At 35.7% G+C, this 144,179-nt stretch overlaps 6 protein-coding genes across 6 annotated transcripts; 4 read left to right on the top strand and 2 right to left on the bottom strand.

The window, feature by feature from the left end:
• Nucleotides 1-49,039: 49,039 nt before the first annotated feature.
• LOC101890696 (uncharacterized) lies at nt 49,040-64,445 on the top strand. The gene is made up of 3 exons (XM_059122113.1): nt 49,040-50,378; nt 61,389-62,105; nt 62,181-64,445. The coding sequence occupies exons 1-3, from the start codon at nt 49,892-49,894 to the stop codon at nt 63,668-63,670; spliced, it is 2,694 nt and encodes an 897-aa protein (XP_058978096.1). The 5' UTR covers nt 49,040-49,891; the 3' UTR covers nt 63,671-64,445.
• A 5,394-nt stretch (nt 64,446-69,839) lies between these two features.
• LOC101888629 (U3 small nucleolar RNA-interacting protein 2) lies at nt 69,840-72,485 on the top strand. The gene is made up of 5 exons (XM_005177558.4): nt 69,840-70,058; nt 70,134-70,939; nt 71,487-71,681; nt 71,878-72,014; nt 72,074-72,485. The coding sequence occupies exons 1-5, from the start codon at nt 70,005-70,007 to the stop codon at nt 72,340-72,342; spliced, it is 1,461 nt and encodes a 486-aa protein (XP_005177615.2). The 5' UTR covers nt 69,840-70,004; the 3' UTR covers nt 72,343-72,485.
• A 4,286-nt stretch (nt 72,486-76,771) lies between these two features.
• Nucleotides 76,772-78,871, bottom strand: LOC101888808 (BLOC-3 complex member HPS1). The gene has a single exon (XM_005177559.4). It carries the CDS (start codon nt 78,697-78,699, stop codon nt 76,909-76,911), a length of 1,791 nt encoding a protein of 596 aa, XP_005177616.2. The 5' UTR covers nt 78,700-78,871; the 3' UTR covers nt 76,772-76,908.
• Nucleotides 78,872-79,140: 269 nt separating this feature from the next.
• On the top strand, nt 79,141-80,691 carry LOC101888986 (DNA excision repair protein ERCC-1). The gene is made up of 3 exons (XM_005177560.4): nt 79,141-79,155; nt 79,750-80,376; nt 80,436-80,691. Exons 1-3 carry the CDS (start codon nt 79,141-79,143, stop codon nt 80,622-80,624), a joined length of 831 nt encoding a protein of 276 aa, XP_005177617.3. The 3' UTR covers nt 80,625-80,691.
• Nucleotides 80,640-81,832, bottom strand: LOC101890870 (probable cytosolic iron-sulfur protein assembly protein Ciao1). The gene is made up of 2 exons (XM_011298294.2): nt 81,500-81,832; nt 80,640-81,432 (listed from the first exon to the last, which is right to left on the bottom strand). Exons 1-2 carry the CDS (start codon nt 81,768-81,770, stop codon nt 80,693-80,695), a joined length of 1,011 nt encoding a protein of 336 aa, XP_011296596.2. The 5' UTR covers nt 81,771-81,832; the 3' UTR covers nt 80,640-80,692.
• A 19,986-nt stretch (nt 81,833-101,818) lies between these two features.
• On the top strand, nt 101,819-119,839 carry LOC101889165 (uncharacterized). The gene is made up of 4 exons (XM_005177561.4): nt 101,819-102,612; nt 106,736-106,915; nt 116,728-116,961; nt 119,439-119,839. The coding sequence occupies exons 1-3, from the start codon at nt 102,477-102,479 to the stop codon at nt 116,832-116,834; spliced, it is 423 nt and encodes a 140-aa protein (XP_005177618.1). The 5' UTR covers nt 101,819-102,476; the 3' UTR covers nt 116,835-116,961; nt 119,439-119,839.
• The last annotated feature ends 24,340 nt before the right edge of the window (nt 119,840-144,179 follow it).

Here is a 144,179-nt window from a genome sequence, read left to right on the forward strand (position 1 = left end):
TAAAAAAAAATATTTTTTCAAGGACTTTCTGAGCAATAAATGTGGATTTTTTAAATATATATTTTCAAGGACTTTCTGAGCAATAAACGTGGATTTTTTAAAAATATTATTTCAAGAACTTTCTGAGCATTATACGTGGATTTTTTAAAAATATTATTTCAAGGACTTTCTGAGCATTATACGTGGATTTTTTCAAAATATTTTTCCAAGGACCTTCTGAGCAATAAACGCGGATTTTTTTTAATTTTTTTTTAAAGACTTTTTGAGCAATAAACGTGGATTTTTTAAAATATATATTTTTTATGGACTTTCTGAGCAATAAACGTGGATTTTTTTAAATATATTTTTCATAAACTTTCTGGGCAATAAACGTCGATTTTTTTTAAATATATTTTTCATGGTTTTTCTGAGCAATAAACGTGGATTTTTTAAAAATATATTTTCAAGGACTTTCTGAGCAATAAACGTGGATTTTTTTAAAATATATTTTCAAGGACTTTCTGAGCAATAAACGTGGATTTTTTTAAAATATATTTTCAAGGACTTTCTGAGCAATAAACGTGGATTTTTTAAAAATATATTTTCAAGGATTTTCTGAGCAATAAACGTGGATTTTTTAAAAATATATTTTCAAGGATTTTCTGAGCAATAAACGTGGATTTTTTAAAAATATATTTTCAAGGATTTTCTGAGCAATAAACGTGGATTTTTTAAAAATATATTTTCAAGGATTTTCTGAGCAATAAACGTGGATTTTTTAAAAATATATTTTCAAGGATTTTCAGACTTTCTGAGTAATAAACGTGGATTTTTTAAAAATATATTTTCAAGGATTTTCTGAGCAATAAACGTGGATTTTTTAAAAATATATTTTCAAGGATTTTCAGACTTTCTGAGCAATAAACGTGGATTTTTTAAAAATATATTTTCAAGGACTTTCTGAGCAATAAACGTGGGTTTTTTAACAATATATTTTCAAGGACTTTCTGAGCAATAAACGTGGATTTTTTAAAAATATATTTTCAAGGACTTTCTGAGCAATAAACGAGGATTTTTTAAAAATATATTTTCAAGGACTTTCTGAGCAATAAACGTGGATTTTTTAAAAATATATTTTCAAGGATTTTCAGACTTTCTGAGTAATAAACGTGGATTTTTTAAAAATATATTTTCAAGGATTTTCTGAGCAATAAACGTGGATTTTTTAAAAATATATTTTCAAGGATTTTCAGACTTTCTGAGCAATAAACGTGGATTTTTTAAAAATATATTTTCAAGGACTTTCTGAGCAATAAACGTGGGTTTTTTAACAATATATTTTCAAGGACTTTCTGAGCAATAAACGTGGATTTTTTAAAAAAATATATTTTCAAGGACTTTCTGAGCAATAAACGTGGGTTTTTTAAAAATATATTTTCAAGGACTTTCTGAGCAATAAACGTGGATTTTTTAAAAATATATTTTCAAGGACTTTCTGTGCAATAAACGTGGATTTTTTAAAAATATTTTTTCAAGGACTTTATGAGCAATAAACGTGGATTTTTTTTAAATATTTCTTCAAGGACTTTATGAGCAATAATCGTTGATTTTTTAAAAATATTTCTTCAGTGACTTTCTGAGCACTAAACGGGATTTTTTAAAAAATATTTTTTCAAGGACTTTCTGAGTAATAAACAGGATTTTTTTAAATATTTCTTTAAGTAATTTCTAAGCAATAAATGTGGATTTTTAATAATTTCTTCAAGTAATTTCTGAGCAATAAACTGGATTTTTTTCAATATTTCTTCAGGGACTTTCTGAGCAATATATGTGGAATTTTAAAAGTGTTTTTTAAACGACTTTCTGAGCAATAAACGTGAATTTTTTAAAAATATTTTTTCAAGGACTTCATGAGCAATAAACTGGATTTTTTAAATATATCTTCAGGGACTTTCAATAGACAGGATTTTTTTTAAATATTTCTTCAGGGACTTTCTAAGCAATGAACGTGGATTTTTTAAAAATATTTTTTAAAGGACTTTCTTATCATTAAACTCCGAATTTTTAACAAATACTTTTTCAATGACTTTCTGATTTTTTTAAATATTTCTTTAAGTAATTTCTAAGCAATAAATGTGGATTTTTAATAATTTCTTCAAGTAATTTCTGAGCAATAAACTGGATTTTTTCAATATTTCTTCAGGGACTTTCTGAGCAATATATGTGGACTTTTTAAAAGTGTTTTTTAAACGACTTTCTTATCATTGAACTCCGATTTTTTAAAATATATTTTTTCAAGGACTTCATGAGCAATAAACAGGATTTTTTAAATATATCTTCAGGGACTTTCAATAGACAGGATTTTTTTTAAATATTTCTTCAGGGACTTTCTAAGCAATGAACGTGGATTTTTTAAAAATATTTTTTAAAGGACTTTCTTATCATTAAACTCCGAATTTTTAACAAATACTTTTTCAATGACTTTCTGAACAATAAAGCAATAAACGGAATTTTTTAAAAAATATTTTTTCAAGCATTTTCTGAGCAATAAAAAGGATTTTTTAAAATATTTCTTCAAAGAATTACTGAACAATAAACGTGGATTTTTTAAAAATATTTCTTCAAGGACTTTTTGAGCAATAAACGAATTTTTTTTAAATATATTTATTCAAGCATTTTCTGAGCAATAAACAGGATTTTTTTAAATATTTCTTCAAGGAATTTCTGAGCAATAAACTGGAAAAGTACTAAATGTCATTAAATTTGTTATTGAGTGAATGCATAAAACTGGAATCCCGAAATTCGATGTTAACGCACTGATGGTGTCCGGTAGTGTTTTTGCTTACTATAATTGTGCGAAAAGTACAAAAGGGTAATAATTTGAATTACTGTTAGTGTCTAAAATAGAAATTCTGAAATTTTATATTGATGTCACTGTTGGTTTCTAGGGTGTAGATGTGGAGACAAATAACAAGTAAAACAGCTGTAAGTTCGGCCGGGCCGAACTTTGAATACCCTCCACAATTTTGAACAAATTGCCAATCTTTAAAAAAATAAAATCCGTTAAAAATTCTTTTAAAATCTTAAAAATACCAAATGTAGCCGTCATATGAGGGTCTAAACGACGACATGGACCTGCATAGGCAACTTTTGTCATAAGTCATAACCTTAACAAAAAAATCTGTGAATAATGAAGCTAAAATCGTCAATATAGAGAGGTACTATTATATGACGGCTCTACCAAAAAGTAGACCCTCACAGACAATTTTCTGCCTTACGCTGCAATATCCATTACGATCTTCAAATACCAAATTTGAAACAATTCCGGTTAATAACAATATCGCTAAAATCATCAAAATACCGAATATCGGGAGGTACCGTTGAATGAGGGCTATACGAAGACGTGGACCTGCACTAACAATTTGTTATCACAGGCTGTAGTTACCGTTACGAACTTCTAATATCTAATTTGAAACAATTCAGGTGAATAATGTTGCTAAAATCATCGAAATACCCAATATCGGGAGGTACCGTTATATGGCGGCTATACCAAAACGTAGACCAATCTATCTCATTTTCAATACCAACCATCCTAGACATAATACAAATTGTTCTGCCCAATTTTGAAGCTCTACGTCAAATAATGTGGGCTGTATCGTGATTTCAACCGACTGACGGACGGAAATCGTTAAATCTACTTAGAATTTTATGCTGACAATGTTAATATACCCTCCTTATTAAGGTGGAGGGTATAAAAACGCCCAAAAGTAACTATTTGGAACGAATCTAAAATGGTGGACGTCTAAAAAAATTATTTCTTCATATTCGACCGAATTTAGCCTAAAAGCAAGTACTTCAAATTTGTTGGAAATCGGTTCAGATACTACATTTAGTGAAACTCTATTTCCATATATTTTACATATTTTATTTAAGGATCTTCAAAATATTTTTTACGACTGTTGAAAGAATAAATGCAGACTTTTTTCCAACTTCAATTGTCATAACATTTTTAATTTAATTTCGGTGTCCCACTAATTTGTTGGCATCAAATGTTATTATGAACACGAGCTTCGTCCAAGACAATTTAATTACATTTTTTTTAATTTACTTTTAAAAATATCAAATGTCCACAATTTACATTGAGGAAGCCATGCAATGCTCTGCTTTTCATTTCCATTAATATGAAAATCTCTGTTAATAATTGTAAACCCACCATATAGCTTATATTTCACATTTACCTAGTACACTTCGCCCCATGCTTCTTGTAGTAGAGATCCTATTCCGTTATTTTCCAAAACTAATTAGACACCGTCTTTTGTTTTAATTATATAAACATAATTACCTGTTATTCACCTTCAGAATGCCTTGGAGCTGCATTGCGTTTCTTTCTTCTTTCTTTTTTTCCTGAGTCCATTCAACTGAAAATCGAAAGGAAAAGTCAAATTAAGTTATTTGAAAATGTTCTTTGTTCTTATCTTATATACATTTTAGATTTAAGCTATGTCTACGTTTTATTACTCGTGGTTTTGTATCTATGTTAGTGAGGGATAGAACCCTCCCCCTCCTTGTCATAACAATTAAATGTAAAAAAGTGTATAAAATAAAATCCTCCCATACATATTAGAAGTTCATTGTCTCAATGTCCGTTAGTTAGGTGGGCGTACTAGAATTACCTCATCTCATCCCAAGACATCTGAACGGAATATAAAATATGCGTTTAAATGGATGTGGTCTGTGAACGTCGTCTTTGGAGGCAATAGTCAGGTATTAAAAAAGCTTCGTATTGTATGTGTATGCCTGCCTTATCCTATCTTCCACGTTGGCTGTAATAGTGTCCCACTCACTGTTGCGCACTTTATAATATTTTATAGTAGAATCAAAGTAATAAAATAGAAATTAATTGCCTATTACTTATAAGGAAGAAGATTGCAATGGCAAAAATGTCGTATGTAGCTTCATTTTCATGACTGAGAGTTGAAAACTCGTAGGACGAAAAATACGTGACGACCTATAAGCTAATATATTTGAGATTAATTTGCTGTGACGTTGGAATTTATATTCCGCTGGACGTATTATCTCAACTTTCAGAAATGGAGGTCAGTTTTTAAACTGCGTTAAAGTGCTTAGAAAAAAACCACATTCATACTCCTAGGCAAGGTTAACTTTAATTGAGAGAAATCTGTAAAAATATTAACAAGCGAATCCGTGAAATCCGCCGGGAAATATAATGTATTTAAAGTTACAAATGCTTTTAGAAGGCTTCAGCTCTCTAAATATTGTCTCCAATATTGTCTATTTCGCAAGGAACCTAAATAAATATAATACAGGGTGAGATAAAAAACTACAACAAAGTCACACGCCATAATTTTTAATTTTTTATACCCTACACCACAAGGTGGTCAGGGTATTATGTCATTGTGCATTTGTTTGTAACAGGCAAAAGGAAACGAGATAGACCCATAGTTCCTTTTGATGATCTGCATAGAATCACATTCTGAGTCGATTTATGCATGTCCGTTTGTCCGTCTGTCCATGTATTTTTGTAAACAGAGTACAGGTCGCATTTATTGTCCGATCCAGATGAAATTTTGCACAGATCATTTGTTTGGTCCAAAGACAAACCCTATTGAAATTGGAGATAATCGGTCAAAATTTAGATATAGCTCCCATACATATATTTGTCCGATTTGCCTTTTATTGTGCACCAAACGTGTAATATCAGCCTGAATTGTATGCAATTTTGCATATGTACCCAAATTAGGTCTGAAAATAAGTATGCCAAATTTGATCAAAATTGGTTCAGATATAGATATAGCTCCCATTTATATTGTTCATCCGATTTGTTATTTTTGCCCTCCACAGCCGTAGTATGCACTCTGTAACAACAATATTTGGGGAAATATATCAAATACAGCTCAGAAATACATTTGCTAAATTTTATCGAGATCGGTTCAGATTTGGATGTAGCTCCCATATATAACTTCGTCCGATTTACCTTTTATTGTGCACCAAACGTCTAATATTTGTCTAAATAGGACGGAATTTGGCACTTACGGCCGAATTGAGTCTAGAAGCTAGTATGTCAAATTTGGTGATGATCGGTTCAGATATAGCTATAGCTCCCATATATACTGTTCATCCGATTTGTTAGATTTGTTACCCACAGCCACAGTAATATGCACTCCGTAACAACGATATTCAGGGAAATATATAAACTACAGCTCAGAAATATCTTTGCTAAATTTTATCGAGATCGGTTCAGATTTGGATATAGCTCCCATATATATCTTTTTCCGATTTCAAATTAATTGTGCACCAAATGGGCAATACAATTCCGAATTTAAAAGATACAAATGCTTCGGCATATTTAGTCTTTTGAACTTGAATTTTAATTATAATCATAGCGTGTATGATGGAATTCTCCCATAAAAACTTTTAATTGTTATGTGGAGCTCCACTAAATTAGCAAAGTGGTGTAGGGTATCATAAAGTCGGCCCCGCCCGACTTTAAGACTTTCTTTACCGTTTTTTTTTTAATTTTATTGAATGAAAGCAAAAAATGTCGGAAATAGCATCAAATTTTAGAATAAGTTTAGATTTGTTCGAATTGGTCACTTTTGGAACGAATTAAGGCCTTCAAACGGCCAATGAAACCGTTACACGCTGCCAGAATGTTGCTCTGCGGTATTTTGACCCATTCCCGACGAAGCGCTTGCTTGAGGTGATCGAAACTTTGGTATTTTTTAGTGCCAACATTGCTTTCCAAAATACTTCAGATACAATAGTACAACGGATTGGTATCCGGAGATTTTGGTGGCCATTGTGCGCTGGAAATGAAGCGAGGAACATTATTTTGTAACCATTCTTGGGTGACGCGTGCTGAGTGCGATGGTGCTGAGTCCTGTTGAAATGTCCAAGGTCTGCGGCCAAAATGTTTGCGTGTCCAAGGCTTTAATACACCCTCCAGAATATTTTCGCGATAATATTCGGCATTTATTCTGATGCCACGGTCGAATAATATGAGCGGAGAGCGACTATCCGCTTTTATGGCGGCCCACACCATCACCATGGCCGGAGCTTGAGTTCTGGTGGCCAACCGAAGGTACACATTTTCAGCTGACTTCTTTGGCAAGTAAACACGATAATTTTGTTTGATTACAAACTGCTGGACAACGGCAGTTCACCACTTTTCGCCAAGCGAAGAAACTCTTTAGCTCTTTTGAGTCTATTATTTTCTGTTGCGGTGTAAGTTCTTGCACTTTTTTGGAATTTCAATTTCAATATTTGCCGATTGGAATATTGCAATATGATCAGCTCAGGAGCCATTTTTCGGCCACTGCAACAGAGGTTTCAATAAAGTCGCTTTTTTACTTTTCGAACCATTTCTACTGATGTTGCTGTTTTTTTCCGTCCACTTCCTTGACGTCGGGCTACGGTACCAGTATCACGGTAACGAGCGATGGTTTCGAGACACAAAAGATTTATTCACATTTAAATGCTGGAGTGCTCTAGCAATAGCCTCTTGTGGTTTTCCAGCCAAATATAAAGAAATCGCACTATCACGCTGGAATTCCATCACGAATAACTTTTTTTCTGAAAAATTCTTGCCAAAATGCTTTTTTACGCTTGTAAGCCATATAATGAGCTGTCACTGGAATAATTTGAACAGCTGTTGAACGAGTGGCTTAGAAATGACAGCAGTCTGAAGGTGGTAGCAGTTTTTTCATCTCACCCTGCACATATACCAATTTATAGAAAAATCCGTGAAGAAATGTGGGAAAAATCATCAAACTACCATATATCATAGGGTACCGTTACATGGGGGCTATACGAAAAAGTGGGTATAAAAAAGTAACTAAGTTCGGCTGGACAAAACTTCAAATGCCTTTCATACTTTTGAAAATATGTGACGAGGTTTCGAGTTAACCTCATATGGAGTATATACCAAAACATGAATAATTGTACTTCATTGAAGGCATTTTGTTTAATTGCTACCTCATATGTTCTATCCCAAAAATAAGAAAATAAAAAAAAATATATCAGTCACATCTCGCAAAATATTTAACATTTTAAGAGAATAACACACATAACAATTTATTTATTTTATGTTTTGTTATTCCATTCCAGATAAGTCTATGCAATTTCCCTGCGACGAATAATTTGATTTTCATGTCAACATCATTTGAATTTTGAATGGAAAGTCACGATTTTTCAAGAAGGCAGTATACATGTATGCACTTGAATTTGTAAAGTGTGTAATAGAATGGTTCGGAAAAATATACAATAATAAAATATCTTATTTTGTCTGAGGATGAGAACAGATAGCAGACTTGTGGTATTTAATGGGAAGACCTTCAGGTCTTCTTTGAGAATACCTTCTAGTCTTCTTTGAGACGGCCTTCTTGTCTTCTATGAGATGGTCTTCTGGTCTTCTATGAGATGGCCTTCTGGTCTTCTATGAGATGGCCTTCTGGTCTTCTATGAGATGGCCTTCTGGTCTTCTATGAGATGGCCTTCTGGTCTTCTATGAGATGGCCTTCTGGTCTTCTATGAGATGGCCTTCTGGTCTTCTATGAGAAGACCTTCTGGTATTCTATGAGAAGACCTTCTGGTCTTCTAAGAGAAGAACTTCTGGTCTTCTATGAGAAGCCCTTCTGGTATTTGTGAGAAGACCTTCATGTCTTCTTTGAGAAGACCTTTTTGTCTTTGATATAAATACCCTCCACTCATATTTAATATTCTCTTAGAAAAAAACTTCTAGTCGTCTATTTTAAGATTTTTTGTTCATCTCTCTGGTTCTACCTACTCTAATATAAACATTTGTGAATGAAAGAAGAAGCAGAAAATATCTACACACCCCCACCCAATGTCATAAACATTTTCAAGCAGCCATAACATTGATATTCAAAACCATGTTTAGCAACCATTACCCGGAGAACAACAATCTTTGTAAAGCAAACATTTCGTAAATACTTCCTTAACATTTCACAAGAAAAAGGGGCATGGGGTGGTAAATTTGTGCGGCATTGTGTTAAATTCTGTTCAAGTTCGCTGTGTAGTTTTGTGTCTCTGATTAGCAAAAAAAAACAGCAAAAATTTCTTCCTGCCAGACAAAGGACATCTCAAGATTTTAATTGTTTGAGACACAGAATTCTTGGAATACTTTGCAGGAAGCGTCTTATCCACTTTAGTAAATCTCTGACTGTTTTATGTTAATTAGTAGCGACAAGACGATAAAAGGATATGACCTTGAAAGAGGATATTGGACACTGTGTTGGCTAAGCTCTTCTATGAGATGTTGTCCCATAAATCTCGTGTTACTGTCATTCTCTTAACAGCATAATTAACTTTTTATATGACAGCTTAAGTAGACTATTATTATGTGGGCGGTTGATATATTTCAAAGGATTAAATGCGAGTATTTTTTCCCAGTTAATGTGCAGGAATTGCTGGTTTCTTATCGCCGTGGGTTTTGAAAAAGAAGGATGTTGCTAAAAATAGATTTTATTGTATGTGGCATTAGTATTTTGTGGTTAACATAGAACATTGTAATTTTCTAAAGGAAAATCAAAACAGTCTGGAACCTTTGGAGGCAGTACCATTGTTGTTTTTCATTTTTCAGAAAGCTACTGAAAAGTACTGAGAACGGCATTTTGACTTGAAATTTAATACTCTTTGTTAATTAGTTCATTTCTTGTTAGCAAAAATGCCAAAGTGTCCTCAATGTGAAGGAGAAAAGCTGGAATTCCTAAATTTACAATGCGAAGAGGTCATAAACTGTACTATGTGTAACCCAAAACTAAGATAAACTTTTAGTCTTAGAATCCTGGCATATCTCATTAGTGGTGCAAAAATTCGATATGGTGAAGATCTTGGAATTCAAGAAAGAAACTAAATTTTTCACTGTGAGAGTAAAAATCTTTTTTTTTTACGTCATCGTTAACATGTATTGCAAAATTCATTTTAATAGATCTCACATGTTGGCTATATTTTAACAATTGGCAAAATTGTAATATCCACATGAAAATAGCCAATATCGGACAGCTATTTTTTGCACCCGTTCCACAAAAGGACAATATTTTGAATAATAATAGCTCTCGTAAAATTTAAAATCAATGTCCGATTTTCATCAATCTAAGCACATACTAATATTTTTTGCCTATATCAGAGCACATGCGAAATTTAAAAAAATGTAAATTAAAAATATAACAAATAACAAGTAAAAAAGCAGTAAGTTCGGCCGGGCCGAACTTTGAATACCCTCCACCATTTGGAACGAATTAGAAAATTTTCAAAAAAATAAAATCCAATAAAAATTCTTTTAAAATCTTTAAAATATCTAATATAGGAAGGTGCCGATATATGGGGGGTGTTTGCGTTGCAAAATGAAAGTAAAAGAAAATAAAACACAATATTTAGAATTTTATTTCAATGCAGTCGTGGACTGTATATTTTATTGAATAATTGTTCGTGGAACAATTAAATTACCTTTTTTACAGGATGTAGGGGATTGATGCTTTCTGGTCGTGAACCAAGGAGCGAGTGTAATCTTAGCGAATTAAAAAAAGCTAAGATGTCGCAAAGCGGGGTTTAAAAAGCTACTCGTTACATTATGTTACTACATTTGTCTTTGTCTACGAAATAAACAAAGACGTATAAATGAGTAGTGGACAAAATGTAACGAAGGGATAAAAAAGGACCCGTGAGTAAATTTTAAATCATATACATTAGGAAAAAGGCTTTGAAACTATACATTGCCGCCCGCGTTGCAACATCCTGCTATGTTGCAAAATTTAGAACAAAATATACAATTTATTTATTCATTTTTTTTCTTTTGTTTCTTTTATTTTATATTTACTTAATATTTTTTTTTTTTTTTTACTTTTTTCAAAAACATTTTATGGTACAAAGTTTTTGCTCGTAGAGCAGAGATCGTAATTGGCTCGTAGAGACCAGATCTATTAACTTCGTTCTTTGTAACAAATGACTCGTAGAGTCCAGTGACGAGGGCTCGTAGAGCCAGAGGCAATTGAAGATTGCCTCTCACTTCTTTTAAATATTGCATGGGCCCGATATTACCCAGCCAAAAATGGTGAGCTGGGCCCATGGGAAACCAGGACTCGAATAGGTCTGAGGCTTCATGATTTTGTGGTAAACTTCAGGGCCTAGAACCATGCTGACCGCTGCAGCCTCATTAAACCGAGGATCGGCTAACTGCAGGCCAGAAAAATGTTCTTTAAGGCCCGCGGACACAGTCTCCGAAGGAGAAATCAGGTACCCCAAATCGATCACTCGCGCCGACACTGAAAGGCGTTGCGTGCTATCATAAGATGAGGCGACGGAAAACTGGTGGAACCTTTCTGGACCCACAAGTACGGGACATAGCTTAAGGCTGTCAGCCAGTGATCGACAAATTATGCTATGTCCTGCACATGGGTCCAAAAGGGCTCTGACAGGTATCCGTAGCCCATTTAGAAGCAGCTGAACCACCATCGTAGGCCCGAGCGTAGCTACGTGCTGAATGGCGGTTATTGGCCGATTTGCAACGCAGGGCGAAGCCCCACTGGTTTTGGCCTGTTGGGGAGTGACCGACGTACCTGGGCGTGTGGAATTTAAAGGAACGTTTTGAAAGTTTACGCTTTCGGAGCTTCTTGGGCGGCCTAGGATGCTTGGAAGTACTTGGCTGGGGAGCGCTGGACGGAGTCCGATTGTTGGAAGAAGGTTGGTGGAGCAATGTGTGGTGTTGCTGGTTGCAGATTTTGCAACAAAGCCGACTGTGGCAATCTCGCAGAGAATGCGTTGGCGATAGACAGTTACCGCAGCATTTATGCAGGGCGACTGTTCGCAACCTTCTTTCAATGCGCATCACATTGAACTCCTTGCAGTCCCGTAGATGATGCTTGCCGCCGCAGTGAACACATGCCTTGTTCGAGTCCCGGTTATTTCGACAGGATGCCGAAGGGTGTGGCGAGACCACTGTTTCTCCTGAAGGACCTTCAGGGACCGCCGTAGGCGGATTTTTTGTTTCCTCCGAGGGAGGTGCAGCTTCCGGAGGCCCTGTTGCAGTTGGCTCATCGGAGATGGGGACAGCAATGGGGTCGAACTCCCGTTCCTCATCGGACATGGGGACGTCGTCCTCATAGTTAGGGAGTGTTTCAGCCATCTTGCCTAAATCTTCCATCTTCTGTGAAAAATAAAGAAGATGCAATAACACAGCGATGAGGAGAACAAATATTATTTGGCCAGAATGGCCATCAAAAACCGTAGGTCGTTTTAAAATTGTCATGGCCCGAGAATTAGCGACGCGTTCGCGGCCATCAATTATAATTTTTTTCTTTCGCGAAAAAATAAAGAGGTACAAATACGAATCGAAAACGTGGACTATGACAATTAAGGTAGCGCAATTAATTTTACAATTGGCCGTCGGATAGTGCCATTTTCCGTATGGATATCTGCGACTCGTACTCGACCATCAGAACCCGGGTGCACCGCTATAATCCGTCCTAATTTCCACGAAGTGGGAGGAAGATTTTCATGCCTAACTACGACTAAGTCGCCTTTTTGAAGATCGCGTTGCGGAAACTTCCATTTGTACCTTTTGTGCAAGCTCTTCAAATACTCATCCTTCCACCGTAGGCAGAGTTGCTGAGTGAGAGCTTTAAGTTTCCGAAACCGATTTACCAGATGCAAAGGCGCTTCGTCAATTACTGGCTCCGGAGGAGCAAGGATTGGGGTTCCAATGAGAAAATGTCCTGGTGTTAGTGCTATTATATCCTGGGGATTGTCATTTATGGGACATAAAGGACGTGAATTTAAACAAGCTTCGATTCTGGAAAGAATCGTAGAAAGTTCTTCAAACGTAAATTTGAAGTTCTTAGCTTGCTTACGAAAATGCAACTTAAAACTTTTTACGGCGGCCTCCCATAGACCACCCATATGGGGGGCGCCAGCGGGAATAAATTGCCATGAAAGTTCCTGATACTGGAGTGTGGAACACAGGTTAGTACGACTTTCACGAAGAACTATTTTAAAGTCATTTTCGATTTCCCTAGAAGCTCCAACGAGGTTGGTGCCGTTATCAGAGAAAATTGTTTTTGGACAACCACGTCTGGAGATAAAGCGGTGAAAAGCTGCTAAAAATGTTGCCGTAGACAAATCAGAAGTAGCCTCAAGATGTATTGCTTTCGTAGAAAAGCAGACAAAAACACAGACGTAACCTTTAGTGATTTTAGCAAAACGGCCTGTAAATGATTTAAGATCAAAGGGACCTGCAAAATCAACACCGGTAGTGGTGAATGGTCTAGATAATACCGTTCTCTCCGGAGGAAGAGCAGCCATTATCTGAGAGCAAGACCGTTTTTTGTCCAAGAAACATGTTTTACATTTAGTAATGGTGGTTTTAATTAGTGATGTGAGTCGTGGGACCCAATATTCAATTCTAATGATGCGTAACATCAGTTGATTTCCACCGTGGATGGAAAGAACATGTATGAATTGAAGTAGTAAGTGCGTGAAACGACTTTGGCGAGGTAGAATAATGGGATGCCTTTCTGTGTAAGACAAGGTAGGTGATTGCGACAAGCGTCCATTAAGCCTAATTACCCCGAATTCATCCAGAAATGGATTTAAGGGTAAAAGAGAACTCTTTGCATTTAAGGGAACCTTATCTGACAAAGACTGGTACTCATCTGCAAAGTGGACTTTTTGAGATAAAACAGCCAGACGTAATCTAACCGCTTTTATCTCTGTACTAGTAAGGGCCTTCTCATTGTAAATGTATTGACCTCTATGAGCAGGATGAGTCCGGTGGAAAAATCTAAAAACATAGGAGAGGACTCGAAGAGCCCTATCTAACCCTATCCGGCTCGAAGGACCAATGTTTGCGTTGCAAAATGAAAGTAAAAGAAAATAAAACACAATATTTAGAATTTTATTTCAATGCAGTCGTGGACTGTATATTTTATTGAATAATTGTTCGTGGAACAATTAAATTACCTTTTTTACAGGATGTAGGGGATTGATGCTTTCTGGTCGTGAACCAAGGAGCGAGAGGATATTCATCGTCAGTATCGTCAGCTAACTGTAAAAGCGTCCGTATGGCTAAATAGGGGGCGCAGTTTACGCCGAATGTCACCGTCTGCAACTCAAAATCCTGAACAGGTTTTTGAGGAGAATCCCGGAAGAGTATTCTCTGTAGTGGAGTATGTGCCGGATCGACACGAATTTGGCGATACATCTGTGTGATGTCGCAGTTATATACAAATTTAAATAATCTCCACCTTAGAATGAGGAATACTAAGTCTAATTGCAGAGTGGGACCCACATGTAAAATATCATTAAGACTTTTCCCGTTGGAAGTTTTATTCGAGGCGTTGAAAACCACTCGAAGCTTGGTAGTCTGCTTGTCGGGATTTATTACTGGATGGTGGGGGAGGTAACAAACCGTAGAGTTTGTTGACGCGGCAACTACTGGCCTCATATGGTCCAAATCTAAATATTCATTGACAACTTGGTCGTAGACTGCCTTGTTTTGTGGCTTTCGAAGAAGAGATGCCTCATTCCGAAGAAATTGTCGTAAACAATTATTTCGGGAAAATCCTAAGTCTGCCTGTCCAACTAACTCTGTCTTGAGGGGAAGGCTGACCACGTACCTGCCCTCTGAATCCCGACGTGTGGTACGTTTATAATTTGCCTCACAAAACTGGTCGGAGGGCGACAAAATTGGACGTTTAGGAACTTCCTCCAGTTCCCAAAAACGAAGAAGAACCTTGTTAAGGTTTTCTTCGTCAGATAGACTGACTTTAACGGAAAAGACTGATAGATGTTGAGGGGGAATAGAACCAGTAATGATCCAACCAAAGACCGTATTTTGTGCTATTAGGGAGCCTAATATATTAGTGTGAATTCCCTGTAGCAGAATCTTCGAATAAAGATCTGCTCCCAGCAAAAGGTCAACAGGGCGACTGTTGAACAAATTTGGATCAGCCAAACGTAGATTTGGCAAACGAGAAACGAAGTCGGTATTGACAGAAAACGAAGGCAGATTGCCAGAGATGGAAGGTAAAATCAGGGCAGTAGTTTCCATTGAAAGCGAAGCATCCAATGGAGAACTTATACAAATTGAACACAACTTGCGCGACGTAGTCGAAACTGCCTGATTAATGCCAGAAATTGTAGCAACAGTTGTAGTGGAGGCGAGGCCTAGTATGTGCTGTAAGCGATCTGTAATAAAAGAAGCTTCTGAAGCAGGGTCAATTAATGCTCTGGCAGGGTACGTGGTACCCTGGTGAACGATGTTCACCATTGCCGTGCCTAATAGAACATTTCGACTTTGAGCGGTATGAAATACCTGTCTATTAGCAGAGCTGGAAGTTAGACCGGAAGAAGTGGAGGGTTGATCAGAAGAAGCTACGTTCCTAATTTCAGAAGTTGCTGCAGTCGAAGACGTGGTATTATCTCTATGTAATAGAGTGTGATGTCTTTTATTACATTTGCTACAATTGTATGGACTACTGCAGTGGTTGACTAAATGTTTAGGAGACAGACAATTTAAACAACAATTATGTCGCCTAATGGTGTTAATTCTTTCAGGAACTGAAAGTTTTAGAAATTTTTGGCATGCTCTAATATGATGCATTTGTCGTGGACATAGAATGCATGTTTTATTGGAGGGTGCTCGGGATGGCCTAGATGACAAAGGTGAATTACGAGGCGTAAAAGTAGGGGATCGGTTCGTGCCAGCATTCGTGAAATGTGAACGAACTTTTTTACTACTTTGAGGTTTGACGTTGTCAATGCCTCTAATGTCACGAAGACAGGTAAGAGTTTGGATGCGTTCTGTAAGGAACCTATCCAAATCTTCCCAGGAAGACAAAGCTGATTTATTTTTGATACTTTGTTCCCAAAGTGTGACGTTATTTTTGGGGAGCCTCTGAAGACATATGAACACTAGAATAGGGTCCCAGCCTTCAGTAGACACGTCATAGTTCAACATGGCCGAAATACACCCATTTATGCCTCTTTGCAATTTCTTTAAACCTAAACTTGTCTCACTGTCTAATACTGGCAGGTCAAATAAAAGTTTAAGTTGGTGGTTCACCAAAATACGTGGATTGTCATACGTTTGTTTTAGAGCTTTCCACGCAAGACCAAAGTTTTTGTGGGTAAGTGAAAACTTAGCCACTATGTCATGGGCGTCGCCACTGGTCTTATTGTTTAAATGACATAGACGTTCAATGTCACTAATGCCAGTATTGTTAATATACACTGCCGAGAATAAGTCTCTAAATGTAGGCCAGGAAAGAAAGTCGCCATTAAATATTTCTATGTCACAAGGCGGTAAATTCAACCTATGACCAGAATTATTACCACCACAGGATGTAAGTGATGAGGTAAAAGATATTGGCGAATGAGGCGAAGCCTCCAAAATCGAAGCTCTATCCTCGAAACGAGGTGTAGGCTGATTGACTGTGTTAATCTCGGAACGAGATATAGTCCTATTACCTACGCTAGCCTGAGGAGACGATGTCGCCATCGATGACTTAGGCGGAGCCCGAAGTTCATCTAACTTCCTATTTATGGAAGCTAATACTTTTAGATAACATCTAAATGCGACATCGTATTTAGTGTCAGCGGCAGTGATGTCCTCACCTGAACTGTCTTCTTCTGCAAAATAATTAAGACACTTGTCAAAAACGGTTTTCACCTTTTCCCATAACGTTCTGACCTCAGCTCCCTGTAATTCTAAAATATAGACATCGAGCTCATCGTCCCGTTGGGAACTGAAGTTGGCATCAAATTTAACCAACGCATCAGTAGCTCGAATGAACAAATCTAGAGGTGTGAGTGGCATTTTATTTCAAATAAATGAACGTAATTCAGAAAAAATTTGAAAAATGTCTAAAGTTTTCGTGGAAAACTGTATTTTGTTTAAGAAAACTGCAGGAAAAGTAGCAAAAACACGAAGAATTTTCAAAGAATTGTTTGAAAAACAATTTGTACTATGAAAATCTTTAAAAATATGTACCAGAAATACAGCAGAAATATAAAAATATAGAAAAATTTGCAATAAAGGCTTTAATTTCTATAAAGTGACACGTAATGTCGAATAATTTGTGTGAAAATCCAAAAAAAGTTAGTTTTTCACAAAAATATTAATAAAATGTACTTAAAGCACGTAATGCTTCAAGAAAATTAATGTGTTTTATTAGAAATACACTGATTTTATAATTAGTCGTTGACTAATCGTAATAAAGTATCGTAGATACGGCAAAAATATTGAGGTTTAACGTGATTAAACCACAAATATATAGAAATTTTAAGAAAATAATTAAATATTAACTCCAAATTTCTCTCAGTGTATTCCAAATTTCGTAAAATGTTTACAGTGTATCGTATAATACCTGCAAACTATGGCAAAGTATCGATGATAACAATTGCCAACGAAAAAAATATCAAAAATTTTTAATAAAAAAAAATCAAAAATTCGAAAAAATATTAAAAATTTCCATAAAACCGACTGTAGAGTGCACGGACTGTAAGATGCACGTTTTCAATCGGTAGCGGACAACAACAAAAAAAAATTAAATCAAAAATATTTTATAAAAATTGAATAATTTTTGATTAAATATATAATATATTATATTTTATTTATATAAAAATAATAATATTTTAATAAATACGACCGAATATAGGGTGCACAGTGTCGAAAACACAATTTAAATTTAATTTAAGTTGATATCCGTAGGATTCAACACAAAAAATACCCAAAAATGGCACTAAAATATTTTGATCAATTTGTTGGATAATATTAGGAAGTGTGAACACCCCTAATAAATATGATCATATGTTACTTTAATGTAAGTGTCAAATATGTCACAAGGTGGCAACAATCAGCAGAGATGACAATTACTCTCACATATGGTAATTGTTGTTGTGATGATTTTGGTGTTTTGAAGAAAGAAGAAGAAATAAATGAAAAACAAAACACCAAAATGATCAAAAAAGGAAAAAATAAAAGAAATGCGCGAAAACGCGATAAAATGAAATTAAAATGAATTAAAAAAAACTGTGATTGTGTGTGTATATTTTTTTGTTGTAAACAAAAATTTACAGTGACCGATTTGACACAAAATATTGTTTTTAAAATGAAATTTACCGACGGCAAATGGACGGACGGACGCGCTGTAAAACGACCGACGGTTTTTTTATTATTATTTATCACAACACGAGAATCACGGTATGTCACTATTTATTTGTAAAATAAATAAAGATGTGTACATACCTGTGTTGCTGATATTAATTTATTTCGATAAATAAATAAATGTTGGTGATCGTTGATCTTTTGTGTTGGTTTTTGTTGTCCTCGACGAAGTCGATGTTGATGATTGCCTTTGTAAAAGGGAAAAAGAGACGGGTTAGTTTTCGTTGAAAATAATCCGGCTCGATTGGACCAATGTTTGCGTTGCAAAATGAAAGTAAAAGAAAATAAAACACAATATTTAGAATTTTATTTCAATGCAGTCGTGGACTGTATATTTTATTGAATAATTGTTCGTGGAACAATTAAATTACCTTTTTTACAGGATGTAGGGGATTGATGCTTTCTGGTCGTGAACCAAGGAGCGAGTGTAATCTTAGCGAATTAAAAAAGCTAAGATGTCGCAAAGCGGGGTTTAAAAAGCTACTCGTTACATTATGTTACTACATTTGTCTTTGTCTACGAAATAAACAAAGTCGTATAAATGAGTAGTGGACAAAATGTAACGAAGGGATAAAAAAGGACCCGTGAGTAAATTTTAAATCATATACATTAGGAAAAAGGCTTTGAAACTATACAGGGGGATATACGATATTGTGGACCTATAAAAACAAATCTATATCTGCGTGTAAAGTACTCACAAGGAACTCCGTGTGTGGATTTTCAGACAATACGATTAGAAAATGTGGCTAAAATCATCAAAATACCGAATATCGCGGGGTACCGTTATATGGGAGCTATACGTTATCGTTAACCTATATAGAGAATTCTCTGTCGGTGGGTATCGTTATATGGGGGCTATACGATATTGTGGACCTATATAGATAATTCTCTGCCGAGGTATAAAGTACCCACAAGGAACTCTTTGTGTGGATTTTCAGACAATTCCGTTGAAAAATGTCGGTAAAATCTTCAAAATACCGAATATCGGGGGGTACCGTTATATGGGTGCTATACGATATTGTGGACCTATATAGATAATTCTCTGCCGAGGTATAAAGTACCTACAAGGAACTCCTTGTGTGGATTTTCAGACAATTCCGTTCAAAAATGTGGGTAAAATCTTCAAAATACCGAATATCGGGGGGGTACCGTTATATGGGGGCTATACGACATTGTGGACCTATATAGATAATTCTCTGCCGAGGTATAAAGTACCCACAAGGAACTCCTTGTGTCGATTTTCAAACAATTCCGTTCAAAAATGTGGGTAAAATCATCAAAACACCGAATATCGGGGGGTACCGTTACATGGGGGCTATACGATATCGTGGACCTATATAGATAATTCTCTGCCGAGGTATAAAGTACCCACACGGAACTCCTTGTGTGGATTTTCAGACAATTCCGTTGAAAAATGTGGGTAAAATCATCAAAATACCGAATATCGGGGGGTACCGTTATATGGGGGCTATACGATATTATGGACCTATATAGATAATTCTCTGCCGAGGTATAAAGTACCCACAAGGAACTCCTTGTGTCGATTTTCAGACAATTCCGTTGAAAAATGTGGGCAAAATCATCAAAATGCCGAATATCGGGGGGTACCGTTATATGGGGGCTATACGATATTGTGGACCTATATAGATAATTCTCTGCCGAGGTATAAAGTACCCACAAAGAACTCCTTATGTGGATTTTCAGACAATTCCGTTGAAAAATGTGGGTAAAATCATCAAAATACCGAATATCGGGGGGTACCGTTACATGGGGGCTATACGATATCGTGGACTTATATCGACAATTCTCTGCCGAGGTATAAAGTACCCACAAGGAACTCCTTGTGTGGATTTTCAGACAATTCCGTTGAAAAATGTGGGTAAAATCATCAAAATACCGAATATCGGGGGGTACCGTTATATGGGGGCTATACGATATCGTGGACCGATATAGCCCATCTTCGAACTTGACCTGCCTGCAGACAAAAGAGAGATCTGTGCAAAATTTTAGCTTCCTATCTTAATTCGTTTAGACTGTAGCGTGATTACAACAGACGGACAGACGGACGGACATGGCTAAATCGTCTTAGAATTTTACGCTGATCAAGAATATATATACTTTTTTGGGTCTAAAATGATTATTTCGATGAGTTACAAACGGAATGACAAAGTTAATATACCCTCCATACCTTTTTTGGTGGAGGGTATAAAAAAGCTGTAAGTTCCGCCGGGCCGAACTTTTAATACCCTCCACCATTTGGAACGAATTTAGTAATTTCAAAAAAATAAAATCCGTTAAAAAAAATCTGTTAAAATCTTAAAAATGTTAAATGTAGTCGTTATATTAGGGTCTATACGATGACGTGGACCTGCATGGACCATAACAATATACAAATGCGAAACTTAAGAAAATAATCGGTGAATAATCAAAATACAGAATATGGGAAGGTACTATTATATGAGGCTATACCAAAACGTGGACCTGCACAGACAATTTTCTGTCATATGCTGTAATATACATTATGAACTTCAAATACCAAATTCGAAACAATGCCGTTAATAATGTCGCTAAAATCATCAAAAAACCGAATATCGGGAGGTACCGCAATATGGGGGTTATGCGAACACCTGGGGCTGCACCGACAACTTTCTGTCTTAGGCTGTAGAATCCATTACGAACTTTAAATGACAAATTCAAACAACAATTCTGGTAAATAATGTCATCAAAATACCGAATATCGGAAGGTACTGTTATATGGGGGCTATACGAAGACGTAGACAATTTTTGGACAATTTTCTGTCATAGGCTGTCGTATTCATATGAACTTTAAATATCAAATTTGAAACAATTCCGGTGAATAATGTCGCTAAAATCATCAAAGTACGAATATCGGGAGGTACCGTTATATGGGGGCTATACGAAGATGTGGATCTTCAGAGCCAATTTTCTGTCATAGGCTGTAATATCCGTTACGAACTTCAAAATTTGAAACAATTCCGGTGAATAAAGTCGCTACAATCATCAATATATCGGGAGGTTATATGGGGGTTATTCGAAGGCGTGGACCTGCACAGACAATTTTCTGTCATAAGCTTTAGTATCTATTGCGAACTTCAAATACCAAATTTGAAACATTTCCGGTGAATAATGTCGCTTAAATCACCAAAATACAGAAAATAAGGAGGTACCATTAAATGGACCTACATGGCCAATTTTCTTAATTTTGTTCGGAAGCTAGAGTGTTTTCCACAGACGGATATTGCTAAGTCGACATAGAATTGTATGCTGATCAAGAATATATATACTTCAAATTTTGGGATGAGCAACTAACATTTATTTTCACGTTTATGCGAATAACTAATCAAAATTTAAACCTTTTGTGGGGACGTCACCAGAAGGTGTGAGCGGATCTAAAAAAAACCGCTGACTTTATCCGCAATTAAAAAGAGATATAAATATTGTGCCCCTTTGTGGGGGAGATATGAGAAGGGGTGGGACGATATCTACCATTTTCATACCAGATCTTGTGTTTATAGAAACATTGGGATGTGTGAAAGTTTAAGACAATCGGATACTTATTTCCCAAATTATAAGAGTTACAATTATTCAAAATTTTGACGCTTTGGGGGGAGATACTTAGAAGGAGTGGCCCGATATATTCCGTCTTCACATAAGATATTTTGTTAATAGAAATATTGAGATGTTTGAAATTCAGTTCACAGTTTACAAGAGTTCTAATTATTCCAAATTTTGACCCCTTTGTGGTAGAGGTACCAGAAGGTCTAAGCTGATATATACAATCTAAAATAGATAGATGATAAATGATAGAAATATTGAGATGTGACCCTTTGTGGGGGAGGTACTTGATGAAGTGGATCGATACTGTACATTTTCGCACCTGACCTAGTACTGACGCAAACATTAGGAGATTCATTCTCGTTCCATACCGTAAATTATTTTCTTTGAAAATGTTGACCTTTCTTCGGGCAAGTATCAGAAGGAGTGGACAATAATATTACGATGTATCAAGCTAACACCAAATCGGGTACTCCCCTCGTGAGTTACCGTGCGCACCAGTCAGACAGACAGACGGACTGACACTCTAGATTGACACCAAATGTCCTGATACAGATTTAGTCCAAAAAGACCTAGGGTCTAAACGCGTTATTTCGATGAGGCACACTTTTACCATATCAAATGATATATAGCCACATCGCTGAGGGTATAATAAGAAATCGTTGAGGACAAAACTTGGAATTTTTCAGAGAAAAGTTGAATTCTAAACCATTGTGTGATGTACCCGGTATTACATTTCAAAACCATTTAGCTAACAATTATTTACCCATGTAAAAAGTGGAAAAGTTTCACAAAGCGTAAAATATACGACACGGGAAAGCTCCCCTTTGTCCCTGTATGCAGGTGTTATAAAACTGTATTAAAAATCTATATACCCACTCTCGTATGCTAAAGAGAATACAAACACTAATTTTAAATTGACATAATTGATTAAATGCCATTCTCATTCTAATCAAATGCAAATTACAACTGAAATTCAAATTAATTTAACCACAAACTTCATCGGCAATCAATTTTTTTTAACCATGATAGAAACTTTCGATTTTTCGCGACCAAAACAAATACCCACCAATTAAAGTCGGCTTTCATTTTACTTTCAATATCGATAGGCAAAAAAAAAACATGTTTGTCCCTTTTGCCCATTCTAACTACGTTTCAGTTCTGGGAAAAAACAGTTTACTCTTCTGAATTCCCGTTTTAATTATTCCCGCAATTACTGTTTATCTTTAGTCTGTCGAGAGCGGTTTACCGCTACAATTAACCATGCTCGACTGACGATAGAGAAAGAAAGATTTACAACAGCATCGACGACCAAAACAAAACAACAATAATAAACAACAACAAAAAATAAACCGTTGTAAAACACGCTGTAATCTGTTATCACAGCCGAGTAATTGAATGTTGAGTTTTCATTTGGCTTTCCTTGAGTCAAGTGTGGGGGTTTGTTTGGGCGCCAATAGATAGATATATTGGTGATGATGTTGTTGTTATTGATGTCGACTACGATGATGATGAGGAGAACGTAAATCGCGTAAACACAATATACAATTTGCATGCCACTGTGTTTTTGTGGGTATATGTGTGTAGTAGCCTGGTTTGAACATTGTACTATGGTTTTCATTGATAGATAAAATAAATATCGAACAAATCCAATTTTAGCCCGGCCGGCTGTCATTCCATCGACAGTTAAACGGAATTCTACTAAGCACCAAACATTAATGAGAACAATTTGTAATGTGGATTTCTGTGGATTTATTTTGTAATGTAGAAAAATGAAAAAAAAAATAAACAAGAATAATTGGCAGTAAATGCAAATATTGCGGAGAATTAAGAATTGAAAGTGGATGTGGGAGACCTAAATTCCAGATATTGAAAACCAAGAAACCAGCATTAAGTTATCAAGGACAGATGAGGATTTAAAAAGTAATGTCATTTACAGTTTATATCAATATTCCAAAAAAAAAAATGTGAAAAATTATTATTTTATTCAGTAAATTAACAACCATGGATATTGAAATTGTGAGTGGAATTTAAATATACGTGCTATTGGAACAGGAAAAGTAACAGTGGAGTAAATATGAGTTTTGCTACATATCTTCTTAATTTTAACAATTTCGTGAAAAAGATTAGTGGATCATTATAGACCACACCGGAATATCGAGAAGTACGAAAATCATTTCGTGGGACTTTACTAAAAAAATTAAACTTTTACATACAAAATGTGCAGACAACCGTCCATTTCCGATCAAACCGTCGTTTTTGGAATATAAGGTAAATGTTAAACTAAAGACATTATTTTATCGCTATGTCGATGAAAAATCGTTCATGAGTTATTTTAAAAATTAGTTTTTTTAAAGCCTTCACCAGGAGTTCTATTATGTATGTTATTGAATTTTCATCATATCAAAATATTCCTCTTAAATCTCAGAAGTTTTCCAAGTCGGTGGCTATACAATATTCAATACATTGCAATCAATGTATTTTGGAGAGCATTAAAATGAAATAAAAAAAGAAAATACACTGGTGGCCAAAACTAAAGCAACTTAAATCGCAAAGACAATAAATGTCCTGTAACTTTTACAAAAATAAACAAATCGTAATTATTTTTCCAGTTTTAAATGAGGGGTTTAATTCACTTTTAAGAAACTAAAAATAAAAATACAAAAATAATTTTGAACGAAAAATAATATGTGGAAAACTAAAATGACCCAATTTTTGCTTGGTCAAAACTAAAGCAACTTTTGATTTTTTATTTTAAAATAATCAAATTTTGGCTAGTAGTCAATAGCATAACCATTATTTTTGATAGCAGCTGCACACCTACGAGGCATTGAATCTATAACACGCTCAATTTGATCCTTGGGTGTGCTTTCCCAGGCACCCCGAATTCTTTAGAAAATGTTGTGCTTATTTATTTCCGAATCTATCTTGATCTTCCTATCTACGATACTCCAAAGGTTTTCTAAGGAGTTTAGGTCAGGTGATTGTGCCGGTCATAACAAAGCATGCATTTTTGACTCCCGCAACCAATGTTTGACAAGTTTTGATACAAGTTTGGAATCATTGTCATGCTGAAACACCCAAATCAGCCGAATATTTTACTCAGCGTAAGGGAATAACGTGATGTCCAACACATCTTTGTAAACAAACCGATCCTCAACTTCCTTTATTTTATGGATAGGCCCAAGTCCATAGAAAGAAAAACAGCGCCACGCCATTTTTGACCCTCCCTCATGCTTCACTGTACCTTTGCAACACTGCGGCTTGAGTTCTTCATTTTTTGGTCTTCTCACCGTAAAATTTTTGACGTCTGAGCCTTTAATATTAAACGTAGACTCATCCCAGAAATAATGTTTTTTCCATTGAGCTTGATTCCACTTAATATTATCGTTTCCGAAAGCCTTTTTTAATTTTTTCAGATATAAATGGGTTTTTGGTGTCTTACGGGCATGCAGACTAGCTGCCACTACTAGTCTGCGCACTAATCTCGAGCTTATTTCCAATTATTGCTCTCTCACCAATCCAGTTGAACTCTTAAATAGTTGTTTTTTATTTCTCTCACAATTTGTGGATCAGTACGGGCTGAAGTTTTTCACGGCCTTCATCCGTTATAGACTGTTACTACTGATCCAGTTTCAAAAAACCGACTTAGTATACAGAAATAATTATGAAATCACATAAATATTTATGAAATATTTCTCGGAAATCATTTTCTGTGATATGTTGTTTTGATTATCACTGATAATTTGCTGTTTTATTCAGGTACTGTATTTGCTTCTAGCCATTTTTAAAATCTTTTTGGGCAGTACTTAAAAAACGAAAGAAAAACACATACTGTTGTAAAAAACTTCTCAAAAAGGATTTATGACAAGCGAAATTGTCGAAGGAAGCAAAAAGCGATAAATATCACAGTAAAAACAACTGAAATTGCAGCGGTTATATGAATGTACAACAGAGTTGCTTTTGTTTTGTCCAAGCCAAAATCGGGTTAATTGACTTTACCAAACATTATTTTTTATATAAAAATGAATTTTGGTTTTATGTTTTAGGTTTTTAAAAAGTAAATAAAGTACCTAATTTAAAACAAGAAAAACTTTCTCATTTTCTTAATTTTTGAAAAAGTTACAGGGCATTCATTCTCCTTGTAATTTCAGTTGCTTTAGTTTAGGCCACCAGTGTATATCTGGGGTTATAGGTATTGAAAATGTGTTGCATTGGTGCATGTTTAGGTATAGCAAACAATTTCAGTCGAGTAAGGTACAATTTTTTTTTAATGGAAAGTTTCTTTCTTTTTTCTTAAAATGTTCTCAGAAACCAAAAAAGACCTCAATATCAAATGTCAATAATACAATAATAAATTTATTACCAATATTAAATTTATTACCGTTTAGTACTTTTCGTAGAATTATAAGATGAATTTCTAAACCACCGCCAAATCTCAAACACAATCTCTATTCATTCGCCCAATACCAAATTTGGTACCATATATTACTATTCGCACAAATATAGGACACATCTACATCACAAATAACATCAATAATCTAAATATAAAAATTTCAGAATTTTATCTCAATACCTTCACCCAATATGAAATTAAGTACCATTTAGTACTTTCCGTACAATTATAGTCTAGATTTCGGAAACCACCTCCATATGTCCAGGCTTTACCATGTTAGAAAAATACAGGTAACAGTAAGTGTTGTTGTACAACAAACGTAACAACAACCACATTCAAATTTGTTTCTGTACGCAAGTGTCAGAGTCATATGTATGTCATATGCTTTTCGGCACAATCGCCGTTGGGGTTTTGTTAAGTATAACAGCAATTTTTTCTATTATTAGGCAAAAAATATTTCCACATTGCCCGTACAGCTAAATTTTATAATAAACAAGTAAAAAAGCAGTATGTCCGGCAGGCCGGAAATTTGAATACATTCCACCATTTGGAACAAATTTTCCAAAAAAAAAAAATCCATTAAAAATCTGTTAAAATCTTAATAATACCGAATATAGCCGTTATATTGGGGTCTATACGAAGACGTGGACCTGCAACTTTTGTCATAAGCCATTACAATATTCAAATAGGAAACTTGAAAAAAATCGGTGAATAATGTAACTAAAATCATCAGAATACCGAAATAAAGAGGTACCGTTAAATCGGGGACCTAGACCTGCATAGACAATTTTCTGTCATAGGCAGTAGTACCTATTAGGAACTTCAAATACGAAATGTCAAACAATTTCGGTGAATATTGGTCCTAAAATCGTCAAAATAACAAATATAGAGATGTACTAATATATGGGGCCTATACAAAGACCTGGAACTGCATAGACAATTTTCTATCATAAACTGTAGGTCCCGTTACGAACTCTAACTATGAAATTTAAAACAACTCCGATGAATAATATCGCTAAATTCATCAAAATACCGAATATTGGGAGGTACCGTAGTATGGAGGCTGTACGAAGGCGTGGACGTGCATGCGCAATTTTTTTTTTGTCATAGGCTGTAGTACCCATTACGAACTCTAAATACGAAATTTGAAACAATAATGCCCAAAAATCGTCAAAATATCAAATATGGGGGGGTACCGTTGTATGTGGACCTAAATAGAGAGAGAACTTTTAGCATGGCTATTTAATTTTGTAGCTTAAATCATCCAAATACCGAATATATACCGGGAGGTACCGTTATATGGGGGATATATGATATCGTGGACCTATGTAGACAATACTCTTCCAGGGGGTAAAGTACTCTGAAGGAACGCCCTTTGTGGATTTGCAGACAATTTCATTGAAAATTTGGCTACAATCATCTAAATACCGATTATCGTGGGGTACCGTTATCGTGGACCGATATAGACATCTTCGAACTTAACATGCCTGCACATTAAAGACTGATTTGTGCAAAAGTTTAGCTTCCTATCTCTATTCGTTTTGACTCTAGCGTGTTTATAACTGACTGACGGCTATATACTTTGTTGTGTCTAAAATTATGTTTTCGATGAGTTACAAAATGAATGAATGATGAACTTAATATACCTTCCATATTATATAGGGCGGAGGGTATAAAAATTATTTTATGCGGCACACCAATGTAAAGATTTTTATTTTCCTGGCTAAAGCCTCAATTGTTGCTGTTGCCGATTACTTATTTCCATATGGATTTTCGGATAGTTAAAATATTGAAACTAAGAAATTCAGAAAATATGGTCAAATTATGGAAAAACTTTTGACTCTACTATGTGCCACTTTATACCAATATTTTTCTTAGTTCGGAAAATACATACCTTTGCTCATTTCTGAAGGAAAATTAACCTATCAAATGTAGAATGTTACATTTTCACCAGATGACCTATTTCATTTTTCTTCAGGTAGTATGTTTAGAAAATTTTACGCCCCTTAAGTTCCCCGCATCTTGCACCTGTTACCAAACTGTGGTATATATTTGGTATTTGTATTTGTAGCAATTAACTTGAGACACGGTATAATAATATTATTTTTTCGAGATTTCGAGAAGTTTAGATTTGGATATCATAAATTACGCTACGTTTCTTCTATTAGATTTAGTTTATTTGATCATGTTTCGACTAGAATAGAGTCTACGAAGTGCGGGCTAGATCGGCTCAACTACAGCATAGATATGTTGTATCAAAATTTTTATTAATTTCTTCTCAAAGTCATAATATGTATTCTATATCAGTGGTATTTTGTAAGAGAGGTCAGAAACATATGACAATATAGAAATCAAATGACCAGAAACCGTCTTCGTCGAAAGAGACATACCGAGCCGATATTAGACCGGACCGAGAATTTCAATTTCCACGTATTCTTTTCCCAAGAGTTCCATTTTTTTAATTGAAATTTGACGAATCTGTTTACTTTCGACAGAGATTTTCTGAAATCTGGCAAATAAGTTTTCTGGCTTGGTTTTTCACGGAAACCCAAAACCCAGCAAATTCGTTGCATCAACGATCCTTGAACTTGAATCTGTCCGTTTATATTTACTATCACTACAATTTCAAAATTTTATCATTTATCTACCTTCTTTCTAAATCAATTAAGAATCAAAATTTTCCAACAACGTTTTTTTTTGTTTGTTTTATTAATCAAAACAATAACAACAACAAAAACAATCACAAATTATTTCAAATATTTACCACCCTGTAAATGCCAGTCAATTGAATGGCGCAAAAAAATAACAAATTTCAATTTGATAATATTGGCGATGATGATGATGAGGAATAGAATTATTTATCATTGAGTTTCGCACAAAAAAGGCAATCATGTCATTTAATTATTAAAAATTTAACCTCAGGCGCAGATCGTCATTAGAGGGCTGAGGTAGAACGATGGAGGGGAAACCATGAATCTAATCATATTTTTATGGTTAACAATTTTAATAGAATCACTGCCTGACTGGCAAAGAAATCGAAATTAAAAATCAAAACATTTGGTGGCTCTTTTCGGTCCACTGGCCCACCCGCATCGCCAAGCCACCTCTCTACGCCTCAATTTCCCCCCCTGAATCATACATTGATGTAGGAAAATATTGGAATTATTTACACATGCATTGCAATTTGTGTGCACATCACGTTCCGGCAGTAACTATTCTGTTGACTCAATTATAGACATGGAACATGGAACTATGACTGTGTCTATTAGCAGCCAGCTACCAGCCATCCATCCAATGCTAGTGTTTGTTGCGGGCTGAGGGGGTATTGGGTAGGTGGGGAGGCAACCTTCAATGTGCATAAATTTAATTTGAATTTGATTTGTCCGATGGCTGTGGCGAAGAATATGATTTACTTGCCATGCTTTAATTTCACATTGTAGTTGTTGTTGTTATTGTTGTGCAAATAAACTTCTCATTGATAAAAATTGACATGATTCAATTTTATTTTTTTGTTTAATAAATATTTTTGTTATTGTTACCCCCCTTTTTTTTTTTTTCAATTGCCGGGTATTGTTTCGAGTCATAAAATAATTATGATTGGAATAATTTGTCACATAGCTTTAAGTTTAATGAACTTTTATGGTTGACCAACCAACTGAAAGGGATGGCTGGAGAGAAGGGGTGACAACAAAAGTAACACTACCGAAAAAACAGGTGTGACTTTTATTTAACATTGTAATAATTAATTGGTCATTAGGTTCTCTGATGAGTTCGATAAATATTTATATGGCTGATGCCTGTAGCCGTTTTTAGTGTCACATAACGTTATTGTTAACGTCCAAGATGGCAAGCAGAATTTTAATGCAAAATTATTTTCGTAAAGAGACGGAATGAAAAATGTGAAAAAAAATTCTTAGATTTAATGACCGATAAGAAGTCCATTCAATAACAGAAGATTGCATGACTACTGGGCAATGCAACTTAGTTATGCAAAGATGCAATGTATTGGGGTTTGGACGAATATAAAGCCTTGTTGAGAGCACTTCATAGAGCAGGAAATAGAGTCGGAAAAAGTTATATTTAGAAGTACAAATTTTATATTATGTGAAAATGCCACAATATTTACTTCAGTATAGATAATGCCTGGGTTTAGTTATTGCGAATTATTGTCTTGGTCATATTTTCCAATTTATTGCCTCAACATTTATTTTTTGATTTCTAAGGGGTTTCCGAAAGAATATATTAAATATAAGTGTATCTTTTATAGCTATAAAAGAGGAAAATGTTTGTATGTTTGTTTGTAATTTATGGGCTCGAAAACCACTGAGCAGATTTCCCTAAAAATTTCCAAGTATACTACAACAATGCCTGAAAGTAGCGTAGGCTATAACATTTTTTGAAATTTCACTTGGAACTGGAGATATAGCATCAGAATCGGAGGTACCTCCCAAAAAAATTTAGATTTTATATGCACCTAACTACTGATCAACTACAGATACAGCGTCCAAATTTGGAATGCGTAACGAAATTTTAAACAAAAATAAATTTTACTAAATTATATTGAATTCGGTTCAGATTTGGATATAGCTCCGATATATATTTTCAACTGATTTCATGAATTTGATGCATTAAACAAAAAAATTTGGAAAGCGTGATGGAATTTGTCTAGAAAATCAGTTTGGCAAATTATATTGAAATCGGTTCAGATTTGAATATAGCTCCCATATACATTTTCGGCCGATATCATGTATTTGATGTACCAAACACGATGTGTATGTTCGATTCCAATGAAATTTGGAATGTGTTACGGGATTTTGATCAGAAAATAAATCTGTCAAATTACATTAAAATCGGTTCAGATTTGGATATAGCTCCCCTATATATTTTCGGCAGATTTCATATATTCGATGCACAAAATACGATACGCATGTCCGTGTTCAATGGAATTCGGTATGAGTGCCCAAATTTGGTACGCAAATAAATTCGTCAAATTATATTTAAATCGGTTCAGATTTGGATATAGCTCCCATATATATTATCGGCCGATTTTACATATTTGAAGCAGCAAACACGATACGTATGTCCGATGCCAATGAAATTTGGCATGAGTGACTAAATTTGGTACAAAAATAAATGTGTAAAATTTTATTGAAATCGGTTCATATTTGGATATAGCTCCCATATATATTTTCGACCGATTTCGTATATTTGATGCAGCAAACACAATATGTATGTTTGATTCCAAGAAATTCGGCTATGGCTTTAGAGCTGTTATAATTTGCTTTCAGAGAAATCAAATATATGACAGGTATATAGAATTCTGAATCGATTTTTACAAAAATTAACGGAGGCATTTTTATCTCTAATACCAAATAACATTGCTATAGAGTTTATGATATCACTTCGAGAGGGTTTATATTAAAATATACAGGGCGAGATAATTTTATTAAATGAAAGCAAAACATGTCGGAAATATCATTAAGTTTTACAATAAGTTTAGGTTGGTTCGATTTGGCCACCCTTGGTACGAATAATGCCCAGCCAATGAAACCGCCACATGCTGCCCGAATGTGGCTCTGTGGTATTGTGGCCCATTCCCGGCGAAGCGCTTGCTTGTGGTGATCGACACTTTGGTATTTTTTAGTCAAACGGATTGATATCAGGAGACTTTGGTGGCAATTGTGCGCTGGAAATGAAGCGAGGAACGTCATTTTGTAACCATTCTTGGGTGCCGCGTGCTGAGTGCGATGGTGCTGAGTCCTGTTGGAATGTCCAAGGTCTACGGCTAAAATGTTTGTGTGCCCAAGGCTTTAATACACCCACCAGAATATTTTTGCGATAATATTCGGCACTTATTCTGATGTCACGGTCGATTTATATGAGCGGAGAGCTGTCATCAGCTGTTATGGCGGCCCACACCATCACCATGGCCGGCGCTTGAGTTCTGGTGGCCAACTGAATGTGCATATTTTCTCTCTTTGAAAAGTAAACAAGATCATTTTGTTTGTTTACAAACTGCTGGACAACGAATGTTTTCTCATCGGAGACCACCAAACCAAATTCGGCAGTTCACCACTTTCAGCCAAGCGAAGCAACACTTTAGTTCTTTTGAGTCTATTTTCTTTCCGTTGCGGTGTAAGTGTTTGCACTTTCTGGAATTTCAATGGCTTTACTCCGTTCTCATTTTTTAATATTTGCCGATGGAATATTGCGATATGTCCAGCTCACGAGCCATTTTTCGGCCATTGCGACGCGGGTTTCGATCAAGTCGCTTTTTTACTTTTCGAACCATTTCTGGTGATGTTGCTGTTTTCTTCTTTCCACTTCCTTGACGTCGGACTACGCTACCAGTATCACTGTAGCAAGCTATATTACGAGATACAAAATATTTATTTAAATTTAAATGCTGGAATGCTCTAACGATAGCCACTTGTAAGTTTCCAGCCAAATATAAAGAAATCACACTAACACGTTTGATTTCCATCACGAATAACTTTTTTTCTGGAAAATGCTCACCAAAATGCAATATAATGAGCTGTCACTGGAATATTTTTAACAGCTGTCGGACGAGTGGCTTAGAAATTACAGCAGTTTGAAGTTGGTTGCAGTTTTTTCATATCACCTTGTATTAAAATTAAGTAGATCAGAATACCCCTTCTGGTATCTCTCACAGCGGGCTAGAATTTCAAATAATTATAAGTCTTATAACATTCGAAATAAGTCGGTTATATTTTGTGAAAAATGTCACAATATTCACTTGCAGGTAGATAACGCATAGGTCTTGATCAACGTAAAATTCTAAGTCGTTTTAGGGGTGTCCGTGTGTCCGTCTATCTGTCTTTTATAATCACGCTATCTTTCAAACGAATTGAGACAGAAGGCTAACATTTTGCACGCATGTGTATTTTGCCAGTAGGCAGGTTAAGTTCGCAAATGGGCCATTTAGGTCCACGTTTTCATACAGCCCCCATATAACGATATCTCCCCATATTCGGTATTTTGATGGTTTTAGCTGTATTATTCACCAGAATTGTTCGTTTCGGGTACCTTTCGAAATGGATACATTTTGGCAGTATTTAAATTTAATTTTCACTTAAATATAATTCTTCGCACCCTCATTATTAAAAAAAATATATTATTAAATATTTGTTACTTTTAATCGCCTTAAGTTCTTAAAGAGCACATAATAAGCATTGTCTCCCTCTAAAATACATTTGTTATGATATATTAAAAGTAATTTTTCTGTTTGTTTGTTTGTCCTACAACCTATTCACACATTTCCCAGTACTTTTCACACTTTTTGCAACACAATGGAATTTATTTGGTATTATGACGCTATTGTTCCTTAAAAGTGTGTGTATTTTTTGTCAGTTGTGCATTTTTTGGTCCTATAGCATATTTTGCTGAATGTGTATGTTTTTACATTCTTTGGGTGGATGAGGATTTTTTACAGAACCTAACTATAATGGTCATCTACAAATTCAACAAATGGCATACACATGAAACTGAGAAGTGAAATTCCCAAAGTGAGCAGAAATATAAGCTTAATAAATATGCTTTGTAGTCCTTTAACTTTAAAGCGCCTTTTCATCGCTTGGGAATAAGGAAATGTTTTATGTGAATAAAAAGAAATTGTAAACTGTTTGTTCTAAGGAATTGTAGAATTAAAGATTTTTACAACTTACAATATTGTTCCGTTTTTAATTTGAGTAGTGGGAAGCCTATATGATTTGATTTGTGAAACAAAAAATATGGGTACATATAACTAGTAAAAAAGCCGAACTTTGAATACCATCCACCATTTGGAAGGCAGTTGGCAATATTCAAAAAAATATAATCCGTTAAAAATTCTATTAAAATCTTAAAAATACCGAATTAAGCCGTTACATTAGGGTCCATACGACGACGTGGTCCTGTATAGGCAACTTTTGTCATAAGCCATTACAATATTCAAATGCGAAACTGGAAAAAAAATCGGTGAATAATGTAAATCATCAAAATACCGAATATAGGGAGGCAACTTTTGTCATAAGCCATTACAATATTCAAATGCGAAACTGGAAAAAAATTCGGTGAATAATGTAAATCATCAAAATACCGAATATAGGGAGGTACCATGGGGGCTATACCAAAACGTGCACCTGCACAGACAATTTTCTGTCTTAGGCTGTAGTATCCATTACGAACTTAAAATAGCAACTTTGAAACAATTCCGGTGAATTATGTCGCTTAAATCATCAAAATACCGAATATCGGAAGGTGTCGAAGATGTGGACGTGGACATGTACAGACTATTTTCTGTCATAGGCTGTAATATCCATTACGAACTTCAAATATTAAATTTGAAACAATTTCGGAGAAGAATGTTGCTAAAATCATCAAAATATCGAAAATAGAGAGGTACCGTTGTATGGGGGATATACCAAAACGTGAATGTACATGGCCCATTTTCAATACCAAAAGTCCTGCAGATATAATATATTTACATTTGAGTAAAATTTCAACAAACTACTTTATTTCGTTCGGAAGCTAGAGTGATTTCCACAGGCGGACAGATGAACGGACATCGATAAATCGACATAGAATTTATTCTTTGTGGGGTCTAAAATGTATATTTCGAGGTGTTACAAACGGAATGCCAAACTTAATATAACCTCCATACTATGGTGGAGGCTATAAAAAAATGTTGTGAAATAGCTGACTGGCTGACTGACAGAATCAACGCTCAGACTAAACGACTGAAGCTAGAATCTTGAAATTATGCACAAGGGTCTGTCTTGGTGCGTAGGCAGGCTTTTTGGAAATTCTTACCAAAAGGGCACGAACAGTACTAAAATGTACCAAAAATTTAATCCTATGTATTGGACAAACGGAATGAGCTTAAAATCCAAAAAATTAAAGGAGAGTCACTGATGGAGTATAGGATTGATTTACCTTAGGTTTTCCTGAAATTTGAACTTTAAGGTTACGAAAAGTTCTAAAATGGTACTAAACTGTAAAATGGTAGCATAGTGTATGGATAGTGCTAAAAACTTTAAATTTGATATGAGAATCCAGGTTGGAATGTAGGGCTTATATGAACGAATGGAGCTGGAATTTGGAAATTTTATATTGGCCTCTGTAATAAAAAGGTGGTCTTGGAGATGTGTACTACAAGTGCACGAAAAGTACTAAATAGGACCATATTTTATACAAATTGGAATTGGGCGAGCAGGTAGTGCTTGATATGTGAACTCTGGTGTTAGGGTCGCTGTTTATGTGTAGCCTGGACATATCTTTGACTTTACGGAAATGTGTACTGTACGAAGAGTACCAAATTGTAATAAATTTGGTATTGGTTGAAGGGATAAAGATGAAATTCTAAAATTGTGTATTTAGATTACAGATGGTATTTATGTTTGAAATTTAGCGTTGGTTTGGAAATGTGTCCTATATTTGTGCGAAAAGTACTAAATGGTACTAAATTTGGTATTGATTGAAGAAATAGAGCTGAAATTCTAAAATTTGTAATGGATGTTACTGTTGATGTCTGTGGTTAGGATATGGTTATGGTTTGGAAATTTGTTCTACAAATGCACGAAAAGTATTATATTTGGTATAATTTAGTATTGAGTGAACAGATAGTGTTAGAAATCTGAAATTTTGTATTAGGCTTACTGTTCATGTGAAGCCTGGACACATGGTGGTGGTTTCGGAAATGTGTACTACGAAAAGTACTGAATGGCAATAAATTTGGTATTGGGTAAAGGGCTGGTTTTGAAATTATACGAAAAGTATAAAAAGTACTAAATGAAAAGTACGAAGGAATATTCAGCTCTATTCTATCTACCTACCTACCTTTTTTATATGTTTTTAATATGTATCTGTTGGAGTCCTGATTGAGATATGTAAGTGGTTTTGGAAATGCTAAATTGTAATTGTAATTTGTTATTTTGTCGCTGTTCATGTGTAGCCTGAACACTTGGAGGTGGTTTCGAAAATGTGTACTAGAATTGTACGAAAAGTACTAAATGATACTATATTTGGTATTGGGTGAAGGAATAGAGACAAAATTCTGAAATTTTTTATTTAGATTACTGATGGTATCGGTGTTTCAGATTCAGAAATGGTTCGGAAATGTATCCAATATCTGTATGAGAAGTATTAAATGGCCTTAAGTTTAGTTTTGAAAATATGTACCAAGTGTGCGAACCGTACTATACGGTACTAAATTTGGAACAGTTTGCCTTAAGGTGAACGGATGAAGCTGGAATTTGTATTGGGGTCCTGTTTGTCGTAGATATGTGATAAAGATCTGGTTTTGGAAATTTATACTACAATTGCAGGCAAAGTACTAATTTGCACTATATTTGATAGAATTTGGTAATGGGCGAACAGGGAATGCTTGAAATCTGAAATTTGGTATTAGGATCGCTGTTCATGGGAAGCCTGGACAAATAAAGGTAATTTCGGAAATGTGTACTATAATTGTACAAAGTACTGAGTACGAAAAGTACTAAATGTTACTAAAGTGAATGTATAGAACTAGAATCCTGAAATTTGATATTAAGGTCTCTGTTGGTATATAGTATTGATATCTGGTTGTGGTATTGCGAATGCGTATTATAATCGTACGAAAAGCACTTAATAGTACTAAATTTTGTAATGGGTGAAGGAATAGAGATGGAATTCTAAAATTTGATATGGATTTCACTATTATTGTTTGTGGTTGAGAGATGGAGCTGGTTTCGTATGTGCGTACTATAATGGTAATAAATGGTGCTAAATTTGGTAATAGGGGAAATTACATAGCTGAAGTCCTGAAATTTTCTAATAAAGCCACTGTTGGTATCTGAGGTTGAGATCTGGTGGTAGTTTTGCAAATGCGTGCTATAATTGTTCGAAAAGTACTAAATGGTATTAATTTTGGACCGCTGTTGGTGTCTAGGATGGAGAGATGTAAATTGTTTTGGGTATACGTACTAAATGTTACTAATTTCGGATGAAAGGATAGAGCTGGAATTCTGAGATTTGATATATAGGTCACTCTTTTCGTCTAGTGTTTACATATGGATACGTTGAAATAGTTTTGAATTGAAAAATTGTATTAATAATGTCCTCCTCGGTAAACATCAAAGCGATAGATTTGAACGACTTTTTGTATAATATATAGAACCCTGAAAGTCTTAAAATTTAGTACGATGAATGAATTTTTGAATAATTTTTTTTCAAGCTGAACAAATTTTGCATTTCGAGTACTAACAAATAAAAAAGACGTGCCGAACTTTGAATACCCTCCACCATTTGGAACGAATTAGAAAATTTTCAAAACATAAAATCCATTAAAAATTCTGTTAAAATATTAAAAATATCTAACATCGGATGGTGCCGATATATGGGGGGATATGCGATATTGTGGACCTATATAGACAATTACCTTTCAGGGGCTAAATTGCTCACAAGGAACTGATTGTGTGGATTATCAGAAAATTCCGTTGAAATGTGGCTAAAATCATCAAAATACCGAATATCGGGGGTACCGTTATATGGGGGCTATACGATATCGTGGACCTATATAGATAATTCTCTTCCGAGGCATAAAGTACCCACAAGGTACTCCTTGTGTGGGTTTTCAGACAATTCCGTTGAAAAATGTGGCTAAAATCATCAAAATACCGAAAATGGGGGGTACCGTTATATGGGCGCTATACGATAACGTGCACCTATATAAATAATTCTCTTCCACGGGATAAAGTACCCACAAGGAACTCCTTGTCAAATACCGAATATCGGAGGGTACCGTTATATGATCAAGAATATATATATACTTTGTTGGGTCTAAAATGATTATTTCTATGAGTTACAAACGGAATGACGAACTTAATATACCCTCCATACTATGTGTGGTGGAGGGTATAAATAGGCTAACATAAACACTTGGAATGAATATAAAATTTTAAGGTGTAGTAGCTGATACGAACATTAAGTTTTAGTCACACCATAAAAAAGCGTTAATTGTGTAAAATTAATGTCTATAAATTAAAAACCCTGTTTTGTGGTTTAAATTTAATATCGGGTGATATTAATATATGTGATCTAAATCCGAATCCATTTGCACTTAATTTGTATGGGGTATTTTTATACTTGTATGACACCCCTCGTTCCAAATATCATTGCGATAAAGTGCATATCATGACTTAAGGGAATCCAACATTTTACATCTGATTTCGAAATAATTCAAGTTTTCGCATGATGGCAGGATAACAATTTCAGCCCACCCAAACTTCATGTCATTTTTCTTGTTCTTCCATGTTGTACTTATCCAATATCCTTCAATTCCATCGCATGGAATACATCATTAGCAAAACATCTTCTCCCTAACTTGGCATATTACCAACTAATCAATTTGCTGCCAATTTGTTGGTTTATCGAAAAAAAGAACACGTTTCATTTTGTTTTTCGATGGGAAAAATGTCGTTGATATTATTTTTAGAATTTTATGTGGCCATGAAAATGTGTGTTTGACACACAGAAAAAAAAAACGCACCATAAGTTTGGTAAAGTTAAAGGAAGCTAGCAAAAATTAACAAACAAGTCAAGAGGAGAAACAAGTTGACACACTCACACGCAAATATATATAAAGTTGTCATAAATTTCCAAAAGATAAACCAATTTTTGGTAAATTGGTTGGAGTTGGCACATCATACCGGAACACCATACCGCAGTGACGTGTAGAAAACAAAACAAGAGCAATGGAAAGTAAAACAAAGAAAACAAATATCCTTTCAAAATGAATTTAACGCTGGTGGTTGTGGTAACCTTGAAACATCTACCAAAGGACAAGTTGGCAGAGAGGGAGAGAAAGTTTGCAAAAAAAAGTATTGAGAGAGAGGAATTGTAACCGAGAAAGGAGTAATAAAGTTCCAACGAAATGTGCAAGAATAGCAATGTATGTATGTCAGACCGGGCCAGACAGTTGCCAATGTTAAGGTTGAGGTATGTCTACTTGCCCACCCTTCGAGCATTCTGGGAATTCTCCATTTGTAGGTGTCGTCTGGAAAAGGGGAAAATAGGTCGTTTAGCTCTACATTTATGAATAACAAACATGAATACCATTTCGTATAAAAAAATGGATACAAACACCCACAACCACATTTAGGCCAATGCAGTTGTTTGCACGCAATTCTCATTTGATGGTCAAGAACCCAAATACATTTCAAGTGTTTCGGTTTTTTTGTTGTTGTTTGTTTTTTTAGTTGTTTCTTCGAAGATGTGGATTTAAAGGCCAGACACAAACAAGGTAAATGTTGGCAAAGTATATGGAGAAAATTAAATTTAAAAGTTTAGAATTGTTTTTTTTTTAAGAATATTTATCAAATAATTGATTTTTAAAGAATGTTATCTCCTAGCATAGTAAAGCAATAGCACAATTTTTATACCCTCAGACATATGACTACATGCACATATATATGTCATTTGACATGGCCAAAATATACCTCATCGGGCACAATTTTTTTGGGACATTTAGAGTCGATCTGGAGTCCGTCCGTCGGTTTTTCTGGATAGCTGGCTGGTGAGGAACCCCCCCATAATTATGATTCAAGACAAAATATATTTTGATAAGCTGATATATGCTGGGGGGCATATATCTGTCGCAAAACTGACTTATATTTCTTATCTTGTTATACCCTCCTCCATAGTATGGAGAGTATATTAAGTTTGTCATTCCGTTTGTAACACCTCGAAATAAAATTCTATGGGGATTTAGCGATGACGGTCCGTCTGTCCGTCTGTGGAAATCACTGTAGCTTCCGAACGAAATGAAGTAGATCGATAAAATTTTACTCAAATGAATATTATGTCTGCAGGACTTTTGGTATGAGTCATGTAGGTCGGCGTTTTGGTATAGCCCCCATATAACGGTACCTCCCGATATTCGGTATTTTGGTGATTTAAGCGACATTATTGGCCGGAAATGTTTCAAATTTGATATCTGAAGTTCGTAATGGATACTACAACCTACGACAAAAAATTGTCGGTGAAGGTTCACGTCTTCGTATAGATCCCATATAATGGTACCTTCCTATTTTCGGTACTTTGATGATTCTATTCACTGGAATTGTTTAAAATTTGATATTTGAAGTTCGTAATAATTACTACAGCCTAAAATAGAAAATTGTCTGTGCAGGTCCACGTCTTCTTATAGCCCCTATATAACGGTACCTCCCTATATTTGGTATGTTGATGATTTTAACGACATTATTCATCGGAATTGTTTCAAATTTGGTATTTGAAGTTTGTAATGGTTACTACATCCTAAATCAGAAAATTGTCTGTGCAGGTCCACGTCTTCGTATAGCCCCCGGTACCTCCCGATATTCGGTATTTTGATGATTTAAGCGACGTAATTCACCGGAATTGTTTCAAAGTTGGTATTTTAAGTTCGTAATGGATACTACAGCCTAAGACAGAAAATTGTCTCTGCAGGTGCACATTTTGGTATAGCCCCCATGGTACCTCCCTATATTCGGTATTTTGATGATTTTAGCTACATTATTCATCGGAATTGTTTCAAATTTGGTATTTGAAGTTTGTAATGGTTACTACAGCCTAAATCAGAAAATTATCTGTGCGGGTCCACGTCTTCGTATAGTCTCCATATAATGGCATTCGGTATTTTGATGATTTTAGCTACATTATTCACCAGAACTGTTTCAAATTTGGTATTTAAAGTTTGTAATGGATACTACAGCATAAGACAGAAAATTGTCTGTGCAGGTCCAAGTCTTCTTATAGCCCCCGGTACCTCCCGATATTCGGTATTTTGAAGATTTAAGCGATATAATTCACCGGAATTGTTTCAAAGTTGGTATTTTAAGTTCGTAATGGATACTACAGCCTAAGACAGAAAATTGTCTGTGCAGGTGCACATTTTGGTATAGTCCCCCTCCCTATATTCGGTATTTTGATGATTTTAACTACATTATTCACCGATTTTTTTTTCAACTTTCGCATTTGAATATTGTAATGGCTTATGACAAAAGTTACCTATGCAGCTCCACGTCGTCGTATTGACCCTAATATAACGACTACATTCGGAATTTTTAAGATTTTAACAGAATTATTAACGAATTTCATTGTTTTTGAAAATATCCAAATTCGTTCCAAATGGTGGGGGGTATTCAAAGAATGGTTATTTTGACAATGATTATATTGATTATATTGAATATTGATTTTATTTCTATCAAAACCGGAAGCTTGTATTATTTTAAACATATTTTTAAAAAGTTTTCAACATATTTTTTATGACGTTTTAAGCATAAATCTTGGATCAAAAAAATATGTTTTCAATGACTATCAATGTCATAAACTAAAATTTTCTAAGACAACTCTGTCCTGAATAATAAAGTCCATAAGTCCATTAACACGTGTTTGTAATATTATTGTTTCCTACCATAGTTAAGATTAATTGTTAACATTCAATCGTAAATTTACAAATCAACTAAATTGTTTCTTTGAACGTCATCCAAAGGTAATATTATTTCATTAAGAATATAACAACAATGGCAATACACAAATCAATTAAAGATGGGAACACTCAATGTGACAGCAACGGCGAATGATAATTTGCGACGTAAACAACAATTCGGTGTCACATTGTCGAAAATTATTTGTTTGGGTGAAAAATTAAATTGTATATTTTTCCTGTGATAAATTGTCGAAACGTTCAACTATTTTCACAAGAACGAGCCAATGGACGCAAGACAACATGTTGTTTACATGGCACACACACACATTCATACATCCAAACACATGTGAGTATACATGTGCGCTAATAAATAAATAAATATTTCCTTACGTGTTTGTACGAAAGAAAAAAAATACATTTTGGAGGGGAAGACGAACATCATTCATTTTCGGTTTGCAGCAGAACACAGCGAAAAGTTCCATATTCTTAGTTTTCTTCGCACTTTTCGGTTAATACTTCTTATTACTTTTCTCTCTGGGTTTTTGTGTTCTCGTCATTTTCTCTAAGAGGTTTTTGTGTTAACATGCTTCTGGAATGCCCGGACATGAAGAAGTGTTTGACATTATTGAAAAACGTGAGGTTAATTTTTTTGTTCGCGTTCTATTCGCTCACAGATGCAACATAAAATCATTTGTCTTGGCTTGTTAGTCTTTTTATGGCAAATGACAGCTTTGGAAAGTAAATAAAATTGCACTTAGTTGAATGACAATATTGTCAGGAATTTAACAAGAAACTTAAATGAGATTTGAGTGAACTTTTTACGAAGAACCAATTTTGATAAAAATGTAGGGCATACGAATAAATAAAATTAATTTATTTTTTAAAGAAAGAACATCCTGTAGAAAAAATTGCAAATACGAAGAAAATAGTTCGTATTTTTAAGACACATCCCGTAGAGGATGACACTACTCCTCCGTTTTAAAAAAGTTTTATACCGAAACAAGTGTTTTTCGAGCTTGAGGTCTTTGTTGTTGTATTTATTTTAATATTCCAATATTTCGAAATTCAATGAATTTCATCTTCAGGGAAATAGTCTTACAATAAAAAATAAACAAAGTACGACTTATTAACTATATCACAGTTTTTTCTAATACTAACAAGTATATTAACAGAACACAGATCGCTTACATGTGTATAAATACTAAATTGAATTTTTATAATTAACTTAAAGCTAGCGTACAACAACAAAGACCTCAAGCTCGAAAAACACTTGTTTCATTAAAATATAAAAAGGTCGAATAAAAAGGAAAAACATTAATTAAAGTTTTATACTAATAGAATACTAAAACAAGTTAAACGTATTAGATGGTATGCGCTAGGTATGTACTAGGGTACATATATATGATTTTTTAAATTCCTGGTGTTTTAATGAAATTTAGAGTTTTGATGTATTCTAGGACCCATAGTAGAAGTTAATGATAAATAGTTTTGTAGACTATTTCGATTCACCACGAGTACGCTTAGAGGAAGTTACTTGGAAAAACAAGAGCCACAAAGCCCCTTTGGTGACCCACCTTAGGGTTAGCATTATTTATCTAAATAGTCCTCGTATTATTTTTAGTAATATTGGTGAAGACTCTCTAACATGCAAAAATTCCAAGGAATCTTCACCGAAAATATGAACAGTAAAGAAAGTACTTTGAAAATTTAGTAGAGCCCCACATAACAATTAAAAGTTTTTAAGGGAGAATTCAATCATACACGCTATGATTATAATTATAATTTAAAGTTCAAAGGACTAAATATGCCGAAGCATTTGAATCTTTTAAATTCGGACTTGTATTGCCTATTTGGTGCAAAATTAATTTGAAATCAGATAAAGATATATATGGGAGCTATATCCAAATCTGAACCGATCTCCATAAAATTTGGCAAAAATATTTCTGAGCTGTATTTGATATATTTCCCTGAATATCGTTGTTACGAACTGCATATTACGGCTGTGGGTAACAAATACTAGAAATCGGATGAACAATATATATGGGAGCTATAGCTATATCTGAACCGATCTTCACCAAATTTAGCATACTATCTTGTAGACTCAATTCAGTCGTATGTACCTAATTCCATTTCATTTGGGCAAATATTAGACTTTCGGTGCACAATAAAAGGTAAATCTGACGAAGTTATATATGGAAGCTATATCCAAATCTGAACTGATCTCGATAAAATTTAGCAAAGGTATTTCTGAGCTGCATTTGAAATATTTCCCCAAATATTGTTGTTACAGAGTGCATATTACGACTGCGGAGGACAAAAATAACAAATCGGATGAAACATATATATGGGAGCTATAACTATATCTGAACCGATTTCGATCAAATTTGGCATACTTATTTTCAGGCCTAATTTGGTTGTATGTGCAAAATTCCATACTATTCGGGCTGATATTACGCGTTTGATGCACAATAAAAGGCAAATCGGACAAAGATATATATGGGAGCTATATCTAAATTTTTATCGATTATCTCCAATTTCAATAGGGGTCGTTCTTGGGCCAAACAAATGATTTGTGCATCTAAATCGGATAATAAATGCGACCTGCATTTTGTTCACAAGAATATATGGACAGACGGACGGACGGGCAGACGGACTGACATGCTTAAATCAACTCAGAAAGTTATTCAATGGAGAAGTATCTATGGGTCTATCTTGCTTCCTTCTCCATGTTACAAACAAATGCACAAAGACATAATACCCTTACCACTATGTGGTGTAGGGTATAAAAGTTGAAGAAGGGGGATCTTGCCATTTCTCCAGGATTAGGTTAGGTTAGGTTAAAGGATGCGTTGGTTTAACAACCACTCCACTCGATGACCCGCTGGTCGATTGTGTTTATCCTATCTGAAAAAGAATTAATAGTAAGAAAAGGAAAGAAGAAGAGGTAAGAAAATAGAGAAGAAGGATAAAATTGGAATAAACAAATTATGATAGTAGAGCTACGCCGTAATTATCGTGTTGTCTTTAGCCATTTGAGTCCTCTGGCTAACTGAAGCATAGCTGCTGGTTCACATTCAGAGAAGGTGGACAAGTCGAGCAGAATTTGCTTACCCAGTAGCTTCTGTCTGACTCCGAAGAGAGTTGTAGGTCCACGTTTTGGTATAGCCCCCATATAACGGTACCTCTCAATGTTCGGTATTTTGATGATTTTTGCGACAATATTTATCGGAATTGTTTCAACTTTGGTATTTAAAGTTTGAAATGAATACTACAGCCTATGACAGAAAATTGTCTGTGCAGGTTCACGTCTTCGTATAGCCCCCATATAACGGTACCTCCCGATATTCGGGATTTTGATAATTTTAGCGACATTATTCACCGGAATTGTTTCAAATTTGGTATTTGAAGTTCGAATTGGATACTACTGGTCTAGGTCTTCGTATAGGCCCCATATATCAGTACATCCCTATATTCGGTATTTTGACGATTCAGACATATTCAGGATTTTTGCGACATTATTTACCGGAATTTCTACGTCTTAGTATAGCCCCTATACAAAGGTACCTCTCTTTATTCGGTATTTTGATGATATTAGCGACATTATTTACCGGTACTGCATAATTTTAGCGACATTATTCACCGGAATTGTTTCAAATTTGGTATTTGAAGTTCGAATTGGATACTACTGGTCCAGGTCTTCGTATAGGCCCCATATATCAGTACATCCCTATATTCGGTATTTTGACGAGTTTAGGTACAACAATACCCACCGAAATTGTTTGAGATGTCGTATTTGAAGTTCGTAATGGATGCTACAGCTAGTGACAGAAAATTGTCTATGCAGGTCCAGGTCTTCGCACAGCTCCGATATAAGGGTACCTCCCTATATACGATATTTTGATGATTTTAGCTAGATTATTCACCGTTTATTTCAAGTTTCGAATTTGAATATGGTAATGGCTTATGACAAACAATGCCTATGTAGGCCCACGTCGTATACACCTCAATATAACGGCTATATTTGGTATATTTAAAATTTTAACAGAATGTTTTAATGATTTTATTTTCTGAAAATTTCCAAATTCGTTCCAAATGGTGGAGGGTATTCAAAGTTCGGCCCGGCCGAAAATACTACTTTTTAACTTGTTTTGATTATTTTAGTCCCATTTTTCAATGGCATTGTCTGAAATTCTACACAGGGAGTTCTCTGTGAGTATTTTTTTATAGGTCCACGATATAGTATAGCCCCCATATAATGGTGCCGCCCGATATTCCGTATTTTGATGATTTTAGCCATATTATGCAATGAAATGGTCTGAAAATCCACACAAGGAGTTTTCTCTGAGTACTTTACCCCCTGGAAGAGAATTGTCAATATGGGTCTACGTTTTAGTATAGCGCCTATAAAACGCTAAACCGAGATATTCGGCATATTCAGGATTTTTGCGACATTATTTACCGGAATTTCGTCAAAAGAAAAATGTCTATGCAGGTCCACGTCTTAGTATAGCCCCTATACAACGATACCTCTCTTTGTTCGGTATTTTGATGATATTAGCGACATTATTTACCAGCATTGTTTCGAATTTCATATTCGTAGTTCAGAATCGTTACTATGACAGAAAATTACCTATCGAGCACCACGTCTTCGCGTAGCCTCCATGTAAAGGTTTTTATTCAAGCTGTATTTTTTGACGGATTTTTTTCTGAAATTTTCAAGTTCCTTCTGAATGGTGAAGGGTATAAAAAATTCGGTTCGGCCGAGCTTTTTACTTGTTTTTTAATTGTTTTAATTTAACATAGTTCATATGAATCGGTAAGTCGAGATAATAGTTGAGTGTCATCACAATGTCGATTAATATGAAGAAGCGTTTCAAAGATCTCAAGGCCATATGAATGAGCCACCTATTTTTTATTAAATTACTTTAAGCTTAAGTTAACGTACCACCACTAAATAATGACCCCTTTTTTTCTTCATTCCCCACACCTTCACACAGCATGCTGTAACCCTGCCTTCTGGCTACAATTGACCACATAAACTGTGAATTAAATAGAAAAGCAATCATGTAGAAAGAAGAAAACAAATACTTGTTTGGTAGAAGAAAATTGCTGTCACCCTCCGGTATGATTTCAGCAATTCTGGGGTTAGGCGAAGATAAAAAGATATACCACAACAACAAAGATGTGTAAATCCTTTTACAGGCCATAATATGAACAAATGTTGGCAATACCACCGGCAGCTACAACTTAACGCTTTCACAAAAGTCAATGGTCAATGTCAGCGACAAACACAATGGGAAAATGATATGACAAACCATGTATCCTTTTGTTGTTCTGTTTTGCAATTGAATTGATCCTTAGGGCGCCAGTTACGCTGACCTCACATGAAATCACACACTTGCTATGTATGTAGGCAAGTGTTTTTTACTGTTTACTTTGGTTTTATTTCCCCTCTCCCTCCTCCGTGAGGTTGGATAGTTGCTATTTTATTGTTACGACTTTTGCTACTGTTATTGTCTTTTCCGATAACTTAATTTATGTGGGACCCAAAGACAAGGATGTTCTTTAAGAATGTTTGTGAATGCGTGTGTGTGAGGTAACTAGCCTAAGGCTATATCATAACTAAGACATCATTTCTAACTTTAATACCTTGGGCTTTTTTTATTTGCCTTTCCGCCACGTCCTGTTCTTTAAACGTGGTGTCCGTTTTATGTTAGCAGTTATTCTTTGTCACAATTCTGTTTAATTTTCTTCTCATCCCAACAAGTGTTGCGGATGTTAAATATTTAATAGGTATACCAAAGAAATTCATTCTTTTCTTCAGAACTAACCACTTGTTTTGATGATGATGAAAAGTTTTCTTCTCCAGATTTGACTCACCAACACCATCACACCATCACCATCGATTCCGCTCCCAACCATACGAATATCCATTCATGTATTCATTGATGCAAGAAAGTTGATGAAGGTAAATGTTAAAAAACAACTTGAGTGGAGACGAAAACAAACCACCTGGCCTTCTAAGAGAAGACCATCTGGCCTTCTAAGAGAAGACCACCTGGCCTTCTAAGAGAAGATCACCTGGCCTTCTAAAAGAAGACTACCTGACCTTGTAAGAGAAGCCGCATGGCCTTCTATGAGAAGACCTACTTGCTTTCTATCAGAAGACCTTTTTCTTCTAATAGAAGTCCACCTGGCCTTCTATCAGAAGATCACCTGGCTTTCTATCAGAAGTCCTTTTTCTTCTAAGAGAAAACCACATGTCCTTCTATGAAAAGACCACCTGGCCTTCTAAGAGAAGACCACCTGTCCTTCTAAGAGAAAACCACCTGGCCTTCTAAAAGAAGACCACCTGTCCTTCTAAGAGAAAACAACCTGGCCTTCTAAAAGAAGACCACCTAGCCTTCCAAAAGAAGATCACCCGGCCTTCTAAAAGAAGACTACCTGACCTTCTAAGAGAAGCCACCTGGTCTTCTATGAGAAGACCTTCTAGCCTTCTACGGGTAGGCCTTCTGGCCTCCTATGAAAAGACCTTCTGGGCTTCTTTGAGAAGACTTTCTGGTCTTTTGTGTGAAAACCTACAGGCTTTCTATCAGAAGATATTCTGGCCTTCTATGAAAAGACCTTCTGGTCTTTTACGTGAGGTTCTTTGGACCGTCTATGGAAAGATCTACTAGCTTTCTATCGGAAGTTAATCTGGCCTTCTATGAAAAGACCTTTTCACCTTTCATGATAAGACTTTTTAGTCTTCTATGATAAGACTTTTCAGTCTTCTATGAGAAGACCTTCCAGTCTTCTATGAGAAGGCATTCCTGTCTTGTATGAGAAGGCCTAAAGCTCTTCTATGAGAAGACCCTTCAGTCTTGTATAAGAGCTTCTATGAGAAGACCTTAAGATCTTTTATGAGAAGACCTTAAGCTCTTGATTTTTTTGGGGTTCCATAAGAAGAACTTCTGACCTTTAATGAGATGACTTTCTGGGATTCAATTAGAAGACCTTTCGCTTATGGGAAGACATTTTGGTCTTGTGGTTACCTTAAGCTCTCCTATGTGAAAGCCTTTCTGAAAGGTATAATTTCCCATTCTGAGAAGTCTTATATCCTTATTCTATTAGAAGGCCTTTTGGGTCTTTTGTGAGAAGGCCTTAACTTCCTTTATGAGAAGTCCTGAATGTCTGCTCCTGCTTTTCTATAAGAATTCCTTTTTGGGCTTCTATAAACAGATCTTCGAATTTTCTGTAAAAAGTTTTGTTACTGGTCTCGGAAGAGGCCTTTTACTCTACCTTAACCTTCTCCTCCTCACTTCATTCTTTTTTATCGCTTTAAGTAAACACATTTTTCTCCGGTTTAAAATGTTTAATTTAAGGTTTTAGAGATTTATTATCCTATTTAGGTTTAGTAATGAATTTCATTATTTCAATTATTCTTCTTCTTGTTTTCTTTGCAGTTTTGCAATTAAACAACGACACGTGCCATAATTACAGCAAATATAAAACGTGTTTCCTGCAGAAGGCCAAAACTTCTCAACATATGTTTCCGATGAAGTACAAAGGACAATTGACAAGGAAGCTTCCACGAAACCAAGGCACATTTAATAGAAATCAGCAACAAGAACACCTGACAACCAAACGATGGCCAATCAAAAAGACGATGAAAAAACTCTTCAACAAATGTCAAATGAAATTGCATCAAAATATTATGGAAACATTAAATTAATTCCGGTGAATTTATTGGCCCTACAGAAGGCATCGGAAAAGAAACCAAAATAATTTGAAAAATATGAAATACTTTTATGTGTGCGGAAAAAAACTACCAAAGTCCGAACAGCCATTAAATTGAAAAGTTTCCTCAGTAATGGAAATGAAACAAAAAGCGGTTATCAACACTTGAATGAACTTTTTAATTATCAGCAAGAAAAAAATCGGACTTTTCCCTTTGGAATTGTTAACGAGAGAAATAAATACCATTTAGTTTTACGCAAAGAAAGGAATTCCAAAAATCATTATAACCAAAATCATTGGACTACTGCTGTATGCTTTTGTGTGTGTTTGTGTCTGTGCGTAAATTATTTAAATTTGTTTAACACACAAAATTTGCATAAGTTTGTTTTGGGGTCCCTCCAGAAGAACCTGAAAACGGCAAACAGCCAATTGCAAAGTTTAACCAAAACAATTAACTGTTTTGCATTTGAAAACGACAAAATCCTGTTAATCATTCGCCGCCGAGAATAAGCAAAATAAAAACCCCCCATCATCATCTCAGAACCTGCCTTCCCCATTCACCACCCACACCATGTCAGAGTTTCGTTTCTTTGCCGTCACGGATTTTGAATACAGTTACAATCGTTCGCAGAACTTATTAAATCTGCCCTTTGCCCCCTTCCAGCCCACCCGCCGCACCACCACCGATGAAATCTCAACCGAACTGAATGTCCCCTATGCCGTGTTCGAAATACTCGTTGCCATATGTGCTGTCATCGGTAATTTGATGGTGATTGTGGTGTTCCAGCGCGAAAGGAAATTACGCCGTCGCACCAACTATTACATTGTCTCATTAGCGATAGCGGATTTTTTGGTTGGTTCGCTGGGTGTTCCGTTTGCAATTTTGGCCTCTATTGGCCTGCCAACAAATTTGCATGCCTGCCTTTTCACCATGTCGCTGCTGGTGGTGTTGTGCACAATTTCGATATTTTGTTTGGTGGCCGTCTCCGTTGATCGCTATTGGGCCATATTGTATCCGATGGCATATTCGCGAAATGTGCGGACAAGAACGGCAATAGGTAAGTTCATTGTTTAATGAAGTTTATGATGGGGAAGGGAGAAGAAAGAATGTTATTAGCGGGGACATTTATAATGGTTCACAGTATTTGAGAGTTCACATACGCAACGGGGACAGGTTATGTGTTAAAAAATTATATCTAATTTTTCACGAACATGAAATGCATTATTTATAAAATGGTAAAATATCTGTATATATAAAAGAGTAGTAAAATATCTGACTAACTAAAAATCAACGTCAGGCGAAACGGTAGAAGTTAAAATCTTGAAATGTTGCACGAGCGTGTTATGAGGTAAAGGAATTAAAAAAAGTACTAAAAATTGAATAGTTTGTATTGTAGAATTTAAAAATTCGAATGGGAGTCACTGAGGGTTGCTTCGCTTGGCCGATGAGAAAACATTCGTTGTCCTGCAGTTTATAAACAAACAAAATGATCGTGTTTACTTGCCAAAGAGGTCAGCACCTTCGGTTGGCCACCAGAACTCAAGCGCCGGCCAAGGTGATGGTGTGGGCCGCCATAACAGCCGATCGTCGCTCTCCGCTCGTATTAATCGACCGTGGCATCAGAATAAATGCCGAATATTATCGCGAAAATATTCTGGAGGGTGTATTAAAGCCACGCAAACATTTGGCCGCAGAACTTGGACATTTCAACAGGATTCAGCACCATCGCACTCAGCACACGCCACCCAAGAATGGTTACAAAATGAGGTTCCTCGCTTCATTTCCAGCGCACAATGGCCACCAAAATCTCCGTATACCAATACTTTGGACTATTGTGTCTGGAGTATTTTGGAAAGTAGGGTTGACACTTAAAAAATACCAAAGTGTCGATCACCTCAAGCAAGCGCTTCGCCGGGAATGGGCCGAAATACCGGAGAGCAACATTCGGGCAGCGTGTGACGGTTTCAAGGCCATAATTCGTGCCAAAGATGACCAATTCGAACAAATCCAAACTTATTCTAAAATTTGATGCTATTTCCGACATATTTTGCTTTCATTCGATTAAATTTAAAATAAAATTCTATAAAATTGTAAAAATTATGGCGTTTGACTTTGTTCCATTTTTTATCTCACCCTGTATATGCTGGATCAACGAAAAATTCTAAGACGATTTAGCGATGTCCGTCTGTCTGTTGTAATCATGCTATCTTTCGAACGAATTGATATAGAAGGCTACAATTGTCCGTATATGCCTATTTTCCCAGCAGGCTGGCTAAGTCCTCCACGTTTTCGTATAGCTCCCATATAGCGGTACCTTCCGATATTCGGTATTTTGATGATTTTAGCGACATTATTCACCGGAATTATTACAAATTTCGTATTTAAAATTCGTAATGGGTACAGCTTATGGCAAAAAAATCGTATTCGTATAGCCCCTAATAACAGTACCACCCGATATTCGGTATTTTTATGATTTTAGCGACATTATTCACTGGAATTGTTTCAAATTTCGTATTTGAATTTCTTTGTGGGTACTACAGCCTATGACAAAAAATGTCGTATGCAGGTCCACGTCTTCGTATAGTCCCCCATAACGGTTCTCGGATTGTTTTTTTTTTTTTTTTTAATAAAATTCCTTCCAAATGGCGGAAGGTATACTTAATTGTTTTTTTAATTTTACAAAAGTTATTAGTATTCACATTTTGAACTTTTTGGGGGCAGCTATGAAAAGCAGTTGGGCAATAATTTTTATTTTCGCTCCCGACTTAAGTCTGGTAAAAATATTATCACGAGCAAACAATGGACTTTATCGGTTAGTCAATTCGTTATATAAATTTATACATATTTTTTCACGAAATTTTGGTGGAAGAGGAACAAGAATGAGGGAACGAATACTGTCCATTTTCACCTAACCTGTTGACTCTTGTAGGGGATGTTCCAGAAGAAGTGAACTGATTTCGCCAATTTTCGCACCAGGCTTAAGTCTTATTTAACCGAACTCGAACTCGACCTAGGTTTAGTATAAAGTTTGGACAAGACGATGTTTGCATAAATAGATAGATATTTTTGCATATAAAATGATATATTTGACCTTTTGTGAGGGAGGTTTCACAAGGAAACAATATTTTCCGTTTATAAAAAACCTAAATTTGATGGAAACAGTGTGATGTTGGAAGTTGGGAATATAAAAAAAGCGACCATTAAATCAACGACCACTTTTTTAACGACTGCGGAAATGAGACTGCAGCTCAAAGTTCGAGAGATAGATAATCCAGATCACTAACCCCAAGATCCAAAGAGTAACACATGACAACGCTCAATCATTGCTATATTTGTATTGAAGGAATCAACAGGCAAAAATCGAAAGCAAATGTATCCACCACATTCGTCCAATCAACATATATTTGTGATAAATTAACAATTAAGGGAAAGATCCTCAATGTACCATCCGACCGACAACTTCCTGTTCTCTTATTAAAATAAATTAGACTATTGTGATATTCGTACTGAACCGAAGTAATAAATTAAATCACGTCTTTACGGTTCCGCACCATTAATTACATCTGAAAAAATCCGGCTGCTTAGATTAATGAGAATAGTTATGATTCAATTCGTATTGAGAACGGCTTTAGAAAATGTACAAAAAATAGTCGAAAAATTCTCAGAATTCAAAAATGTTGGTCAGAGATTCTCATATTGTTGGAAGCTATATCTTACTGACATAATACCATATTTCTAACATTTTTGCATAATCCTCCACCACTCGCAAAAATTATAATATTATCTGTAACTAACCTCTGAGTCACTGTGGTGAAAGGAAAAATATTACAACTTTTTATGAAATTTTCCAGAAGCTAAACAAAAAACTTAAGACATCCACTTACATGTGCATTTAAAAATATTTGGTGAATCAGCCAGACATTCCATACCAGCTAAACTACAACGCCGGCAAGCCTCTCTTGCAAATGACAAGCCTTTCAGTTTTTTTGCAACAACAACGACGACAACGACGATGGCGATGACAAGAAGAACTTAATCAAATTGGTCAAGTACTGTGACCACCCACCATTTTAAGTAGAGACAACGCTAATTAAAAAATAACAATGAAAACTAAATGTTTAACTTTATTAAGTTATCCTCGTGTGGTTGTTGTTGCTGATACTACTACTACTGTTGGTGGTGGTCATAATAGAGTAGCATAAAGTGGAACGTCATCATGTGAATGCAGCAAAAATGATTAGACATCTAAAAATATAGGACAGTCGTTTAAAAAAAATATATGGTATTTCTGCTGCCACAGAAAGTATTAACCGGCGCAAAATCCAAATTCTGAATTTGAAATAATTCCTGTGAAAAATGTGTATAAAATCATGAAAATACCGAATATCTGAGGGCAACATTCTGGGGACACAACTTGGCAATTTACAGCAAACTTGGGTTAGAATCCTGACAACAAATATAGAGGCTATACGAAAACATGGGCAAATTTTCAATAGCAAAAGTTCTACGGACCTAAAAAAAACATCTGAGCAAAAAAAAATTTTTATACCCTCAGCCATATGGCTACAGAGGGTATATATCATTTGATACGGTCAAAACGTGCCTAGTCGAAATGATGGTTTTAGATCCTAGGTCTCTTTGGACCAAATACGTTTCAGAACATTTCGAGTCGATCTACCGATGTCCGTCCGTCCGTCCGTCTGTCTGGCTGGTGCGCACGATAACTCTCGAAGGGAGTATCCGATTTGATCCAAACTTGGTACATAGTAATATTTTTGTCAAACTTAGATCGACTTCGGAGATAGGCAATATCGGTCCACTCCTTCTGGTACCTGCCACACAAAATGTCAAAAATTTCAAAGAAAATAATTTATTGCACAGAAAGAGAAAGGATAATCCGATTTTGCTCGAACTTTGCGAATCCTAATATTTTCATCAGTGCTAGGTCAAGTGCGAATATGGACAATATCGGTCCACTCCATCAAGTACCTCCCCCACAAAGGGTCAAAATTTTGAATAATTACAACTCTTATAAAATGTGATGTAAGAGTCCGATTGTCTTCAAATTTCACCCATCCCAATAATTTGATTAGCCCAAGGTCTGGTGTTAAGAGGGAATACATCGGTCCACTCCTTTTGGTACCTCACCCACAAAAGGTCGAAATTTTCAAAAAAATATATATAAAATATATTTTTTGCACAGAAAGAGAAACAGTTACCCGATTTTGCTCTAACTTTGCAAATCCTAATATTTGCGTCAGTGCTAGGTCAGGTGCTAAAATGGACAGTACCGATCCACTCCATCAAGTACCTCCCCCACAAAGGGTCAACATTTTGAATAATTTTAACTCTTATAAAATGTGATGTAAGGATCCGAACGTCTTCAAATTTCACACATTCCAATATTTTTATAAACCCAAGATATGCTGTTAACATGGGATGTATCGGTCCACTCCTTCTGGTACCTCCCCCGCAAAGTGTCGAAATTTTGAATACCCATAAAGCTCATAAAACGCCACATTAAGATCCGATTCCATTTAGACTTCGCACATCTCAATATTTCTATCAACACAAGATCTGTTATAAAGGTGGTATAGATCGAACCATTTCTCCTGGAACCTACCCCATACTTAGGGTTCAAGATTTTGAAAAACAAAACGCTCAAACAAAGCGAAATAAGCATCCAAATCTCTTCAAATTTCACACATAAAAATATTTTTGCTAAAACAAGATCTGTTATGAAGTTGATACATATCTGCGAACGCCTTCTGGTATTTCACCTACAAAGGATCACAATTTTCAATATTTTTATCTGTCATAACCTTCGAAACAATTTAGCAATTCTTTACTACTTGCTATGCTCAAATATTTCTCTGATATGAAGATGACATTTATCGGAATTTACGATTTCGCATAAAATTGGACATAAATATCCTTTCTTGTAATTTAGCCCAATATATTTCGCCCAATATTTTTTATTTGTAGCAGATGAAGTATAAAAATGGAATATTCTGGTGGACTCTATATGGTACATCACGCACACTTTAATATTTTCTAAAAATTATTACATATCTCATATAAAGTGAAGGAGTGAGTCAATATAATCCCATATTTTTGGGTCTGATACAAAATGGACAATATTGGCCCATTCCTTCGGAACCGGCTCCATAGAGGGTCAAACGTTTGAATAATTGTAACACTAGTCAAATATATTTCGATTATTTAATCGAACATAGGCTGAGGGTATGTATCTGTCGGCAATACCGACTGATACTTTTTAACTTGTTTCAACCCACTTCATTTTATTCGGAAGCTAGAGTGATGTAACGGCCCTTGCCGTTAATCTCATCTTATTTTGGAAATTATTCAATTTCCATTGATAGGTCTTCTCTAGACGCATGACCTTCTATATATCTTATGCAGATCTAACCGGGAGATAAGATATCACTTCAGCACAAAACAAAAGTTTTTTGTACTTTATTCAAAGATTCCATTTCCCATCCCTACTCTGAATTATGTCCCCCTCCCTCACTACGTCATTAAAAACTACTTTCATGCAACAAGTTTATTTCTATGTGTTCTTTGTTGTTGCACTAAATTGATATCATATCGTCAGGACATTAGTGCACTGACTCATGTCTATTTGTTACCAAAGTTCATCTGTTTATCTATCTTTGCACGAATAGAGACAGCGAAGGAGAGTGAGAGCAGCAAGGGTTCTGATGACGGCAAACATTTATGACGATGTTTGTTTCTATTTTGTTTTTCTCGTTAACATCGCAAAAAAAAAACTGCTATCACTGAACTATATCTGCTTATGAAAGTAGGAGCCGAAGGAGGGGTAGGGAGGAGCAACGACCTTTAATGTTGCTCCCAATATAAATAGAAATTGTTTGTAACCATGAAACACATCCATAAAGAGGTCAATCTTTATCAGCATTTTATGAGACATAAAATAGGTTGTGTCTTTATGAGGATAGACGGGGAGGCGGATGAGAAGGAGGTTAACTTGGCTCCGTAATCCTTTTGAAATAGTTTTAAATAATATATTATCGAATTCGATTGAATATTCAATGTCCACAATATTAGGGAATTGAATTAATATTTTCTACATACAGGGTGATATGAAAAAAACTGCAACCAAATTCAGTGCTGTCATTTCTAAGCCACTCATCCGACAGCTGTTAAAATTACTCCAGTGACAGCTTATTATATTGTTTACAAGCGTACAAAGGCATTTTGGTGAGAATTTTCCAGAAAAAAATTTATTCGTGATGGAATTCAAGTGTGATTTCTTTATATTTGGCTGGAAAACCACAAGTGGCTATCGTTAGAGCACTCCAGCAGAAAGGGTTCGAAAAGTAAAGAAGCGACTTGATTGAAACCCGCGTCGCGGTGGCTGAAAAGTGGCTCGTGAGCTGAACATGTCGCAATATTCCATTCGGCAAATATGGCAAAATGAGCCCATTAAAATTCCAAAAAGTGCAAGAACTTACACCGCAACAGAAAGAAAATATAACAAGTTAAAAAGCTGCCGGGCCGAACTTGGAAAACCCTCCACCATATAGAACGAATTTGGAGATAAAATCCTTAAAAAAATTGTTAACATTTTAAAAATACCGAATATAGCCGTTATATAGGTGTCTATACGACATGGACATTGTTTGTCATAAGTCATTACCATATTCAAATTCGAAACTTGAAATAAACGGTGAATAATGTAGCAAAAATCATCATAATCATTCTGTCATAGGCTGTAGCATTCATTGCGAACTTCAAATACGCGTCTCAAACAATTTCGGTGGGTATTGTACCTAAACTCGTCAAAATACCGAATATAGGAAGGTACTAGTATGAGGGGCTTACACGAAGACCTGGACCTACATACACAATTTTCTGTCACAGACTGTAGTTCCCATTACGAACTCTAAATTCGTAATTTGAAACAATTCCGGTGAATAATGACGCTAAAATCACCAAAATACCGAATATCGGGAGGTACCGTTATATGGGGGCTATACGAAGATGTAAACCTGCACAGACAGTTTTCTGTCTTAGGGTGTAGTATACATTACGAACTTTAAATACCAAATTTTAAGCAATTCCGGTTAATAATGTCGTTAAAATCATCAATATACCGACTATAGGGAGGCACCGTTATATGGGGGCTATACGAAGACGTGGACCTACAAGACCCATTTACAAACTTAACCTGCCTACTGGAAAAATAAGCACATGTGCAAAATTTTAGCCTTCTATCTCAATCCGTTCGAAAGATAGAGTGATTACAACAGACAGACGGACATACAGACAGACGGACATGGCTAAATCGACTTAGAATTTTACGCTGATCAAGAATATATATAATTTGTTGGGTCTGACATGAGTATTTCGAGGAGTTACAAACGGAATGACAAAGTTAATATACCCTCCATAGTATGGTGGAGGGTATAAAAATAGAACTGTCGAATTTGGTTCCCTCCGATGAGAAAACATTCGTTGTCCAGCAGTTTGTAAAAACAAAATGATCGTGTTTACTTGCCAAAGAGGTCAGCTGAATATGTGCACCCTTCGGTTGGCCACCAGAACTCAAGCGTCGGCCATGGAGATGGTGTGGGCCACCAGCCGATGGTCGCTCTCCGCTCGTATTAATCGACCATGACATCAGAATAAATGCCGAATATTATCGCGAAAATAATTCTGAAGGGTGTATTAAAGCCTTGGGCCTGCAAACATTTTGACCGCAGACCTTAAACATTCCAACAGGACTCAACATCATCGCACTCAGCACGCGCCAACCAAGAATGGTTACAAAATGAGGTTCCTCCCTTCATTTCCAGCACACAATTGCCACTAAATTTCCGGATACCAATCCGTTGGTCTAATGTGTCTGGAGTATTTTGGAAAGCAAGGTTGGCACTAAAACATACCGAAGTGTCGATCACCTCAAGCAAGCGCTTCGCCGAGATTGGGACAAAATACCGCTAGGCAACATTCGGGCAACGTGTGACGGTTTCATTGGCCGTTTGAAGGCCATAATTCGTTCCAAAGGTGGCCAATTCGAACAAATCTAAAGTTATTCTAAAATTTGATGCTATTTCCTACATTTTTTGCTTTCATTCAATAAAATTTAGTAAAAAATGTAAAAATTATGTCGTTTGACTTTGTTTCATTTTTTTTTTATCTTATCCTGTATACACTCACATAATGCCTAGTTTTGGCTTTGAATACATTATATACAGGGATAAATTATTCAATTAATTTGACTTTCTATATATTATTATTAATAATATATTTCAACCATAGTCCCTAAAAGATATTTATCCCAAAAGTATTTTTAGATCAGTTACCATATTTTAAAACACTCTCAAATTTTTTTTTATATTGACAGCATATTTTAATATTTTACATATACGCACGAATACATTTCCAAGTGACCAAATTTGTTCACTTAATGTATATATGTACATGCTTCTTTGCTTTACTTTGTCATAAATAAAACGAAATATTTGTTTATGGATTTCCGGAGATTTGTTTATTGTCCTCTTTTTCCGTACTCTCTTATGTTTATAAAAAGGCTTTCAATACTCATTAGGGATGGACTTATCTGGGTATAATGGAAACGTTCATTTTTTTCGGAGAAGGACATAAGCGGATTAATATTTGACAAAATTATTTGCAGGATAAAGGAAATCTTTTTCCAATTAGATGTGTTCCATTGTGTTTACATATAGAGTTCGATGGTAAGGGGAGGATATATATGTCTTTGGTTTTGTACCTTACCAAACTTACAAAACTTCTATCAAAGGAAAAGTTTAGGAGAAAAATACAAAGATACAGATTTCAAAAAGAATTCGGCGAAATAACTGATTAACTGTCTGGCTGATCTGGCATCAACGCCCAGACGAAACGGCTGAAAGTAGAATCTTGAAATTTTCACGGGGTCAGTCTTGGTACGAAGGTCAGTCGTAATAAGGCAGGTTACCAAAAGTACTAAAATGTACTAAAAACAAGTAAAAAAGAATCAATCGGTTCTTCCGACAGATGTATACGTATCTGACCTAAATAAATATGATATATATATATTGCGACGTGCCAAGTTTGGACTATATTGGGTACTTCCATCAATTTATATCAAACCTGTTATAATTTTAAGAAAATATTAAAATGTGAGGGTGGTATCAGATATAGTCGACCGAAGTATTATATTTTTATACTTCATACTTATACTAATTCAGATAAAAATATTGGTATGGGCAAAATTAACATTTATATCCAATTTTATGCGAAATCATAAAAGTATTGAAAATTGTGACCATTTGTGGGTGAGGTACCAGAAGGGGTTCGCAGAAATATATCATCTTCACAACAGATTTTGTGTTAGCAAAAATTTTTATGTGTGTAAAATTTAAAGAGAGTTGGAAGTTTTTTTCACTTTTTGTGAGCGTTTTGTTTTTCAAAATCTTGAACCCTATGTTGGGGAGGTACCCGAAGAAATGGTCCGATCTCTACCATCTATATAACAGATCTTGTGTTGATGGAAATATTGAGATGCACCAAGTCTGAATGGAATCGGATGTTAATTTTGAGTTTTATGAGCTTCATGGATATTCAAAATTTTGACCCTTTGTGAGGGAGGTACCAGAAGGAGTGGACTGATACATTCCTTCTTCACACCAAACCTATTGCTATATGCGAAATTTTAAGACAACTGGACTCTTATTTCACATTTTATAAGCGTCGATATTATTCAAAATGTTAACCCTTTGTAAGGGAGAAGAAGCCGGTCTATGTTGTCAATATTCACATCTAACCCAGCACAGATACAAATATTACGATTCGCAAAGTTTAAATATGATTGGGTGATCCTTTCTTGTCCCGCGAGGTAAATTATTTTCTGTCAAAATTTCGACCTTTTGAGGATCATTTTGACTTATCATCAGATAGCCATATCATCGAGGATATAAAAAATCTCCACATACCTCATATGAGGCCAAAACAAAACTGTGAATGAATAACAGCTTGGAGGATAAAAAAAACTCGACCTAAATGACCTTAAATGGAAGGATAGAATTGTAATAGGGCTCAAATTGAAATAAATCTTCTTTTTAGTGATATAAGTAATTATGGACGTATAGGATTCAGTAGAAGATCCGAATTTGTGTAGTAAGTTTCCGCACCTAGTCGGCAGTGTGAATTAGCATTGGTAGACGCTAAGACCTCTGTTGGATAGTCCATATAATACTTTCCAGTCTCTTTCTTCATATAGTCCCGTTTATTTAACTATTGCGGGGTCTGGCAGTATTTTGGCATACTCACTATCGATCCTATGTAAGGCCTTAAATTCTATAAGGACAAGCATTCCACTTGCAACGGAAATTTATAAAATAATGTGTTTAAGGGTTTGACAACAATGATTGGCTTGATTTTTTTTTAACTATCTTCGGTTCTTGCCAGGACTGAAAACCACTTGTCGATTTGAGTTGTTTCCTGATACCTTTTGAACAATAGTCCTATTTTGAAAAGTTTTTTTGTCAGCTCAAGTCATGGCTTTACCTATAAGTGGACCTTAATTGAGGGGAGAAGAACCTTTCAAGAACCCCAAACGTCAAGTTTCAGCTTGTTTGGTTTTAAATTGTGGTAGAAACCTTAAAAATACTGAAAATCGGGATGTACCGTCATGTGGAGAGTGTGCCTAAGTGTGGACCAATGTAGCCCATTTTTAATAATAATCAGCCGGCATATAATTTAAACCTTTGTGGCAAATTTCAAATCTCTAAATTAAATAATTCTGAGTCGGAGTCAAGTTTTCATCAATACTCAAGCTCCAACTATAGCTATATTATTGAATCCGCCTCTTAGACTCCAATTCCAACCCCATAACTTTGGCTGAAACATTCGAATATTAGGTGTTACAATTTTATGAAGCCTACATCTAAACGTTAATCTATATTACAAATATTCGTAGAGCCTTTTTTGAAAATTCAAAGCTAATCTTATGTGTCAATAAATGTTCGATTTATTATAACAGAAATTTTCAAATTTCCTCCTCCTTTTCCCTTTTCAGTCATAATATCCATGTGCTGGTTGGCTGGAGCCATAGTCGGATTCCTACCCCTGTTCGGATGGCATGCTGCAGTTGACACAAATCAAGCCTGCCTCTTTGTTGAGGTCATGGATTATAACTATTTGGTGTTTCTGTATTTTGCCACAATTATTACGCCTGCCCTGTTGATGATCGCCTTCTATGCTCACATCTATAAGGTTATCATAAAACAGGTACGACAAATTGTTACCATGAATCCGATGGGTGACACCAGTCGGCGTAGCTCTACAGCCCAAATACATAACAACAGCAGCATAAATGGTCGCGGTGGACCATGTCACGGGGGTACTATGCTGAGAGTCCTGGGTGCGGCAAGAAAACGTGACGTGAAGGCAACACAAAATCTATCCATTATCGTTCTCTTCTTTATGATCTGTTGGATTCCACTGTATACGATCAATTGTATACAGGCCTTCTGTCCGACGTGTTTTATACATCCCAAGCTGACATTATTCTGTATAATATTATCACATTTAAATTCGGCGGTGAATCCGATTTTATATGCCTATCATTTGAAGGATTTCCGTTTGGCTATGAAAAATTTAATTCTCCGAGTTATGGGCATTGAGGTGGAGGTGACACTGGATGCGCAACATCGTTTCTCGTTGGCCTCCCAGCATCGTTTGCAATCGATGGATGTTAGTTCGAGAAATAATGTTCAAACGAGGATCTATATAGGTAAGGATGAAGGTATGAAAAGTGAGGAAGAGAAATTAATGAATTGTTTTTTTTTTTTTTTTTCTCCTTTTTCAGATTCTCCCATTTGGTTGCGTCAGCAGCAACAATCCTTGAAAAATTCCCAATTGGTGGCCAAATGTGGTGTGGTGACACCTTGCTTGAATAATATCCACCAGACGGTAGCTGCTGTGGCCTCTGTGACAACAGATATCGAACGTGACATGTGGAATATTAGAGAGGCTTCCAGCACTGCCGAGGCTGGAGAAATAAATTATATTTTCGTCGATGATAAGGACTCGGGGGCTCCAACACCACCTCCCCGGCGTAAACGCAAGAAGCAGCAAAAAACTGAAGGTTGTGAGAGTCCTTATTCCTATGACAACTGCAATTACACTCCCAGTCCTGAAGAAGATGATTTCGAGGAAGTTTTTCTACCCAGCAGACCGCAGGAAACCCCAAATGGTGGAGTAGATCATAAAGTACTCAACGAAAGTCTCATAGCCTGTGCCATGCGTGATAAGCTAAGGTCCGATATAGATGATAGAGGCCCCAGCACCCCTCACTCCCAGAGTGATTATGAGATACCAAAGAATGACAGGGATTCCAGTACAACGAGTACACCTCTACATCAGCTAAATAGGGGAAATTCTCTGGCAAATACTCCACCCCTAACGCCAAAGCAAATACAAGAACTAAAACAAAAAGAGGGTCTCAAGTCTTCCCTTTCCAACGGATGTCTGAGTGGCAACTCCATTTATATCATAGACAGTGATTCCAGTCCCAACACACCGGGACATAAACCCAAATTTCGTAAATCAGCCCACATAACAAGGGCCTTAAATAAATCCCTAACCCGTTCCTGTTCCTGCACCAGTGACACCTCAATATCCCTTTCGCCGCAAAGGGACATGGAACCACCCACCACCACCACCACCACAGCTACCACCAAACATTCCGATAGTAATAATTCTAATAATTCTCTAAATAATCAACACTCAACATCCAGTCAGCAGCTGGCCAGTAATCCTGCAACTGGCAACTCCCACAACAACAATAATCTCAATTATTTTACATTTCATCATCCCTCGGCGGATTATCAATATCATCATTCGCATCCCCATCGAATACGTAACCCCCAACATTCTCATCAGCATCATCATCATCATCAGGATAAATTTAGTCCCCTCAAGGCCATGAGTAACTTGATATTCCCTCCAATTGTTAAACATTCCAGCCTTTTTCAATTATTCCATCCCTCCTCTGCCTCTGCCGCCACCAGTAGTAATACAGAAACAGCAAGGCCAACCTCACCATGTTCCACAACGACTGCCCCAATGCCAGCCAACAACTTATCTTCTTCATCAGCGGTATTAAACAATTCCGAATCCAAGTCTTCACAACAAGAAACGACTGATAATGTTAATAGAACAAATATTTGCAATAATCCCAATCCTCGTTGCAATGATGAGGACATCAGCAATTCTTTTACTTCCCTAGCCACAGAGGTCATTGAGGTCTCGTCAATTGAAGTTCCAAGACTACCTGAGATAAGGGCCGATAGTTGAGTATTAGCTTTAGAAGTTCTAATTTAACAATACTCATAGTTAAATAAAATTAGTTAAAGTTTGTTGATCAATTAACCGAACACAGGGGCCATTCCCCCGATAGTCTTTAAGTTGTATACGAATATTTTTAGGAATTGGAATATAGAAAAATCTAATCTGAGAATTAGCGAGGTCTAGGGCATTAAGGTAATTTTACCTCCAGTATTTGTAAACGTTTTTATATGGTTTTCAAATTTCATTTCTTTTTCTTTTATCGAAAAATGAAAAATGGCCACAATAGGCAAAGGATTATGAAGGTAGAACCTTCAGAGTGCCAATGACCGGTATAAAATATATTTGCGATTAATCTGAAAACCTGGACCTACATTAAGCAAAATACAAAATGCCGTTGGATCCACAAAACAACCTGAAATCGGGCATAATCGCTATATTGGTCTTATTTAATAATTGAATATATAAATCTTTAAAATGTCGAAAATCAAAATATATGAACTTTTCGATAAATAGTGGACCCATATTAGGAATTTTTGAAAAGAAAGTTTGAAACTCTTAGAGAAACCTAACCATCGAATTACTGAAAAATAAGATGGAAACTACATTAGAAATATTGAAAGCGCTCTAAATTAGGTATTATATGAGGAATACATCCAAAACACAAAGTTTGGTCCACGTCTTGGTATAGCCCCCATACAAGGGTATATCCCGATTTTAAGTATTTTTTTACATTTTAGTCACATTTTTATACCCTCCACCATACTATGGAGGGTATATTAACTTTGTCCTCGAAATACTCATGTTAGACCCAACAAAATATATATATTCTTGATCACCGTAAAATTCTAAGACGATTTAGCCATGTCCGTCTGTCTGTTGCAATCACGCTATCTTTCGAACGAATTGAGATAGAAAGCTAAAATTTTGCACATGTGCTTATTTTTCCAGTAAGCAGGTTAAGTTTGTAAATGGGCAATGTAGGTTCACGTTTTCATATAGCCCCCATATGTAAGTACCTTCCGATATTCGGTATTTTGCTGAGTTTAGCGACATTATTCACCGGAATTGTTTCAACTTTGGTATTTGAAGTTCGAAATGGATACTACAGCCTATGACAGAAAATTATCTTTGCAGGTCCACGTCTTCGTATAGCCCCCATACAACGGTACCTCCCGATATTCGGTATTTTAATGATTTTAGCGACATTATTCACCGGAATTGTTTCATAATTGGTATTTAAAGTTCGAAATGGAAGCTACACCCTGAGATAGAAAATTGTCTGTGCAAGTCCAGGTCTTTGTATAGGCCCCATATATCAGTACCTCCCTATATTCGGTATTTTGATGAGTTTAGGTACAACACCCACCGAAATTTTTGAGATGTCGTATTTGACGTTCGTAATGGATGCTATACCCTGTGACAGAAAATTTTCTATGCTGGTCCAGGTCTTCGCACAGCTCCGATATAACGGTACCTCCCTATATACTATATTTTGATGATTTAAGCTACATTATTCACCGTTTATTTCAAGTTTCGAATTTGAATATGGTAATGGCTTATGACAAACTAGGCCTATGTTGGTCCACGTCGTAAGGACCCCAATATAAGGGCTATATTCGGTATGTTTAAAATTTTAACAGAATTTTTTAAGGACTTTATTTTTTGAAAATTTCCAAATTCGTTCCAAAAGGTGGAGGGTATTCTAAGTTCGGCCCGGCCGAACTTACTGCTTTTTAACTTGTTATAACCTTCACCTTGGAAAGAAGGCTATATTAAATTTGTCATTCCGTTTGTCTGCACAATACTTGTATTATATCTGGGATAGTTAGTGTAGAAAATGAGGTTCACGTTTCCTACAGCTCCCATATAACAATAGCTCCCGATTTTCCGTATTTTGAAGGTGTCTCCCACAATTTCCAACCAAATTTGATGATACTTTCTAGTTGAGGTTCTCGGTATGTCTGTTATCTCCTTGCAAATTGAAATCGGGATATACCATTATGTGGGTGCTATACCAAAACGTGGACCCACACGACCCATATTTTGTACAAATTATTCTACATGTACATGTTCTACATGCCCTACCGAAAAAAAGTTTGGCCTCGGAACCTAAAAACCTTTTGGGATTTTGATCTACTAACGCAATACTATCACCTCTAGTTATAATTTCCCAACCCCCAGAAAAGTGTAACAACAAGCTTTTTTGGATAAAAATTGAAACAGCTGCTCTATCCTCAGCCTATAAGCCAATTCGCATATCCGCATTGTTAATTGTTAATATTGGCTTAATCGAAAATTATTCGATATTGAATGTAAAGATTCAGCATCTGGTTTTGTCTGGGGACAAACTTCTTATAGGGAGTATCAAATTGTGTCCTCAATGACAGTATCGGTGTAAAATCCATTCAGACCTGGTTGATAGACTTGCTCTAGATTGTACATCTTATATATTTAGATCTCACTCTGTACATCTTACAGATGCCTTTAAATACCAAAAGTTCTGCAGACACAATATACATTTGAGTAAAATTTTATCAACCTACTTGATTTTGTTCGGAAGCTAGAGTGATTTCTAAAGGCGGACAGACGGACATAGCTAAATCGACATAGAATTGTATGCCGATCATGAAAATATATATACTTTACGGGGTCTAAAATGTATATTTCGAGGTGTTACAAACGGAATGACAAACTTAATATACCCTCCATACTATGGCGGAGGGTATAAAAGAGGGTCACTCTTTCTGACAAATTCTTTTAACTTATTTTTGGTTAAGTAATTATTTGTTGACTTCTAGAATCTAGAATGCAATAGAAATGCAGTATATAGTCTGTAAGTACAGGTATGTAATTACACTACGACTTTAAGTGGTCAAAAAAATAATACTAATTTCATGTGACATGCCATTTTTAACAAGTAAAAAAGCTGTAGGTTTTTTTTTGTCATAAGTTATCACAATATTTAAATGCGAAACTTGAAGAAAAATCTCTTTATAATGTAGCTAAAATCATCAAAATACCGAATATGGGGGGTACTGTTATATGGGGGGCTATACGAAGACGTGGACAAACATGGCCCATTTTCTGCTTTATGCTGCAGTATCTATTACGAACTTCAAACACCAAATTTGGAACGATTCCGTTAAATAATAATCGCTAAAATCATCAAAATACCGAATATCGGGGGGTACCGTTATATGGGGGCTGTATGAAGACGTGGACCTACATGGCTCATTTTTTGACTTAGGATGTTGTTTCTATTACCGAATATCGGGGGGTACCGTTATATGGGGGCTATATGATAACTTGGGACCTATATGGCCCATTTACGAACTTAACCTGCCTATTGGCAAAATATACATGTCTGCAAAAATTTAGACTTCTATCTCAATTTGTTCAAAAGATAGCGTGATTACAACAGACAGACAGACGGACATGGCTAAATCGTCTTAGAATTTTACGCTGATCAAGAATATATATACTTTGTTGGGTCTGACATGAGTATTTCGAGGAGTTACAAACGGAATGACAAAATTAATATATCCTCCATAGTATGGTGGAGGGTATAAAAATAATGGGTTTGTTAATGAGATTTGATATGAGAATTGTCGCTTAATTGTAGTATAGTTCCAGGAATTCGGAAGCGTTTACAGTCATTGCCCTCTGAGTTGCGATAATTTGTTAATATGTATTCAACTTTTATCATAGGTCCTACATATATTCCACATTAATATTTATTAGGGTTTTGCAATTGCAAACATCCTACATTTTTATATAACGGAATTACATTTTAAAAATTCTCATAATTCTTCCCTCAAATGTGTTAACTATTCTGGTGCCATAGATCATCGCATTTTTCTAAAATTTAATAATGTAAATATGTATGTATTTTTCGTGTGTTAATAAGAAATCAATAGATTTTTATGTATTCATTCGATTATAAGCCAAATATTTATAAAAAAAAGCTGCTATAATTATTTGTATTACTAAATAATAATAAGTGTTAAATATTTCTTTAAATATATAATTAAAACAACAATAAAACATAAATAATGCATGTTTCAACAGTCTTTGAAACAAACCAAAATGTTTAAATACCAAAAACAAAAAATAATTCTAAGATACATTAAACATTTATAAAAAATACCATACAAGCAAAGTTTTAAGAGTTAATAAAAATATCAAATATGCAATGTTTAAAAGATTGTGTTTTATTCCCAAGTTATTGACCCTATACACAATGCTGACAAACAGGAACCACCAAAGACAATTTTATACACCAAAGATTGTCACCTACCAAATCTACCAAAATAAATACCTACATTTGAAACAATTTCGTGGGCAAATGTGACTTGGATTATCAAAATACTGGGTATCGTTATTTGTGACCTATAGGAAAACGTGGACCTAATTGTTTTGCCGCACGAGCTATAACCCATTATGAATTACAAATACAAATTTTTAGACTAATCTGTGGAAAAATGTGGCAAAAAAAATCAAAATACTGAATATACGGAGCTAACATTATGTGGGGGTTATACCAAAACGTGAACCTGTACATACTATGAACTGAACCAATACAAACGTAAACCTATACATTACTATCTACGAACAACAATTTTCCGTGGAAAAATGTGGCAAAGCTCATCAAAACACTGACAGTCGGAAGGTACCGTTATATGGGGTCCATATCAAAACGTGGACCTATATATGCCATGGTCCGCCACCGGAGCTAGAACCCATTTCGAACTATAAATAACAATTTTTTAGGCACATCCGTGAAAAAAATGACATACCGTTATATGGGGGCTATTTCAAAACGTCGACCGATATATCTCATCTCAATACCAAGCATCCTAGACACAATACAAATTGTTCTGCCAAATTTTTAAGCTCTACGTTGAATAATGTATCGTGATTTCAACAGACGGACATCGTTAAATATACGCTTCATAGAATTTAACACAAATATTTAGGGACGTTACAAACGGAATGGCAAAGTTAATATACCATAATTTTCAAGGTGGAAGGTATAAAAACAGTAAAGGACAATTTCTGAAACGGTTTACACCAAATTTGTCATATATACCTCCGGGTCGTAGAACATACGAATCCATCCAATTTGGGCTTGTATCAACCACTTGGTGCACAATAAACATGAAATCGAAAAAGCTATACTCAAACCTGAGCTCACTAATTTTGTCAAAATTGGTGTAGGTAATTTTGGGCCATTTATGATATCTTGCCCCGAATATCATTTCTACATTCTATACTAAATATCAAATCGGAAATGTGCCAAAGTGTACTGTAGTATATAAATATCAGGGAGCATCGATATATAAGAGCTTTATACCATCGTATAACCTAATAAGGCAAATCAAAAGTAATTTTGTTGTAAAATAAGTATAAAATCTACAAAACACTTTAAATGCATGATACAATAAAAAGGTAAGGTAGAGCTATTAGCTGACTAAAAAAAATGATTTGATGAATGATGATGATTTGAAAAATGAAAACAAAATATTTTCAAAACCAATGATTGGAAGACACGTAGATTGCGGCTCGTGCATTAAAGCTATTAACCAGTTTGGCCATGAAATTGAAAGATTAAACAGTTTGGATCATATTTTCGAGGGAAAATCCAGACATTTCATTAACTTTTCGCGCTATTTGACTCATTTCAAAAAATGAGAAAAAAATATGAAAAAAATGAAACCAATTTGAAGCATATAATTTTGAACGAGTCTGACAGTAAGCGGACATAGCCTCAGGGCTGTATTTCTGTAGTTTAATGAAGCTGTTCTACCTCCATATTGTACCATGGTATAATGCTAAATTGTGGACTTAACAACTTCGAGTCGAAATTGTGCCAGAAATATACAAAATACCGAAAAACATGTGTGCTCTGCTTGAGTGGACCAATATTACCCTTTTAATACCAATTATTTTATGATTAATTTATTTTTTATTTATTTATTATTATTATTCAAACATAAATAAATAAGAGATATTGAAATTTCAAAACAAAAAAAAAAATTATGTTTGAATAAACTTTTATTACGCAAAACATCCTCGATAATGCATGCCTTAAAGTTTCCAACAGAGTCATTTTGTGTTATCATTTCCCTGTACATTGCAACGAAAACAAAACATCTGTCAGATTACCAAAAAAACACAGAGAGCAAAGAGAACGCGAGAGCTGTCAAACATCTTTCACGTGTATTTTAAACAAGGAAAACAGAAAATATAAAACTATTTCTTCCAAAGACAAATTATTAAATAAAAACGAATTTAAATCACAAATTCTAGCCCCAAAAAGATTGGACGATACGAGAGTAATATGTCTTCGTCGTTTTTCCTGAAGAAAGAACCCAAAAACAATAAAAAACGAAAGGTAAGTTGTGGCAATCAATGCAACAGTTCGATTTTGTTTAATGCCTACTTTCGATTCTTTTCATTCCTCATGTAGTTCCAAGGTGGTGGTGGTGCTGGCGCCAAGGGTAAAGGCAAAGATAAAACAAATGAAACACCTGCCAAGAAGAGGCCACAAAAAGATGATGAAGAAATTGCCAGTGATAGTGAATATGAAAGCGGTCTGGAGGGTGATGGTGCCCCAAATTTGGCTTTCTCCTCAGATGAGGCTGAGGAAGAGACACCACAAGACAAACGTTTACGTTTGGCCAAGCAATATTTGGAAGAAATTGAAAAACAAGAGGCAGATAAGGCTGAAGATCGTGAATTACATGACCATGTTGCACATCGCCTGCAAACAGAGTACCTGGACAGTGTGGGCAAATTGAGGAAAAAGATAGCAGGCTCCATCGAAGGTTACGATGCAGAGAACATCATCAAACTGAAACATAAAAAACAACATCTTCCCTTGTGTTCATTGGCCCTCTCGCCCGATGGTCAATATCTGTTGTCTGGTGCAAAAACACAATACGTCTTGAAATGGAATTTAAAAACATTACGTGTTGAAGGTTCCTTCAATGTCCAGCCATATAATGAAGATAAAAATACAGATATTAAACGTAGATCACATGTTATAGCTTTATGTATTTCATCGGATTTCCGTTACCTAGCATTGGCTGATGGTGGCCACACCATACAGATATGGTGCCCGAAAGAATTGAAACATTTGAAAACGTTCCATGGCCATCGAGATGTTGTAACTTCGTTGGTCTTTCGCCGCGATACACATGAATTGTATTCAGCTTCGCGTGATCGATCCGTGAAGATTTGGTCTCTGGATGAGATGGCCTATGTGGAGAGTTTGTAAGTTGTATTACAATGTTACTGATCATGTTGGTGTATATTAATTTATAATGAGATTCGTGGAATTACTATCGATAAGGGAAAATGGTCATAATCAAGATCCTTGGCTTGCCTTACGATATTTCTAAAAATTTTGTTTTGAAGACCCACGCTGTATACTTTAAAGAGAATTTGATATTATAGAAAATTAGTAGACAGAACATATGTAGGTCCATATTTTGAAGGCAAGCAATTTATGTATATAAAGTTGCCCCTGGTGGAAAGTTGAAAAGGTTCGGTTAGGACAAACTTAACACAGTTTTTCTAGTTTTCAACAAATTTTAGCTTGTGGTGAAGATAGTTTATATTAGTCAAGTCCTTATGTTCTGATATCTCCTCGATAATAGGGCAAAATATTGAAAAAACAAGAAAACAATTTAAAGATCGTATTTCTACTTTCCTTTCCTTTAACTTTTTTAAGAAAAGAAGAATTTGTAGCTTCTGTCTTTGAACGTTACAATAAGATATGGATATTGCATTTTCTAAAAATAAAATGTTTTTGTTTCAGATTTGGTCACCAGGCTCCAGTAACTGGCATTGATGCATTATCCCGCGAACGTGCTGTTACCTCAGGTTCTGATTGTACTTTGAGAATTTGGAAAATTACCGAAGAGTCTCAATTAATATACAATGGTCACAGAGACAGCATTGAAGCCGTAAAATTCCTAAATGATGAAAATTTCATATCGTGTGGAACAGATGGGTAAGCATAACATATATTTAGCATTAATTCTTCCTATAAAAGAGGCAAAATAGAATAATAACGATAGCACCAATACCATATACCAATTTCGATCCCTCAAATATTCGTCTTTTCGTCCACAGACTAAGGACAAACTGCCTTCTAACTGCTCTTATTTTTTATTCGTTTTCTAATATTATTTCTCATAATTTTGCAGATCCCTTGGTCTATGGAATGCACTGAAAAAGAAACCTTTACACACCTCAACTCTTGTGCATGGCACACAGGCAAATGGAGAAGCCAATTGGATTACTGCAATAAGTTGTGTAGTTAATACTGATCTTGTGGCCTCTGGTAAATATTGCAAACTATTCAAAATAGTATATTTTATAAACAACCGTTAACCATTTCAGGTTCCTGCGACGGTTACATACGCCTATGGCAATGTGTCGAGAACTATCGTAAACTCAAACCTCTGTTGGAAATTCCCGTCAATGGATTTGTAAATAGTTTAGTGTTTAATGCGGATGGTACAAAACTCTATGCCGCTGTGGGTCAAGAACATCGTTGGGGTCGCTGGTGGCGTTTAACAGATGCCAAAAATCACATTGTAGTCATTGATTTGTTAAAAGCTTCGGAGGCGGCAGAGGATGCTGCGGCGGCTAGTAAAAAAACTAAATGATAATAGTTATTTATTTAGGATTTTTTTTTCTTTTTTTTCTAGAAATTATAAGCTGTTTTTATGCAAAAAACGATATTTGGAAATTAAAAAGAAAATGCTTGTAGCATTGATGTTATAAAAAATAAAACGTGTTTTTAAATAAAGACATTTTAGTTTGTGTATCATAAGCGGTAATTTTTTTACAGAGTTTATCTAATATCATACTAAAATTGTAATTAAAATCGCGCCAAGCCAGATCGATACTTTGAATATTGTGTAGAAAATATTGATGGAACAAAATCATAATTTTAATTTACTTAAAAAAGTGCAAGTTTTGACAACTTATAAATTTGTAATAATTCACTTAATTTTGTGAAATATGTTATTTTTTCTGCATTAGATTGTTTTTGTACCCTCCACCATAGTATGGAGGGTTTGTCATTCTGTTTGTAACACCTTGAAATATACATGTTAGACCCCACAAAGTGTATATATTCTTAATCAGCATAAAATTCAATGTCGATTTAGCAATGTCCGTCTTTCGGTGGAAATTACTCTAGCTTCCGAACGAAATGAAGTAAGTTGATAAAAATTTACTCAAAAGTGTATTATGTTTTCAGGACTTTTTGTATTGAGGTCCACATCTTCGTATAGCCCCCATACAAAGGTACCTCCCGATATGCGTTATTTTGATGATTTTAGCGACATTATTAACCCGAATTGTTTCAAATAGGGATTTAAAGCTCGTAATGGATACGAGCTTCTACGTCTTCGTATAGCCCCCATATAACGGTACATCCCGATATGCGGTATTTTGATTATTTCAGTGACATTATTCACCGGAATTGTTTCCAATTTTGGTATTTGATGTTCGTAATGGATGGAACCGGATTTCATTGTTTTTGAGAATTGCCAAATTCGTTCCAGACGGTGGAGGGTATTTAAAGTTCGGCCCGGCCGAACTTGCAGTTTTTTATTTGTTTTTCCTATATTTCTTTTCAATGACTAATAGACTTTCAATGGTATATAATATAAAGTTTATAGAATCCACCGTGTTCGATTATAATTATTGTATTATAGATTATTTTTTATTAACAATAATGAATAATATTAAAACTTACCTTCTTCAGCAGCAAACCCCAAGTCGTTGACAACCGGATTACATACGTTTCATATGTATTGATATTTTAACACGAAATTTATACACAAATTTAGATACTTTTATTACCACTTATTTTGATTAAAAGACCAACCACGAAATTTAAAAAATCTGAATCAGTAGTGTACACATTGCATGCAAAACACAAATTTTATTATTAAAGCCGGCTTCCTAAAACTATTATTTTCGAATATTGCGATTTTATTGTACACTTATTGTTATTTATTTATTTTTTTTATTTTTATTTTATTTATTTATTTTTTTATCATAATTTACTCACTATTTTTTAATGACACATTTTATAAACCCGTAACGGTTTTGAAATCTGATTCCAATCCTTTATGTTTTAATTTTCTACACACGCACGTGCACTTTAACGAATAATATTTTTTATGAAAATTACCGAACGCGACAAACGTACATTAACCGATAGGATAACCGATATCTTTAAAATTACCGAAACGAAAACGACTGAATTAATTACACATTTTAAGAACTTAAAAGGATTGAGGCCTTCGATTCCACTACTCTTTTCATATAATACACTCGTACCCATATTCCACTTTAAAGAGAAATAGTTTTTAAAAATTATCGAACACGACAAACATACTTTAACCGATTGAATAACGTCCTTAAATTATTCAGGAGCTTCCATTTTCGCTTATTCTTATTTTTTTTTTTCATGTCTTAATTTAGCACTTACGGAGGCAACTCTTATTTTTAATGAAAGATTGTTCTTGTGTTCGAGGGAAATTTTTATACCCCATGCGGATTTCCAGAATACTGTACGGCATTATAAATTTGAACTATAATACGGGCTTCTCTAACAAGTATAAATTCACACTGCGCGTCCATTTAATTTACTTGACATTATATTTCTCTTATAAAATAAAATCGAACAAGAAACTGGGACTTCTTACGGACGTTCATTTACATTTATTATATTTTAAGGACACCCCGCATTTCTTCTGTATAAACAACTGGTATGTAGACGAACATCTGATTTGCTGAGGAATAGAGGACTACGTGTTTATTTTACTTTGAAATCTTTTGCATTTTTAAGGCGAACGCGATATAATGACCAATACAATCATCAAGTTTCCCCCTGCTTCTCATTGTTATACGACTGCTTTCATTTTGATTGTTTTTATTGGTATTTTTCCAGAGGTTCAAAAAATGCAGAAAACACAATTTCATCGTGTTTTTGATGGGCAGGTTTCATCCGTGCGGCCTCAGATTTGGGCTTGGTTAATTCTTGGAGACATTCAGAGTTGACATTTAACTACAAGTCCTAGTGACATCGAGCCGTCCTGTTCGTTGGAAATTCTTTAAGGCACTATATTTGCGGACGTTGATTTAAATTCACTATATTTCATGTCCCTGTTGAAGGTATTTCTTCTTTTTGAAAATCAGATGATCTGTCTGCATTGCATGAATGTTTCTGTCATTATTTGGTGTTGCTCTAGGCCTTTGTGTTACGTTTACTATAAACATTCATATTTACCAAACCGGCAACGATGCAATTTTAGCTTTTTAACGATTTCCTGCAGCATCTTACTTTGTAACTGATACCTTTTCACTTTAAATATTTATGGGATATGTTTGTTATGATTTACCGTCACTTTCCTCAAATCTTCTTTGCAAATTGTAATTTCTCTTGCAATGATTGCTAATTGCAGCTGCTATTGGAATAATAGTTCGACAAAATTTGTAATTCTTAACTTACAGCAGCGGATACAGAATACATTGCTTCATCCAGTTGTTAGTAACGCACTTCTTCCCGCTAATTTGAACACTGAAGCTTTTTGTTTGTGCTTCTTCTTTCTATGGTCACATACATTTCTGTCATTCACTGTCTCCTTTCTTCTTTTGCACAAATTGTCAACTATTTATGAAAAATATGACAAATATTTGAAGGCACATGTGTTGCTGAGTCTTTTTACTATCGAAATTTAATGTTTTTCTTCAAAGCCTTTTATGAATTCCTAGTTTTTTTCTCTTTTTCTTCAAAGTTTCTACCGAAGCTACGTATTTGTTGACGAACCGTTAGAAAACAACTACAACAAATGCTATTTTGCATGACAGGGTTACATTTTTAGCGGAAATTGTAATAGATTAAAGGGTGTTTATTTGCAGCACTGTGCAGTGCTGCCAAGTTTCATCGTTCCTGACAGAAATGCCAAGTTTTATTATTTTTCCACTTATTTCAAATTTTGACATCCTGCAACAATGAAAAATAAGCTTTTTGTTTCCGGAAAAGATATTAGGTGTGTCTGGTTACCCTAAAGTTTGTAACAATTGTTACAAATTGTTACTGGAAGTCGTCTGTTAACCCAAAAGTTCTGCAAAAGAGAGCGGTTGGAGAGAGAAATTTTGACAGTTCTTTCAGTGAGAGTTTGCAAATTCTTGCTGGAAAAATTTCTTCCTGCAATCTCTTGCAACTCTTCTTCTTCTCATTCATCGACATTCAATCAGATGTTTTCTATTGTTTACTTATTTCTTTTTGTGCTTTTAATTTGAAAATATTGTTTTGGAATTAACAAGACTAATTGTTTTTGGAGAACAACTTCACAAAATGTGGAAAACATAAATATTAATATGTAATAAGAAAATAAAAGACTATTTCCAACATTTTTATTTAAAAAACTTGTAAAATTAGTATTGCTTCCTTTGTTTTAATTCTCCTTATGGGGGACAAATTGGTTTGTTTTGACAAATCAGCTGATTAGTTGCAAGCTTGTGCAGGAATACCGTCTGTTTACTTTTCGCAATTTCCTTGCAAAAGAGAATAAAACTACCTTACTCTCTCAGAAAGATGTTGCTGGACAATTCCTGCAGGGAAAGTAACCAGACACACCTATTGTGCTTGATTTTCTTCCCAATTAAAGAACGTTTTCAAAAAATGTGTGAGATTCAGTAATTGATAAAAGAAAACAGGGAAATTATAATATTTATCAGTGTTGGTTACTATATCGCGATTGCCAAATATTTAAGATTATAAGGAAACATTAAAGCGCGATCCAGAGTATCATAACATAGAACTCCAATCTGTTGAACACTGATGTTCGTTTAAACAAGTGTACTCCAGAATAAAATGAAAATCGTTCTTATGTGTTGTGCAGGCATGTCTTGAACTCGTTACCTAAAATAAAAAAATACCCTTCCTCGGTTTGAATGCAGAACATAATTAATAGCAATAAAATGTGTTGGACATTGTACAGTTAAGGTAAGTTTAATATTATAAATTTCAACTAAAATATCGGTCATAATCTTCATTATAATAAAAATGTCTTTAAATAAATATTGCACTTTATTTCAAGTAGGTAGGTATATAAATAAATAATAAAAATGGATTGCATAAGTCTTTTTTGTTTTCTTTCCTTCGTCTCATTAAATGCTGCTTCAGACGCTGCTACTTCATCTCTCCTTTAGAATGCGTCATCTCCTACCACATCTGCTATGGTGGCCACCAGGCGGCGGGCATGTTCAACAGCACATGTGGCGGTGACCAAACCCAAATGGACACAAAACAATTCGTAGCATTTGATTTTATGTACAGGCGTTTTTGGGAAACATATTTCTGTCAACAGCTGATAGTAGTCACCAGCCAAGAGACCAGGTTCAAAATTTGGTTTAAATGAATTAGCTGCATTTGCTGAGGGTAAATTCAAATGTCTTTCCAAGTCAATGGATTTCGAGGAACCCGTTGATTGATCCTCAAACCATAGAAAGTAGGCGTAATTAAATGATTTGTCCTTCCACATAATCGAGGCATGGCCCTTCTTTAGATGTTGTCTGGAAAATTCCAACATATCGAAAAGTTTTTCCTTCGGTATCAGGGGATTGGAGGTTTTCAAATCCGGTGAGATCATAAGACCCGAAGAACGATTGATGTATATGAAATGTATCAGGCCGGGAAAGTCTTCAAGATAGGCTTCAATGGTGATATTCCTATCGGCCTTTACTGCAAGAAATTCGGAGAATTCCAAAAGCTTGCCCTCCACAACAGCTGCAACTTCGGGAAGTTGTTGAAAATTCACGGCCGACGAGTCACAGCATGTCAGCATAAATAATTGTTTGAGATCTTCATGGAATGAGGGAATGTTCGATTCGATACGCACTATTAAATCCTTTTCATACGTCTTGAGGAACTCATGATACATTTTCTTGAGATTTTCCCATTTGGCAGAGAATCTCTTAAAACAACTTTCCACATCATCACCTTTTATTTTCGCCTTTTTATAGGCTTCCTGGGACTGGCGTACAAATGTTTCCAGTGATTCATATGTTGGCTTTAATGCCTCTGCATCTCCTTGCATTTGTATGGAGACGATTTTCTGCAGGACAAAAAATGTATCATATAAACTGCTGGCCACCGATAGAGGAGCATATTCCACCAGTTGGATAAGTACCACACCTTTATTTAGGGTATTTAAATGGGCAATACACGGCACACAACCCGATTGGGGATCTTGTGCGACGCCTTGCAGGAATATGGCCATTGTTTTGTTTAAACCTCTAGAGTCTCGCTGCAAGGCTCGTATAAGTAAGGCAAGGAACAGCAAATCAGAGGGACTCAATGGTAATGCGGACTTGCTTGAGTTGATGGCCACAAATTTCACACCAACAAACATCAAAGTATGGCACTTCAAGTGACCACCATCCCGCAGACAATCTAAGGCTCTATCCAAGCTACCCTTGACAGCCCTTCGCAATTCCGCATTGATTATCAAACGCGGCAAAGATTCAACTTGTAGTATCAAATCGGTGTCACGTATCTCCTCCTCATAACACTCCACACAGGTGGTAAACAATTCTTCCTGGACATCGCTGGCAAACAAATTTGGTCCATAGCAGGCTTTGGCCAAAGCAATGACCACACCCATTCGTCGCTGCATTAACTCCAACTTCTCTTGAGCTATGCTTATGAATTGATAGCCCAGCACTTCACCAAACACCAAATTCAAATCCTCTTCACATTGGATACTGGCATAGCAATTATCGAACTGGCAATGCATAATACGCTGTGAATTTATGAGCGGGCTAAACAGCTGCACCAGAACATTTTGATCGATTTTCCTACCGCAACTCTCCTTTACGAAATCCTCCGGCAGCAATCCCTGGTCGATGGCCTTGTCCAAAAAGTGATGTTGTAACTTTTTATTAAATTTCTGATAGACCACGTCGTTGGCATTGTTGAAAACAATCAAACCATTCATAATTGAAGATTTTTTAGTGGAAATTGTGGTGTTTTTAATTTAGAATAGCATCACACTTTTTCTTTAGGAATGTACGGTACGGTGCTGATAACGAAAGAAACGAACGTGTAGAGAAATTTTTGCATAGAAATTTTTCTTGTTTTGATTCTTTAGGGGGTGGGTCAGAACAAGGGACACTTGGCAACACTGAAAAGAAAGACAGCACAGAAAGAAAATCTCAATAAAGATGAGAATCAAAAGGGAAAGGCCGACAACACAAATGGAATCAAAACAAAACGGCCGACAACACAAATGGAATCAAAACAAAACGGCCGACAACATAAGAACAGCTGACTAAGAGAAGAGCGAGGGAGGAAAAGCAAAACAAAAATGTAAACAAAGTATTATTGTGAATGAATGCAAATGTGTTGAAACAGGTTGTATGGGTTTGTGGTTAGTCGAATGCGTAACGTGCAAGTATGTCAATTATAAACGTAACGGGTAGGGGGTTGTGAAATTAAAGTACGTTCAGATTTACGAAACATCCGATCTCAAAAGTAAAACATGCTTTTGTTATGAATTAAAGACCATCTTGTTAGTTGTAACTTTCACGGCAGGAATTGCTCAGCCAATTCTTTCTGAGAGAATAAATTGAGAGTAAGTGTAGGATCGTGAGAATTCACTATTAAAAACTCGCTCACGACAAGAAAAATAAATAAAATATGAATATAGAGTAACAATGCTGCTAACGTTAGTTTTTTGACAGTTTTGCACATCAATGGCTTTATTCTCTTTTGCTCCTTATCTGTCTTTTTATTCTCAGCTCTTCGTTTAGTTTTTTTCTCAAATTATAAAGGAATGCCGCTGAGGTTTTCTGATTCCCTTTATAAATGAAGATTTTTAATCAAAATGATAGTTTTTTGTTGTATTCACACGACATGTTTAATGGGTCTTAGTCATAATTTATTTATGGGGAAAGATGTTAAGCGTAAACGCGCATCACATTTAAAAAAAAATCATCAAATTGTTTGCTGGACAGTAACTTAGTTAGCTACTGTGATTGCGTTACAGACCTTCATTGTGAATAATTTTGGTGATGCACTGGCCACAATGGAAATACCGGAAATACCGACAGCTCCAAAAATAGCGAGAAAGGAACCACCGAAAACAGTCCAAAAGATTCCCGCCAATAAGCCGCTACCTAACAAAGCAGCAACTGACATGTTTCAAATCAAAAAACCGGAGGAAATTCCAACAACCACTGCCAAAACAACTCCATCAAACCCCCACTGTATCTTGGTGCATCCAAAACAAAGAGGAAATCCCATATTGAAATCTATACTAAATTGTCCCTTAGAATTTCGTGATGATATTTTGCCAGACTATGTGGTCGGGAGGACAACATGTGTGCTGTATTTATCCTTAAAATATCATCAATTAAACCCAGATTACATATGTCAGCGTCTAAAGGAATTGGGAAAACTCTATGAATTACGTGTGCTGTTGGTACAAGTTGATACCCCAGAACCGCATGGAGCCTTGAAGACGCTGACACGCATTAGCCTTTTGGCTGACTTGACACTAATGCTAGCATGGAATGCCGAAGAGGCGGGGAAAATTATCGAAACCTATAAGCTATTTGAGAAGAGGCCACCGGATTGGATTATGGAACGGGTCGATTCTAATCCTCATCAAAAGGTAGAGTATTGAAAAATAGGATATTGGAAATTTTTAATTGTTGTTTTCTTTCTGGGAAGCTTGTCTCTGCCCTTACCAACATAAAACCGGTCAATAAAACCGATGCCACCACATTGCTACAAAATTTCGGAAGTTTGGAGAAAATCATAAATGCCAGTGAGCATAGTTTGTCACAAGTTACCGGTCTGGGACCACGTAAAGCCAAAAAATTGTACAAAACCCTACAGGAACCATTTCTGGCAAAATGAGAAAACTGTGTTAAATATATTGTATTCTAATTTATTGTATGAAAATAAAGCCCCTTTTGTTTACATATCTATTCAACAAATTTCCAGATTTTAATAGTACCATCATCACTGCACGACACAAGTTGATGTTGTACCACAGGATTCCATGACACCTTGTTGACATCTTGCATATGAGCCTTATCCTGAGCTGTGGCCAAAACAAATACCGGTTCATTTTTCGTCGTTGTTTCTTCGTCTTCTTTGAATATCCGAATGGCATCATCACCACAAGCTGTGGCAATAAGACCGGTCAATTTACACCATGATACATCGTAAATAGTACGCGAATGTTCTCCGGCCACGGTGCAGACACATTTCCATACAGTTTCATTGTCAGGTGTTGCAATACCTTCAGGATTTCCAGGAGCATAGGCACGCCACACTTTCATGCTGCAATCATCACTCACCGAAACAAGACGGTCACCTTCGGCATCAAAATCAATGGCCCAAACTGTGCTCGAATGTCCACCCAAAGTGGCCGTACATTCCCAATCATTATCCAAGGCATTTTCAGCATACATTTTGATACTATTATCATAGGAACAAGAAGCTAGCACCTCCTTGGTGGGATGCCATATAACGCGTTTGACATCTTGAGTGTGGGCACTGAGCACAGCGGCACATTCGAAATCATCATCCCCCGTGACTTCCCAAATCCAAACGGATTTGTCGCGAGAACAAGTTGCCAGCAATGATCCCGAACTGGACCAGCTACAGCTTTTAACTTCATTTTCATGGCCCTCCAGGGTGGCATTGCATTCGAATTCACCTAGAAAGGGGTTAAATTAGGAATTGTTAATGACTATGTGATATGCCCATCAAGTGATCACCCTTACCTGAAGCTTTTGACCAAATTGCTGTGGTGCCATCAAAACTTGCCGAGGCCAAATATTGTCCACATTTCGACCAGGACACATGTCGTATTGTTCTTTTGTGCCCATCGGATAAAATCGTTTTTGTTGTCCAGGTATTGCCAGACATTGACCAAATCCTTATGGTTTTGTCTTCACCACATGATGCAAATGCATTACCCTTTGGATGCCATGAAACGCACCAAATACGTCCCTTATGTCCTTGGAGCGTGTATTCGCACTGTAATTTACTCATTTTCCGTGAAAAGTGTCAAGTCTTTCGTATTAATTAATCCCACTGAAGACACACTGTTGCTGGACTTCTTTTTTTTTTTTTTTTTTTTTTTTTGGACTCGATAGTTGATTTCTCCGTCAAGAAGTAGTTGGTACCCGATACCCGAAGTATTCATGTACCAGTTGCTAAGTTATCGGTTATCGATTGTTAGTTCCTTTTATTGATATTTTCTTCTAGTGGTTTGTGCGTATTATAGTTGTATGTTGTTTACAATCAACAACGGCCTCTTTCCTCTCTCTGAGAGATCCAAACGGCTTTACAAAGTAAAACATCAATGGCAGAAAGAATTAAAAAAGATATTTCATAGAACAGGAAATAGAATGAGCAGCGATTACCGCATATTATCCAAACAAATTCAGCTTCTGAAAGTAGTAATAAAAGAATCAATAAGCATCGAACAAGCTGACACATTCAACAATCGTCTTCAAGATATTAAACCTGGCCCATCTGCTTTTAAAGAGATTTATAAGTTCAGCGGCAGAAAGAAATCCCCGTTCTGCCAGCAATTGCAGGTCAATAACACCACTGTTTTTAATAATTCTGAAATTGCAAATCATTTCCACCAGTACTATACGTCTTCCTTTCAAGAAACTATAACTGGACTTCCAACGGATATTCTTCAATCTAGAATTTCTTCTTGCCTCACATCCATATCTCCAAGTATATATTCATTCGACAGACAGTTCAACTCAATATCAAATACAGATAATTACCATTTCGCCAATCCTGAAAAAATCAAAGAAATTATGCAAAAGGCCAATAATAAAAAGTCAAGTGGAGTTGATGGAATCTCAAATTTTGTTATGCGCAAATTTCCTGAAACTGCTCTGCGAATTATAACATGCATTTGTAATAACTCCATCAATAATGGCTACTTTCCCAAAATGTGGAAGCTAGCAAAAATTGTTCCAGTCCAAAAAAAGGCCAATAGCGAAAGTGTTGCTGATTATCGTCCGATCTCTCTCTTATCAAATCTCGGTAAAATCTTTGAACATGTCCTAAAAGAAAAAATAGAAAATGAGTTCACTACAAATCATATATCTAACTTTCAATTTGGTTTCCAACGAAAGCATTCAACACAGCACGCGCTTTTAAAGTTCCACAACGACACTACAGCAAATTTGAAAAACCGTATCAGTACTGTAGCCATATCCTTGGACATAGAAAAAGCCTTTGACTCCGTGTGCCACAAAGCAATTGTATATAAACTCATTGAACTGGGTGTGGACCCATTTTTAATCAAAATAATACAAAATTACCTTTCCGATCGTAAATTCTTTGTACAAATAAGAAACGACAAGTCAATCCTGGACTTCTTTTGTTCTGACAGCTGTTAACAAAATAATTCACAATAGTGCTGGGTTTGAGGTTGCCACACATTTTGTTAGCAAATGTATGAACGAGTGGCACGGTTTGTGTATTTTAAAATTACAATCATTTTCTATTTAATCAAATAAAAAAAAATATATATTAAAAGTTAAATATAAATAAATATTACTTCCACAATCATCGGCTGGACTTTTGTAATATTCCCGTCTAATTCCAATTTGTGGTTAATCTGCAAATGATCTTCCGTAAAGTAAGAATTGTAAAAGGTAACCTATCCGTAGAGGATCAGCAAAAGGTCTTCTATCGGTTTGTAAAATGACTTCTATTTGTAGATGTTCAGTCTATGGAGAATTAGTAAAATGTCCTGTAAAATGTTTAAATCTGTACAAAGAAACCCTTTCTATCTGTAGAATACGTGAAAATCCCTTGTATCTGCGAGTGACATGTAAAAGGTAATCCATTTATTTATTTTATTTATTTTTATTTCATCCATTTCTGTAATACAAAGCCTATAAGACCATATACAAGTATTACTAGTTACAAAATTAAACCTGAGCTTATAGTAATAATACAACTCTTTCATTTTACTAAAATACATAATTTTTACTTGGCTCCCCAGCCATCTATTATTAAGAAAAGAAAAATATATATATATAGCTGAACCCGGTACGCTTCGCTACCCCTTTTGATTTTATATGCATTCAAAATTTTATTTACGAATATATGTTAGGTAAAGAAAAACAAATTTAAAAATTAAAAAAAATATTGCACTAATTTAATGCGTTAATAAACAAAATCATTACAAAAGCAGTAACATGACATGCATACACGAAGGGTTTGTCCTTTGGATTTATTTATTTCATAGCAAATACCAAGCGTGCAGGAAACTGCAATTTTTTTAAGTAGAGTGGCATTTCTATTGCAAGTAGTGAATTCGAGATAGCAACATACTTCGCCGTAATAAGCGTATTTCAAATAAATTGTTGTGTTGTTTTTTAGTGTTAGCCTAAGGCGTTGTGGGTCAATGGTTCTTATTAAAGTCATATCCCAATCTGATCCGATTTAAATATAATTTAAAAAAAAATTACTTTTACACCAAACTCCGCCACACCTTTCATATTTAATTGAAATTGGTGCGTCAAAAATGTGAAATCGGCCGAGAATATACATATGGGAGCTATATCCAAATCTTAACTAATTTCCAATTAATTTATCACATTTATTATTATAACAAAATTCAGCCACACATTCTGAATTTCATTGGAATCGGTCATATATATCGTGTTTGGTGCATAATATGTATGAAATCGGCCGAAATATATATGTTAGCTATATCCAAACCTCAACTGATTTCAATATAATTTGGCAATTTTTGCTGGTGCCAGATTTTGTCTCTCTCTCTTTGGGTGCATCAAATATGTGAAATCGGCTGAGTATATATATGGAGCTATAATCACATCTGAGCGTATTTGAATATAATTTGTCAAATGTGCATCAAATATGTGAAATCGGCGGATAATATATATGGGAGCTATATCCAAATCTGAACCGATTTTAATATAATTTGACTAATTTATTTTCTAATCAAAATCCCGTTACATATTCCAAATTTCTTTGGAATCGAACATACATATCGTGTATGGTGCATGAAATACATGAAATCGGTCGAAAATATATATGAGAGCTATATCCAAATCTGAACCGATTTTAATATAATTTGACAAATGTATATTTGTTTTAATTTCCGCTACACATTTCAAATTTCATTGAAATTAGAGATACATAGCGTGTTTGGTGCATCAAATACATGAAATCGGTCGAAAATATATATGGGAGCTATATCCAAATCTGAACCGATTTCAATATAATTTGAAAAATTCATTTTTGCTCCCGATTCCGTTACTTATTTTAAATTTCATTAAATTTGGACATACATATCTTGTTTGGTCCACCAAATACATGAAATCGGCCGAAAATGTATATGGGAGCTATATCCAAATCTGAACCGATTTCAATATAATTTGGGAAATAAATTTTTTTAGATAAAATCTATCACACGTTTCAAATTTCATTGAAATTGGGGATACATAGCGTGTTTGGTGCATCAAATGCTTGAAATCGGCCGAAAATATATATGGGAGCTATTTCCAAATCTGAGCCGATTTCAATATAATTTGACAAATTTATTTTCGGATCAAATCCCGTCACATATTCCAAATTTCATTGGAATCGAACATTCATATTGTGTTTGAGGCATCAAATGAACGAAATCGGTCGAAAATATATATGGGAGCTATATCCAAATCTGAACCGATTACAATATAATTTAGCAAACTTATTTTTGTTCCAAATTCCGTTACACATTCCAAATTTGGAAACTGTATCTTTAACCGATCAATAGATATGTGCATATAAAATCTAAATTTTTGGGAGGTACCTCCGATTCTGATGCTATATCTCCAGTTCCAAGTGGAAATTCAAAAATGTATATAGCCTATGTTACTTTCAGGCGATGTTGCAGTATATATAGAAATTTTCAGAAAAATCTATTCAGCAGTTTTCGAGTCCATAAATTACAAACAAACAAACAAACAAACAAACAAACGTACAAACATTTTCCTCTTTTATAGATATAGATTAAAAATAAAATAATAAATAAATATTATTACCACAATCATCAGCTGGACTCTTGTTAATATTCCCGCCTAATTCCCGTTTGTGCTTAATGATCTTCCATAAAGTAAAAATTGTAAAAGGTAACCTATCCCTAGAGGATCTGCAAAAGGTCTTCTATCGGTGACTGTGAAATAAATTCTATATGTGAAATGACTTCAATTTGTAGGTGTTCAGTCTATGGAGAATCAGTAGAATGTCCTGTAAAATGTTTAATCAGCACAAAGAAGCTTTTTCTTCCTGTAGAATACGTGAAAATCCCTTGTATCTGTGAGAGACATGTAAAAGGTAATCCATTTATAGATGGCCTGCGAAAAGTTTTCTGTCTGTAGAAGTCCTGTGACATCATAAGAAGGTTTGTAAACATACTCTTCTATCTGTAGAAGTGTATAAAGAAGGTCTATCTAACGAATATCAGTAAAAGATCGTACAAATATTGGGTTCCTGTAAAATGTAGTCTCTCTGTATAAGACCTACGAGACCTCTATTAATGCAATACCTATAAGAAGATTTTTTTCTCTGTAGAAGATCTATGATAGGTAATATTTCTATATCTGTTGTCTTCTATCTACATTATAAAATAGTAGTAAAATAACAAACTGACGGAATGAGATTCAACACTCAGATGAAACGGCTGAAGCAAGAATCTGAACGGGGGTAAGTCTTGGTGCGTAGGCGTGTGATAATGTCTTTTTTTGTAATAAGGTTTTTGGTAATTCGTTCTAATAGGATAGGAAGAGTTGTAAAATATTACTAAACTTCTAAAAGGGACCATTTGGTATTATGTGAACGGTTTGATCCAAAAACTTGAGATTTCATATGGAGGTACGGTATTTCATATGATAGGTTCATGATAAAGAGGTAGTTTTGAAAATGTGTTCTACAAGTACAGGTTTTTTGCATCCTGGACATATGGAGGTGATTTCTAAATTTGGTATTGGGTCAAGACATGGAGCTGGAATCCTCAAATTTTATATCGAGGTCTCTCGGTCGAAAAGTACTAAATTAAGTATTGGGTGAAAGTATAGGACTGGAATTCTCAAATTTGATATCGAGGTCTGGATTGGTATCTGAAATTGAGATATAGTTGTTTTGGAAATGTGTACTATAATTATTTGGAAAGTACTTAGCACTACTAAATGTTATATTGGATGGAGGAATAGGGCAGAAATCCTGAAGTTTCATGTTGAGGTCACGTTTGGTTTCTAGGTTTTATATGGAGACGTTGAAATAGTTTTTGACAGAAAAATTTGATGTGGGGCCCATTGTGCAATGATTTTACAAATATCTTCCTCGGTAAAATTAAAAATAAAATATTTTTGGAGTAGAAAGTAAATATTTTCCTATCAAGGAAAAACTTGAATAATATATAGAACCTTGAAAGTCTGAAAATTTATTACGATATATAAAGTTTTAATAAAAATGCTATTAGACTGAACAAATTATGCACTTTGCTGCTACAACTGCCTAACACGAATTTCAAGTTTCAAGCCGGACATTTCCCTGGCGAAGTAGCGGGCACTTGTTAGTCTGTTTATAAAAGGCCTGCCAGAGCCTTCTGTATATTGAAGACCTATGAAAGTTAATATATTTATACAAGACCTTGCCTTGGATTGGCCCAAAGATATGTTACCCTACACTTCTACGCATGGTTAGCGGAACTACCCGTAATTAATATGGCTTTGCATTGGAAATGCTGTATGTCTGTACCAAATATCATTGCTTTTGGGAAGGCTTTAATATAAAATATAGGATTTTCAGCTATATTTGAATCTATTTGGTTCAAATTTGTTAGAATTTATTCCAGTCAAATTTTAATTGTATAATCCTTAACTCAAACGACATGTTGGCCAAATGCAATATGTCTTTGGTATTTTTTATATGAAATAGATATATATATGGGAGCTATATCTTAATTTGTCGATATAATGACATATTTGTCTGTACCACGGTGTTGCGTAGGGCATGAGGAGGGTAAATGACTTTTTATGTTCTTACCTCGAAAAAATGAAACTTCTTGGGAAAATAAAATATTCCTCTATGCCAGAACTTCAAGAGTGTAAAAAAATTACGGCGATAAACAATTTTTCTTTGTGATATCGAAAAAGATTGAAGTTCTGAAACAGGGCATGCATATAATTGTAATCCTGAATGTATTAAACTGTATAAAATATAGCTTTTGAATATTTTTATAAAAAATAAACAATTTTACAAAAGAATTCATCTGAAATTCATTCAACACCAATTGTAATTCCGCATGTTAAATATTCCAAGATCAAAACACACATTTTGTTTTCCATTCGAATACTTAATTGGGTCAAAAAATTGTCACCCAAATTATCTCGATATTTTTGTATGTATTTGTGCGTGTACTCTGTGTTCATATGCATATCAACTTTTTTTTATAATTTGTGTTCTTTTTCTAGTTCACAACTCGATATGTATGTCAGTTTGGACACTTTGATTTCTGTGAATATATCGTTATGTATGCTTTACGCTTAGTGTTCGTTCAACTTATGTAGGAGTTATTTGAAATGTGATTTGAATTTCAAATTAGTTAGCATCCAATATTATTCACATGCATATGTATGTTTGGTTGTTTCAATATACTAACAAGATTCATTTAGGGTTCATTCATGTCTTGATTATCATAACACTTCTGTTACGTTTCCCCAACCACTACTTCGTAGTAGACATGCGGATATGGGTGTTTTTGAGAATTTCTTTAATTTTTGCTAAGAGATTTCATTATCAGTGGTAAGCTGGTATTATGGGGCAAGTGACATTGAAAATGTACGGGTGCAAGGTATAAGGTTTTAAATTTATGGCATGTCGTTTAAGGACACTTGGTTGTACTTGTGTAAAAAACCAGCAAAATTAGTGATAATAGGATTGTGCAGACTATATGAAAGCCTACGATGCCATTTTTATGGGGTCCATCCAGTAATAATTAAAACTACTTTTTTATTTTTTAAAAGAGAGACAAAAAAGTCTGAATAAAATTTATATCAAATAAATTATTCGAACTCCCAATTTCATCGGTGAGCATGTAATGAGTCCTCCATAGACGTCATGTTTTTAAGGTAATGAATTTCATCTTTCATACACACCAAAGTATTCCATATTAAATTCTCAGTGTCACAAACACTAAATGATTTTGTGTTGGTACTTACCAACTTATTCTGCGACTACCAGCATGGTGCTGCCGGTGTCAATTGGAGTAGATGACGTACAACGTTAGAGTTTTACGAATGTTGAAGGTGTTATTGAAATGTAATGTACCCGTTTAAATTGTGCGGACGTGCCGGTTGTATTAAGTTGGTGTTGTAATGTGTTCTAGTGATGTGTGCCTAAATGCGAGTGTTTACATTAGGGATAAAGGGTTTTAGTTAATTTTTATTTTTCTTTGGAGGTGAAACTAATGATAGAGGATTTGTAAATAAAAAGAAACAGCAAAGGTAGAAAAGACGAACATGCCGTTAATTATGCTGAATATCAGATATATTTAATGTAAATAGGCGATTCATTGATATGACCTATTGACTATGTTTATACTCTCAGCCTTGTGGCTATAGAGGTTACATACTATTTAATGTGTGAAATAACGCCCGGTCATTCTGTCTTGCTGGCTGCTATGCACGCGACCCTGGAGTATTCGATTTGATCCAAACTTGGTTTATTCTAAAATTTTAAACATAATTTAATTTGAATAGGTAATATCGGGCCAATCGTCCTAAACCGTGTTTAACTGCATTTGAGAATTAAAAGAATCTGAATTTCAAATTGGAATATTCTGAATTACTTTTAATTCTGTGTACTGTGAACGATTTATAGGGTCTATCTGGTCATGAATTGTACTTTAATAAGCAAAAACTTCTGGGCGGTGTGCAGGGTGAGATAAAAAACTGCAACAAAGTCAAACGCCAAATTTTTACATTTTTTTTAATTTTCAGATAAGTTTAAATTTGTTATAATTGGTTACCTTTTGCACGAATTATGGCCTTCAGACGGCCAATGAAACCGTCACACGCTGACCGAATGTTGCTCTGCTGTATTTGGTATCCAGAGATTTTGGTGGCCATTGTGCGCTGGAAATGATCATTTTGTAACCATTCTTGGGTGGAAAGTGCTGAGTGCGATGGTGCTGAGTCCTGTTGGAATGTCCAAGGTCTGCGGCCAAAATGTTTGAGTGCCCAAGGTTTTAATACACCCTTCAGAATACATAAATAGCTGTTTTAGACTCTAGGTCTCTGCACCAAATCGTCTCAGGACATTTGGAGTCGATCTAGGGGTGTCTACTGGCTGGCGCGCACTTTAACTCCCGAAGGACCATATCAAATAGGTTCCAAACTTTGTACATCGTAATATTATTGTTAAATTAGATCGCTCCATCAAATATTGAACGGATTGTCTTTGAATTTTAAACTTCCCAATATTTCTACTAACGAACGATCTGGTGTGAAGATGGGATCTATCGGTCCACTCTTTCTGGTACCTCCCACACAAGGAGGTCAAAATTTTAAATAATTATATCTCTCATAAAATGAGAAATTCGCATATGATTCTTTCTTAACTTCGCACATTCCAATATTTATACTAACACAAAATCTGGTGTGAAGATGATACATATCCGGCCACCCCTTTTAGTACCTCCCCCACAAATGGTCACAATTCTCAATAGTTATATCTGTCATAACTTGCGAAACAAGTCAACGATTCTTTTCAATCTTGCTATGTCTTAATATTTTACTCAACCAGAGATCTGTTGTGAAAATTGAATTTATCGGCAACTCTTTCTGCTACCTTCCCCATAAAAGTTCAACATTTTTTCGAATAAATTCGAAAATAAATATTATTTTTTCTTTAAATTTTGCATATACCAGTTTGTTAAGCAGAATTAGATGAAGTAGAATACTTCCGTCAGCTATGTATGATACCTCACGCATATTTCAAAACTTTACAAAAATTATCACATATCAGTAACATTTACATGGAACATAGGTCAGATATAAAAAGAGTCAACAGTTTGAATAATCATAATGCAAAGCTGAGGGTATACATCTATCGGCTAATCCGACTGATACTTTCTAATTTGTTTTAAATAATATTTACAAGGCACTTTGTAGGAAAACCATGTATTCGTTTTATGTTTTTTTTTGCAGGGACCACGTGATCTGGCATACATTTTCCAAATATTGGGGAATTTTTTTAGAATTCCTAAGAAAAATCGATTTTTTTTTAATTCACCGTTTTTACAAAAAGACATGTATTATCATCGCTAATGCTTAGTATAAATATACAAATACATTCTAACTTATTAAATTAATTAAAAAAATATTGTGAATATCACAAAAATTGTATATTATTAGTTTTTGTCTCTTGGAAATTTTTATTTAATAAAATAAAAATATATTTCCGAAAAATTCATATACCCCATTATACACCACTTTTCATATTGTATTCGGTGAATTACATTTTGGCAAACATCATATATATGTGCGAGTATATGGTTTAGGCTTCTGCCCAAAATGACCGTAAAATTGCAGTTTTGAGTTCATGAAAAGCGATTTAAAATAGATGTGCAGAAATATGCAGGAAACCGGTTATCTGAAAGGGTCATAGAAAAGGTGTGGTGGAGATTTTCTATATGATAATGAGTGATTATATCCACCAATCCAATTTCAATAAAATTTGCTGAACACTTAAGTCATAATTTATAATATACGCAAATGACAGTAAAATTTCAAAAATATTGATTATTAAATAGTGATTTTTTTGGGATAGGAGCAATTCTTGAAAGTTCTCAAAAACTAAAATATTCTATACATTTATGATTTTGTGTGTCAGGATGTTTTTAAACAAAAATTCACGATTTTTGGCTTGAAAATCTTAAAAATATTGGGTGAGATGAAAAAACTGCAACCAACTTCAGACTGCTGTCATTCCTAAGCCACTCGTCCGACAGCTGTTAAAATTATTCTAGTGACAGCTCATTATATTGTTTACAAGCGTACCAAAACATTTGGGTGAGAATTTTCCAGAAAAAAAGTTATTCGTGATTGAATTCAAGCGTGATAGTGTGATTTCTTTATATTTGGCAGGTAAACCACCAGTGGCTATCATTAGAGTACTCCAGCATTTAAATGTGAATAAATCTTTTGTGTCTCTTACCATCGCTCGTTACCGTGATACTGGTAGCGTAGCCCGAAGTCAAGGAAGTGGACGGAAGAAAACAGCAACATCAGCAGAAATGGTTCGAAAAGTAAAGAAGCGACTTGATCGAAACCCGCGTCGCAGTGGCTGAAAAATGAATCGTGAGTTGAACATGTCGCAATATTCCATTTGGCAAATATTGAAAAATGAGCTCGGGTAAGCCATTGAAATTTCAAAAAGTGAAAGAACTTACACCGCAGCAGAAAGAAAAAAGACTCAAAAGAGCTAACGAGTTGAACTGCCGAATTTGGCTTTCTCCGATGAGAAAACATTCGTTGTACAGCAGTTTGTAAAGAAACAAAATTATCGTGTTTACTTGCCAATTGAAGAGGTCAGCTTAAAATGTGCACCTTCGGTTGGCCACCAGAACTCAAGCGCCGGCCACGGTGATGGTGTGAGCCGCTATAAAAGCCGATGGTCGCTCTCCGCTCGTGTTAATCGACCGTGGCAGCAGAAGTAATGTCGAATATTATCGCGAAAACATTTTGGCCGCACTCCTTGGACATTCCAACAGGACTCAGTACCATCGCAGACAGCACGCGCCACCCAAGAATGGTTACTATTGTGTCTGGAGTATTTTGGAGAGCAAGGTTGGCACTAAAAAATACCAAATACCAAAAATACCAAAGTCGATCACCTCAAGCAAACGCTTCGCCGGGAATGGGCCAAAATACTGCAGAGCAACATTCGGGCAGCGTGTGATGGTTTCATTGGGCGGTTGAAGGCCATAATTTGTGCCAAAGGTGACCAAGTCGAACAAATCTAAACTTATTCTTAAAATTGTTGCTATTTCTGACATTTTTTGCTTTCATTCAATAAAATCTAAAAAAAATGTAATAATGATGACGTTTGACTTTGTTTCAGTTTTTTTATCTCACCCTGTTTTTTTTATCTCACCCTGGGGAAATGCTAATATGCTCGAAGTTTAGAGAAAATCAGATTGTAGAATATTTTTATTTTTCTTTCAGAGGTCCACGTTTTCGTAAAACACTGATATTCGGATTTTTTATACCATCCAACTTGGAAAGGAGGGTATATTAACTTTGTCATTCCGTTTGTAACATCCTTAAATATTCGTCGTAGACCACATAAAGTATATATATATTCATAATCAGCATAAAATTCTAAGTTGATTTTACGATGTCCGTCTGTCTGTCCGTCTGTCTGTCTGTTGAAATCACGATACAGCCCACATTATTTGACGTAGAGTGCCAAAATTTAGCAGAGCTATTTGCATTGTGTCTAGGATGGTATAGTCCCCATATAATGGTACCTCCCGATATTCGGTATTTTGATGATTTATGCCACATTTTTTCACGGATTTGTCTGGAAATTGGTATTTGTAGGTCATAACGGGTCCCTGAGCGTGTGGCAAAACATTGCATGCATAGGTTCACGTTGTGGTATAGCCCTCATATAAAGGTACCTCCCGATATTCGATATTTAGTTTTTTTGCTACATTTTTTTCAGGGATTTGTCTAAAAATTGGTATTTGTGGGTCATAATGGTTTCCAGCTCCGGTGGCGAAACATTGCTTGTATGGGTCCATGATTTGGTATAGCCCCCATATAACGGTACCTCCCGATATTCGGTATTTGATGGTTTTTGCCACATTTTTTCACTGATTTGTCTAAAAATTGGTATTTGTGGGTCATAATAGGTCCCAGTTCGTGTGGCGAAACATTGTAATTATAGGTCCACGTTTTGGTATAGCCCCCATATAACGGTACCTCCCGATATTCGGTAATTTGATGATTTTTATCACATTTTTTCACGGATTTGTCTAAAAATTGGTATTTGTGGGTCATAATGGGTCCTAGTTCGTGTGGCGAAACATTGTAATTATAGGTCCAAGTTTTGGTGTAGCCCCCATATAACGGTACCTCCCGATATTCGGCATTTTAATGGTTTTTGCCACATTTCTTCTAATGTTTCTTTTACCCTAAGGTGGAGGGTATTAAAAGTTTGGCCCGGCCGAACTTAATGTTTTTTTACTTGTTTAAATTTTAATTTTTTTCAACCCTATATTTTACATTTTGCCAGGTCCATGCAAATGGTGGAGTCTTTAAATGTTCAGCCCGATCGTATGCTTTTTTACTTGTTCTGTGCGGATGGGACTTCAAAGCGATTATGGTTTTAAAAGGACGAACAAGTCTCTTTGATGTCAGAACTCAAACATCTTACAGGATTGAGCTCTGTCAAACTATTACTATGACACAAACATTGAATTTCAAACCCTAGTCTCATTAAAAAAATAAACAGATTTTAATTCAATTTAAGTACCCACAAAATGTCAGAAAACCGGGTTTTGTCAAATTTTCGAATAACTCCAAATGCGGAATATAAAATCCTTTCATTTTACACGATATAAATGGTGGAGGACCATAAAAGGAGCTGTGTAAAATTTATGACCACAAAATATATGTCTTAATACTTTTATTACAAATGCTTCACCTCTCTCTCTCTCTTTCTCACTTTGTGTATGTGTGGCAACTTGCTACATTTAACTTTTGTTCCGACTTCTGCATACAAATTTCTAATCTATGCGTTTGTGATTCGAATTGCAATGCGGGTTAAATGTAGCAATTTACAGCAAAATGTTTGAGAAAATGAATGTGGTGTTGTGTGCGAATGAAGTGAAATGGAAATGAAATATGTCAATGTTTTTTTTTTTTCCATAACATATGATGTTGTTGTATTGGAAAATTATTTTTGAGATATTTTTCCAAAAGAATAAAATTTCAAATCAATAGGAAAAAAACCAGCTCAATTAAAATACATTTCATTTTGAGCCTTAAAAATTGTCTTTTTGAACCTGGCAGTTGATTTATGGCCCAGCATTATTATTTTCATTTCCATTCAATTGACTCGAGAAAAAATATATTAAAATACTTCTCCACACATTTAATCTCTGCCATTAATTGGACATGCCAAGGGCTCTTTGCAAATATTTCAAACATAATTTCCTGTTCATTAACATAACATTGTGACTGACAAACATCAATATTAAATTTCACATCGAAATTAATTTCATAAGCATGGCACAAAAGTAAATAAAGAGGAAAATTATTTAAATTTTATACACATTCACAGATATGTGTGTATGTATTTGTGAATGTTCATATCTAACCATAAAGATCAATACCACCTATTAATTTAATTAAATTAAACAAATTTAATATGTAACTAATTTAAACGTCAGCACATTGTTATGATTTATGCAAATGGTTTTTGTTGGACTCAACATTTTGCTGTATCGACACACACTCACACCCATACTTACATACAGTGTGCTCATTTGAAAGGAAAAATTATCCTTTTATGTTAATTATTATTATGGAATAACCAGAGGGAAAAATTCAATAATTTGTAACAATAATTATGTAAATGATGAACATAATTTTTCGTTTATTTTTGTATTTATTGTTTGGAAGGGGAGCAGAGTGTACATTTTTTATACCCTGTAACATACACATTATGGAGGGTATGTTATGTTCGTCATTTCGTTTGTAACTCATAGAAATAATAATTTTAGAACTAACAAAGTGTCTATTCACGATCGGCGTAAAATTCCGTCGGTCCGTCTGCTATAATTACCCTAGAGTCAAATCGAATTAAGATAGGACGCTAAAATTTTGCACAGATCTGTCTTTTGTAAGCATTTCAAGTTCGTAGATTGGCTATATCGGTCTATGATGTCGTATAGCCCCCATATAACGGTATCCCCCTATATTCGGTATTTTGACGATTTTAGCCACATTTTTCAATGGAATTATCTCAGAATCCAGGAATTTCTTCTAAGTACCTTAGACCCTAGATGACAAATTTCTACATAGGTCCACGATATAGTATATCTCCCATATATCCCTCCCGATATTCGGTATTTTAGCCACATTTTTTTAATGGAAATATCTGAAAATACACACAAGGAGTTCCTTCTGAGTACATTACCTCCTGGAAGAGGTATAGGTCCACGATATCATATATCCACCATATAACGGTCTGAAAATTCACAAAAGGAGTTCCTTCTGAGTACCTTACCCCCTAGAAGAGAATTGTCTCGATATCATATATCCCCTATATATAACGGTACCTACCGATATTCGGTATTTTGATGATATTAGCAACATCATTCACCGGAATTGTTTCAAATTTGATGATAATAGCGACATTATTCAACGGAATTGTTTCAAATTTCGTATTTAAAGTTCGGAATCAGTTTTACAGTCTATGACAAAAAATTATTTATGCAGGTTCACGTTTTCGTATAGCCGGTTTTCATGTAATTGGTCTTTTTCGACAGATTTTGTTTTGAAGACCCCAAGGTCTATTACAGACAGTAGAAGACCCGAAGGTCTTCTATAGCCAAGAGAAGACCTCAAGATTTTCCAGTGCAAGACCTCTACTACAGCCAGTATAACCCTGAAAGTCTACTACATCCAATAGAAGACCCGAAGGTCTTCTTTAGCCAATAGAAGACTTCAAGGTCTTCAATAGTTCAGTCATGGTCTTCTATAGCCAGTGGAAGACTTTCATGTCTTCTATAGCCAGTAGAAGACCTTCAGGTCTTATAAAGCCAGTAGAAGACCTTCAGGTCTTCTATAGCCAGTAGAAGACCTTCAGGTCTTCTATAGCCACTAAAAGACCTTCAGGTCTTATATAGACAGTAGAAACCTCAAGGTCTCCTATAGCCCGTAGAAGACCTCAAGCTCTTCTATGGCACGTAGAAGACCTCAAGCTCTTCTATGGCACGTTGAAGACCTCAAGGTCTTCTATGGCACGTAGAAGACCTCAAGGTCTTCTATGGCACGTAGAAGACCTCAAGTTCTTCTATGGCACGTAGAAGACCTCAAGCTCTTCTATGGCACGTAGAAGACCTCAAGGCCTTCTATGGCCCGTAGAAGACCTCAAGGTCTTCTATGGCCCGTAGAAGACCTCAAGGTCTTCTATAGCCTGTAGAAGACCTCAAGGCCTTCTATAGCCCGTAGAAGACCTCAAGGCCTTCTATAGCCCGTAGAAGACCTCAAGGCCTTCTATAGCCCGTAGAAGACCTCAAGGTCTTCTATAGCCTGTAGAAGACCTCAAGGTCTTCTATAGCCTGTAGAAGACCTCAAGGTCTTCTATAACCTGCAGAAGACCTCAAGGCCTTCTATAGCCCGTAGAAGACCTTAAGCTATTCTACAACCCGTAGAAGACCTCAAGGTCTTCTATAGCCCGTAGAAAACCTCAAGGTTTTCTATAGCCCGTAGAAGACCTCAAGGTCTTCTATAGCCCGTAGAAGACCTCAAGGTCTTCTATAGCCAGTAGAAGACCTCAAGCTCGTCTATAGCCAGTAGAAAACCTCAAGCTCGTCTATAGCCAGTAGAAGACCTCAAGCTCGTCTATTGCCAGTAGAAGACCTCAAGCTCGTCTATAGCCAGTAGAAGACCTCAAGCTCGTCTATAGCCAGTAGAAGACCTCAAGCTCGTCTATAGCCATTAGAAAACCTCAAGGTCTTCTATAGTCATTAGACGACCTCAAGCTCGTCTATAGCCAATAGAAGACCTCAAGCTCGTCTATAGCCATTAGAAAACCTCAAGGTCTTCTATAGTCATTAGACGACCTCAAGATATTCTATAGCCATTAGAAGACCTCAAGGTCTTCTATAACTAGTAGGAGGTCTCAAGGTTCTCTGTAGATAATAGAAGACCTCAAGCTCGTCTGTAGCCATTAAAAGACCTCAAGCTCTTCTACAGCCCGTAGAATGAAATAATGTATTAAAATCACTTTCTTTATATCTGAAATTGTATACTCTCCCCGTTTCCATAATTCTTCAGATTTTAGCCAATAAAATTCTCGGAACATCCAACTGCACATATTAAAATTTCCGATACACACTTCTAGCAATTGCCAGTCAATAGCATCTTTAATGTTAAGTGTAAACACCTTAACACATAATACGCATATACGAACAAACAATAACCACACCTACACACACACTCATGTTGTTATTTATGAATATAAAATGTAATTATAGATATTTTTGTGTTCAATATTTACAACATTTTGTCTGAATTATTAACGCAAACTGAGACTAGTGGGGGTCAGACGTGTTTCTTATTTTCCGCCACGGTGTGTGAATTTCGAAGAGGTCAAAGCCAATGAAAGCCAAAAAAAAACGGAAAGAGGTCAGAAGCCCATGGCCATAATGTGTTTGTGTGTATCGGAAACACACACACGTCCATTATATAAATAAGGATAAATATACGAAAATCCATCCAAGTATCTGTAAGCGATGAGATTAAAATTGCAGGAGTTGTTATTGCTGCTGTTCTTGTTGTTGTGGGCGCTGGGTGAGTGCGTGAGAATTGTTTGGGTTTTGACTGAAATAAATGTGTTTGTGAAAGGAAAACCCAAAAACAAACATTCCGGCATTAGAAGTAAGGTGCGCAATTATAAGAATGGTAATATTTTTTGTTGTTGTATATTTATTTATTTTTGTGTGTGTTTGGCAAGTATGTGATGGGAATTAATTTAATAGTTGAGAATTAAATAAATAAGAAGGTGTTTTATCAGCTCGTATTACATTTGTAATATTAAAGACCTCAATTTGTATGCGGGAAAAGTAGGGAAAGGTTCTACACCAAAGAGGAAGACCTTTTGACGGGGTTCTATCTATAGGAGACCGTTAAGAAAGTCTTTAAGTAAGAAATGATATAAAAATGTCTTCTTCCTATAGAAAATCTGTAAAACGTCTACTTTTCGGAGAAAGTTTTAGAATAGAGTTATTACTTCACTAAGGATTTACTGTTATTACCACAGAAATTAATGTATAATCGGCCAACGACGCAAGATGGTAAAGAATTTAATCAAAACTTTTATAAGAACGCCTTTACTGATATGGCGAGCAGGTAGCTTAGAGTCAGGAGACGGACATAGGATACTATTTATTCTGTAAGTGTACTAAAAATACTAAAAGGTATTAAAATTGGACCCATTGTTTTAGTCAAACGGATAGAGACAGAATCCTGTAATTTGGGATGTAGGTCGCTGATGGGGTGTAGAATAGTTGCACTAAAGTTTTTTTTTTTAATTCGAACAAAAAGTGTAATAAATGTACTAAACATCACTATATTAGATACCAACAGTGAATTCGATACAAGATTTAAGAATTCTCTTTCTATTCCAACACCCAAAACCAAATTTAGTAGCATTTAGTTTTTTTCCGTACTGTTATACCAACAGCGACCTTAATATCAAATTGCAGGATTCCAGCTCTTTAATTTCCAAATATATATATATATATATATATATATATATATATATATATATATATATATATATATATATATATATATATATATATATATATATATATATATATGTTAATGTCAAACATAGTAAGCATATTTAAAACCAGCTCCTTGTCGCAACCACAGACACCAACAGTCAACATCCATATCAAATTTCAGGATTCCAGCCCTATCTTTTCACCCAATATTAAATATGCTACCATTTAGTACTTTTCGTACAATTGTAGTTTCCGAAACCATTTCCATGTGTCCAGACTACACATGAACCGCGACCCCAATACCAAATTTCAGGTCAAGCACTACCTGTTCACCTAATACCAAATTGTACTAAATACAGGGTGAGATGAAAACACAGTAACCAACTTCAGACTGCTGTCAGTTCCAAGCCGCTCGTTCGACAGCTGTTAAAATTTTTCCAGTGACAGCTCATTATATTCTTTACAAGCGTACAAAAGCATTTTGGTGAGCATTTTCCAGAAAAAAAAATTATTCGTAATGGAATTCAAGCGTGATAGTGCTGGACATCTACAAGTGGCTATCGTTAGAGCACTCCAGCATTTAAATGTGAATAAATCTTTTGTGTCTCGTACCATCGCTCGTTACCGTGATACTGTTAGCGTAGCCCGACGTCAGGGAAGTGGACGGAAGAAAACAGCAAGATCAGCAGAAATGGTTCGAAAAGTAAAGAAGCGACTTGATCGAAACCCGCGTCACAGTGGCCGAAAAATGGCTCGTGAGCTGAACATATCGCAATATTCTATTCGGCAAATATTGAAAAATGAGTTCGGGGTAAATCCATTGAAATTCTTAAAAGTGCAAGAACTTACACCACAACAGAAAGAACATAGACTCAAAAGAGGTAAAGAGTTGCTTCGCTTGGCCGAAAGTGGTGAACTGCCGAATTTTGTTTTCTCCGATGAGAAAAAATTTGTTGTCTAGCAGTTTCTAAACAAACAAAATGATCGTGTTTACTTGCCAAGGAGTTCAGCTGAGAATGTGCACCTTCGATTGGCCACCAGAACTCAAGCGCCGGCTATGGTGATGGTGGGGGCCGCCATAACAGCCGAAAATCGCTCCCCGCTCATATTAATTGACCGTGGCATCAGAATAAGTGCCGAATATTATGGCGAAAATATTCTCGAGGGTGTATTAAAGCCTTGGGCACGCAAACATTTTCGCCGCAGACCTTGGACATTCCAACAGGACTCAGCACCATCGCACTACGCGCCACCCACGAATGATTACAAAATGAGGTTCCTCGCTTTATTATTAGCGTACAATGGCCACAAAAAAAAAACTTCAATCCGTTGGACTATTGTGTCTGAAGTATATTTGAAGGCAAGGTTGGCACTAAAAAATAGCAAAGTGTCGATCACCTCAAGCAAGCGCTTCGCCGGGAATGGGTCAAAATACCGCAGAGCAACATTCGGGCAGCGTGCGACGGTTTCATTGGCCGTTTGAAAGCCATAATTTTTGTCAAAGGTGACCAATTCGAACAAATCTGAACTTATTCCAAAATTTGATGCTATTTCCGACCGAAATATAATAAAAAAATTAAAAATTATGACGTTTGACTTTGTTGCAGTTTTTTTTTCTCTCATCCTGTATAGTTAAGTTATAGTTATGAGGACTGTATCTAAACGTGAACCTATGTAGCCCATTTTCAATACCAAACGTTCTGCAGACCAAGCACACATTTGGGTAAAATATTATCCATCTACTTCAATTTGTTCGGACGTTCGAGTGATTTCCACAAACGGACAGCCAGACAAACGGACAGACATCGTTAAATCGACATAGAATTTAATGTATAACAATTTTTTCAACCTGCCGAAGACCTATTAAAAGTCTTGTGTCCATAGAATGCCACACATTTAAAATTTATGGAGATAACAACAATTTATAATGCGCAATTTATGTTTCAAATCTATTTAAATGTTTCAATGTATTTAAGTATAACACAATTGATTTACAAATATTTTAAATTGTTCGTGACTACGACTCCTGGGTCGTGAGCAGATATCTTAGGTTTCAATTAACTTGACAATCGTAACAAAAATTCAGAACATGTAAAATCACATTAAAAACAGGACAGAAATAGAAATTCAATTAGGAATTGAATAAATTAACATGCAAGAAGTTTGAAAAAAATAATTGTTCTACTCGACTCCTATCGTGTTGAGTATTAATTAACCATTTAACACATATTTGACATTCTCAAATAAATTACCACAGATTTTTATCGAAACGGACACCATTAAATATGTGTGTGTGTGTGTTACATTTGCAAAATAATTACGTATTGTCTTATGGCCCAGCATGCTGGCTGAAAAAGTCAACTTCTAGATTTTCTAAGCAGCATAGCAGCAATTTCGCTTTTATTTATGATCACTTTTAGAGATTGTTTTAATAGCTGAGACATGTCATTGTTGTTTGCAAAAAGCGAATCGAAAGCTTTTTTATGCCCAACTCTTGGCCAAGGCTTAAAGACACATGCCACAAATGCAAAGAGTTCAGTTAAACAAAAGCTTTTAAACAAGTTAGACGCTTAGAAGCGTTGATCGCAATTTAGTGTTTTGTTTTCAAACTTAGTTTCGCATTTTTTACCACCAACAGTTGCCGGTAGCTGGGTGTGTGAATAGTGTTCTGTTCATTCAATCAAATTGCCAAACGAAAACGACAAGCATCAGCTAGTGGGGTGCCGTACATTGCATTAACAGCGGGCATCACAGCAGAAATTTTCAGTTCAAACAAAAGTAAATCAAATAGAAAAAAGTTTTGCAAATTTCCCTGTAATGAATTGTTTGATCAACAATCAAATTTTGTAAATATTTAAAATAACAGCAACAACAAAAAATATCGCAAAATAAAAAGTCAACAAATCACTGCACTCCGCGGGCTCCGAAAAAAAAAAAATATTTAAATACAATAACCACCAACCAGCAACAACTGCTGATTTTCGCATGCGGCTTTTCATGTAGACGACCACAACGATCCCTTGAAAATACAAAACGCCAAACCAAACTAAAAACCATTAAACATCAGAAAATCAAAACTCAAACAAAAACGAAAAAACCAAACAAAATAAACAACAACAGCAGCACCAGCCAAGTACCAACAACAGTAGCAGCCGGTTAGCAGCTAGTAACACGCTCCAAAGATGAAAGAAATCAAAAGTAATATTTTCTACAGGCATTTAATTGTCATCGTTGCCGTTGTCGTGACGCTAATGTGCAATTATGTTTGCTCAACTCCCATGATGTACAAACGCAATCCGGACGATAAATTTGAAAGAGGTTTGTGTAAACAATTATGTATCTATGTGTGTGTATGTGGATAAATGGGAATGTAGGTATGGTGGGAGGGGGGTGTTGTGGAATTATGTTTTCCTTAAATAGGGTTACACTGCCTTTACACGGTGACATTTTTTAACCATGCCATTTTTTTTTGTTGGTAAAAGGTGTAGAGAGACAAGGATAGAAGAAAAAATGGCACGATAAGCCACCGCACAGGGTTACATGCAATTTTCTTTGCATTTCTCTTTTTGCTTCTTCCGAATTTTTTATGATTTTGACATTTCATATCGTTTCTTTATTGTAATTTTTGATGCGTTTCTTTTATTGTGATGTGTTTAGTGATCGTTTTAAGTAAATTGTTTTAAAAAGTAAAAAAAAAAGAAAGTTAAAATAAAAGTTAATAATTTTAATAAATATGTGACAATATGTGAAACAATTAGCACAACAATACAGCTCTATACGAAATACCTAATAAAATAAAATGTCAGAAAAAATGCCAAGTAAAATGCCACCGTGTAAAGGCGCGACGATTTACGCAGAAATTTTAAAAGAGAATTGATAAAAATGCCAACTAAAAATTGCACCGTGTAAAGGCAGTGTTACATTGAGGTGCCATATTTGTCAAAGGGTTATGGTTTCCTTTAATTGGGGAATTTGAAGTAAATCGGGTACGGATTTGTGGTGAATGAAGGCGGATGAAATTTCAAGTGAAAATTCAGGTAGATAATTGTTTTTAGAAGAATTTACGGATTTTTATTAAAATGTATAATATGTAGGGATATATTTTCCAAATGAATGATCTTATAAAGGTTTTTTGAATGAAACATGTTATTTTGGAATTTTCAATAATAATAATAATAATACTAATAATAATAATAATAATAATAATAATAATAATAATAATAATAATAATAATAATAATAATAATAATAATAATAATAATAATAATAATAATAATAATAATAATAATAATAATAATAATAATAATAATAATAATAATAATAATAATAATAATAATAATAATAATAATAATAATAATAATAATAATAATAATAATAATAATAATAATAATAATAATAATAATAATAAGTGTTAGTGTCTGTACGACGGCGTGGACCTGCATATGCTACTTTTGTTATAAGCCATTACAATATTCAAATGCGACCATTTGGAACGAATTAGAAAATTTCCAAAAAAATAAAATCCAATAAAAATTCTTTTAAAGTCTTTAAAATATCTAATATAGGAAGGTGCCGATATATGGGGGGATGTACGATATTGTGGACCTATAAAGACAAATCTATGTCTGCGTGTAAAGTGCTCACAAGGAACTCCTTGTATGGATTTTCAGATTATTCCATTGGAAAAAGTGGCTAAAATTATCAAAATACCGAATATAGGGGAGTACCGTTATATGGGGGCTACACGATATTGTGGACCTATATAGATAATTCTCTGCCGAGGTATAAAGTACCCACAAGGAACTCCTTGTGTGGATTTTCTTTCAATTCCGTTGAAAAATGTGGGTAAAATCATCAAAATACTGAATATCGGGGGTACCGTTAATTGGGGGATATACGATATCGTGGACCTGTATAGACAACTCTCTCTCAGGGTGTTGATTTTAAGACAATTCCATTGAAAAGCGTGGCTAACATCATCAAATTACCGAATATCAGGGGTTACAGTTATATGGGGGCTATACGATATCGTGGACCTGTATGGACAATTCTCTGCCGAGGTATAAAGTACCCACAAGGAACTCCTTGTGTGGATTTTCAGACAATTCCATTGAAAAATGTGGGTAAAATCATCAAAATACCGAATATCGGGGGGTACGTTATATGGGGGCTACACGATATTGTGGACCTATATAGATAATTCTCTGCTGAGGTATAAAGTACCCACAAGGAACTACTTGTGTGGATTTTCAGACAATTCCATTGAAAAATGTGGCTAACATCATCAAAATACCGAATATCGGGGGTACCGTTATATGGGGGCGATACGATATCGTGGACCGATATAGCCCATCTTCGAACTTGACCTGCCTGCAGACAAAAGAGAGATCTGTGCAAGATTTTAGCTTCCTATCTTAATTCGTTTAGACTGTAGCGTGATTACAACAGACGGACAGACGGACGGACAGGGCTAAATCGTCTTAGAATTTTACGCTGATCAAGAATATATATACTTTGTTGGGTCTAAAATGATTATTTCGACTTTTTTGGTGGAGGGTATAAAAATCTGTGATTATTGTGTTATTATATGGGGCTATTCCAAAACCTGAACCTGCACAGGCAATTTTCTGTCATAGGCTGTAATATCTATTACGAACTTCAAATACCAAATTTGAAAAATTTCCGGTGAATAATGTCTCTAAATTTATCAAATAAACAAATATCGGGAGGTAACATTATATGGGATATATACGAAGACGTGGACCTGCACAGACAAGTTTCTGTCATAGGCCGTAGTATCTATTACGAACTTCTAATACCAAATTTGAAAAATTTCCGATGAATAATGTTGCTAAATTCATTAAAATACCGAATATCGGGAGGGGCCGTTATATGGTGGCTATACGAAGATGTGGACCTGCATAGACAATTTTCTGGCATAAGCTGTAGTATCAATTACGAACTTCAAAAACCAAATTTGAAACATATCCGGTGAATAATGTCGCTAAAATCTTTAAAATACCGAATATCGGGAGGTAGCGTTATATGGTGGCTATATGAAGATGTGGACCTGCATAGACAATTTTCTGTCGTAGGCTGTAGTATCAATAACGAACTGAAAATAGCAAATTTGAAACAATTCCGGTGAATAATATCCCAAAATCATCAAAGTATCGAATATCGGGAGGTAGCGTTAAATGGGGGCTATACGAAAATGCGGACGTGCATAGACAATTTTCTGTTATAAGCTGTAGTATCAGTTACGAGCTTCAAACTACAATTTTGAAACAATTTCGGTGAACAATGTCTCTAAAATCATCAAAATACCGATTATCGGGAGGTACCATTATATGGGGGCTATACAAAAACGTGGACCTATTCATACAATATATCGCCACCGGAGTTAGAACCCAATATGACCAACAAATACCAATTTTTAGACAAATGGGTGGAAATATGTCTCGAAAATCATCAAAATACCGAATATGTGGAGGTACCCTTTTATGGCGGTTATTCTAAAACGTGGACCGATAGTATGGAGGGTATATTAAATATACATTTAAATTTTAGACCCCACAAAGTGTATATATTCTTGATTAGCATAAAATTCTATGTTGACTTGGCCATGCCCGTACGTCTGTCCGTCTGTGGAAATCACTCTAGCTTCCGAACGAAATGAAGTAGGTCGATAAATTTTTTCTCAAATGTATATTATGTCTGCAGGACTTCTGGTATTGAAAATGGGTCATGTAGGTCCAAGTTTTGGTATAGTCCCCAATCTCAATGATTTATAGTCCCCACTCTCAATGATTTTATATGGCCATCGACTTATCGCCTTTTAAATGATGCTCCTCAATGGGCGGACATCTTTCATATTTGGTCGAAACATTTTATAAAACAAAGCTTCATACATACAGTATGCTCGCTCACCTAGCCCAATCTTGCAATATTTATTTGAATTTCTCAATTTGCATATTTTATGCCTTGCTGAAATAATATAAGCTTCAACACCACAATCGATATCTTACGTAAAACCCTTGTTATAGACCTCCTTCGAAATGCTAAGATTCATAAATCTATAAGAATCTGATACATCTAAATATGATTCCAACCAAATTGAAGCTTTTGGTTGTAAAACCATTTGAAAAGCTTATTTTCGTATTGCCAAATATAGACTAGACCATTTTTTGCAATACACCATCGGTGTATGATATGTTGCCATTTTTTAAACGTGGGATTAAACTTGTTGAATTTGACATTCTCTTAGATGTGGCATAACAAGTGTTTTTTTGTTGTTTTGTTTTGGTTTTCTTTTCTTTAAATATATAAATCTTTTTTTTTGTTGTAATGCTATTGTTATATATCTTATATCTTGCTAAACTTGTTTCTAACACACATTTGTTTTCTTTTGTTGTTGTTGTTCTTGTGGTTTCGTTCTACAGATTTGGTGCCGGTCTCCTCAACCGTCATACCATTGACTGCCGTCGAAGTCAGCTATGGTTTGGGCGGTCAGCCAAGCGAGGAATACAAAGAGGCCTACTTGAAGAAATTGCGCAAAAAAGTTCATGAACACGATAAAAGTGCAAGTGAGAAGCTAGCTGATCCGGATACATTAATAACCAGTAAGTAGGATGGCAATAAATTATGAGTATTCTTTAAAGTACACACACACGAACATACATACATCATATTTCAAAAGCACTTGAAAAATGATTCGAAATGTCTTTGTGGAAATTATGTAAAACCCTATTTAAGATATGAATAATCTTTTAATATTGAATTATGGCATTTTCAGAGGAATACCGAGGAATTTATGTTAAGTAGCTAATATTGTCTAGAAGCCATGCAAGTGGTTATTCATTTATTGTTGGCAAATTTTTATGGGAATTAGAAATCATTGCAGAGATTTGTTTTTTTTTTTTTAGAAATTAAAGTAACCACGCAATGGATGCCAAATTTGGCTAATACTGAAACGCTTTGTTATTGATTTATTTTTTTTAATATTAATTTGAAGAATCTCTTTTTGGCATTTAAGTCATTAATTGTTGTTTTGGTTGATTGACCTATTCGAGCTATGCACACACACACAGAGCTTGGTTGGAACTGCAACCACGCAAATTTTCGTTATTGATTGTTTGGCTTGTTTGTGTAATTAGCTAAGCGTTTTTCATTGTCAAGATGATGTCATTAAACTATATTTTGGTGGATTAGTCAATTTACAAAAAATAAAACTATTACGGCAAAGTAGATTTGTTGTTATAAAAGTTACATTAAAGTTGACATAAGAAACATTGTTACAAATTTGCCTTAAGGTTAGATTGTTAACCAATTATACCGGGTTTCGAAAAAAATAGAGTTATTTGGTAGATGTCTTATTTTTTGTACCTTTTTAAATGATATTAATTCAAACATTTTCTGAATGTATAACATTGTCGTTCAGTTTTTAGTACCAAGTATGGCTCCGCTAAATAGCTTTTCTGAAGATGCTTTAAAATACAAATAAGCAAAGGGTGGAGCCGACAATTTGATATGCTACAACACAATTACTGCAGATCTGAAACCCTTTAAACGGGAATGAAGATTCCCCCAAGATACACCCCCTACCTTTTACATAATAAAAGCAAATGTTGAACCTAATTGCTCCTCTTTTCGAATAATTATAGATCTGGAAACAATATTTTCCAAAACAACATACGATCACTAAAAAAGCAGATGTTCCTGCTACGACAAGTTTCTAATTTGCTCTTTCAAAAGGAACAGAAATTTCACATTCATTTCCACCCACATAGGAAAGTATATGGATCTTCCTAGCTCGCCGAGCTGAGTCGATCTAGCTATGTATGTCCGTCCGCCCGCCCGTCCCTCCGTCCGTCCGTCCGTCTGTCTGCCTGTCTGTCCGTCTGTCCATGTTAATTTGTAATCAAGCTACAGGTCGCAATTATGGCCCGAACCCACGAAAATGAAAATTTTTGGAGATTATCGCAAAATATTTAATTTTGCATGGAATTAGAGTTTAGGACTGGGCAGAATCGTACAAATTTGGATGGACATCGGACCACATTTAGCGGGTAAAAGAGACCATAACTTTTTTTTGTAAAAATCACAAATACACGAAAATATCACTTCTGACCGCTACATTTTTGCTCGTATCCAATCTCGCAAATATAGCAAAATATATACAATCTCATATATCAAAGAAGGGAATGTTAGATAGATCGATGATAAGTCAAGAACCGCTGGACTGATTTGAGAGAGATGAGAATGGTCTCTTACCAGAAAAAAAGTGAATATTTTTTGTTACATTTTTGTCATATTTTTTGTCGCATGCGTTTTTTTCAATTTGACTTACAATTTTGAATTGTAAATTTTTAAAGTTTTTATACACTCCCCAACACTATGTAGTGAAGGTATTATATACAGGTCGCAATTATCGTCCGATCCTCATGAATTTTTTCAGGGGTAGTGTTAGGGTGAGAATTAAAGCCTACTTTTATGGAGATTTAAATTCAGAGGTTCAAATGGGCAAAAAAAAAACATTTTCCTGAAAGAGGAAAGAAGTCGAGTATATTGGATGACTATTTGATTATACTTACCTGTAAAATACACAATGGCTTTTAATGGCGTAAATAAGGGTAACATCTATCGAAATCTTCCAAAATGAATTTAGACATAAGGGGGCTTCCAACACATTGTAGTGTTGTAGGGTATCACATGGTCGGCCCGCACGGCTATAGCCTTTGCTTACTTGTTTTTGAAATAATGTTACATAGTCCTGCCAAAGTTTTATCGTGGCTTTTGACCGAAACCACGAGGTCATGCAAATCTTCGTAGTATTTGCCTCATATTTATGCCTTATGTCCTGTTAATTGGCATTTGAAACAAAACATGAAAATTTCGATTCCTCTATATGATCTTATAAACATTGATAACTTATCGAAGATACGATATTTGGCTAAATTTGTCAAAACAGAAGTATTCTATTCTGATTTTAACAAAATTTCCTAACGATCGGACGATCATTGCAAGCAGAATATAAGGTGAAAAATATTTAAAAAAAATTAAAATTCAATACTGAAATTAAAAACACCTCAAAAAAAGGAAAAACATGACAAAAAAAGGAATTTTGTATTATCATATTTTTATGCTTTTTCTAGAATTTATTATTTTCTTCCAAAAGACCATTCTGATTTGGTGAGAATTGTCAAAATCCGTACAGCCGGTCATGAGTCTAACTAACAAATCCATCTCTAGCCCTTCAACATTGACCGAAAACGATTACCATTGACAGTAACGGAAATTTTTGCTCTGTATGCCTGCGGAAATGCGAAAATTCTGTTTTTTTTTTGTATACCCGTCTTCTGAAATGAAGGTTTATTTTTTTGAAAAATCGGCAACTTCTTTAAGTCGTTTACTTCAGGCGAAGTGAAAACGCATTAAATGGTCATTTTAAGCATATTGACAATTTTCTGCAGATTTTTCAACGGATTTGTCGGGAATTTGGTATTTTAAGTTTGAACCAATTGGACTTTGTAAGGTGTCATACAAAGGTCCTTATTCAAAATTCTTAACAATGATGTCTCCCAAATGTCCAATTAAATTGTGATACAAATCTTTAAAAAAACAAGTAAGAAAGCTGTAAGTTCCGAACTTTTAAGTCCCCCCCATCATTTGGAAAGAATTTGGCAATTAAAAAAAAAAACCGTTAAAATTTGTGCTATAATCTTAAAAATACCGAATAAAACCATTATATTATGGTCTTTACGACGACGTGGACCTGCATGGACAACTTTTGTCATAAGCCATTACAATATTCAAATGCGAAACTTGAAAAAATCGGTGAATAATGCAGCTAAATTCATAAAAATACCGAATATAGGGAGGTACTATTAAATAGGGGCTACACCAAAACGTGGACCTGCACAGACAACTTTCGGTCAAAGGCTGTGATATCCATTATGAACTTCAAGTACCAAATTTGAAACAATTCCGGTGAACAATGTTCGCTAAAATCATCAAATTGCCGAATAAAGGGAGGTACTGATATATTTGGGCCATACGAAGACCTGGACCTGCATATACAATTTTTTGTTATAGGCTGTAATATCCATTACGAACTTCAAATACCAAATTTGAAACAATTCCGGTGAATAATGTCGCTATAATCAACAAAGTTCCGAATATTGGGCGATACTGTTATATGGGGGTTATAACAAAACGTGGACCGACATGTCCCATTTTCAATACCAAAAGTCCTGCAGACATAATATATCAACCTACTTCATTTCGTTTGGAAGCTAGAGTGATTTTGTATAGCCCCCATATAACGATAACTTGAACCGGTACCGGTGAATTGATGTTGATGGCGCTTCACGCATGCTCACTAACACAGCAGCAATATTCTCGGATGTACTCACTGTTTTTGGCTTTTCACGCTTTGGTTTATCAATAGGGATACCAACTTCTTTCGGTCTTTTACAAGATGACGAACAAGTAGAACTGAAGGTGCTTCTTTTTCACTCCAAAAATATAGAAAAAAAAATCTCAGTCCAATTTCATTCAATTTTGTTGTTGATCTCATCCCCGCGCCTTCCCGAAAATATATATGTTACGCTGTGTTGACGCTGACCTTCCTTTTTCCGTTGAAGTACAAACATAAATTTCGACAAACTGCATGAGACCGAGAAAAGAGAATAAAATGCAGTCGAGCCGAACATTCATTTGGCGACGCACACACACTCACTCACACTCGCTCTCATAGAATCAGACAAAGTTTCGCAACAATTTCGTTTGCATTCAAAGTTAAAAGAACAAAATATTACATTTAGCTTTGAATGCAAATAAAATCTAATAAACATCCACAGTTGTTGAGCTGTTGGCTTGAAGTTCATTTACATAGACTATTTTTTGGGAGAAAATTTAATGCGAAACGTAAAACGAATGTGCAGCAACAGAATGGTACTACATACCCACTTCAGCACCCGAAAAATTGGAGGCACACAATGCGAGTGAATGGCATGTAATGAAATGGAAAATAAACTGGGTGTAACCTTGTGAATGTAAAAGTGTTAACACCGTTTCCGAAAATTGGATTCTATTTTTGAAGGAAGAAAGCTGAAAAAATCTCTTCTCTGCGAGTAAATATACGATCTAAAGGGCTGCAGGACGTCTCTATAGACGAGCTGCAGGACGTCTCTATAGACGAGCTGCAGGACGTCTCTATAGACGAGCTGCAGGACGTCTCTATAGACGAGCTGCAGGACGTCTCTATAGACGAGCTGCAGGACGTCTCCATAGACGAGCTGCAGGACGTCTCTATAGACGAGCTGCAGGACGTCTCTATAGACGAGCTGCAGGACGTCTCTATAGACGAGCTGCAGGACGTCTCTATAGACGAGCTGCCGGACGTCTCTATAGACGAGCTGCCGGACGTCTCTATAGACGAGCTGCCGGACGTCTCTATAGACGAGCTGCCGGACGTCTCTATAGACGAGCTGCCGGACGTCTCTATAGACGAGCTGCCGGACGTCTCTATAGACGAGCTGCCGGACGTCTCTATAGACGAGCTGCCGGACGTCTCTATAGACGAGCTGCCGGACGTCTCTATAGACGAGCTGCCGCACGTCTCTATAGACGAGCTGCCGTACGTCTCTATAGACGAGCTGCCGGACGTCTCTATAGACGAGCTGCAGGACGTCTCTACAGACGAGCTGCAGGACGTCACTATAGACGAGTTGCAGGACGACTTCATACAAGACCTTAAGGACGTCTTCTATGAGAGACCCGCTTCAGCTGGTCTATGAGAGACCCGCTTCAACTGGTCTATGAAAGACCTGTTTCAAGTGGTCTTCCAGCTTCCGCTAGTCTACAGAGAGACACGCTTTAGCTGGATTATGGAGAGACTAGCTTCAGCTGGTCTATAGAGAGCTCCGCTTCAGCTGGTCTTTAGAAACTCTGCTTCAGCTGGTCTATACAGAGCCACGCTTCAGCTGGTCTACAGAGTGATCGGCTTCAGCTGGTCTATAAAGAGACCTCTTCAGCAGGTCTATATAGAGACCCGCTTCAGCAGATCTATAGGGAGACCCGCTTCAGCAGGTCTATAGAGAGACCCCCTTCTGCTGGTCTATAAGAGACCCGCTTAAGCTGGTCTATGAGAGACCCGCTTCAGCTGGTCTATGAAAGACCCGTTTCCGGTGGTCTCCCAGCTTCCGCTGGTCTATAGAGAGACACGCTTTAGCTGGATTATAGAGAGACTAGCTTCAGCTGGTCTATAGAGAGCTCCGCTTCAGCTGGTCTATAGAAAGCTCCGCTTCAGCTGGTCTATAGAGACCTGCTTCAGCTGGTCTATAGAGAGCTCCGCTTCAGCTGGGCTATAGACAGCTCCGCTTCAGCTGGTCTATAGAGAGCTCCGATTCAGCTGGTCTATTGAGAGACCTGCTTCAGCTGGTCTATAGAGAGCTCCGCTTCAGCTGGTCTATATAGAGCTCCGATTCAGCTGGTCTATTGAGAGACCTGCTTCAGCTGGTCTATAGAGTGCTCCGCTTCAGCTGGTCTATAGAGAGACCCGCTTCCGCTGGTCTATAGAGAGACCCGCTTCCGCTGGTCTATGGGGAGCCCCGCTTCAGCTTGTCTATAGAGAGACCCGCTTCAGATGGTCTATAAAGATCCAATTCAGCTGGTCTATGAAGAGACCTGCTTCAGCTGGTCTATAGGGAGACCTGCTTCAGCTGGTCTATAGAGAGACCCGCTTCCGCTGGTCTATAGAGAGACCCGCTTCAGCTGGTCTATAGAGAGACCCGCTTAAGCTGGTCTATAGAGAGACCCACTTCAGCTGGTCTATAGAGAGACCCGCTTCAGCTGGTCTATAGAGAGACCCGCTTCAGATGGTCTATAAAGATCCAATTCAGCTGGTCTATGAAGAGACCAGCTTCAGCTGGTCTATGAAGAGACCAGCTTCAGCTGGTCTATAGGGAGACCTGCTTCAGCTGGTCTATAGAGAGACCCGCTTCAGCTGGTCTATAGAGAGACCCGCTTCAGCTGGTCTATAGAGAGACCCGCTTCAACTGTTCTATAGAGAGACCCGCTTCAACTGTTCTATAGAGAGACCCGCTTCAGCTGGTCTATAGAGAGACCTGCTTCAGCTGGTCTATAGAGAGATCTGCTTCAGCTGGTCTATAGAGAGACCAGCTTTAGATGGTCTATAGAGAGACCCGCTTTAGATGGTCTATAAAGATCCAATTCAATTCGACTTGTTTATAAAGACCCACAACAGCCCTTCTCTAAGTCTAGTCTTTAAGACTTGAACACCCTTCATTTTGTCTATTTTGACTCCAATTAGTCCGAATGCCTTCGACTTTTATTTTTCTATAGAAAATGGTAAATCCAAGTAGTTATTGCAGCCACTTCAGCTAATGACAATTTCCAATTCTGATACAAACAAGTGTAAATCGGAACAACCAGTAATGTAGGACAATAAAAACAACAACAACAATAATAGTTTCATTTACCATTGTTATTGTCAGCAACTTTTCGCAGTAAAAGGTATTACCATTATGCCAAATAGAATGGCAGTAGCAACCCACACAGAGAAGCAAAAATATATTCCATCGAATATTGAATCGAAATAAACGACATAGCGCAAACGACAAACGATATTCAAGCATTAAGCCAACAACTAACCAACCCACCAACTAGACAGACAACCATCCGGCCAGCCAGCAGCCAGTCACTCAGGCAGCTAGCAAGTGTAACAACATTTAACATTAACCCAGCCCAAAGGCGATGCTATGGGGAGAACTTGTCGCTTAGACAAAAAAGAAACAACAACAACAACAGTATTGTGAAAACAACAAATCTATGACAGAGCATAAAAGACCAGAAAATGAATGAATTCTTTGAAATAAATCATGATTATTTGTCCGCAGCAAAACTGCGAGTAAATATCTTCTAAAAAATAGCAAAACAAGCAGGACAAAGAAATAAAAAATAACAAAAAAAAAAAAAAAAAAAAAAAAAAAAAAAAAAAAACAAGAAAAGATACATAAATTCGAAAAAAAAACCTTCATAAATTCCTGTACAAATAACCTCAATTCAAATAACTAACCAACCAAATTGCCAGACAGTCGTTCGGACGACGGACAATGACACAGACTTACAATTATTTTTTCAATTGAGGGTAGATGCTTCAAAATCGAAAAGAGGGAAAATATATATAACAAACACTTTTGAAAAACTAGATAATGCCCAAAGGAAAATACGCTCAGGCATTGTGCATAAAAAAACAATTATAGAAAAAAATCCAGCAGATTATGAAAGTAGAGCCTAACAAATAAAAAAACATTAAGTTCGGCCGGCCCAAACTTTTAATATAACATCCACCATTGGGTAAAGAAAGCATTTTTTTTATAAAAGTATCTGAATTCAAAAGCGTTCAATTTTAAAATACAAATACCAGTAAGACCATTTGGATAATGCTGTTTAAATGGGTTGGACCGTTATATGGAGGCCATACCAAAACGGTAACCTCTATAGAAAATTTCATACTTCAGGGATTTTCAGGAAATTTGAAACAATTTCGTGGGTAAATGTGACTAGGATTATAAAAATAACGAATATCGGTGGGTATCGTTATATGCGCGCTATAGAAAAACGTGGAACTAAATATTCAATATTCAATATGTACTACGAATACCAAAGTTTAGACAAATCCGTGGAAAAATGTAAAAAACTCCGAATATCGGCAGGTCCCGTTATATGGGGGCTACACAAAACCGTAGACCGGAGCTAGAATTCATTATGACCTACAAATACCAGTTTTTTGACAAATCCCTGAAAAAATGTGGCAAAAATCATCGAAATACCGAATATCGGAGGTACCGTTTTATGGGGACTATACCAAAACGTGGAGATATACCTCATTTTCAATACCAACCATCCTAGACACAGACATCCTTAAATCGACTTAGTATTTTATGCCGATAATGAATATATATACAGAATGAGATGGAAAAACTGCAACCAACTTCATACTGGTGTAATTTCTAAGCCACTAGTCCGACAAATGGAAAACCACAAGTGACAGTCGTTAGAGCACTCCAGCATTTAAATGTGAATAAATATTTTGTGTCTCGTACCATCGCTCGTTACTGTGATGCTGGTAGCTAGCCCGACGTCAAGAAAGTGGACGGAAGAAAACAGCAACCTCAGCAGAAATGGCTCATGAGCTGAACATATCGCAATATTCTATTCGGCAAATATTGAAAAATGAGTTCGGGGTAAAGCCATTGAAATTCCAAAAGGTTCAAGAACTTACACCACAACAGAAAGAAAATAGACTCAAAAGAGCTAAAAAGTTGCTTCGCTTGGCCGAAAGTGGTGAACTGCCGAATTTGGTTTTCCCGATGAGAAAACATTCGTTGTCCAGCAGTTTATAAACGAACCAAATAATCGTGTTTACTTGCCTCTCGTATTAATCGACCGTGGCATCAGAATAAATGCCGGATATTATCGCGAAAATATTCTGGAGGGTGTATTAAAGCCTTGAGTACGCAAATATTTTGGCCGCAGACCTTGGACATTCCAACAGGAATCAGCACTATGACACTCAGCACGCGTCAGGCAAGAATACTTACGAAATGAGGTCCCTCGTTTCATATCCAGTGCACAATGGTCACCAAAATCTCCGGATACCAATCCGTTGGTCTATTGTGTCTGGAGTATTTTGAAAAGCAAGGTTGGTACTAGAAAATACCAAAGTGTCGATCACCTTAAGCAAGCACTTCGCCGGGAATGGGCCAAAATATCGCAGAGCAACATTCGGGCAGCGTGTGACGGTTTCATTGGCCGTTTGAATGCCATTATTCGTGCCAATGGTGACTAATTCGAACAAATCTAAACTTATTCTAAGATCGGATGCTATTTCCGACATTTTTTCTTTTCATTCAATAAAATTAAAGCAAATATGTAAAAATTATGGCGTTCGACTTTGTTGCAGTTTTTTTTTTATCTCACCCTGTATATATCAAAAACTTTTGAAGAACTTAAATTTGACCAAGCGAATGTACTTCAAAAAATTACATAATTCAAATACGGGTGTTTGAGATATCCCTCAGACATCTGTACGATTTTTTCGATTTGATGTAAACTTGTGTAATGGCTACTTAGACAGACAAACACTGTAAATGCCAATAACACCAGCGCTGCAGAATAAGAAATAAAAAATAATGCAAAAAATATATAATAAATAAACAAATAGATTTATTAACTATACAATTATTTGCAAAAAGACACCAGTTTTTTTTTTGTTCGTCCATCTCGCATTCATTTTTATTATTTGTTTGTATTGACCATTTCATTTAATGTTGCTTTCAATTTCTATTTGATTTGATTTTTATTTCGTCTCTGTTTTTATCTTGTCTTGTTTTTGTTTTCGTTGCAGTTAAAAAGAAACACATCGATGGCACCTCCAGCAATAAGGCCAAAGTCAAGGGCATCATTACCAAAAATCCCATACAAACTGGAGCGGCAGCTGGCGACAACAAGTGAAACAATTTCGCACTTTTGTTCAAGTGCGAAGTAATAAGAGCTTGCAGTAACAACAAACAAAACTTATTTTGATAGTATTTTACCATTTTGTTATGGTTTTCGTTTTTCATTTTCGTTAACAATAATTGTGAGTATAAGCTGAGAGCTTTTAGTGGTAAGATTTTTGTTGTCAATTGTTGTAGAAAAATTACGACGTGATATAATGTGAAATATCTGTAGAGCAGATGCGGGTAGAGATGCACAATTGAAATTATGTAATTTTGATTTTATGTCAATTACTTTATGGAGAATTTTCGGAGATATAAGGCAAAGAAAAATTTTAAATTTACACTTTTTATACCCTCCACCATACTATGGAGGGAGGGTATATTAATATTGTCATTCCGTTTGTAACTCCTCGAAATACTCATGTCAGACCCAACAAAGTATATATATCAGTGTAAAAATCAAAGACGATTCAGCCATGTCCGTCCGTCTGTCTGTCTCTTGTAATCACGCTATCTTTCGAACAAATTGAGATAGAAGGCTAAAATTTTGCACACATGTATATTTTGCCAGTAGGCAGGTTAAGTTCGTAAATGAGCCATGTAGGTCCAAGTTATCATATAGCCCCCATATAATGGTACCCCCCGATATTCGGTATTTTGATGATTTTAGCGATTATTATTAACGGAATCGTTCCAAATTTGGTATTTGAAGTTCGTAATAGATACTGCAGCATAAAACAGAAAATGGGCCATGTTGGTCCACGTTTTCGTATAGCCCCCATATACCGTACCCCCGATATTCGGTATTTTGATGATTTAAACGACATTATTTACCGGGATTGTTTCAAATGTCGCATGTGAAGTTCGTAATAGATACTTCAGACCATACCAGAAAATTGTCTGTGCAGGTCCACGTCTTCGTATAGCCCCCATATAACGGTAACCCCTATATTCGGTATTTTGATGATTTTTCTTCAAGTTTCGCATTTAAATATTGTAATAACTTATGACAAAAGTTGCCTATGCAGGTCCACGTTGTCGTATGGGCATACGGTATTTTTAAGATTTTAACAGAATTTTTAACGGATTTTATTTATTTATTTATTTTTTTTTTTGAAATTACCAAATTTGTACAAAATGGTGGAGGATATTAAAAGTTCGGCCCGACCGAAATTACAGCTTTTTTACTTTTTAATTTTCATACCCTACAACACTATGTGTTGGGAGTGTTATACAATTATGTAACACCTTGCAATATTAGTCGCCGACATAGGAAACTATTTATATAGGAAAATCCCATCTTGCCGAGTCCGTCTGCCCATGTTAAATTGTAATCACGCTACAGGTCACAATTATGGCCCGATCCTCGAAATTTAGAATGAAGGTGCAGTTAAGTTCAGAATAGAACCCAATTGATTTTGGAGATGATCCAAAAAATATTTAAGGGTTGAAATGGACAAAAAATCGAAACATTTTCTGATTTTGCAGGTGCTCTACAGGTGGCAATTATACACCGATCAACACGGAATTAAGCATGGGGCTAAAGTTAAGGGGTGGGAAGAAGCCTAATATTTTGTTTGGTCATCGGACAATATTTTGCGGGCAAAACAGACCATAATTTTTATGTCAAAAATACGAAAATTTCCAATAAACAGCGAATATTTTTAATGCCGGTCAAACCACAAATTTAAAGGTCACTACTGACCATTACAGTGATCCTGTTAGCCAAGATATCGGATATGTAGCGAAATATGAACAATCTATATATAAATGAAATTGATGTTAGTTATTCCGCTTATAAGTCAAGTACCGTTGGACGGATTTTAACAATTTTCACCAATTTGCAATGGGCTCTTCCCAGAAAATGATAAAATCTAAGAAAATTGTGTAAAAATCTGCAAAAGTGAACACTTTTGGTTACATTTTTTCAATTATTGTCATATATTTTTTTATCGCATGCGATATTTTCAATTTGATTTACAATTTTGAATTGTACATAAAGTTTTTCTTGAGGATATTATATCAGGTCACAATTATCGTCTGATCATAACGAAATTTGGCATAGGGGTAGGGCTAGGTTCAGAATTAAAGCACATTGTTTTTGAAGATGTACATGGGGTTCAAATGGACAAAAAAGGAAAATTTTCCTGATTTTTTTCCGTCACTCTACAGGTCACAATTGAAAACCAATAGACACGGAATTTTGCATGAGAAGAGGTTAAGGACAGGGAAGATGTCGAGCATTTCGGATAATGGACCACAATTTTAGTGTGAAATTGTTTTGAATATCTGACAACACGACGTAGTGAGTAAATATTGGGCAAATGCCCCGGTCAAATGCCTAACGGTAACATCTGGGCATCTAACGAAATTTTTCAAAATGGGTTTGGACGTAAGGGGGCTTCTAACTTATTGTAGGGCTGTAGGGTATCAAATGGTCGGCCCCGCAGGACTATAGTTTCTGCTTACTTTTTTTTAGTTATAATTAGCAATTTATGTCTTATTCGTAGTATATTATCAGATACATTGTTATTTAAACTATACAAATATATAATTAAATATAAAGTTCATATGTAAAAAAATATTTATTTTCCTTTTATTTCTCTTTATTTTGCAGAACCAACATATTTCCGGCTATCGATTTCACAAAACAAAAACAAAAAATGACATCATCAATTGCAAAAACTTTGATTCGATTGGTAGTCAAGCAAACTGCATCCATATCCGATCATCAGCTCCCTCAACCAGTTCCCGTATCAGTTTACCTGGGTTGATTGGGTTTCTGCTTCACCATATTCGCTAACCAAAAATGGGCAGAGAATTGCGGTCATACCCTGTGTCCCTTCTGAAAAAAAACATTGATTTTATTTTTTTACATATAAACAAATATGCTTTGCATGTAACAAAAAGTGTAATATGCATATCTTTTTATTCTCTTGTTTTATTAATTTTAATTAAATTGTAATCAATGTTGTAACAAATAGTTGGTTCTAAATAACAATACATATAAATGAAGCTGTGTGTGTTTATTTATTTACTTTGACACCGATTTCCAATGGGTGTGACAAAGCATGTCATTTGCAAATTGATTCAGATGATGTGTGACAGAAATTGAAGTGTTCAAACAGGATTTAGAATAGATTGAGACCTGGATGATTTCTATTGCCTACAGAAGACCCTGAGGCCTAGTGAAGACCTGGAGACATTCTATTGAGCATAGAATATTTTCAATAGATGACCCGGTGATCTTCTATTGTCTATAAATAACTATGAGGTAATCTATTATCTATAGAAGACCCAAAAGTCTTCTATTGTCTATAGAAGACCTAGAGGTATTCTACTGTCTATAGGAGACCTGGAGGTATTCTATTGTCTATAGAAAACCTGGAGGATTTATATTGTCCATAGAAGACCTGGATGTTTTCTATCCTCTATAGAAGTCCGGAGGTCTTCTATTGTCCATAGAAATCCTGGAGGTCTTCTATTGTCCATAGAAGACCTGGAGGTCTCCTATTGTCCATAGAAGACCTGGAGCTCTTCTATTGTCCATAGAAGATCTGGAGGCCTTCTATTGTCCATAGAAGACCTGGAGGATTTATATTGTCTATAGAAGACCTGGATGTTTTCTATCCTCTATAGAAGCCCTGGAAGTCTTCTATTGTCCATAGAAGACCTGGAGCTCTTCTATTGTCCATAGAAGACCTTGAGGTCGTCTATTGCCTATAGAAGACCTTGTGGTCGTCTATTGTCTATAGAAGACCTTGAGGTAGCCTATTGCCTACAGAAGACCTTGAGGTCTTCTATTGCCTATAGAAGACCTTGAGGTCGTCCATTGCCTATAGAAGACCTTGAGGTCGTCTATTGCGTATAGAAGACCTTGAGCTCGTCTATTGCCTACAGAAGACCTTGAGGTCGTCTACTGTCTATAGAAGACCTTGAGGTCGTCTATTGCCTAAAGAAGACCTTGAGGTCGTCTATTGCCTATAGAAGACCTTGAGCTTGCCTATTATCTATAGAAGACCTTGAGCTCGTCTATTGCCTATAGAAGACCTTGAGGTCGCCTATTGCCTATAGAAGACCTTGAGGTCGTCTATTGCCTATAGAAGACTCTGAGGTCGTCTATTGCCTATAGGAGACCTTGAGGTCGTCTATTGCCTATAGAAGACCTTGAGGTCGTCTATTGCCTATAGAAGACCTTGAGGTCGTTTATTGCCTATAGAAGACTTTGAGGTCGTCTATTGCCTATAGAAGACCTTGAGGTCGTCTAATGCCTATAGAAGACCTTGAGGTCGTCTCTTGCCTATAGAAGACCTTGAGGTCGTCTCTTGTCTACAGAAGACCTTGAGGTCGTCTCTTGTCTATAGTAGACCTTGAGGTCGTCTCTTGTCTATAGAAGACCTTGAGGTCGTCTCTTGTCTATAGAAGACCTTAAGGTCGTCTCTTGTCTATAGAAGACCTTGAGGTCGTCTCTTGTCTATAGAAGACCTTGAGGTCGTCTCTTGTATATAGAAGACCTTGAGGTCGTCTTTTGCCTATAGAAGACCTTGAGGTCGTTTCTTGCCTATAGAAGACCTTGAGGTCGTTTCTTGCCTATAGAAGACCTTGAGGTCGTCTGTTGCCTATAGAAGACCTTGAGCTCGTCTATTGCCTATAGAAGACCTTGAGGTCGTCTATTGCCTATAGAAGACCTTGAGGTCGTCTATTGCCTATAGAAGACCTTGAGGTCGTCTATTGCCTATAGAAGACCTTGAGGTCGTCTGTTGCCTATAGAAGACCTTGAGCTCGTCCATTTCCTATAGAAGACCTTGTGGCCGTCTATTGCCTATAGAAAACTTTGAGGTCGTCAATTGCCTAAAGAAGTCCTTGAGCTCGTCTATTGCCTATAGAAGACCTTGAGGTCGTCTATTGCCTATAGAGGTCGCCTTGAGGTCGTCTCTTGTCTATAGAAGACCTTGAGGTCGTCCATTTCCTATAGAAGACCTTGTGGCCGTCTATTGCCTATAGAAGACTTTGAGGTCGTCAATTGCCTAAAGAAGTCCTTGAGCTCGTCTATTGCCTATAGAAGACCTTGAGGTCGTCTATTGCCTATAGAGGTCGCCTTGAGGTCGTCTCTTGTCTTTAGAAGACCTTGAGGTCGTCTCTTGTCTATAGAAGACCTTGAGGTCATCTCTTGTCTATAGAAGACCTTGAGGTCGTCTCTTGTATATAGAAGACCTTGTGGCCGTCTATTGCCTATAGAAGACTTTGAGGTCATCAATTGCCTAAAGAAGTCCTTGAGCTCGTCTATTGCCTATAGAAGACCTTGAGGTCGTCTATTGCCTATAGAAGACCTTGAGGTCGTCTATTGCCTATAGAAGACCTTGAGGTCGTCTATTGCCTATGGAAGACCTTGAGGTCGTCTATTGCCTATAGAAGACCTTGAGGTCGTCTATTGCCTATAGAAGTCCTTGAGGTCGTCTATTGCCTATGGAAGACCTTGAGGTCGTCTATTGCCTATAGAAGACCTTGAACTCGTCTATTGCCTATAGAAGACCTTGCGCTCGTCTATTGCCTTAAGATGGTCTCTTGAAGTTTTTAAAGAACTAAAATCTCTCCATAATTATCATGCTGTCAATAATAACACACTCCATTATCCATTTTCCATTAAATTCCGTTCCATAATTGAAATTTGGTATAGTCCTGTATTTACTCCGATTTACACATTGCTTACTGCCACCGCACAATTTACCATTGCCATTCACACACATCCATATCTACATGTATATATGTGTGTGTCAATGTGAGTACATTTTTAATGGTTTGTTAATGAGCCATAATTTATGTGTTTACTTTGCGTGTCTCTTTTTGGGGGTTTTCACGTTTAAAATAATTTTTCCCTGGCATCCTTCGTCGGTTGAGTATTTTTGCATTTTTCCCGTCTTTTTTTTTAATTTATTTGTTTTTATGCGGCAAATGACAAAGAAGAAAGAAAATAATAAAGCACAAACATAAATTTCCATGGAATAAATTTCATGTACATATGTAAATTGATTTTATGATTTTGTTGCCGGTATAAGCACATTTTGTTGTAATTTAAAATTTGGAAATTTTTATTTCTTTAAATACATGTGCCTAAAGTACAAAATTGGAACAGATGGAATATAGATAAGAAAGAAATTTATTAAGAAATTTTGTAGACGGATATTTTCTACGGAAAAAGAGATAAAATATCCCTCTTCTCTAGATTTTTGGGGAGAAGAAGTCACTCTCAAAAATGTTTGTCAATCAGGCTTTGGATTTAAAAAAAACATGGTGAATGTATGTGTCAAGTTACACCTAAAGTCTAGTAAAATATTATTAAATAAAGTTCTCCTTTGTGCACTGAAGCAAATGTTCTATGCGAAATGTAGGTCAGTATCATTACCAGTCTAGGTTCAAAACTATAAAGCCAGTAACAAAAGTTAAAAAGTATCAGTTGGTTTAACCGACAAAGGTATACCCTCTGCCAATGCTCGATTATTTAAATATATTTTGATTTTTGTTATGGTTAATCAAATTGTTGACCCTCTATGAAGTAGGTTCCTAAGGAATAGGTCAATATTGTCCATTTCGTACCGGACCTAAATAAAAATGATATAAATATTGCGACGTACCAGATTTGGACTATATCGTCTACTTCCGATAATTTATTTGAGACATGTGAAAATGTAACCAGTAAAAAAACAGTAAGTTCGGCCTGGCCGAACTTTGAATAACCTCCACCTTAGGGTAAAGGAAACATTAGAAGAAATGGGACAACAACCATTAAAATGCCGAATATTGGGAGGTATCGTTATATGGGGGCTATACCAAATCGCGGATCTACACAAGCAGTGTTTCGCCAACGGAGCTAGAACCCATTATGACCTACAAATACCAATTTTTAGACCAATCCGCGAAAATATGTGGCAAAAATTATAAAAATACCGAATATCGGGAGGTTTCGTTATATGGGGGCTATACCAAAACGTGGACCTATGATTACAATGACACGCCACACGAACTGGGACCTATTATGATCTACAACTACCAATTTTCAGAGAAATTCGTTAAAAAATGTATCAAAAATCATCAAAATACCGAATATTGGGAGGTATTGGGAGGTGAAAAAATGTTTCAAAAATCATCCAAATACCGAATATTGGGAGGTACCGTTATATGGGGACTATACCAAAACGTGGACCTATACATACAATGTTTCGCCACACGAACTAGGACCCATTACGACCCACAAATTCCAATTTTTAGACAAATCCGCGAAAATATGTGGCAAAAATTATCAAAATACCGAATATCGGGAGGTTTCGTTATATGGGGGCTATACCAAAACGTGGACCTATGATTACAATGACACGCCACACGAACTGGGACCTATTATGATCTACAACTACCAATTTTCAGAGAAATTCGTTAAAAAATGTATCAAAAATCATCAAAATACCGAATATTGGGAGGTATTGGGAGGTGAAAAAATGTTTCAAAAATCATCCAAATACCGAATATTGGGAGGTACCGTTATATGGGGACTATACCAAAACGTGGACCTATACATACAATGTTTCGCCACACGAACTAGGACCCATTACGACCCACAAATACCAATTTTTAGACAAATCCGTGAAAAAATGTGGCAAAAATAAAAAAATAACGAATATTGGGAGGTACCTTTATATGGGGGCTATACCAAAACGTGGACCTATACATGCAATGTTTTGCCACACGTACAGGGACCCGTTATGACCTACAAATATCAATTTTCAGACAAATCCGTGAAAAAATGTGGCATAAATCATCAAAATACCGAATATCGGGAGGTACCGTTATATGGGGACTATATATCTTATTTCAATACCAACCGATATATCTTATTTTCAATACCAACCATCCTAGACACAATACAAATTGCTCTGCTAAGTTTTGGCGCTCTACGTCAAATAATGTGGGCTGTATCGTGATTTCAACAGACAGACAGACGGACATCGTTAAATCGACTTAGAATTTTATGCTGATTATGAATACAACTTCACCCATAGTTAGCCGCCCCAGTATCATTTCCAGCAACACTTTTGAAACCACCAATTAAATAAAACTTGAAAATTAAATTGTTCTCAATTACTCTACCAAAATACCTCTCATTCCCATCAAATATTTATAAATATATACTGTTACTGCTCAGTCTCCCCACTCACATAAATTTTTTTATCGGCGCCTAGATTATCTGTCAGTTAATCCGTACGTGGAATTGCCAACATTACTCAAAATTTACTATAGTTTCAAGTTTTGTCAAGTCCTCCATATTGCCTCTTCAAAAGAAAATCATTTTTTTATTCTATTCCAAAACCATACACATAATTACCATTTCATGCATTTCCCACATCAAATTGTCTTCACTTTCCATGCAGCAGGTATAAATTATTCAATAACTATTCCATTTGCACTCCACTGATGATAATGATGATGCTGGGAACAACTCATTTGTTTTGTCTGCACGAGTAATTAAATCATCCTCCAAGGAAATGTGCTTGCACGTTCAGTCATGACAATGCAAGTATCGTTTTGCAATTATAATTGTATTGCAGATATTAAATTGATATCTTCCTTTTGTTGGCACGGATCGATCCGCACAGCCACCACTTGGTGTCGAATTGTAATTTCCTTTTAACAGCGTAAGTGTCAAACGATGAATGGAGATATTATAATTGCAATAAAAACCGATATCAATTGTGTATGTGTGTCAATGATGAAAGATGATACACACTCACACACAATGGATTATAATTATGGAATAATGGAGAAATTAATATTATATTTATGTGAATGCATTGGTTGAATAAAAATATGTACACTAAATCAAGAGACAATTCGAAATGCCAAACTAAATATTGAACCAAAAATCTTAAAATCTGAGAAATATTAAAACTAAGCAATATAAATAACAATTTAAAAAGCAGTAAGTTCGGCCGGGCCGAACTTTGAATACCATCCACCTTTTGGAACGAATTTGGAAATTTTCAAAAAACAAAATTCTTAAAAAATTCTGTTAAAATAAAAAAATACCAAATATAGCCGTCTATTGGGGTCTATACGACGTGGACCTACATAGGCATGGTTTGCGATAAGCCATTACCATATTCAAACTCGAAACTTGAAATAAACAGTGAATAATGTAGCTAAAATCGTCAAAATATCGCATATAGGGAGATACTGATATATGGGGCCTATACGAAGACCTGGACCTGCATAGACAATTTTCTGTCACAGATTGTAGTTCTCATAACGAACTCCAAATACGTAATTTGAAACAACTCTGGTGAATAATGACGCTAAAATCATCAAAATACCCAATATAGGGAGGTACCGTTATATGGGGGCTATACGAAGACGTGAACCTTTACAGACAATTTTCTGTATTAGGGTGTAGTATTTATTTCGAACTTCAAATACCAAATTTGAAACAGTTCCGGTGAAGGGGGGCTATATGAAAACGTGGACCTACATGGCCCATTTACGAACTTAACCTGCCTACTGGAAAAATAAATATGTGTGCAAAATTTTAGCCATCTATATCAATTCATTTGAAAGATAGCGTGATTACAACAGACAGACAGATATACGGACACACAGATAGACAGACGGACATCGCTAAATCGACTTAGAATTTTACGCTGATCAAGTATATATATATACTTTGTTGGGTCTGACATGAGTATTTCGAGGAGTTACAAACGGAATGACAAAGTTAATATACCCTCCATAGTATGGTGGAGGGTATAAAAAATTTCTGAAATTTTTAGATGTCACAAACTATTTTACGCAAATCATAGTTTTCATTTTTTTTCCATAAATTCTTCGAAAATCGAAACTTTGCCGTTAGTAAATTTTGTTATCTGTGTGATTGGGACAAAAATTATGTAACACCTTGAAATATTGACCCCGACATAGAAAACTATATAAATCTTCCCATCTGGACGAACTGATTCGATCTAGCTATGTATCTTCGTCCGACCGTCTGTCCATGTTAATTTGTAATTACGCTGCAGGTCGCAATTACGCCCCGATCCCCACCAAATTCAAAATGGAGGTGGGGTTAGGGTCCGAATACATTACAGTGATGCTGATAGCCAAGATATGGGATATAAAGCAAAATTGGTACAGTATATATGAAAGAGAGAGAGGGGTCTTAGTTATTCTGTTTATAAGCCCAGCAGTCCGCTGGCCATTACAATGTAATACCCATCCAAATGTATGCTGTTTTGTCAATAGGAAAAAATTAAATAACAGTGGTTAATAGCATACAACTAGCATACGAATCGAATGAGTCGCATTGCTATTACATTGTGGAACAAAATCCATATTGGAATTAAAGAACAAAACAAAATGTAATAAAATGTGTCCATCGCAATTGCATCTGAATCGGATGCATTTGTATTGTTTTGTAAAGTTTTTTTTTGTGTGTGTAATTGCAGCCGGTGTTGTACCGTTATTCATTTTTGACGGTTCTTTCTTTTTTAAAGCAAAATTTTATTCTATGAAGTGTTTTTGAAAGTGAAAGTTGTGAATATTGAAAAAAGTTAATAAAATAAAATAAATTAATAAAATAAGAATATAGTAAGTGTTGTGTGTTAAATAAGTTAAATAAAATGTCAGGATTCAGTAGGAGAAATTCAAGAAGATTAAAGAAAGTGGAAGCCAAGAATTTAAAAAGAAATGCACAGTTGAGAACGGACTGTTTGGAAAACAATGATATTGTACTAAATGAGCAGATTCCATGCATTCCAAAATTGTAGAAGATTTTGGAAAATATGTAAGAATATTAAAAACTCTCCGTTATAATACATTAATAATTTAATTTCTTTCAGGTTAGTATTATAAAAATTATAATTTCACCAGATGTCCTTATTAAAAACTTCTGCAAGATTCTTGACATTTCTATAATATTATCTTACAACTATGATGGTACCCAAAATAAAAAGGCGTTTAAGGAATTTAAACTTTTAAACATAGCCATTTTCGGTAAGTTAACTTTTTTCTTACATATTTATTGAAAAGTGATATTATATTACCTTAAAATGTAAACCATTAGTCTATTCTATGGTATAACTGTTTAATATTAAAAAATTGTCCTATATTTTCTATCCTTATTTCAGAAGCTGTCCGCTGATCAATGAACAGGATTACGCCAAAAAAATTAGAAATTGTTTCTAATTCCATAAGGCCAGACACTTCCGAACAATAAACTGGAAAAATATAATTTTTTTTCTTTAGTTTAAACTTTGTTTCTTCCCACGTCTTTGAATAAGTTTTAGTAATCTCTTTTTTATGCAAGAATATTTTATTCTTAAAAAAAACACTGTTCTATAATACGAATATTTTAATAAAAAAAACAGCTGAAATTTAAGTTCCACAATCTAAAATGTTGATGAAATCGGACCCATCCAACCTTCGCTTACATTGTCGGTAGATTTCGGACTCGTCTGACGGCCTAGGCCGTCGCTGTGTAAATGTAAGTAGAAATTGTATACAGGCTTTGGATGGGTCGCACTTACATTGTCATTGGTCTCAGATGGAAGATGTATGTGCTAAAAAATCCGCTGGGAGTCAAACACCGCTGGACTGATTTTCAAAATTCTCAAATCGGAATGGTTTCTTGCCAAAAAAGGATAAAATCTAATTCAATAAAAAATTGAATGAATGATGCAGGATTTAAATAACTCAGCGATCGTAGGTATGGTGTTACATATGTATATTTCATCCGATTTGGTGCTTTAGCCCATCACTTTCGTAATATGCACTCCGCAAGAATGATGGTACTAGATATCAAATACAGCCCAGCAATGTCTGTTTCAAATTTCACCAAGATCAGTTCAGATTTGGATATAGCTCTCGTATATACCTTCGACCGATTTCACGTTATTGTTCACCAGATGGAGTTAATTTTGGCACTTTCAACCGAATTCAGTCCAGAAGCAAGTACTTCATATTGGATAAAAATCAGTTCAGATATAGCTATAGCGCCCATACATATGTTTCATCTGATTTGGTTTTTAAGTCCCTCAAATCTGTAATATGTACTTCTCAACAATAACATTTGGTACCAGATATCTGATAGTGGTCAGAAAAAACATTTGCCATATTTTATCGAAATTGGTTCAGAAATGAATGTAGCTCTCATATATCTCTTCATCCGATTTCCTGACATATATCCATCCCATAGGATGGATTTTGTGAAAATCGATTCAGGCCGAAATAACTCTGTCTAATTTAGTGGAAACCGTTTTACACTAGTATATACGATCCACTTTAAACTGCTCAAAAGCCATTCTAAAAAGATTATAGTTGGTACAACCTACTCCTCAAAAATTCCCATATGAACGATTATTTATATTGTGGATAGATCTACTTAATAAGCACAGTAGTGTATGGCATCATAAAGACGGCCCGCCCGACTTTTGACCTTTCTTGAGGTTCTGATTCTTATTGGTCATAGTTCCTGACAGACCATCTATGACTGAACTCACCAAATACCCATTATTAGAAGGTGCTCTTATATGCAGGATATAATTAAATATGGGACCGATATAGCCCGTTTACAATACCGAAGATCTTAGAGATACTACACCCTTCTATGTCAAATTCGAAATATCGTGAGAATGGACAGAACGACTATCGTCAAGAAAATATATGAATTATGTAGTCTCCAATGAATATTTAGAGGTTTTGCAAATGGAATGACAAAGTGGATCAAGTTTGATCTACCCAAACAAAGTTGACAAAGCTAATCTACTCATCTTCTTATGGTGGAGGCTATAAAAATAATATGATTCTTGTTTCTATATTCCTGAACACCATTTCATATTAAAGATTGTGGAAAATGAACTCACTCCCAGCATTTGACAAAGGATGACTTGTGGTGTATGCAGTTTGAAAAAAAAAAAAAAAACAAGTAAAAAAAAAACATTAAGTTCGGCCGGGCCAAACTTTTAATACCCTCCACCTTAGAAATGTGGCAAAAACCATTAAATTACCGCATATCGGGAGTTACCGTTATATGGGGGCTACACCAAAACGTGGACCTATAATTACAATGCTTCGCTACACGAACTAGGACCCATTATGACCCACAAATACCAATTTTTAGACAAATCAGTGTAAAAATGTGACAAAAACCATAAAAATACCGAATATCGGGATGTACCGTTATATGGGGGCTATATCAAATCATGGACCCATGCATTCAATGTTTTGCCACCGGAGCTGGAACCCATTATGACCAACAAATACCAATTTTCAGACAAATCCGTGAAAAAAGGTTGCAAAAATCATCCAATTACCGAATATCGGGAGGTACCGTTATATGGGGGCTATACCAAATCATGGACCCATACATGCAATGTTTCGCCACCGGAGCTGGAAACCATTATGACCCACAAATACCAATTTTTAGACAAATCCGTGAAAAAATGTGGCAAAAAAAAAACTAAAATACCGAATATCGGGAGGTACCTTTATATGGGGGCTATACCACAACGTGGACCTATACATGCAATGTTTTGCCACACGCTCAGGGACCCGTTATGACCTACAAATACCAATTTCCAGACAAATCCGTAAAAAATGTGGCATAAATCATCAAAATACCGAATATCGGGAGGTACCGTTATATGGGGACTATACCAGAACTTGGACCGATATATCTCATTTTCAATACCAACCATCATAGACACAATACAAATAGCTCTGCTAAATTTTGGCGCTCTACGTCAAATAATGTGGGCTGTATCGTGATTTCCACATACAGACGGACAGACGGACAGACAGACAGACAGACGGACGGACAGACAGACAGCCGGACATCGTTAAATCGACTTAGAATTTTATGCTGATTATGAATATATATACTTTATGGGGTCTACTACGAATATTTAAGGATGTTACAAACGGAATGACAAAGTTAATATACCCTCTTTGCCAAGGTGGAGGGTATAAAAAATGCGAGATTCGGATAGATTTTAAAATTGTCTTCGACCATATGGCTCCTAATGTTGTTTAGGGCAACGTTGGTCCTAGAATGTGAGAAAAATTGTTTGGAACCCCTTGGTCGACTGGGCTACAGTCATTTCGACGCTTTTCGTTTCTTTAGCGATCCGATGAAGAGTATCCGTTTGTGAATTTTCTATGGCGATTGGTGTTTCCACATTTCCTCCTTAGAATGCAAGTTTATAGCCTTCAATTGTTCATGAGTGATTATAAAAGTAAAAATAAGTCTCCTAAATTTTTTGAAAACCCCATAAACTTTCACGTAAACTTTTGTTTCGCTTTTATCTGCTGACTAAATACCTTCTTGCTCATTAGGAGGTGAGAAGCTTTTTACGACATCTTAAAAATATTTGACCGGTAATGAAAGAAAACAAAAACTTGCATTACTTCCCACACAATTGCCATATTTGTTATCTGAAGGATGTGGTGCTGCTGAACATCTCTTTCCTTTCATCAAAGTTTGCAGAAAACAATGTTTTTCATTTATGTTGCGGAGTAATGAAATTAGTAATCAGAAAAGTTGACAAGATTTTGTTTACACTTCCTGAGAGTTTCGTTTTTTTTTTTGTGCGGAACTCCCCTCCATGAGACCCACTCATTGAAATGAAAATTGTGGGCCATAAAATGTCCGCATATGAAATAGGCTCGTAAAACAAAGAAAAGAAAAAAACGCTTGACATCTTAAACGATTTAAAATAATACGAATGAAATGTGAAATGAAATCACCGCAACGAGGAAAGAAACAATGAATGAATGAACGAATGAAAGAAAGAAATAAAGAAGTTGTAAGCAATGTTTCCGAAATGATTTCTTTGTGTTTTTTATGGATGCGTGAAACTTTTTCACAGAAGTTCGCCTGCACTCGTTTGTGTGTCACAATTTTATGATTTTTTATTGCACAGTTATGATGGCATTGTTGGGAGAACGGAAGGGAACGTTTTTTTGTTGTTGTTGCTGCTACTTCTACTTCTTTCGTTTATTGTTAAAATTTATTTAATGGAATTTAATGCTTTACTTTTTCGGTAGTACTTTTATTGTTTTTTATTCTTTGTCGAGCAGTCCCCCACAAGTCGAGTACTTTGGTTGGGTTTTTTTTGTTCTGACATCGTCGATGTTGTTGTTTCTGCTTTTGCTCTTGTTGGCTACAATGCATTTTATGTTCTCCAGTGTCCTTCACTTAACCGCCTTGGCAAAGATATTGTCAAAGTTTGTCTTCATGCTGGGACCTTTTGTGAGCTGACTTTTTTTTTATTGACACATCCGCTTCATGTCAATCATATCAGGAAGCTGTGTTTGGCTGTCCAACAATATTTCATCTGATAAACGGATACCTTTATAAAAGTTCAATTTCGACAGAGATCAAGTAAAAACATCGAATTTTGGAGAAGGGAATTTTTGTTTACCAATCTGGTTTATGAAATTCTGGCAATGGTTTGTTTTTTTCCTGGAAAAAGTGGTATTAAGTTCATCCCAAAATCTTGAAGAATTACGCAGAACAACCACTTGTCTGGATGTGGGGGGGAAGTTACAAGTAAGGCTACCATGTAAGGTCATAGAATTCATTTCGTTCTGCATTGACAAGAGAGAACTCTAACACCACTCAAAATAACATTTCCATCGGTCAGTTTTGGTTTATTTTATTCCTTAAATATTTTCCGATCATCTCCGAAAAAAATAGCCTTCTATTCTGACCTTAATCACAAAACATGCAAAATTTTGTAAGGATCGTGTCATAATTACGTGCCAGCTTTCGTCATCAAGATATTTTATAAGAGGACATTTTATGTTCAAAATGTTGACCCTTTATGGGGGAGATACTTGATGGAGTGGACCGATATTGTAAATTTTTATACCCTACAACACCATGCGTTGGGGGTATTATAAGTTTGATTGGGCAAAAAATTATGTAACACCTCGAAATATTGGTTTCCCACATAGGAAAGTATATATGGATCTTCCTATCTTGCCGAGCTGAATCGATCTAGCTATGTATATCCGTCCGTCCGTCTGTCCGTCTGTCCATGTTAATTTGTAATCACTCTACTGGTCGCAATTATGGCCTGATCTTCACGAAATACAGAACGGAGGTGGGGTTATGATCAGAATAGAACCCTATTTCTTTTGGAGATGATCTCATAATATTTAGGGGTCGAAAAAGACCAAAAACTGAAAAATTTCATGATTTTGCAGTTGCTCTACAGGACGCAATTATAGACCAATCGAGGCGGAAGTTAGCATGGGGCTAGAGCTCAGGGTTGGGCAGAAGCCTTCCAAGCCGTTATAAAGGCCACAAATAGAAACCAAATGACACGAAATCTCGCATGAAGTTGGAGACAGCGGGTAGAATGGACCACTACTTTTGTCTGAAATAATACCAACATTGCTTACAGATGATATCCGAAATACACAAAAAGCGAACGTCTGGATTTTTATGCTGATTTCGTTAACCATATAGATGAGTCTAAATTTAGAGATACGGAGGGGCCTCTTGTTTATGGAGATGATCGCAAAATATTTAATATATATAACAGAAAAAAATTCCTGATCACAGAATTGGAGACAATCGACACGCCTGAGAAGAGAGTTAAGGACAGGGAAGAATTCTATCATTTTTGATGACCATTGGATTTTACACCTAATAAAATGGACCACAACAACTAACAGCACGACGGGGTGCGTAAATATTGGGCAAATGTCCCTGGTCAAAATGCTAAGGGTAATATCTGGGCAGTGCTCCATGAATAATTTCTTCCAAAAGGGATTTGGACATAGGGGGGCTTCTAACATAAAGTAGTGTTGTAGGGTATTACATGGTCGGTCCCGCACGACTATAGCCTTTGCTTACATGTTGTACCTAACTTGGCACTGATGCAAACATTAAGATTTGCTAAGTTGGAGCACAAAGGATTATCCCTTCTCTTTCTGTGTAGTAAAATATATTTTTTCGATATTGCCCATCTCCGAACTCGACCTAAGTTTGATCGTTATTTCGATGAGGCACGTTTATGCCGTATCAAATGATATATACCCTTTGTAGCTATATGACTGAGGGTTTAAGTACATTTCATATATTAAATGTAGGGATTTTGGTCTACAAAATCGAATTGCGAACCTTAAGGAGTGAATCTATGCAAAACATTTTCGAGCTACGATATATGGGATTGTTAAGATATGCAATGTTTTTTTATACCCTCAGCCATATGGCTAGGTCAGAACGTGCCTAGTCGAAATACCGTTTTTAGACTCTAGGTCTCTTTGGGCCGAATCCGTTTCAGGACATTTGGAGGCGGTTTAGCGATGCCCGTCCGTCTGCCTGTCTGGCTGATGCGCACGATAAGTCTAGGAGTATCCGATTTGGTCCAAGCTTGGTACATCACAATATTTTTGTCAAAAAGAGATCGAGTTCGGAGACGGGCAATATAGGTCCACTCCTTCTGGTACCTCCCCCAAAGGGTGGCAAAAGGTCAAAAGTTTCAAAAAATATATTTTCTGCACAGAAAGAGAAAGAATTATCCGATTTTGCTCCACCTTTGTAAACATAATATTTGCGTCCGTGCTAGGTCAGGGGCGAAAATGAACTATATCGGACCAATTCATCAAGTACCTTCCCCACAAAGGGTCTAAATTTTGAATAATTACAACTCTTAAAAATGTGATTTTCTTAAAATTTCACACATGCCAATAATTTTATTAGCCCAAGATCTAGTGTTAAGATGGAGTATATCGGTCCACTCCTTCTGGTACCTCCCCCACAAAAGGTCGAAATTTTGAGTATCCATTAAGCTCATAAAACGCGAAATTAACATCCGATTTCATTTAGACTTGGCACATCCGGATATTTTCATCAACACAAGATCTGATATAAAAACGGTAGAGATCGGACCATTTCTTCTGGTACCTTCCCCACAAAGGGTCAAAGTTTTGAATAAACAAAACGTTTATAAAATCCGAAATAAGCTTCAGATTCTCTTTATATTTCACACATCCCATTATTTCCGCTAACAAAAGATTTATTGTCAAGATGGGATATATCGGTCCACTCCTTCTGGTACCTTCCCCACAAAGGCTGACAATTTTAAATATCCATGAAGCTCATAAAAAGCGACATTCACATCCGATCACATCACATCTTTTACAGCGATGCACAGTGATTCGATTTTGTAGACCAAAATCCCTGACTGATGGATGCATGGATATATCTAAATTGACTTTTTTTATTATTTTTTATGAAGCGCAATATCTTCAAACTTATGTTGGGTTCAAAAATCAATCTAATCTAGAAAACCCTTTTTGTACCCTCGACCTTGGAAAGGAGGGTATATTAACTTTGTCATTCCGTTTGTAACATCCTTAAATATTCGTCGTAGACCCCATAAAGTATATATATTCATAATCAGCATAAAATTCTAAGTCGATTTAACGATGTCCGTCTGTCTGTCTGTCCGTCTGTCTGTCTGTTGAAATCACGATACAGCCCACATTATTTGACGTAGAGCGCCAAAATTTAGCAGATGAATTTGTATTGTATTTAGGATGGTTTGTATTGAAAATGAGATATATTGGTCCACGTTCTGGTACAGTCCCCATATAACGGTACCTCCCGATATTCGGTATTTTGATGATTTATGCCACATTTTTTCACTGATTTGTTTGTGTACGTGTGGCAAAACCTGGCATATTATAGGTCCAAGTTTTGGTATAGCCCCCATATAAAGGTACCTCCCGAAATTCGGTATTTTGATTATTTTTACCACATTTTTTCACGGATTTGTCTAAAAATTGGTATTTGTTGGTCATAATCGGTTCCAGTTCCGGTGGCGAAACATTGTATGTATAGGTCCTCGTTTTGGTATAGTCCCCATATAACGGTACCTCCCAATATTCGTTATTTTGGTGATTTTTGACACATTTTTTCACGAATTTCTCTGAAAATTGGTAGTTGTAGATCATAATCGGTCCCAGTTCGTGCGGCGAGTCATTGAAATTATAGGTCCACATTTTGGTATAGCCCCCATATAATGGTACCTCCCGATATTCGGTAATTTGATGATTTTTGCCACAGTTTTTCACGGATTTGTCTGAAAATTGGTATTTCTAGGTCATAATGGGTTCTAGCTCCTTTGGCGAAACATTGCATGTGTAGGTCCACGATTTGGTATAGCCCCCATATAACGGCATCTCCCGATATTCGACTTTTTAATGGTTTTTTCTAATGTTTCCTTTACCCTTAGGTGGAGGGTATTAAAAGTTTGGCCCGGCCGAACTTAATGTTTTTTTACTTGTTTAACCTATATCAAGTCGCCTTTTATACCCTCTGATCCCATAAGCCTAAGAATAATTTAATTGAATTAGATTGTGGTTGTCGCTACCAGGTTATGAAGACTTCCTGTTTTTATTTCTTTAAAATTACATGAGAAAATTCCTCACACACACGCATGCATAGATGCCGGTACTTTCACTCATAAAACGTCTTTCCTTGCGCTTAATTTGATTTTTATTTTTACTTCCGAAATTGTTTTTGTTTTCTGTTTAACTTTCAGCCAGAGCCGACTTTTTTTATGTGCTCTCTTCATTTGAACAATTCAACATTTGTGTTTTTTATGATTTTATTGTAGTCATTTGTTGTCGTTGTTGCTGCTTTTTTTCTGCTGGATCTAGATCCACGTTTGTCGGCACTTTTTTCTCCAATTTTAAAAGGAAATGTCATTTCCAGCAATGTTTATTGCAATTCCTCCGGCTTGTGTTAACAGATAGAGCGTTTGCTTGTGGAAGAGTGCGTGCGTTTATATATGTGTGTATGTATGTGTATGCACGTGCTTGTACAAATGTAGTTCACTTAAAAAAGAAAAACGCAGGCATGTGCCTGTGAAATATTGAATTTCTCTTCATATTGTATTTCTGTTAACAACCACAATGGATTTAAGTACATACATATGTGCGGATGAATAAAAAAGAAAATAATGCTCTTGTCGATGACAATGCAGGAAACAGCAAAACAGAAAACAATTTTAACTGTTTTTATTTGAAACGGGATTACTCAAGAATGTGAGAGATATTTTACTTTTAAATGAAAAAAATGCATAAGTCTGTACAATGTGACGTATACGTGTGGAAAATTGTTCATACGCACCAGCTAAGGGTAAAAATGAAAAATATTAGTCCAAGGAGTAAGGATTTAAAAAAACAAGTAAGCAAGGGCTACAGTCGAGTGGGGCCGACCGTTGAATACCCTACAACACTATTATAAACCATACAGTTTATAAAGGCGAGATACTTGAAAGAACTCCACAAGATATTGTGACAAATAATAAAAGAAAACCATCATGTTTCGTTCTCTAATTTTCGGATAATAGCAACTTAAACGAATTTGCTCATTTCCAATTTATTGGTGGATGTCGCTGGAATAGACATTTTCGTATTTAGTCTACAAAAGTTGGCAAACTATTGCACACATTGAATATTTTTGGATGGCCATCCGAAACTGCTTGGCCTTTGCAATGTGCGGTAACCCCCATTCAAATGTGCGTGAGGATCGGGCGATAATTACGACCTGCTGGCAATTTGGCAGTTTTTTGGTCGATTTCAACTAAATATATAGCGATCATCTCCAAAAAGAGTAGGCTTCTATTCTGACCCTCATCTTATCTCCATGCAAAATTTCGTAAGGATCGGGCCATAAATGCGATCTGTATATGATATCCTACTACTTAGTTTTGTTACCTGTAGAAATATTAACAAATGTTTAATTCAAAATGAAAATATGCCAAAAATATGACAAAATTGAAAAAAAAATGAGAAAATTTTACAAAATCAATATTTTCATCTTTAGAGAGATATTTTTATGCGATTTTTTCAGACGTTTTTTCTTTCCTGCCAAGTGGCCATTCTGAATTAATGAGAACTGTCGAAATAAGTTCAGCCGTTCTCGACATATAAGAGATTTTTCAAGCATATCTTCTTTGATACACATATATGTCGCACATATTTTGCTATATATCCGTTTTGTTGGATGTTAACATCAATGTAAAGGTCAGAAGTAACCTTGTGATGGCTTTGTGATTTCGCCGGGATTTAAAATATTCACGGTTTAATGAAAAATTTTGAATTTTTTCAACACAAAATATATGGTCTATTTTACCCGTTAAATATTATCCGATGACCACCCAAATTGGTAGGCTTCTTCCCCGCCCTAAACTCTAGCTACATGCGAAATTCCGCGTCGATTGGTCTATAATTGCGACCTGTATAGTTACTGCAAAATTCGACATTTTTTCAGTATTTGGTCCATTTCAAACCCTAAACATTTGGCGATCATCTCCAAAAGAAATAGGGTTCTATTCTGACCCTAACCCCACCTTCGTGCAAAATTTCGTAAGGATCGGGCCATAATTGCGACCTGTAGAGTGATTACAAATTAACATGGACAGACGGACAGACGGACGGACGGACATACATAGCTAGATCGACTCAGCTCGGCGAGCTAGGAAGATCCATATATACTTTCCTATATGGGAAACCAATATTTCGAGGTGTTACAAAAATTCTGGCCCAATCAAACTTATAATACCCCCAACACATAGTGTTGTAGGGTATAAAAACTTTCATACAATGGGAAATCAGTGTCCGATTTTCATCTGATAACTCCCCCATTAGTTGTCAAAATTTTGATAAGTATAATTCCATGAATACGTCCACTTTGCGAAACATTTCTTCCCCATAAAAGGTAACATTTTTACAAATCATAAATTGTATACTGCTTACGAGGTTAACGATGTATTTAAATTTTTGGGCGATTTAAATAGCATTTTAAGCACTTCCTTGCAAAAAAAAGTAGTTTTACCGATCTCTTGGCGAAATTCTGTATTTATACGCTCCATAAACTCCATCTGGTACCTCCCCCACATAGGGTCCAACATTTTGAAAAGCAAAAAAACTCATAAAACTAGAATTGAACATCCAACTCTCTTAAATTTCACATCCAAATATTTTTGCTAATACAAAATCTGTTGTGAAGATGATAAATACTGCCAACCACCCATCCTGGTACCGCACCCACAAAGGGACATCCTCACTAAGCATCGTGGATTTTTAAGGACAATTTTTTCAAAGAATATTTATTTTCTTTTCTTCATTGACTCGTTGGAATAAACTGTAACACCTTCTACACTTCTTCATTTGTAATAACTCGAAAGGTCGCAATAATGGTCCAAGCCACAGTAACATAGTTTTCTCAATGGCTGGGGTAAGCTTGCATAAATAAGCATAAAGACCCACTAAACTTTACGAAATGAAAAGAGTAGAATTAGATATTTTATTGAATTAAATACTCGATTACAATCTACTTGGTTGTATGTTCGTCGGTCCGTAGCGTTGCTGTATGTTGGTGAGATTGTGTAATGGTTGATTTTTTTTGGTGTAATTGCTATTGGTGTTTTTTTTATTATACCCTACACCACAAGGTGGTCAGGGTATTATGTCTTTGTGCATTTCTTTGTAACAGGCAAAAGGAAACGAGATAGACCCATAGTTCCTTTTGATGATCTGCATATAATCACATTCTGAGTCGATTTATTTATGTCCATTCGTCCGTCCGTCTATCTGTCTGTCCATGTATTTTTGTAAACAAAGTACAGTTCGCATTTATTGCCCTATCCAGATGAAATTTTGCACAAATCATTTGTTTGGCCCAAGGACGAACCTTTTTGAAATTGGAGATAATCGGTCAAAATTTAAATATAGCTCCCATATATATCTTCGTCCGATTTACATTTTATTGTGCACCAAACGTGTAATATAAACCCGAATAGTATAGAATTTTGCACATACAACCAAATTAGGCCTGAATATAAGAATGCCAAATTTGATCGAAATCGGTTCAGATATAGCTATAGCTATAGCTCCCATATATATTGTTCATCCGATTTGTTATTTTTGTCCTCCGCAGCCGTAATATGCACTCTGTAACAACAATATTTGGGGAAATATATCAAATACAGCTCAGAAATACATTTGATAAATTTTATCGAGATCGGTTCAGATTTGGATATAGGTCCCATATATAATTTCGTCCGATTTACCTTTGGTTGTGCACCAAACGTCTAATATTTGCCCGAATGGGATGAAATTTGGCACTTACGACCGAATTGAGTCTAGAAGGTAGTATGTCAAATTTGGTGAAGATCGGTTCAGATATAGCTATAGCTCCCATATATACTGTTCATTCGATTTGTCATATTTAATACCCACAGCCGTAATATGCACTGCGTAACAACGATATTCAGGGAAATATATCAAATACAGCTCAAAAATATATTTGTCAAATTTTGTCGAGATCGTGGTGATTTGATATGATATATCTTTATCCGATTTCAAATTAATTGCTCACCAAATGGGCAATACAAGTCCGAATCTAAAATATACAAATGCTTTGGCATATTTAGTCCTTTGAATTTTAAATTATAATTATAAATTATAATTAAAAAACTTTAAATTGTTATGCGGAGCTCTACTAAATTAGCAAAGTGGTGTAGGGTATCATAAAGTCGGCCCCGCACGACGACGAGTTTTTGTCACATTACACCACACGATTTTTAGCATGGTGTAAGGGTTAAGGTCTTATAATTCTCAATTATATCGGCACGATGGACCAAAAACATACACATGTGTCAAATCGATGGATTTTTTTTAGCTTTTTCCTTTGATTATTTATTTAGAAAAAAAAAACCTTTATGATAACAGTGTTCTACGAACAAAGTTTTATTCTAAGAGAAAAATCCTATTGCCCCTGCACTAAATTTTTTCGCACAGTATGAAAATCAAATTTTTTTCTGTCAGCCTCTTTTACCCTGAGAATGAGTATTTTTTATAAAAAAAAGATCATTTGACATTGTTTTTTAACACCAGATAATTATTATATTCATTTCTCCCAACTACCCTTATTTTCATTTCCACAATTACCGTTGCCCGCGGTGACATACAACCCGACTTTCTTACTTTTATTCATAATTCCTTTTATTTCCATAATTTGAAAAGTTTGTCAATTAACATGACCGGGCACGAGACACTTCAACAACAACAGCAACTCCGACACACTGTTGTGACACCAATTTAACTTAATTTGCCCGGTCAGAACTTTTGTGTGACATTCCGTATTGAAGAATTGCCTAATGTTTTTGTCATCATTTCTTCCTTCTTCACCTTTTATTTTGTCCTCTTAATGCTAATATCCTTCAATTAGCGTTAAATGTTGTCCGACAACTGCCAGTTGCATACAAATGAGTTCAGCAGCAACTCTCCCTCACCTCCGTATCCATCTCCATCGAAATTGAGGCAGATTAAATCGTTTGTACAACCTGACCACACCTCGAGGCGGCCTCGGTAAGCCGTCATTTGCACTCTCGTTAATAATTCATAATTTGTTAGTTATTCATTCAAACATTTGTTCACCTGACGTGATTGTCCTGACACGACACGAAAGTGTGTCCATATTATGCTCGATATTAATCAGCATTTTGTGGTACTTCATATTACAAAGGTGGATGCTACAAAAGTGGGGGGAAGTTATTAATAAACACTTTATAACTTGTGCTGTTTTTGTTTTTTTCACCATCGAAAGAAATCAGAAATGGCGAATTGTTTTCTACAAAAGGAACTTATAGGAACTGCATGTTTCTTCTTTAGAGATGTTGCTATTTTTTTCTGGATGAAAACAATAAAAAAACAGTAAAGAAAGTCTTAAAGTCGGGCGGGGCCGATCTACACCACTTTGCTAATTTAGTAGAGCTGCGCATAACAATTAAAAGTTTTTATGGGAGAATTCAATCATACACATTATGATTATAATTATAATTTAAAGTTCAAAGAACTAAATATGCCGAAGCATTTATATCTTTTAAATTCGGACTTGTATTGCCCATTTGGTGCACAATTAATTTGAAATCGGATAAAAATATATATGGGAGCTATATCCAAATCGGAACCGATCTCGATAAAATTTGGCAAAGATATTTCTGAGTTGTATTTGATATATTTCTCTGAATATCGTTGTTACGAAGTGCATATTACGGCTGTGGGTAACAAATATGACAAATCGGATGAACAGTATATATGGGAGCTATAGCTATATCTGAATCGATCTTCACCAAATTTGACATACTAGCTTCTAGACTCAATTCGGTCGTAAGTGCCAAATTTCATCCAATTTGGGCAAATATTAGATATTTGGTGCACAATAAAAGATAAATCGGACGAAGTTATATATTGGAGATACATACAAATCTGAACCGATCTCGATAAAATTCAGCAAATGTATGTCTGAACTGTATTTGATATATTTCCTCAAATATTGTTGTTACAGAGTGCATATTACGGCTGCGGAGGACAAAAATAAAAAATTCCATACTATTCGGAATGATATTACACGTTTGTTGCACAGTAAAAGTCATATCGGACGGAGATATATATGGGAGCTATATCTAAACACTATGTCTTGGGGGTATTATAAGTTTGACTGAGCCAAAAGTTATGTAACACCTCGAAATATTGGTTTCCCACATAGGAAAGCATATATGGACCTTCCTTTCTCGCCGAGCTGAGTTGATCTAGCTACATATGTCCGTCTGTCCATGTTAATGTGTATTCACACTACAGGTCGCAATTATGGCACGATCTTTACGAAATTTAGAATGGAGGTCGGGCTAGAGCCAGAATAGAACCCTATTTCTTTTGGAGATAAATGATGTTGAAATGGTCATCGGGTAATATTTAGTAGTTGAAATAGACCCTAGGATTTGTATTGAATAAAAGTCAAATTTTCCATTAAACCGCAAATATTTTTAATCCCGCCGATCACAAATAGACGAACAGGTCAATTCTAACCGTTATGTAGATGCCGATAGTAAAAATATCGGATATATATAGAGAAATATATACAATGTATATATACAAAGGAAGGCGATGTTAGCTAGAATGCTTATATCTCCAGAATGGCTGGAGCGATTTTGACAAATTTTGTCAATTTAGTCATGCGATTTTTTTCAATTTGACTTATAATATTGAAGTGTATATATTGTAATATTTATACCCTACAACACTATGTGTTGGGGGTATTATAAGTTTGATTGGGCCAAAAATTATGTAACACCTCGAAATATTGGTTTCCCACATAGGAAAGTATATATGGATCTTCCTATCTCGCCGAGATGAGTCGATCTAGCTATGTATGTCCGTCCTTCCGTCTGTCCCTCTGTCCATGTTAATTTGTAATCAAGCTACAGGTCGCAATTATGGCCCGATCCTCACGAAATTGAAAATGGAGGTAGGGTTAGGGTCAGAATAGAACCCTATTGTCCTATTGTGTTGAAATGGACCAAAAACAGAAAAAAATCCTGATTTTACAGTTGCCCTGTAGGCCACAATAATGAACCAATCGACGCGAAAAATAACATGAAGTTAGAGTTTAGGAGTGGACAGAAAACTGCCAATTTGGGCGACCATCGGACAATAATTAGTTAGTAAAATAGACCCTAACTTTTATGTTGAAAAAGGAAAATGTCCACTACACCGCGTATACTTTCAATCCCAGCCAAATCACAACTACATTAAAAGATCACTTCTGACCATTACAGTGATTCCAGTAGCCAAGAAATCGAATATATAGCAAAATAGGTACAATATATATGTAAATGAATTGATTTTATGTATTCTGCTTTTAAATCAAGCACCGCTAGGTCGATTTTCACAATTCCCATCAATTCGGAATGGTCTCTTGCCAGAAAACGATAAAATTTATAAAATTGCGGAAAAGTATACCAATAAAAAAGTGAATATATTTTGTCAATTTTTTTCAATTTTTCTCATATTTTTATCGCATGCGATTTTTCTAAATTGACTTACAATTTTGAATTGTAAATTTTCTAAATTTTTACACTCCCCAACACTACGTTTTGAGGGTATTATATGCATATCGCAATTATCGTTCGATCCTCACGAAATTTTGCAAGGGGGGTGGGGGGGGGGTAGGGTTAGGGTCAGAATTAAAGCCTACTGTTCTTAAGATGTACATTTAGAGGTGCAAATGGACTAAAAAATTTAATTTTTTCTAATTTTGTAGTCGCTCTATAGGCCACAATTGAAAATTAATCGACACGGAATTTCGCGTCGTAAGAGAGTTAAGGACAGGGAAGAAGTCTGGCATTTTGGATGACCATTGGATTACATTTAGCTGTAAAATGGATCACATACTTGAATACTTAACAACACTACGAAGTGCGTAAATATTGGGCAAATTCTCCGGGTCAAAAAA

Source organism: Musca domestica, unplaced genomic scaffold (assembly GCF_030504385.1).
Source record: "Musca domestica strain aabys unplaced genomic scaffold, Musca_domestica.polishedcontigs.V.1.1 2, whole genome shotgun sequence".
NCBI lineage: Eukaryota > Metazoa > Arthropoda > Insecta > Diptera > Muscidae > Musca > Musca domestica.

Bases quoted from the DNA above. Each gene is read 5' to 3' on its own strand.
- LOC101890870 (XM_011298294.2), bottom strand. From the start codon at position 81,770: ATGAGTAAATTACAGTGCGAATACACGCTCCAAGGACATAAGGGACGT. The intron at 81,433-81,499 runs GTAAGGGTGATC...ACCCCTTTCTAG, and splicing joins AATTTGGTCAAAAGCTTCAG to GTGAATTCGAATGCAATGCC.
- LOC101888808 (XM_005177559.4), bottom strand. From the start codon at position 78,699: ATGAATGGTTTGATTGTTTTCAACAATGCCAACGACGTGGTCTATCAG.
- LOC101888629 (XM_005177558.4), top strand. From the start codon at position 70,005: ATGTCTTCGTCGTTTTTCCTGAAGAAAGAACCCAAAAACAATAAAAAA. The intron at 70,059-70,133 runs GTAAGTTGTGGC...TTCCTCATGTAG, and splicing joins AAAACAATAAAAAACGAAAG to TTCCAAGGTGGTGGTGGTGC. The intron at 70,940-71,486 runs GTAAGTTGTATT...TTTTTGTTTCAG, and splicing joins ATGGCCTATGTGGAGAGTTT to ATTTGGTCACCAGGCTCCAG.
- LOC101890696 (XM_059122113.1), top strand. From the start codon at position 49,892: ATGTCAGAGTTTCGTTTCTTTGCCGTCACGGATTTTGAATACAGTTAC. The intron at 50,379-61,388 runs GTAAGTTCATTG...TTCCCTTTTCAG, and splicing joins GCGGACAAGAACGGCAATAG to TCATAATATCCATGTGCTGG. The intron at 62,106-62,180 runs GTAAGGATGAAG...CTCCTTTTTCAG, and splicing joins TCAAACGAGGATCTATATAG to ATTCTCCCATTTGGTTGCGT.
- LOC101888986 (XM_005177560.4), top strand. The intron at 80,377-80,435 runs GTAGAGTATTGA...CTTTCTGGGAAG, and splicing joins ATTCTAATCCTCATCAAAAG to CTTGTCTCTGCCCTTACCAA.
- LOC101889165 (XM_005177561.4), top strand. From the start codon at position 102,477: ATGAAAGAAATCAAAAGTAATATTTTCTACAGGCATTTAATTGTCATC. The intron at 102,613-106,735 runs GTTTGTGTAAAC...TTCGTTCTACAG, and splicing joins GGACGATAAATTTGAAAGAG to ATTTGGTGCCGGTCTCCTCA. The intron at 106,916-116,727 runs GTAAGTAGGATG...TTTTCGTTGCAG, and splicing joins TCCGGATACATTAATAACCA to TTAAAAAGAAACACATCGAT.